Source organism: Schistocerca nitens, chromosome 5 (genome assembly GCF_023898315.1).
Source record: "Schistocerca nitens isolate TAMUIC-IGC-003100 chromosome 5, iqSchNite1.1, whole genome shotgun sequence".
Classification (NCBI taxonomy): Eukaryota; Metazoa; Arthropoda; class Insecta; order Orthoptera; family Acrididae; genus Schistocerca; species Schistocerca nitens.
Genome location: NC_064618.1, coordinates 291,175,347 through 291,319,525, shown reverse-complemented (window position 1 = coordinate 291,319,525; position 144,179 = coordinate 291,175,347). Strand labels below are relative to the sequence as shown.

Sequence of the window (144,179 nt, the reverse complement as noted above, 5' to 3'; positions counted from 1 at the left end):
GAAATCTGTATGGTGTAAAAAGTGGCAATTGACCCCAAATAAAGAAACGTGTGAAGTTATTCACATGAATACTAAAACAAATTCACTAAACTTTGATTACGTGATAAGTCACACAAATGTGAAGGCTGTAAATTCAACTAAATACTTAGGGATTCCAATTACAAATAAACTAAATTGGAACGATCACATAGATATTGTGGGTAGAGCAAACCAAAGATTGCGATTCAGTGGCGGAACTCGTAGAAGGTGCAACAGGTCTACTAAAGAGACTGCTTGTCCGCCCTATTCTGGAGTATTGATTTGCTATGCGGTGTGGGATCCGCTTCAGGTGGGACTGACGGATAACATCGAAAAAGTACAAAGAAGGGCAGCTCGCTTTGTATTATTGCGAAATGAAGGAGATAGTGCCACAGACATGATACGTGAATTGGAGTGGCAATCATTGAAACAAAGGCGTTTTTCGTTGTGACGGGATCTTCTCATGAAATTTAAGTCACCAGTCTTATCCTCCAACTGCAATAACATTCTGTTGGCACCCACCTACATATGGAGAAATGATCATCACGATAAAATAAGAGAAATCAGGGCTCGCACAGAAAAATTTAAGTGCTCGTTTTTCCCGCGCGCCGTTCGAGAGTGGAACGGTAGAGAGAGAGCTTGAAGGTGGTTCATTGAACCCTCTGCCAAGCACTTTATTGTGAATAGCAGAGTAATCACGTAGATGTAGATGTAGATGAACAACTGGCCAGTCTTATTTCACCGGATCTGGGTCACTTTGTGCATCACATCAAGAACACCAACGACCTCACGAACTGCATTAAACATCTGTGGCTTGGGAAAGGTGATGTAATAGTCACTTTTCAAGTGGTCTCCCCATTTTCACATGTTCCTGTCAAAAACTGTATAGATCTCCTGTCCCAGTTACCTGATAGTTCAATTGTGGGACTGTTTGAGCACAAAGTAACATGGTCTCATTTCCTATATGGTAGCCAATATTTCGATCAGTTGGATGGCATGGCGATGGGGAGTCCATTAACTGCATCCATAGCCAAACCTTTTTATGGAGAAATTTGAAGACATAACTTTCAACAAGGCAGCTAAGAGAGGTTGCTTTTATCATTATGTCACTTTTATCACCTGGCCCTGTGCATGTGATAAACTGGGAGAATTCTTAGAACACTTGAACAGCATCTGCAACCACATTAAGTTTACGACGGAAGTAGAGGTAGATGGTGGACTTCTCTTCCTTGACATCATTGGTCGCCGGAAAACCAATGGGCACCTAAGCCACAGTGTCTACAGAAAACCCACACACGTGGATCGATATTTGCATGTTCTCAGCCATCACCATCTGGCACAAAAACGTTCTGCCTAGCCTCATCCAGCAAGCTCAAGTTCTCTCAGACGCTGAAGATCTGCCATGTATCACAGGCTATTTCTGATGAGCTGCACAATAAAAACCGAAGAGAGCAAGAAACTTGTGTTTTTGTTCTTCTATGGCAGTGCCAAGAAAGATCAGCTCACTCTTAAAGAGACACACCATTTCATCTATGTTCAGGCCCCAGCAAAACAACAACAGCTCATGAGGCCTGTGAAGGACAATCTAGGCTTAGAATGCGTAGACGGTACAAAAAATAATGTCAGTGTGGCTGCTATTATGTTAACCAAACAGTATACACTGTGGAGCAACACTGGACGGAACACAAGATATGTTCATGCCAGGGTTATTCAGAAAAATTGGTTGTGTTAAAACAGTTTCAGAAATCAACATCAAATTTTATTTGATGGAAGTCTGTCATTAAGAGGACGAAGGCATTTTGGGATAGCTTAATGAAGGAAGGCACTGAAATAAATTTATCTGAAAATATCATCAGTAAGGACAGTGGTTTGCAGGTCAGTACAGCCTGGGACCCGGCCACTGCAGTGCTGAAGCGGGTGTGATTGACATAGGATGAAAACGTTACCATATTTAGCAAGAAAGAGAGTACCAGTGACATTACAGCCAGCAGTGCAGCTATATAATGGTGAGGCCACAGTGACACAGCAATGGCTGAGGAGAGGTCGGTCAAAGGCTTGTGGTGTGGCTGGAAGCCTATTGCCATGAGACTAAGCATACATATAATGTGTGAAAACATTTGTGTAACTTGTGTCACATTTTTAGGATCTGGAAGGAACAATGCTCGACTCACCAAGGCTACAAAGCATACTCGACGAAATCCATACTCTACATGCCATTGTGCATGGCATTCTGTGGCAAGAAGCAACACTATTCAAAGCAGAATTACATAATCATTCTGTGAGAAGATGTAATAAAATTGAATTCTGGTACTGTCAAAACCTGCTAACATGGAGTTCTCCATTAAATATGATAAAGTATGGAAAACAGATGCAAACAAAAGTAGAATAAAAGCAATATACTTACCATGCATTTAAATTGTGCAGGTCACACATAGATTCATTCACAGTAGCAAATATACCAAAAGGGCACAAAGCACCAGCAGCTTCTGTTTTATATGAAACTAAACAAACATAGAATCATTTACCCTATCCAATATTATGAATGTGAGCAGAACAGAATCAGAAAGTGACCAACATACGTACAACACAATTGAAAGAGTGCAGTACACATGAGAAGTCATAAACAGAATCATAATATGGTGAAACCAACTTGTGTTAACTACAAAATGAAAACAAACAAAGAAAACTAAAAATCAGGCAATAAGACAGAGATGGATTGATGAACTTGCTGTGCTCCTAGTGGCCTGGCAGTGAACCATGATCATGCTACCAGAAGTCCCTGTATAAATTTAACCTCAATGCAGCATATGAACTTTTGGGGACATCAGCTCTAGTTACACTGCTGACCAGAGAATTTCCACAGTGGTATGGAGTATTTGTGAGCAGTGCAGCCCAGGCAGTTCAGTTTAGAACCTTGTGTAATATGATTGTGCTGCAGTGCTGTCTGTATCGATAAAAGTGAATCACATTATATCATATCAGCTACATTAATGGCATATTTCCTTATACCAGTTATGGATATCTATCACATTGTTGACCAGTGACACTCACACCAACAGAACTTCTAGTTCTGTTCTGGGTTCCTATGCACTAACAATGCAGCAACCTTGCACTGTGCATGTTACACCAAACACTTCACACAACTGTGCCACTTGGATTTTGTTGGTTAATGTTTGTCTGCACTCTTTCCAGAGCCTTAACCAACAGACACTGCCAAAATCTGAACTGTGTATGATTACACATACTTCCTTGGATGCCATCAGGTTCCCCGACATGGCACAAGAATGGCTGCCATTAACTGACCTACTATAGAAGTTGTTTGTGGGGACTTCAATGTAGATTCTCTGAAAGAGGGTAATAGGAAAAATGACCTTGAAGTATTACTCGGTTCTTTCAATTTGACACCCGTTATTGATTTTCCTACTCGGGTGGTAAAGGATAGCAGCTCACTGATAGATAACTTCTTTATAGACCAAGATAAGTTTAACCAGATAAATGCTCAGCCGGTTGAGAATGGTCTTTCTGATCATGGTGCACAGCTAGTTACAATATATGACATAGCTCCATTCAGCAATACTAAACAGTCCTCCAAAGTAGTACGTTCAGTCAACGATTTAACAATTGCAAATTTCAGGGAAAGCCTACAGCAGTTAGACTGGGATGAGGTGTACCGTGAACCTGATGCCAATTTAAAATATAATTTATTTCATGACATTTTTGTAAATGCATTTGAAAACTGCTTCCCCAAGAAAATAGTTAAATATACTCGTAAGAAACCTTGTAACAAACCATGGCTTACTAAGGGTATAAAAATATCTTGTAACCGGAAAAGGGAAATGTATCTGACAGCAAGAAAGAGTAGTGACCCAGAAACTATCAAAAATTATAAAAACTACTGTGTTATATTAAGAAAAGTTATTAAAAAATCCAGGAGTATGTGTATCATGTCTGAAATCAGCAACTCTGATAATAAAATTAAAACAATTTGGAATATTATTAAAAGAGAAACAGGTCAACCAAGAGCAGAGGAAGACAGTATTACCATCAAATTGAATGAAAACTTTACGAACAAAAAGTCAGAAGTTGAAAATATTTTTAATAATCATTTTCTAAATGTTGTGGATATAGTAGGATCCAGGTGTTCATTAGAAGATGCTAGGCTGTTAATGGAAGAGGCCATACCTATGCAATTTGATACAATTGAAATCTCACCCACTTCTCCCTCTGAAATTAGGAAAATAATAAACTTGCTTAAAAGCAAAAACTCACATTGAATTGATGGCATTTCCAGCAAAATACTAAAAGCTTGTTCTCAACAGATAAGTAAGATTCTCAGCCACCTGTGTAATAGCTCTCTGGAACAGGGCATTTTCCCTGATAGACTGAAATATGCTATTGTTATACCTTTGCATAAAAAGGGGGTTAGATCTGATGTCAACAATTACCGTCCAATCTCCCTTCTAACAGCTTTATCCAAAATTTTTGAGAAAGTAATGTATTCAAGAGTAGCTTCACATATCTGTAAAAATGAAGTACTAACAAAATGTCAGTTTGGTTTCCAGAAAGGTTTTTCAACAGAAAATGCCATATATGCTTTCACCAGTCAAATTTTGAATGATCTGAATAACCGAACACCACCCATTGGGATTTTTTGTGATCTCTCAAAGGCTTTTGATTGTGTAAATCATGAAATTCTGCTAGACAAGCTCAAGTATTGTGGCATGAGTGGGACAGTGCACAAATGGTTTAATTCGTACCTAACTGGAAGAGTGCAGAAAGTAGAAATAAGTAGTTCTCGTAACATGCAAAGGTCAGCACATTCCTCAAACTGGGGAACTATCAAGAATGGGGTTCCACAGGGGTCAGTCTTGGGTCCTTTGTTGTTCTTATTATATATTAATGACTTGCCATTCTATATTCATGAAGAGGCAAAGTTAGTTCTCTTTGCTGATGATAAAAGTATAGTAATCACACCTGACAAACAAGAATTAACTGATGAAATTGTCAATACTGTCTTTCAGAAAATTACTAAGTGGTTCCTTGTAAACGGACTCTCACTGAATTTTGATAAGACACAGTACAAACAGTGCCGTACAGTGAATGGTATGACGCCATTAATAAATATAGACCTTAATCAGAAGCATATAGCTAAGGTAGAATATTGCAAATTTTTAGGTGTGTCCATTGATGAGAGATTAAATTGGAATAAACACATTGATGATCTGCTGAAACGTTTGAGTTCAGCTACTTATGCAATAAGGGTCATTGCAAATTTTGGTGATAAACATCTTAGTAAATTAGCTTACTACGCCTATTTTCACTCATTGCTTTCATATGGCATCATATTTTGGGGTAATTCATCACTGAGGAATAAAGTATTTATTGCACAAAAGCGTGTAATCAGAATAATAGCTGGAGTCCACCCAAGATCATCCTGCAGACATTTATTTAAGGATCTAGGGATATTCACAGTACCTTCTCAGTATATATACTCTCTTATGAAATTTGTTATTAACAACCAAACCCAATTCAAAAGTAATAGCAGTGTGCATAACTACAATACTAGGAGAAAGGATGGTCTTCACTATTCAAGATTAAATCTAACTTTGGCACAGAAAGGGGTGAATTATACTGGCACTTAAGTCTTTGGTCACTTACCAAATAGTATCAAAAGTCTGACAGATAACCAACAAGTATTTAAGAAGAAATTAAAAGAATTTCTGAATGACAACTCCTTCTACTCCATAGAGGAATTTTTAGATATAAATAAAAAAAAAAAATTAAAAAAATAAAAATAAAAATAAAAAATAAAGAAAAACAAAAAAACACAATAAAATAAAGTTGTTATATTAACTTAAGTATGTTGTTAAATTAACCTAATTATGTCATGTATTGGAAAATTCGACTCGTTCCACATCATTACGAAATATCGTATTCATGATCCATGGAACTAGTATTAATCTAATCTAATCTAATGTAATCTTGGTGCACGATTCAGACCCATGTACTTTGGTTTATCTCCCACTAATCAGCCTGCATTTATTGCAACTGATCACATGACATCTCTGCCAGCTGCATCAAGGCTGCTGTTCAACAATGCATCCAAAAGGCACCAGTCTCTGCTTTACCCAGATGCCATTATGAGATATACAACCAAACCATGAGTGTTTCATGACACCTCCTCCATAGAACCACCACTTTTGGCCTGTACATCACTTTGAGGGGCCACTCATCAAACCAAGCTACCATTGTTCCCACTGTCACATTCAGCCCTGTGGTTTGCAACAGTGGAGTGTGTGTATGCATTGCTAGGAATTTTGGACAACAACTCTGAGTTTGTGACATTGACCTAGCCATGTGGCTGAGCTTTCTGAAGCCATCAGTGACATCATACTCATGCCCTCCGAGCACAACCAATATGCAATGGCCAAATCCACCTTGGTTCAGTGCTTGTCTCACACCCCAAGGCAACAACTGCTACAAGCAATCTACAATGAACAACTCACTGATAAACCACCATCTCTGCTGTGGCACCAGTAACAAAAATTACGAACGTTAGTGGACATGAATCTGATGCCAGACACCACATCATGGATGCTTTAGATTGTTGTACATGTGCCTCAACTACAGCTTGCTATGACTGCACATGAAGCAGAACAGCTCAACTAGAATCTCAGCCTTGGAGATAAGATATTCACCATACTGCAACATAGGAAGCACATTAATGACAAGGACACAGACTGCCTGCAGAAGGTTAGATCTCTGCCACCCATCTCATGAGCTGCCCCAGCTCAAGCCAATGACAGCCAATGGTGACGATAACACCTCCAACCCAGACACCATCCTGTGGGTTCCACACAACACCACACCCTCAATTGACAACACTGCATCAGCCACCACTGTTGCCTCAAGGTCACAGTTTTGCTGGTATCATGCCCAGTTTGGTAGTTCTACTCGTAAGTGCCGGTTTCCCTAACTCTAAACATGCACCACCACATGTGCACCAGCTCACACTGTCATGTCAAGTCATCTTCACCCATGCTGTGTGGGACAAATGTTCTCCATGCTGCCCAACCTTGACAGATGGAAGACTTTATATTCTTGACCACAACTCATGCATGTTCTTCATTGTTGATGCAGGGTTGGGAGTTAGCCTAGTACTGTAGGATATGTTTGCACTTCTCACTTACCCAACCAGGTTACAGCTCTGTGGTGCCAGCAATTCTCAAATCTCGATGTACGGAATAGTAAATCATGTTTCACAACTCAGCACAGATTTGTAGTGCCTGTGGACCTACTTCACCATTCACATCAGTGAATCTGTGGTGGGGATTTACTGCCTCTGACGTTTTCATCTCTCATTGGATTTGGAGCATGCTGCATGTCTACACCAAGAAATTTGTCATCTCATCTGGGACTTTTTATTCTAACACCATCTCATCCTATGCATATAACTTTGGCTCCCCCATATTTCATAGCCATGATGATGATGATGATGATGCACACTCTGTTGTGTTAAAACAGAGCTCCACAGCCATGGGTGCTATCATGTCAACACACTAGCTTTGCCTGGTAACATATAAAGCATCAGAGACCCTCCTCTCTGAAAATGTAAGCCTGCTCCATGTATTCATGGCGTACCTGGATGACAGGCTCTCTTTCGTAACTGATGTTACCTCTATGCCTACCTGACCCAACCAAGGCAGCCATGCCCCATCACCTCCATCTCAGGTAACTACAGCACCAGCATTTTTGACCACATCTCATCACACACCAATGGCATGTTCACCATTACCACACTGACATAGACTCCTCTTAGGTCATTACCTCACACCATGCCATCAACCCTGCCTCCTCCACACTCCAAGGCACCAATCCCACCAATCAACAGTTACTGTGTGTGCCCAGTGCATCCCACTTTGGACGCCTCCATTGGCCCCCTTCTCACTTGGCACCATACCGAGTTTACACCGTATCTGCCAGATACCAAATGTTGAGAAATGGCCCAGCCATGTCCTACAGTGCAGCCAACCACAAAATGGCTGGTCATGCATTTGTGTGCATGGTTCCCATGATGGACAACACTTGCTAATCTTCACTCTTCCCAGTGCTCCACACTACAGTGGGCAAGGAGGAGGGGCTCTGTGGTGACACCAGGGATAGTGCCACCGCTCACTAGTGAGTTTCCATGGTGCTGTGCACTAACTGTAAACAGCACAAACAAGACAGTTTGGTTAGAACTTCATGTAATGTGGTTGTGCTGTAGTGCTTTCTGTATCAGTATCAGCAAAGATGTATGAGACTACATAGTGTCAGTTACATTAATGGTACCTTTCATTGTAACAATTATGGAAATCTAACACAAACTTTTTTTCCAGTTCGCGCCACACTTCTCTGTCAAATTGCTCCTGAAGTAGCCTGGGAGGTTTTATCTGGGTAAAATGTGGTATTTTTCCACTTCCCATACAAAGCTTAAGTCCACAACCAGCTCATTCTGTTTCATATTAAGCAGATACAGTGCAATGTTTGAAGACAAGACGCTACTCAAACTGCTTGTCAACATTGGCACCATTTTGCTGGCAACTGCTTGGTAATGCGCTGTAAGCAATTTACTGGTGAGTCACTCTGTAGTTGTACCATCTCCAGACTGCTGATTAACCACACAGGGAGTGTTTTGTAAGTGGCCTATGGCATAACGACCATATATGGGAATATTAGTGTGCACCTGAGTGATATATTGCAGCAGCACTGACATCAGGCAAGTGTAGGATGTGTTCACTGTAATAATTCAACACAGCCAGCCCTATGTTGCAAGCCAGGTTAGCTGAAAGAAACAGTGAATTCAGCAATAATTCTTACAATAATGAAACAAGGAGTAAGGTGTATTTCCACACTGACAGTGGCAGTAGTGTTTTATTATTTGTGAATGGTACTGGCATATCTGCACAATAATCGTGCTGCTGCTGACTCTAAGTACTGGTCATTTTTCTAATAGAATTATTCTGAGTCTCAGAGCCCAACTAGATCAATAGGGCTGTGATAGATGAGGATGGCACATCGACCTGCCACTGGAAGTCACTGGGTCGAGGCCATGACAGGGACACAGCTCTACACACAAAGTCCCTCCCTGGACTTAGTGCTATGGCACAGCAGATCACACTAGATCACTTCCAGCAGCACAACCATGCTCACCATGCACACCAGCTGCCATCTGCCACTGCATGAAGGGCATCTCTGTGTGGTGGGTACCTCCACCGAGATACAGCCAGGTGTTGTAGCAGATATCCCATTGTCGAGAAAATGCTATGCTGAGCTTATGTAACAAGGCAGCAGGCTCAGTGCAGTAGTCATGCCAGCATCATGGAGCATGCAGGCAGCCAACAGAATTCAGTGCTCAGCGGCCCACTCCGCTGCCTTTCTCTGGAACCTCCTGGGCTCCCACCTTACCTTCACCACCCACATGCACCATCCCGGATTATAGCCAACCCAGGCTGCACTAGAAGGTGCTATAGCTTGTTGACAGAATTCACAGTGGTGTCTTCATGCACCATAGTGTCTGAACCATAAACTTGGAGAATGTAAGAGACATGGAAGCAAGGCATGGTTGCCGTCATAAACTGAAGGTCACCTTGTTTAGACTGGAAGATTGCCTTATCTGAGTTTGGGGGTAATTGTAGAGAGCAGTATATAGTGCATGTAAGGTGTGTGCTATGTAACTTACTCGACTGAAGTTTCTCATACTGAGAAATTAGAAGGAGCAATTTATTTTACTTCATAAAAATTTTCTAAAGCCAAGATCACATAAATATTTCTTTATTTAGAAACAACCAGTTTCGATAGTCTTTGCTGTAATTTTCAAGTCTATAACATAGTGCATATACATGGGATGTACCTCATGTCTTGCATTATGATCTACTAGTTGAAATAAAAGTTTTAGTTAGTCAGTGCAAGAAACGGAAATGGAACAATGTAAATGTACAGTTCCATTTCCATTTCTTGTAACGCCTAACTAAAAGTTTTATTTTAAATGTCACATCACAACTTATGATATGAGACACATTTCTTGTGTATGCACTATGTTACAGACCTGAAAATGACACAAAGTCTGTCAAAACCAATTGTTTGTAAATAAATATTTATGCTCTCTTGGCTTTAGAAAGTTTTCACCAAGTAATCTACTTGGACATACTGTGATATGCACCATTCGGTACCTCTAACCTGTTATAAATGTCACCGATATAGTCATACTGCAAGGCAGTGTAGAGAGTCTCGGCTGCTCATGATACTACATAAAAACTAATTTGCAGTGAACTTCTGGAGTTGTAATTCATTTTTGTGTTTTTATGTATACTGGGGTGACACAACAGCAGAGTCAGAGATGAAAGGTTTGCCAGTTCTGGAAGCAGCATGGATATTGTCGGAATAGGTAGCACAGCTCATAGCAGAAATACATATTTATATGGGACAGCTAAGGATGAATAGTTAGCAATGCTTTGGGTACTGCAACATGAGGTAGATTTAGCTGCTGCATGATTAATTGTTACCTTTTATGGAAAATCACCTTTGGATGTGCAATTGTCATCAGATGACCTTAAAACGTTGGAGGAGATGGGTCCTTGGGCAGATAGTTGTTGTGTGCAGCAAAATTGCAATAATGGGAGAAGAAATAATATATGAGAGGTGTACAGAAGCCCTAAAGATTGCAGCAAAATTAGAACAGTTGGAGAAACGGCTTTAGCAAAGGTATAAAAAACAGCATAGTGTGAGATATTTTCGGTAGCACTCAAACACTATTATGAAGAGGCATGAGGAAATTGTGAAAGATTTAATTGATAGGGTAAGGATATCTAATGAACACACGTACAAGTTAGGGCAGAGTGTTGCAGGAAATGTGGATTTGTGGCAAGTATCTGAGCAGACACCTTTTGATGCTTTCATGAGGGGATTGCCACCAGACATGTCAAGAAGGATGCGCACAGCTGCACCAAAGGATCTGTATTCTGCTATTAGGTTATGATGGAAAGCAAAGAAATTGACATTCCAACAGGGATATGAGAAACCATGGGAATTTAGCATTTGCATTGAGTGTAACAGGTGTGGACAGAAGGGGCAGTTACAGATGAAATGTCACCAATCATGGGGAAATAAAGGAAATAAAAGGTATCAGTAGCAGAATTTTGGTTTTGGATTTAGGGGTGGATGAGAGGTTGGTAAGCAGCTATTAAACACAAGTGGCAACCCTAGATCCTCCTAAAGACATTCCTGTTAAAATTAGTTGCAACAAATGTATATGCAGAGATGGAGGTGCAGTAATAATTGGAAGAGGTAAAGAGTGCAAGTTTTTGTTGGACACGGGGTAGAATGTGTTGGTTGCCAGTAGACACTTAGTGTGTCAAAGGCAATGGAACTTGCCATGCTATAGGTTATGTGGGATTTGGAATAATGTTGTAAGACCATTGTGGCTGACTCACACAGATTTATGAATAGGTGCTGTTTGATTTCTGTAGTGTGTAGAGATAGTACTGCATGTAAGCAAGGGCTGCAGCATAATCTTGAGGTTAGACTTTTTGCATCAACATTGTACTAAAACTGATTTTTGGCAATGTGCAGAAGAACGTGGTGAAATGACATTCCAGGTAGGGGAAACTGTTGCCGGTGTGGAAGTGTCACATATTGGACAGACTAGTTGAACTGTATTGGATTGCACTAAGGCTTGATTAGCATAACTGTGTGCCAGATAGCATTCCATCAAAATATGAGCTAATGGCTGTAAGGCTCCACAACCACAATTTGTGAGTTGCTCATTACTTAAAAGAAAACTATGGGTTAATGTGGAGTGGCTGATGTGGAGACGACATAGGACTGCGTATTCCTTCTGGGAGAAATGGAAGGAGGAGTGCCAAGCTGCAGTAGTCTCCTTGATTGTGTGAAGTTCATTAGATGGGGGAACAGCCCACTAGAAGTTATTCCACTTTTGAATGGCACAGATCTCGTGTACACCCGCAAAAATGCACGTGGGGTTGGCACAGCGAATGTGGAGTGAGTAAGTGATCCTCTAATCAAATGTTTGGTCAGTTCATTCCCTGGGATACCCATGTGAGTTGGGATCCAGAGAAAGACAATTGAACAGGCAGCACGACAAAGGTAAATCAGAAGGTCATGAATAGTGAAGACCAAATGGTGACAAGAATAGCATCAGTTAATAACCTGGAGATTGACCACTGAGTTAGCACACATTAAAACACTGTAAAGGGAGGCCTCTGACAATGGCTGTCAGCTCTGCTGTAAACACACTACATGTTTCTGGCAGAGAGAGCCACCAGTGTACAAGATGGTAACACCTTGCAACTCTTGAACAGCTAGACACAACAGACGTCTAAAGGTCAGGGGGTGACTTGGAAGAGATCGATCCTAGTGAAGAGGGAGTGCACAGGAAAACATAAGGAGCACAGTTCAGGCATGGGAGATGAAGATCTTGGCAGAAGGAAGTGAGGTGCATTCCAGCTGGTAACCCCACTATAGGGTGGGAATGAGGAGGATGACACCCCTTATATGTAAAGAGAATGGGATATGTGGGGTGATGAGGGCATTGTTGAATGGCAATTTCATAGGAAATCAAGAGCTGGTACAATCAAATCTGAAGAGGGAAGATCCCAAATTTGGAAAGGAGACTAAAGACACTCAGGCAAGAAAGCAAAGAGCATTAAGCTTCTGCATGTAGCTTGTCTTCAGGTGATGAATATGGGGCAGGCAAGTTAGCTTTTTATCAAAAAGGGGGCTCAAGGAACAGGATTGTGCTGCAGTGTTCACATGCTGGGTACCTAAGTAGAGTTCTGGGTCAGAATGAACCATGGTATGATGGCAGAAATGCATGACCAACGTTTTTTTTATGAGAGAATTGGAAACCATGGGAAAAGCTCATGCAGGGGCCTTCCAGATGACACCTTGAAGCTGCTTTCAGCAGAAGTTACTGAGTGCAAAAATCTTTGACATACAAGGCAGGGATGGCCAGCAGCCCAACACAGGTTGTTAGTCATTGATGGTGATGATGAAGAGAGTTACACTCAACACAGAGCCCTGTGAGGCACCATTCTCTTGGACCTATGGAGAGCTAAGTGAAATGCCGGATAACACAGCACAAACAGTAGGATAAAAATTTACCAATAAAAATCATTAAGTGGCCTCAAAACCCCAAGTCATGACAGGTAAATAAAATGTGATGATGCCAATCAATGTCATACACCTTATGCATGTCAAAAAAGATGCTGGCATTTAGCAAAATTCTGTTGAGTGCTTTTTCCAACCTAAGCAGATGGTCAGTTGTGGATCAACCCTCCCAGAAACCACACTGATAGGGTACAAAAGATCCCAAGTTTCGAGAAACCAGAATAACCTGCAGGCATCCATCCTTTCAAGATGCTTACAGAATATGTTGGTCAGGTTAATCAGCCAGTAAGTGTCGAGATGTACTGGGTTCTTAACTGGCTTAAGGAGTGGGGCGACTATGCTATTTTGCCATTTCAAGGCAAGGCATCTTGGAGCCAAAGATGGTTGTTGTAGACCCTGACAAAATGGTTGCTTTTGGGGAACATTCAGATGATTGCGAAATAGCAAGAGCCTGAAGTAATTCCGAGTCAGTGAAAGGTTGATTACAGGATTCAGCTGTGGGGCAGGGGGGGGGGGATATAAGGAGATGTCTTCAATTTGTCACTTTAACAGTACAGTACAAAGGCAGCAGGATGGGAAGAGGATGCTGATGCTGTAGGACAAGACCTGTAGCAGCTGTTGATCATTGACAGCCCATAATACCACAGAGCTTGGTCTACACTTAATATGAAGAGGCATATGTCCTCAAGGAGGAGACATAGCTCTCCCAGCATTCCTTCTTGCTGCATTTGATTAGATAGAGAGCCTTAAGATGAAGTCGCTTAAAAAAGATAAGGTTGGTCTATGAAGGACATTGTTTGATAATCATTTCATGGCTTGTCCGTGATCCTGAATTGCTATTGCAATGTGTTTGTTGCATCATGGCACTGGTCGGTGGTGGGGGGAGTCTGTGGAAAGCAGAATAACAGTTCCAGTGGCATGGATGATTGCCTCTGAGATGACTTCCACCACCTCATAACCCAATCTGACAGATAGGTGGCTAATTTAACAACAAAGACATACAAAGGCCAGATGGTTCTGTGAAGTACCCAATGTCAGTGTGTCTGCCTATGGCAAGGAAATAATATGATAACCAGAAATTGGGTACTGTCATAAAGATCATTGTGTAGTGACCAAATTAGTGAAGCCACAGGATTAGGGGCAGAGATCATTAAGTTGATATCCGAAAGTGTGCCATGGGCAGCACTGAAGTGCATAGGAGAACCATAATTGAAGAGGCACAGATCATGGTTCATGACAAGTTGGTCAATTAGAAGGCCCCTTCCATGGGGAGTGGTACTCCCCCACATGGGGTGGTGTGTGTTGAAGTCCCCAATCAGGAGAAAAGGGAGGTAAAGTTGTTGGATTAATGTGATCTATTCAACATAAGCAAGTGGCCTATGTGGAAGTAGGTGAACTTTGCCAATAGTGATTGCACTTGCATCACTATTGCCTACAGTGAGGTATGAAGGTAAATGCATTCACTGATGACATCTGTACAAACCAAAGTAACAGACGCCTCCTGATGCACTCTCGGGACCAATATAATTGTGACAGAATCCACAATGACCATTGAGTGTTGGAAATGGTCATCAGTGAAGTGTGTTTCTTGGAGAGCTATGTAAACTGTGTAAGAAGAGGGAATAAGGTGGTGTAGCTCTGGCAGGTGGCAGCAGTAACCATTACAGTTCCATTCAGTGATCATGTGACTGGTGGTCAGGTTAGGAGCCTAGGGGCTAGGAGGACCATGCCACAGGGTCACTGCCTGTGATCAGTGTGGGAGGAACCACATCCACAAAAATTGGCTCAGAATCCTACTGCGTGGGGGGATCTGGAACTTCTGTGGGCAATGAGGAGCCTTGTCCCAATTCTTGCTCTTATTCGTGTTCTTCTTCTTTTTCTTCATAACCTTTTGAGGACAAGGTTTGTTTAAGAGGATATTTGCGTTTAGCATGGGGACAGATGAAGAGCAGACAGCCTTGCGACGTATAGGCTGTGGCTCCTTCATCCACTGTTGAGCTTCGAGCCACTGGTCTAGGGAGAGGATCCCGAGAGGGAACCCTGTTACCGGTAGATGCTAAATAAGGAGAATGGTTCTCCAGCCAGGTGAAGGAAGTGGTTCATGAAGAAAGTACTGTGGGAACCATGGGAAAGGAGGGTGGTGAGAGATCTGGTTTGAGGAAGGTTGACATAGGGTGGTGATGGTCATGATGTTAGTGTAACTCATCATCATATCCACAGAATGTAGGCATTCATATTTCTTCTGTGCCTCGGTATATGACAGATGGTCAATAGATTTGTATTCCTGGATCTTCTGTTCTTTCTTGAAAACTGGGCAAACTGGTGAAAATGGAGGATGATGTTCTGCACAGTTGAAACACAAACCTTAACGTTCACAGGGACTACCTTCATAGAATGATCATCCACAGTTAACACATTCTGGGTCTGCCTTGGTGTGGGATGACATATGTCCAATGCGTAAACATCTGAAGCAAATTATAGGCAGTGGAACATTTGGTTTCCATCACACCTGTATGCCATGACTTCAACCTTCTCCAGGAGGACATTCCCTTCAAAGGGTAACGTAAAGGTACCTATACCTGTAGATTATCCTTGTTCTGTTTTTGTACCCGTCTGATAGAATGTGTGCCTTGCAGCTGGAGATTGCTCCAGAGCTTCTCCTCTGCTGGGAGGGTAAGATCTCTTTGGAAAATGATTACTTGAAACACTTTCAAAGTTTTGTGTGGGGCAATGGCCACAGGTTTGTTCTCAGTGTAGATGAAACAACACCAAGATGCAAATGATCCAGTTTTGGGGTGCTGACGTCTGCTTGAGAGGTTCCCTAAAAGTTTTTGACATTGTCTTCCATTGTCTTCACATTGCTATTCGAGATTTCTCTTGGAATAAACTTCGGCTTACTTTGTTCCCCATGCAATTCAGATTTCTTCTTCTCTGGGTGGGGCCCTTATTCATTTTAGGATATCTTAAGGTGTTCCTTAAGGACCATCTGCCAGATGATGAAAGGGGAGCCATCTCAGGAATGATTTCACATTGTTCTTGTAAAGTCCATCGTTGACTTTCACTCTATCAGTTAGACTGGCTTCGTTCAGTTGCATTGCAGGCACACCTTGCATCTCAGATTAGTCAAGGCAGATCACGAGCATATACATCATATCATATGGGCAGTCATCACCCTCCATTATCCACACCATGAAGTCTTTCATGCCACTGATTGCTGTTTGTGTAGGGCAGGGTTTTCTTCATCAGTGGTGTCACTGGGAGCAAAAAATTCAGGAGTAATGACATCGGGCTGAAAGTGGTAAAGTCTTGTGCTCCGGAACCCATCAGTTACATTGTTTGGTGGCAGATCTATTGGCCACATCTTTCAGAAAAGATTCCTGAGGATACTTTTGTTATTTTCCTGTGAAGGTTGTTTGACTACAAACAACTTTTCATCCTTCCTGCACTTGTTTTTGCCATTTCTAAAAAGCCCATTTTAAAAAAGAACTCAGAGGTTTGACTATTCTCTACAGGTTTCCTTCACAAGCAGCTAAAAAAATAATTACCCCAGAGCTTAGGAAAAGCTTATCTTAGTAGCTTAGCAAAACCCACCAAAACCAAAGATTCTCATCTGCAACTGAACAACGTAAAACATGGCATCTCTTCTTCTCTTTTGTCACTAGAATGCTATTACCGGTCATATAGGTACTGCCACTTGACAGATTTGACTGGAAGTTTCTAAACTAAAGTGCAGTGGCCTTAATAGGGACTGTGTCCTTGCTTGGCATACCTACCTTATGTCATCAAAAGTGTTACGAAATAACTAAGTGGAAGGGCTAGGCTGAGGTGACATTACATTTTTATTTCCAAAACTCCCATTAAAAGAAAATAATATTCAAACCTTCATTCAGTTTAGAAATAACTTAAGTTTAAAACATTAAAATCCTTCATTAACTCCTCAGGAATTACAAAATGCAACTACAATAATTTGTGAAACACACAATAGTCAAACAAGTCCAGTAAACAAATTTATAAATCCCCGATCATCCATGAATGGAAAAATACTGTGTGACATGAATGACATTAAGCCTCAATTAGATTAAAAAAATTTGGCTTTAATGGGCTTTGGCAGCAGACGAATGATGCAAATGCATTTGATTACAGCACAACAATGCCTGCAGTGCCTCTCATGGGTTCATGGCTATATTGGCTGTACCCTAAACGATGGAAAACATTGACCTGGTCATATGAGTCCCCATTTCAGTCGGTAATATCACATGCCTGAGGAGCTGTAAACTGTGTAGCAGAGGAATTTTAAATTAATAATGAACCATTTCACATTTTTGCCAGAGGCTCAACTTCCCCAAATTTGTCTTCAATGTTTTTGACACAAAATAATGTTTTGCTGCAGTAAAGTATCCACACCAGTCTGAGATTGTACCAAGTACTGTATGAAGTGTTTAGCTCCCAGACATCTGGCTAGTCTCATTTTTCCATGTCATAGCCAGGGAAGGAAATCTCCCCACACTGTAATAACCTTTACCCCCTGAAGAGACTGCTGGGGTCTTGCAGCAACCAGCAGAAGAAAGTTTAATTCACTTCATGTGTGAATCATCTGTCATGGTACCACCCATTTTAAATGGTGGCATTCCCCAAGGGCGCTACCCAACCACAGCAACAGTTACCTGGCTAGTAAATCATTGCCTAGAGTCCCCATGCCCCAGCCTTGATGGGCACATACTCCTTGGCTTGTTGTCTTGCTTGGATAGTTTCTAGCTCAGGCACCAACACTGCGATCCCAGTATGGTCAGATATCTACTACCATGCAGGTACTTGAAGACTCCCCTCCTGCCCCCCCCCCCCCCCCACACACACACAGCAGAATGGCTACATGCTCACTTTTGGGCATAGTACCCGTGCAAGAGAGGAAGGAAGCAAACAGAGAGAAAGGAATAAAATGTGGAATATAAGCCAAACTGGGTGACTTTCTCTGCACAATCCATAGCACTCCGTCTTCAGGCCACGAGTGGCCTACCGGAACCATCCGACCGCCGTGTCATCCTCAGTGGAGGATGCGGATAGGAGGGGCATGGGGTCAGCACACCACTCCTGCACAATCCATAGATCTGTAAAATTTGGAAAAGGGATAGCAGGTCAAACCCAACAATGGGGATCATATAGCTAAGGATGAAAATTTGTAGAATGTTGGAAGCAGAGAAGACGAGTGTCCAAGATCATAAACCAAATCCAAGCACAACTGGCACCAAGAAGGACATCAGATAGAAAGGCACAGAGGTAAAAAGAATTGTAGAAGAACAGAGAAGTGGAAAGTGAAGTAGCATGTGAGGGCTGGTGTCTCATGGTGGGCAACCACATATTCACAAAAGAGATGTGAGCCCCCACGGTGGGGGGAGGATGTCACATTCCTAGGTATTTACAGCTGATTATGGAAGATTTCAATATCCCACAGTTAGCTGACAGGACAACAGAAGAGAGCAGTCGTCCCTGGAGTGCAGGAATCATGGTCGTACAAAAAAGTCTACGGGTTCTTCTAGACAATACAGGTTCTGCTGTAATTACTGTCATCTGAACAGCAAGACTGTAAAGTATGCATACTCCATTCCCAACATTACTGAGACCATTGATAACTTGGGACAATGTCAGTACTTTTTTAACATGGATTTGAGGAGCGATTACCATCAATTGGCAGTTGTTCCTAAAGACTGGCCAAAGACAGCAGTTTTGGTACCATGTTCCTACAAGCAACTATGAGAACAAATGATAAAAGTGGTGAAAGTGATGTCACATACACAGTGGAATAGAAAATGGATGTATATTGAGGATGAAATTTTGAATACTGTTTGGAATGGCAGGTATGGGTGATATTAAGAGAATTAAACAAAACTGCAGAAGTAGTAAAAAATTTGGCAGACGGAAATAAATTAGCAGAAGAATGGCACACTATACAGTCAGAGAACTTGGAGAATGAAGTCGTTAACAACACATAGTTATTATGGAAATTAACAAGTCAGAAAAGGATTACACTAAGGCATAATAGGAAGTGACGAATCAGAATCCAGGAGTGCTGCAAGCACGAGTAGAAATGTTGGCGGAGAGAATTATAGTCACAAGGTTTTACAGGCATTAGCGGATAGCACATGGGATGCACAACAGTCAGTATGCATACAGAAATGAAAGAGGATCAGTTACAACAGTGTTGAAGGGGGAAGGTCACAGTTTGTCCAACCCAAGTAATACAAACCAGCCAGAGTACTTGAGAAGTCCAGTTGTTCTTAGCCAGACAGAAGGGACTAGATTGTCTGAGAGATATTGTAGAACCCAGAGTGCATTTCCAGCAAGCAGGTCTTAATTGGATTTACTCCATTTATGATGACTTGCATCCACATTTGTATTGTCCAAATGTAGCTTTGGGGTTGTTACCAATACCAAAAATAACATTTCTGAATCAAACTCTAGAATCTAGCATAATCCATTCCCTGTATTAATTCATTGGCCCACAGTAAGAGCATATTTCATCCAAGCAGTTAATGCAACATTTAGAGCATTTTTAGAGAAGGATAATGATGAGTGATGGTGATTTTGAGCGCCATAGTAAAAAGTGCCACAGTGGCTTTAACTCTGCTGTGCATAGCTTTTATTCTTTTGAGGTGGAAAGCCAATCATCCAGATCCAGTAGACTGGATCCCTATAGCCCAAGAGAAAGTAAGGGTGTAACATAGTACTGTGAATGCAAAATAGATGTAAATTTAGTGTTACCAGAAAAGGAAGCTACACAACAAGGCATCGTGGTTTAAATTGCTAGAGGTGAAAACAATAATGATAAGTAGATTTGTAAGCAAGTAGTATAAGCAGCATAGTAAGAGTGGATGTAGTATCTAACCCAAGTGGGCAAGCTGCCAGTTTCACCGTATTTCATAGGAACACATATTGTGGTATCAAACTGCTCTTCAGATGGACCCAGGGGACCGTATCTTGTCCATAGAGGGAGTAATGTAGCATAACAACCATATATGGCAATATTGCAGCAGCACTGACAGCGGGTGAGAGCAGGATGTTGTTGCTCTAATAATTTAACAAAGCCAGAGCAATGTTGCAAGGCAGATTAACTTGTTGAAACAACAAACTCAGAGGTATTCCACAGACTTATGCATTGAGGGCAAGACAGATTTCCACACTGACAGTGGCAGTATTGTCTTTTGTCTTCATATACATGGCTAATAGTGGCACATGTCCGCAAGAAGTGAGCTACTGCTGACTGTGAGTACTGGTCATTTTTGTAATATATTTATTTTGAGTCTTGCAGCCCAGCCAGGATGATGGGGCTTTGCTGGATCTGGATGAGGATGCCATATGGACCTGCCAGCAGAAGCGGCCAGTTCAAGGCCAAGATAGGGCAACAGCTCTACACATATTATCTCCTCCAACCCTCCCCTACTCCCACCACCTCCCGGACGTAGTGCTACAGTGCAGCTGGCCACGCCAAGTCATCTCTATCAGCATGGCCAACTCCTGTCCAGGGCACAATGGGTCACTTCCTGTGCACACCAGCCATCAATCTGCCATCGCGAGATGGACACCTCTGTCTGGTAGGTATCCCCCACTGTGACACAGCCATATTTCACCAAGGGCCATAGCACATATGCCATCATTAAGAACATGACACTGGCATAGAAACAGTGTATGTGGATTATGTAATGCAGGCACTGGCTCAGTGCAGGAGCTGCATCAGCATTGGGGAATACGGGCCACCACACACCAGAATTCAGCAGCCAGCCAACCACTGACTTAGTGTGTCATGAAGAACAGATTCACCAATAAAAGAATTTGTTGCATTTGCAGCTTCCTTTCTCTGGAGCCCTCATGGCTCCCACCTTGCCTCCACCATCCTGGCCCACAACCGCCCCACCCTACACCAAGGGATGCTATAGACCCTTTACTAACTCCCATTGGCAATGGGTTTTATTTGAGTTGTTCAGTGTGCTGAGGGTCTTGGTATTTGCAGCATGGCTTATTGCATAATTTACAGATACAGTCCATCTTGGGACTGTGATATGATTCCTTCTGGTATACCTTCCCATGGAAACCCAGAGGGCCTCTGCGGCAAAGCATGTGTACAGGTGCTGGATTTGTAACTTTGGTCCTTTCCAGACATCCTAACTCATTGCTTCCCTTTCCATGATTTCTTTTGGTAGCTCCCTGCTTTTGTTCTCTCTCTCTCTCTCTCTTCAATGATGATTTTTTAAGCTTCTCTCTCAAAAATCAAAGCATTGTCAAATATCTTCTACAAAGAAACATTCTTGTGTTATAACGCAAGTGTAGCTACAAACTGTGAATTTTTATTTGGACAGAGCTCTTTTTAGGAACCTAGATTTAATGTTCTCTAGTTTTTTGAGGTTTTTTCACCATCAAATGGGTCCATATTAGTGGAATCCTATATGTAGCAGATGGCATAACTTTGAGCTTGAACAGCGTTATTGCAGTTCACAGAGATAAATTTTATAGCTTGGGATGTTGTAAATGGCTTCTGTTATGGGTGTTGCTTGCTCCTGTATATGCAAGTGGTTCAAGTCATTTGTATCATTACTCCCAAGTATTTAAAGCTGGATATGTATTATAATGCTGATCCACCACACTTGAGTCAGACTCTCTTTGATATTCTTCCTCCTCTACTAAATTTCATTGCTTTCATCTTTGAGCTGTTTATTTCCACTGAGTACCTTAGTGCCCACTTTCTGGTGGTTTTCCTTGGCTGCTTGTAGGTCTTCCTGGCTCCTGGAGAGGATGAACATGTCATCTGCAAACACAAGCAGTTTTAGGTTTGTTGTATCTATAGTTTGTCTGATGTCTGCTGTCATTACATTAAAGATTACTGGACTCACCAGACTCATTGGATTTCCGGGTAGCACACTCTTGTTTGGATGATGTCCTTCCATACTGATATGCTATTGTATATTGATACATGGTTTGCAACTGGAATCAACTACCTATTTCTAGTTCATGGCTTGATTTACCTAGCATATTCTCTAGCTTCTGTACGAGGACCTTCCTGTTCATACTGTCGAATTCTTTAGGTAGTCTACAAAGACGCGTACAGTGGGGTAGTGGGTTGTGCTAGGGTCGTTATTTCTTAAATGACTTCTTCAACAGTGTGCAGTGTTGATCTACCTGAAGGGTAACTATATTAATTCGTTGGGATATTAATGCATACTCTTTGTTGAATGTGCCCTAATTTGATTTTAGAGAAGAGTTTTTGTGGGTGTTAATAGTGACTCGCATTGCTGGCTGGAGAGCAGAGGAATATTTGTGGATGGGTCAAACACAGCAGTGCGTTCTGACTCTTGATATGATGTAGACATGTTGATGTGTCACACTTGGTGGGTGTGTGTATTGTGTATTGAACCGGGGATCTAGAAACGACAGAGAGGCTTCGTCCCCCCTACCTCCCCTCCCCCCCCCCCCCTCCCTCCGGAACATCTGATACCAGATGAGTGTTATCCCAAATGTTTGCATGGTAGACTAATTACGGTGTATGCGTATGTGGAGACGGCATTTGCATAGCAATTGCCGACATAGTGTAACTGAGGCGGAATAAGGGGAACCAGCCCACATTCACTGAGGGAGATGGAAAAGCGTCTTAAAAAGCATCCAAAGGCTTGCCGGCACAGCGGACCACGACACTAATCCACTGGCACACCTTCCCACTCGGGAAGCACTTTGTGGGTAGTATATTCATTATCAATGGTCTTGACTTCAGTACTGGGACATTCCCTGTCACCAAGTAAGGAAATATTTTCATAAATTTGAATGTAATGCACTCCAGAGAGATTCCTCAATAGGAGTTTGGATCATCTGTCCTACCTTAGCCTTTGAACAGTACAGTTATAATTGTCTTCTTCTGCTGTTGTGGTACTGAGCTGTTCTTGAGACATCTGCTGAAGAGGCACACTAGAGGTTCTGGCAGATCTTGGCTTATATCCCTCAGGTGTTCCATTTATATTCCATCCGGCCGGGCTGCGCTGTTATTCTTTCTGTTCCATATAAGGTGGGTGGCTTCCTTGGCTATAATTAGAGCCATGAACTGTGCATTTGCCACAGGTGGTGTGAATCAGTTTACATTTTTCTTCTTCTCTGAAGAGGTTGCAGAGGTATAGTTCCCATTACTATATGTTTGCACATCACTTTTAGTACAGTAAAATAGATAGGGGTGGTTGGGGTTAACTGGACCTAGAGTTTTTTCTTCCCTTGAAATTTTAATTAAAAATGTTTTTTTTCTTTTTTTTTAATTTTTTTTCATGAAACTGAAGAAAAACATGTACAAAAGTTATAGGTACTTTCATTTTTTCATTATCTCACAAGGATTTAACAGAACTGGAGAAGAACTTTCAGCCTACTTTTGGTCCATTTTACTCCCAGTAGCTGGCTTAGCTGGACCATATGTCAGGATTAAATGGACCTCTCAGTTAAATAAATGAATTTCAGGATACTAAATATAAATATGTATTGCAACAACATTAGTAACAATGCTAAACACGCAAACACAGCACCCCTTCCACACCAAAAATCCCCTCCCCCCCAAGAACAGCCTGGCTACCCAAGGACAACACATCTCCACCATACCTACCCCAGTATGCTGAGGGTCTCACCAAGGCCTACATTGACAGGATTTACCCCCTGGCCTAGTCCGCAAAAAGGAGATCCTCCATGCCATTTCGCCTCACATCCTCAATCCTCACAACACCCTCAAGAACCAGCTTCAAAGCTTCATCACTCAATACTACCCCGGACTGGAACAAATGAACTACATCCTTTGTCAGAGCTTTGATTACCTGTCATCATGCCCTGAAATGAGGGATGTCCTACCCAGGATTCTTCCCATCCCTCCTAAAGTGATGTTCCATTGCCCACCCAACCTCCACAACATCCTAGTCCACCCCTATGATACTACCAATCCTCACCCCCCAACCCCTTGCCACAAGGATCATATCGTGTGGAAGAGGACCCCATGAAAAACCTGTCCAATCCACCCACTCAGCAGTTCCTATTCCAGTCCTGCCAGAGGCTTATCCTACCTATCAGAGGTTGCACCACCTGTGAAAGCAGCCATATCATATACCGGCTCTATTGCAATCATTGCACAGCTTTTTATATTAGTACGAGTACCAATCATGTGTCTAACATGATGAATGGCCACTGCCAAACTGTGAACAAGACCAAAGTAGACCACCATGTGGCACAGCACGCAACTGAACATAACATGCTTGATTTCAATGGCTGCTTCACTACCCAAGCCATCTGAATCGTCCCCTACACCACCAGCTTTTCTGAACAGTGCACATGGGAGTTATCCTTACAACACATTCACCGCATCTAAAATTATCTGAGCCTTAACCTATGGTAACCTACTGTCCCCACACACTCCACCCAACTGTTTCTACTCCCACTTATCTTACTATCTCCTCCAGATTCTTCTCTCTTTGTGTGCAGCCCTTGCCAATGCACCCACCTGTCTTTTCCCTCTGCTGCTCCTCTCCTTTTTTCTTGCTCCCCCTCCCCTCCTTGCCCTCTGACATTGTACTTCTTGGCAATCTAGTCCCGGCACACTCTGCCAGACAGCACTCTTCCCTCCCCACACTCATACACTGCTATCCCTCCCCCTTCCCCGCCCCCTCCAGACTACTGGTTCCCCTCTATGTGACAGTTGCATCCCATTCCCAGATGCCAGAGATGGTGGTCATGTGTGCATGAGGTGTGCCTGCTTGTATGAAAGAATGTGTGTTTGTTTCCTTTTTGATGAAGGCTTTGGCAGAAAGTTATGTGCAAGTGTCTTTTGTTTGTGCCTGTCTGAAACTCAGTGGGTCATTTTTACGGTGAGTAGCAATATATCTTTTCCTTATATAGATGAACACACATTTATGAATACATTTATGAAACAAATCATGGACATAACAAAACTAGTGCACACTGAATTTATCAACATCAACCTGGAACAAAATCATATTTTTATAGGGGGTCCTAGTGAAACGTAGTGGATTCGGTAGTATGGCAGTTATTTCATTTGAAGCAACAAAGGTGTCACCTACTTCTGCAGCTGCAGATTTTGTAGTACAGACAATATTCCTATAAAATTTTACTTCACAACCCTCATTTTACATTTGAATGACTCAATCAATCAAATAGTGACTACTTGTGGCAGTTTTCCTTTGTTCCCTAACTACTATGAAGTCCTCTTTCTTCACTGTTTCAACAGTTTCATCACCACTTGTGTGCAAATCAGCATCAGCATTAGACAAATCAACATACTGGACATGATTACATATTCAGAGTTACTATTGCTCTCTTCCAATATTTGGCATTTGAATGACGGCTTTACTTCGTTCATTTTATGCTTCATTGGCAATTGCTTTGATCTTCTGTGTTTTGCTGCTGCCTCTAACTGTTGTTTGATTGGTGTATGATAAGGGCAGTTGATTTTTACTTTCTTTCTGCCTCTTGGTGTTTTCCGTACACCAGTCTTAGAATATGGCAAAATTTGCACAGGATGTGAAATTTCTGTTTGCTGATCTAGCTGGGGTTCAAGATACTCCACATTATCATCTGCTGGTGTGCTTGGAGCTACTCCCACTAAAAAATCTGCTGTTTGTTGGTGAATGGGGAGAGGTATGTCCATTACACAAGATGATGAAGTATCATAGTCAGTAAATATGTTTCAATTGGGAAGTTTGATACTACTGATACCATAGCCTTTCAAGATGTTTGAGGTAATAAATGCCAAAGGATATACTTACACCTACTAGGCCTGAAGTGTTCCATATGGCGATTCTTGGACCAGTGGCAGGTGTTTCTTTCAAATTAGTGTTACATTTAGCCTTTAGAGTTGCAAATACAGTCACACCTCTAATTCTTGTGTTGTACCTGCACAATTTACAAGCATTTTCTGACAGAAAGTAAGTTAAACTGTAAGTAAAATTGTTTTCATCTACAAAGGGTAGAGTTTACATATACAATATTTAATTTACTTCATGTTTGTATCAATTTTATTTAGATTCGTCAGCAACTTTCTGGGGTTTAATATAACCAGTCAACGTAAATCCAAGCGTTTTCTGGTCTAGTCAACCACCATCAAAACGGATGAAAAGTGGCTCCATGCTCAGCTTATATTTCATGAAGCACCCTACAGTAATGAAGACTGAATTTAATTTAAACAAATAAAACTATTTACTGTTAGTAATTAAAACTTAAGGAGAATTTGTCACACCCGTATTAATTCACACAGCTCAGCTGATTTAATGAAACACATTTATGGTATTAAAAAATAATTTTCCTTCTTAAATGGTTTATTAATGTGATGTCAAGTTAACTGCAATGTTCAGCTAACCACAACCTCCCTACGCCTTACAAAAGGCGGGGTAGAAGATTTTTATTTATTTTTTAACTTGTTCATTTGATTGGAAAGATTGGAAGACCAAGTTTTGTGAACAAAATTTGTGTGGGATATACTTTATGTAGTCTAAAAGCTTTGAAATTTCAGATTTTTTCAGTTTTTTCAAAAATTTTGTGCTCCTAGCATACAACTTTTTTTCTGCACTCCAAACCAAGGGTGCTCCATAGACAGATTTATTCATCTTGTAACATATAGTTTTAAACCATTGTTGATTTGATGTGTTGGAGACATATCAGGATTTTTATTTTATTTTATATACCTTTCTAAGATATTTCTATACACTTACATGCTACAGTTTCCAGTATGCAAAAGTAAATGTATAATTTCCTTGTTAAACTGTAAAACTGTTCTCACAGAATTCTTCGATGGAATAGTAACACTTTTCCACGAGATGGGTATAGAGTAATCTTTCCAGTGGACCTAACTTCTTGTTAAATGTATTACTGCCTTTCATTTTATGTTCATTAGTAATCCTTCCTGTGAAAGCCATATTCTCATGAAACAGGATTGTTTAAAATGAGAGTATTAAAACACAACTCAGTATCAGCAGTAATATTTTCTAAAGCTGTTCATGGTTACAAGCCCTTTATTACTGAGGTTCTCCCCTCTCCCTCCCTCTTCTGCCTCATCAGTTACATTATCGTATGTGGTTCACCCAACAAATGCACGATTTTGTTACCAGAGTAATGAGTTTCTGGAGGATTTACTGCTCTACTTATCAATACTATCTTCTGTTTTCTCTCTCTCTCTCTCTCTCTCTCTGTCTCTCTTTTCCCAGTAGTTTTTCCTTATTTGAAGGTGTTTTGCGAGTAGCAGACAGTGAAATTGTTTGAGTAGCATCTGGGACTGGCATTGTTAGTTTTGAAACAAGAAGTGAACATCCACTGGAACTAAAACTGGAGAAGAAGGAAGGAACTTTAACATCTATCAATGTCAGGATCATTAAGGATGGGACATCTGAAAAGTTGACCCTGATAGGCAAGGAAATCAGTTGCAGCCTACTGAACTATGACAACAGAATAACTGATTTAGGAAGCCAAAAGGAACTTAAACCTCTGAGCAATTAATGACAAAGAAAGAAATCTTATTTACAAAACCTCAATCCATACTGTTTCAAAAGGAGGGGGCGTTTACGTCTTTGAAGCGATGATTCTCTTTGTCGCTCTCTTCTTATGTCACTTCTTTCATCCCATTCCTCTTCCTGGCCTTGCTGTGTTAAGACGTGTCTATTGTTGTAAATACAGGGTTATTACAAATGATTGAAGCCATTTCACAGCTCTACAATAACTTTATTATTTGAGATATTTTCACAATGCTTTGCACACACATACAAAAACTCAAAAAGTTTTTTTAGGCATTCACAAATGTTCGATATGTGCCCCTTTAGTGATTCGGCAGACATCAAGCCGATAATCAAGTTCCTCCCACACTCAGCGCAGCATGTCCCCATCAATGAGTTCGAAAGCATCGTTGATGCGAGCTCGGAGTTCTGGCACGTTTCTTGTTAGAGGAGGTTTAAACACTGAATCTTTCACATAACCCCACAGAAGGAAATCGCATGGGGTTAAGTCGGAAGAGCGTGGAGGCCATGAGATGAATTGCTGATCATGATCTCCACCACGACCGATCCATCGGTTTTCCAATCTCCTGTTTAAGAAATGCCGAACATCATGATGGAAGTGCGGTGGAGCACCATCCTGTTGAAAGATGAAGTCGGCGCTGTCGGTCTCCAGTTGTGGTATGAGCCAATTTTCCAGAACGTCCAGATACACGTGTCCTGTAACGTTTTTTTCGCAGAAGAAAAAGGGACCGTAAACTTTAAACCGTGAGATTGCACAAAACACGTTAATTTTTGGTGAATTGAGAATTTGCTGCACGAATGTGTGAGGATTCTCTACTACCCAGATTCGCACATTGTGTCTGTTCACTTCACCATTAAGAAAAAATGTTGCTTCATCACTGAAAACAAGTTTCGCACTGAACGCATCCTCTTCCATGAGCTGTTGCAACCGCGCCGAAAATTCAAAGCGTTTGACTTTGTCATCGGGTGTCAGGGCTTGTAGCAATTGCAAACGGTAAGGCTTCTGCTTTAGCCTTTTCCGTAAGATTTTCCAAACCGTCGGCTGTGGTATGTTTAGCTCCCTGCTTGCTTTATTCGTCGACTTCCGCGGGCTACGCGTGAAACTTGCCCGCACGCGTTCAACAGTTTCTTCGCTCACTGCAGGCCGACCCGTTGATTTCCCCTTACAGAGGCATCCAGAAGCTTTAAACTGCGCATACCATCGCCGAATGGAGTTAGCAGTTGGTGGATCTTTGTTGAACTTCGTCCTGAAGTGTCGTTGCACTGACTGACTGATGTGAGTGCATTTCAAGCACGACATACGCTTTCTCGGCTCCTGTCGCCATTTTGTCTCACTGCGCTCTCGAGTGCTCTGGCGGCAGAAACCTGAAGTGCAGCTTCAGCCGAACAAAACTTTATGAGTTTTTCTACGTATCTGTAGTGTGTCGTGACCATATGTCAATGAATGGAGCTACAGTGAATTTATGAAATCGCTTCAATCATTTGTAATAGACCTGTATATTGGTGTGAATAATTATCCATATTGTACTTTTAATGACTCTTTTTTTATTATTTCATAACATTAATCTTCTTCTTGTGTTTTTAAAAGATTACCTAGTGGAAAAATGGGTGAGTGTTGTACAAACTGTGATAACTGTCTTGGGTGAAGCTTGCGTAGCCACCATTGTGACCATCTGACCGAAATAACTCCCAACTGTAGTAACTATTTAGAAACTGCTCTTTATTTAATTAAACATAATTCTGTTTGCCCAGCATGAGTTAAACATCACACTTGAAACATTCCAAACTCACAAAGCTGCGAGAAAAATTAGCCAAGTCAGTTATTCTGAGAGAGTAATATTTTGTGTCTTAGTATCCTTAAATTCGTAGACCTCTCACCAATTTAACTTACCCAGTTCTTTTTACGGCGAGTTACAACCTACGTGGTCTTAACCCTTCCTCCCCCCTTTTCAGAGTACTAGTGTACTCAGATAGTTGTATTAGTACCAGATACTAGTGCTGAATAGCAGAAGTTAGCTTACGAGATTTATTTCCCCAATCTAGAGTGGATGACATGATAAAACATGGTGGTTTTAGACCCGTAGGCTTCCTTTGCCTCAATACATGATACCAAGCTTCACCAAAGTCAGTTGGGTAATTTATTCTCTTTTCTTCACACAGATCTGTTCTTGCTCTCAACAGGATGCCTGTCAGACCAGTTACATCAAACATATGGCCAGAGGCTGCCTTCGTACTGGTGTAAAATACTGAAAACAATAGGAAACCAAAATGCCAAGTGAGTTGGTGAATGAGAGAATTTGATTGCCAAAGAAATCAGCATGGAAGTAAACTTATGCAATGTATGAATTTTAAAGTTGTGGAATATACAATTAAAAATTTTACTCAATTTTCATGGGGATTTAGGATAATTAATGACGATCTAGCCACAAATAAGAAAAAAATGGACATCCAGTTTGGTTAGTTGGTTGGTTTGGGGAAGGAGACCAGACAGCGTGGTCATCGGTCTCATCGGATTAGGGAAGGATGGGGAAGGAAGTCGGCCGTGCCCTTTCAGAGGAACCATCCCGGCATTTGCCTGGAGTGATTTAGGGAAATCACGGAAAACCTAAATCAGGATGGCCGGACGCGGGATTGAACCGTCGTCCTCCCGAATGCGAGTCCAGTGTCTAACCACTGCGCCACCTCGCTCGGTCGGACATCCAGTTTCTAGAAGCACTTATTGTTAGGGGGAGGTTGACAATTACTTTGAGATTCTTAGCCTCAGAAAACTCCTTTACATGCTTCAAATATCTTTTTGACACCTCCAAACAAAATATTGCAAATAATGCCTGAGGTCTGTTATGCCAACATCAAGGTCCTGAAAGAACATATGCAAGTAAGTGAAATAAAACACTGTAACCAAAAAACAGTGTAAATCTAATTTTTTTTACGTAGGAAGTCAGTAACTATATCTTTTTTCCCCAGTTCCAGAAATGGCAACTTCATTTTGCTACCTACGTCCTCCCATGCATTCTCATAAGTATTTTTGTTGTGTTAGTCTCTGTTCTTTGGATTCTACATCACTTACTTTTTCAACTATTCTGTCAGGGCAAAACATGTTTCACTGTTAATTTTTATTGTGCATGAACAGCTGAAATACCATCACAACTGAACAAGCAGAGTACACTAAAATTGCTTAGCTGCAGGATGGTAGACTGGTCTGCCTTGGGTTGGTGCATGGAAAGTTGATTGCAGCAGCCATGTGCTGCAATATGGTTCCAAATGCATGAGATACAGCTGCAATCACTGCAACAGGTGGCTGCCACGTTCAGCCAATATGCAACTCAAGGACCCATTCAAACAAAGGCCACAAGTTCCAGTGCTTGAAGTATATTTCAATCACACATATAGCTACATTATAATGTAACTCACCCAGATGGAGTACTGCCTGCCTGACTACGCTTATTACGGCGGAAGTATGGCAGATGTTACAGAGTGTGCCTGATGTCACACAAATTTTTGATACATAGTAGCCACTGGGCTTCCCTTCATGGAGGTTTCTATTATTCTTATGTAGCAATTCTCTGAATTTGTAACCTTCCATATAACACTTAATAGTGGTTGCTGAAGCATGCCCATAGTTTATGGTAACTACATGGTAACTGTGATTCTTCAGTTTCTCCCGGCATATTTCTTGCTCGAACAGTCCACGGGTGTACTGCCAGTGTATAGTGTCCAATGGGCACAATATTTTGGTGATCAGACATGTCACCATCATCAGGTGCGCTGACAAACTGAGCTCCTGAGGGCGGCTGTCCATCTTAAATCCCCTCCCCTCACAAGGGGTTGTCTCCGTGCCCGCGCGTCGGTGGTTGCTGAGACGCTGGCATCGGCGTCTGTGTAATTGCCTCGTCTGCCCGTTTGTTTCCTTTGCTGAGCATCTTTTTAATTAGACTCGGTGCCGGTTCACATGCCCTGCTGAGGTTGTACCCGCAATCTCGTTTGATGAGTCCGTCCCTGGTACGAATTTCAATAGCCTCTCTAATGACACTGTCCCAGTATTTAGATGTCTGTGCAAAGACCCTGGTATGTTGGTAGTCCATTTAGTGACAAACAGTCCTCTGCGACCGCCTACTTGTTGGGGTACCCAAGTCAACTGTGCCTCTGATGTTCTCGGCAACGATCTTCGATGGTGTGCACTGTCTGTCCAATACAAGTCTTCCCACATTCAAATGGAATCTGGTACATGCCGGCCTTCCGCAAACCAAGATTGTCTTTGACACTTCCCAATAATGCTCGTGTTTTATTTGTTGGGCAAAAGACCGTTCCTACTCAATGGTTCATCAATATTCATCCTATTTTCCCTGATAGTGCGCCAGTATACAGTATATAAGCAGTGGCTTTCTCTTTCTCTGTGACTTCTTCCGTCTCCACACACTGTACTGTAGAGGTGGGATGGAGAGCATGTCTGTTGTGCCATTCTGAGTACCCGTTTTTCCGGAATACAGTTTTGAGGTGTTCCAGTTCTTGAGGCAGACTCTCCGCGTCAGAGAGATGGTGTGCGCCCTGTACACCAGTGTTTTTAGAACCCCATAAGTTATGTGGATGACACGTTCATGATCTGGCCCCACGGAAGGGACAAGCTCCTAGACTTCCTTACACACCTGAGCTCCATACATCCGAACATCAAATTCACTATGGAGACCAAAGCAGAAGGAAGATTACCTTTCCTGGACATCATGGTCAAAAGAAGTGCGGATGGCACCCAGGGCCACGGGGTATACAGGAAGAAAATGCACACTGACCTGTATTTGCATGCGGATAGCTGCCACCACCCTGTGCAGAGGAATGGGGTGCGAAAAACACTGGTGCACAGGGTGCAAACCATCTCTGAGGCAGAGTGTCTGCCCCAAGAGCTGGAACACTTCAAAACTGTATTCCGGAAAAACGGGTACTCAGAATGGCACATCAGATGTGATCTCCGCCCCACCTCTACAGTACAGAGTGTGGAGATGGAAGAAGTCACGGAGAAAGAGAGAGCCACTGCCTATATACCGTATACTGGCGCACTATTGGGGAAAATAGGACAAATATTGAGGAAACACCGAGTAGGAATTGTCTTTTGCCCACCAAATAAAACATGAGCATTATTGGGAAGTGTCAAAGACCATCTCAGTATGCGGAAGGCCGGCATATACCAGATTCCATGTCAATGTGGGAAGACCTATATTGGACAGACAGTGTGCACCATCAAAGATCGTTGCCAAGAACATCTGAGGCATACTCAACTTGGGTACCCCAACAAGTTGGCGGTCGCAGAGGACTGTTTCTCCAAAAATCACTAAATGGACTACCAACATACCAGGGTCTTGGCACAGACATCTAAATACTGGGATACCGTCATTAGAGAGGCTATTGAAATTCGTACCAGGGACAGACTCATCAAACGAGATTGCGGGTACAACTTCAGCAGGGCACGTGAACCGGCACTGAGTGTAATTAAAAAGAGGCTCAGAAAAGGAAACAAATGGATGACTAGGTCAGATGAGGCAATTACACTGATGCCACCACAGACGCCGATGCCAGTGTCTCAGCAACCACCAATGCGCAGGCGCAGAGACAACGCCTTGTGAGGGGAGGGGATTTAAGACGGACACCCGCCGTCAGGAGCTCAGTTCGTCGGCGCACCTGATGATGGTGACACGTCTGATCGCCGAAATATTGTGCCCATTGCACACTACAGACTGACAGTCCACCCGTGGACTGTTCGAGTATGTGGTAACTGACCTGAATCCACCTATTGCAGGTGATATCTCTGAGGGGTATGTCACTATTATACATGATCTACATGAATTTAGAGGACAATGGAAACAGTACTATCATAACCTGTGTCTGTGTTCACTGACTTTACCAGTTATTAATTAATGCCACCAGATTTATTTCTGTTGTCAAGGTATACATGTTCTAACATAAATTACTAGGAAGTATGGGGGTCATTCAGTAATTAAAAAGACAAACTGGTCTGGAGAAAAAAGCGTTTATTTTTACAAAACAATACTTTCTCTACTTTTCAACACAATCCCCTTGAACATTTATGCACTTGTTCCAACAGGCTACAAGCTTTTTTATTCCAGCTGCAAAGAACACTCTATCTTGATGTTTGAACCAATTTCCCACTAACTTTTTTACGATCTCGTTGTCCTGGAACCTCTTCCCGTGTAATGCCTCCTTCAGTGGACCAAATAAATGGAAATCACTAAGTGCTAACTCAGGCCCGTAAGGGAGATGAGGCAGAACTTCCCAGCCCATTTTGTCGATGGTGTCGCATGTTAGTTGGGCAATATGAGGAAGTGCATTGTCTTGCTGGCGAATCACACACCTCCTCTGAGATCCACGACGTCTCTCTCTCATGGCTGGCTTTACCTACATCTACATCTACATTTATACTCCGCAAGCCACTCAACAGTGTGTGGCAGAGGGCACTTTACGTGCCACTGTCATTACCTCCCTTTCCTGTTCCAGTCATGTATGGTTCGCGGGAAGAACGACTGCCAAAAAGCCTCCGTGCGCACTCAAATCTCTCTAATTTTACATTCGTGATCTCCTCGGGAGGTATAAGTACGGGGAAGCAATATATTCAATACCTCATCCAGAAATGCACCCTATCGAAACCTGGACAGCAAGCTACACCGCGATGCAGAGCGCCTCTCTTGCAGAGTCTGCCACTTGAGTTTGCTAAACATCTCCATAACGCTATCACGCTTACCAAATAACCCTGTGACGAAACGCGCCGCTCTTTTTTGGATCTTCTCTATCTCCTCTGTCAACCCGACCTGGTACGGATCCCACACTGATGAGCAATACTCAAGTATAGGTCAAACGAGTGTTTTGTAAGCCACCTCCTTTGTTGATGGACTACATTTTCTAAGGACTCTCCCAATGAATCTCAACTTGGCACCCGCCTTACCAACAATTAATTTTATATGATCATTCCACTTCAAGTCGTTCCGCACGCATACTCCCAGATATTTTACCGATGTAACTGATACCAGTGTTTGTTCCGCTATCATATAATCATACAATAAAGGATCCTTCTTTCTATATATTTGCAATACATTACATTTGTCTATGTTAAGGGACAGTTGCCACTCCCTGCACCAAGTGCCTATCCGCTGCAGATCGTCCTGCATTTCGCTGCAATTTTCTAATGCTGCAACTTCTCTGTATACTACAGCATCATCCGCGAAAAGCCGCATGGAACTTCTGACCTTGTTTAAAAGTACATCCGAATAGTATTGGCTGTTCATTGTACGATGCTCTTCAAGAGAATCACAAAAAACTGGACCTTCAGCATCCCAAAACACCATCACCATGAGTTTTCCTGCTGATGCTTGGGTTTCGAATTTTTTCTTGACAGCTGAATTGGTGTGCTTTGATTCCAGGCTTTGTCTTTTTGATTCTGGCTCATAACAGTGAACCCAAGCTTCATCACAAGTTAAAATTTTGTTGAGGAAGTGCTAACTTTCTCTTTCATAACATTCCTTTAGCTCTGTGCACACTCTCATTCTTGTTTCCTTGTATAGCAGTGTCGACTCCTTTGGGACCCATCTTGCACATGTTTTGCAGTATTTCAGCTTGTTACAGATAATGTTATGAACTGTACCAGTAGTAACTTGAACCTCATCAACTGTCACTTCCACAGTTGTACGGCGGCTGGCACGAATAATGTCATCAATTTGACTTTCAAGTGAGGTAGTTGAAAATGCAACTGGTTGGCCAGAACGGTGTTCATCAGTCACTGCGTCGTGACCGTTTTTGAACTGCACTTGTAAAAATTTGCATCATTCATACAACATTCACCATAAACTTTAGACATTTTACAGTATATATTCACTGGTTCCTCACCTTCAGCAAGTAAAAAATGAATAACAGAACATTGTTCAACTAATGTCGCCATCTTGAAATGTATTTTTGAGGTTATAAACAAAACAATGTTGATACATCAACTGACCAGGGCTCATCTCAGCGATGCCAACTTAAAGTACCAAACTTGCCCTACTAACAGTTTTTTTCCCAGACCAATTTGTCTCTGTAATTACTGAATGACCATCATAATAGGATCTGTAAGCATTCATTTGTAGTGTCAAAATAACGTGCTCTCCAATTTATCTCATAATTTGGGAAAAACATTCCTCTGAAATATCACAGAGATTTTGTGCCATAAATTCATGTCATGTAGAAATGTATGAGTAGAAATATATTCTTTCCAGAAAGATATTAAATGCAATTTAAAAAAAGAAAAGCAAAGCAAGTAGACAGGTATTTCCAAGATCCATGATGTACTATATTTCAGAAAATAAAAACCAAGCAAAAATAAATTAATAAAACCGGTTTGATACCTTTCCACCCTGTTGCTCCCTACGAAACAATGAACACAAATTATCAAATTCTGTACGTCTTGCAGTTGGTAGGGTTGGTTATGAAGTACTGCAGGTTCTGGAGAAATCACCTAAAACTGTTATTGTTTCCTGGGACTCACATATTGTCTTTATTTGAAATGAGCCAAATACTTTACACAAAACTTGCATAAAAGCATCTCACAATGTCTTCAAACAGTAGAACACCTACAGTCACATTCAGTTTATACAGAAACAACTGGATGAACAAGTTCATATTTCCCGGAACTGCATAAACAAATGAATGAATACCCAGTCGTATACAAAATTCAACTCCTCCTCCCCCCCCCCCCCCACACACACACAAACAACAGAAATTTTACACTGTACAAATAAAGAAATGATAATTTCGCAATTACATTACAGTCCATAAAATAATATATCGATTACCCCACATTCAAAAGACATCCACTTCCTGAAATGTAAGCATATCTGTGTACAGTTAATAATGATCTGCATTTAATTTTGGATATATATTTCCTTTACAAAATGTGTGCCATTTAATTGACATGATTTCATGTGGTCTTTGTAAACTGAATTATTAAATAATAAATGGCATACATGGGTCTTGATTTGTCACACAACTTCCACTGCAAAAGCAATGATCTTTATCACTCACAACAGAAAACAAACAAAACAGACAAGACATAACACTTGAAAATATAATACAGTTCAGTCAGTTGCTTGTGCAAATCTCTGTAATCTTCTTCGCCTGATCTCTTCTTGTTCAGTGGGACTTGAGTTATTAGCATCACTGGATGAATTTGAAACAGGATATGTTTCTGCTCTGTGAACATAAAACAATCAAATGAAATGAATTGCAAAAGTAATCTAAACAATGTGTAAATGAAGTAAAATATTTTGTAATATTGTCTCATGCATCTAAAGAATCAATGTTCTTTCTCATTTGTACTCAAAAGTCAATGAAGATTTTCAAGTCTTCTACATGTTCCAATGAGTTATAACAAAAATATAGTTTACAAAGAAATGTCATTTGATCCCACCTTCTCGTATCATTGAATTACCAATGTGAAAACTAAAATACAAATAACTTACATAGCAAGGAAGCACAAGAGAACTGAGAAGGTCGCAATGCATGCATGCTTCACTGAGTTTGTGAAAGTGAGCAAACAAATAATGTGTGACAGCCATTTTAATTATTACTCTTTAAAAGTAGGTGAGAAAATAAAGACACACAGTTAAGGAAGGAAAGCAAAGCAGTAAGCTGAATACACAACACACAGAAAAAATTAGTGAAAGTAATATTCTCCATGCCACATTCTCAAAAAAGAAAAAGAAATTAAAAAAGGAAAAGCTGATAATAATTCCAATTGTAAAATAAAAATTTATTACCCTACAATATACACTTATGAGCCAAAACATTATGACCACCTGCTTAATAGCTTGTTTGTCCATCTTTGGAATGAAATACATCACTGATTCTGCATACCAAGGATCCAACAGCTTGTTGGTAGGTTTGTAGAGAGATGTGGCATTAGATGTCTACACACAGGACATGTAATTCGTGTAAACGATAGGCCACTGATTTGCGTACACCATGATGCTATCCAATAGCGACCGAATGGGTTCCGTATGATTTACATCAGGCGAATGTGGTTGCTGAGGCATCAATGTGAGTTCGTTTTAATGCTCCTCAAACCGCTGTAGCACAGTTCTGACTCCAAGACATTGACACTTATCCTGCTGAAAAATGACATCGCCGTCAGTGAAGTCATCAAGCATGAAGGAATGCAGGTGGTTTGCAGCTGTCGGTGTGCCCTCAATTACTATCACAGGTCCCATCCAACGCAGGACAATGTCTCCCATTCTCCCATAGCAAAATACTGCTCACACCGTTCTCCATTTGTGATGCGCTGCATGTTTTGAGCCGTCATTCACCTCAACGGTGGCGTTTGTGGAGACAACCATTGACTTAGTGCAGCAAAAGTGTGATTCACCCAAAGGGCCAGTACAGTTCCACTGATCGATGGTCGAATCCTGACAGTCCCATTCTCTATGCAATCGTAACCAACGATGTCGTTGGGTCAACATGTGAACTCATATGGGTGGTTTGCTGTGGAGCACCGTGTTTAACAATGTATGATGAAAGATGTGGTCTGAAACACTTGTACATCCACCAGCATTGTGCTCTTTTGGCAGAGATGCCACAGATCACAGTCTATTCTACTTTACAGAGCACAAAAGCCTCTGAACCCCACATTCTGTAAAGAGCTGTGGATGTCCAACTGTTTCACTGTCCTCCTACCTCTTTCTGCAGATGCTCACAACAGTAGTACATAAATATTCGACCAGCCTTGCCATTTTCAAAATATTTCCCGCATAATTATAAACTGCCCTTCGTCAGAGTCACTTATCTCAATGGATTTCCCCATTTACAACCCATATCTTTGCTAGAGTGATCCCTCATCCATGTCTGCTACAATTACATACTTTTGTTACGGCTTTACATGCCCCCAATGCCACCAGGTGGCATCAAACAGTGTGGTGAACCGTGATCATAATGTTTTTGCTTATATGTGTGTAATGTTCTTAATAACACATGTAACATCGTTAATTGACCATAATTACTGGCCAGATTAAGGTATGCAATTATTAGGTCTTTTTGTGGGAACAGTGATTCCTTATGTCAACAACAACTAACCACTCTTAATTACACAATTTTCCTCAAATTTTTGAGAAGGTAATGCACTCAAGAGTTGTCACCTTCCTGTGCAGTTATGTGATACTTAATCAATAACAGGCCAGATTTTAAAATGGCCTTTCCAATAAGTAAGCTATTTGTATGTTCACCAACCACATGACAAAGTTTTTAAAGGAGAAAATTATCTCTAGTTCGGACTGCTTTTTTCAAGGAATTCCACTGTCAATTATTACTATAAAAGCTGCCTTCTTTCTTTAGTATATCATGCAACGTGTGCTTGGTTTAGCAGTTATTTAAGAAACACAATTTAGCAAATTACAGAAGGCTGTTTAACTAATTTACAAGCGTATACCACATCAGCCGGAAAGAGAAATTACAGTGCACATTCAAAAGATCAATCAAATATCCACTACTAGGGGCATGAAATTTTGCAAAAAAGATAATGTAAAAATAATACAAAATTATTGGATTTTTGCAAACTAATGTGAAAGAGGCAATTTTTATGTGATATTGTAATTTTGTCAATTAAAAGTTTTATAAATCAAAAGATGGCAGTATACTAATATTCATAACTGATACTTATTGACTGTTAAAACTGCACTTTAACTTCTAATCGCCTCAAGGCTGAGGTTCGTGCATAATCTTAAACTGGCAGTTCATTTCCTGCATAACAAACTTTGATGTGATGGGAAAAATAGCCCAGAACTTAGCAAAAGTAATATGGAATTTGTCAAAAAATGTCAAATTAGTCAAAAAATATCAAATTTGACAAAAAAAATTAATTTAGCAAAATGAATAACACCAAATTCGGCAAAAAACGTAGCTGCATTGGGAGAAAATAACACCCACTTTGGCAGAAAATAATATCAAATGTGGCAAAAAAGACAAAAAATGGCAAAAAAAGACAACACATTTGGTAAAAATAACACTAAATTTGATAACAAAGTACCAGTACATTTCACAAAAAACAACCAATTTAAGCAAATAAACCAACATCAAATTTGGCAAAAAAGTAACATCAAATTTGGCAAAAAGGTAACACCAAATTTGGCAAAAAAAGTCACCAAATTTAGTGTAAGTAACAGAGTTTGGCAGAAAGTAATACCAAATGTGGCAAAAAAATACTAAATTTAGCAAAAAAAGTACATCAAATATAGAAAATTAATAATAATGATTTTGGTAAAAGTATTAATTAAGATGCAAAATAACAATGAATCTCACAGAAAATAACACTGGTTTTGGCAAAAATAACACTGAATGTGGCAATAATGCAAAACAATTTTTTCCTGCTCCTATCCATTACTAGTATATGTTGATGAATATTCATCTCCGTATTTGAATTAGAGAGGAAGAATCAATCCTATCTGCAAAAACTTACAAGTTTTCTAATTAAGCCAAACAAAGAACTATCACTGGAGAACACTGTATCTGATATTTTTTTGTGAAATTTATTAATTAGGTGTGCACAAATGGGATAGCTTTAAACTTTCAAAAATATGTCTCTATAGTCAAAAATTCACCATGCACATTAGCGTAATGGACAAGTAATGACAAATAGGATAGAAAGTGCTAAGTTCATGTATACTGATTAATATTTAAACTGTAAAAGTAATAGCTTCAGGTACTTCTAACTTGAGAATAATTGCCAACTTTGAAGATGTAGAAGTAAATAATCTATCTTTCCAAAAGCCTCACCTTTTGGCCCACTCCAAAATTCCAGTGGAAACCGTTTTTCACTATCAACTCTACAAATCAAGCTTGACCCAAACCCAGTATTGAACCATGTCTCTCACAATTTACTTTTCCACCTAATGTAGTGATCCATGCCAGCTGTGGAAGGGCATGTATCACGCACTACAGATATAGAGCTCACAGTAATGATGTGCGTGACTGCAATTAGTTTACAAACATTGAGCCACATATGGTCGGGGAGCATTTGTAATCTCCTTGGAGCAAGGAGGAACGAAGGAGCTCTGGTACCATGGAAGACCTCCGGCACAAAGGAAGACGAATATGCTGTATATAAGTGAGTGTTGTTTTGTACTGTTCAAAGACATGTTAATGAGAAATCTTTGAGACAGTAATATTATATCTAAAAACAAAGATGATGTGACTTACCAAATGAAAGTCCTGGCAGGTCGACAGACACACAAACAAACACAAACATACACACAAAATTCAAGCTTTCGCAACAAACTGTTGCCTCATCAGGAAAGAGGGCAGGATTTGAGGAAGTCGATCCATTCTTCATGAAATCCTCCCCACTCCACCAAGAGTGTCTTTCCGCCGTCCACCTAACCTTCGTAACCTCTTAGTTCATCCCTATGAAATCCCCAAACCACCTTCCCTACACTCTGGCTCCTACCCTTGTAACCGCCCCCGGTGTGAAACCTGTCCCATGCACCCTCCCACCACCACCTACTCCAGTCCTGTAACCCGGAAGGTGTACACGATCAAAGGCAGAGCCACGTGTGAAAGCACCCACGTGATCTACCAACTGACCTGCCTACACTGTGATGCATTCTATGTGGGAATGACCAGCAACAAACTGTCCATTCGCATGAATGGACACAGGCAGACAGTGTTTGTTGGTAATGAGGATCACCCTGTGGCTAAACATGCCTTGGTGCACGGCCAGCACATCTTGGCACAGTGTTACATCGTCCGGGTTATCTGGATACTTCCCACTAACACCAACCTATCCGAACTCCGGAGATGGGAACTTGCTCTTCAATATATCCTCTCTTCCCGTTATCCACCAGGCCTCAAATCTCCGCTAATTTCAAGTTGCCGCCACTCACACCTCACCCGTCATTCAACAACATCTTTGCCTCTGCACTTCTGCCTCGAGTGACATCTCTGCCCAAACTCTTTGTCTTTAAATGTGTCTGCTTGTGTCTGTATATGTGTGGATGGATATGTGTGTGTGTGCGAGTGTATACCCGTCCTTTTTTCCCCCTAAGGTAAGTCTTTCTGCTCCCGGGATTGGAATGACTCCTTACCCTCTCCCTTAAAACCCACATCCTTTCGTCTTTCCCTCTCCTTCCCTCTTTCCTGATGAGGCAACAGTTTGTTGCGAAAGCTTGAATTTTGTGTGTATGTTTGTGTTTGTTTGTGTGTCTGTCGACCTGCCAGGACTTTCATTTGGTAAGTCACATCATCTTTGTTTTTAGATATATTTTTCCTACGTGGAATGTTTCCCTCTACTATAACCAAGACAGTAATATTAGTTAGTTAAGGTGGCAGTGTTAGGTGTAGCTGTATGGATTAATAGGTCTAGAACAGATGTTGTTCAAGCAGTCAAAACATTGCCACACAAGCTAAATACAGCAGTTATCAGCCATAAATAAACACTCCATGTGGGATGGTATGGTTATAAGCAGACAAAAAACAGACTGAAAGGAAGAAATTCCGCAACAGATCAGCAAGAGATGTGTTGCCATGGATCATAAACAACAATGTTGATGGGTTGGGTTGTTTCGGGAAGGACACCAGACAGCGAGGTCATAGGTCTCATCGGATTAGGGAAGGATGGGGAAGGAAATCGGCCGTGCCCTTTCAGAGGAACCATCCCGGCATTTGCCTGGAGTGATTTAGGGAAATCACGGAAAACCCGAATCAGGATGGCCGGACACGGGATTGAACCGTCGTCCTCCCAAATGCGAGTCCAGTGTCTAACCCCTGCGGCACCTCGCTCGGTAACAATGTTGATGGGCCAGGGCTAAACACATCCATCTAAACCGACAAAACATGCAGCCGTATGTGACCCTCCAAGAGCCAGCATACAACCAGCAACATCCGGCCAGCATGCAACCCTCAATACATCGCCAGTGCACACACTACAGCACATAGTCTACTCCAATGCGACGCCAGCACACAGTCTAAACCATTGCATCATCATCACGATATTGTCGACTACCAGACCATCGTCAGCATGCAGTGCAACTATGGTGAGCTATGTCAGTATTTCACTTCAAAATTGTTCTTGTGGGTGTAGCGCAGTGATTCGGCAATATTTGTGAGTCTGTTCATGTTGGTGATAACAAGGAAAATGTTGACAGAAGTTAATATGGAAATGTTTCTACAAGAACTGGAAGACATGCAGAGACAGTCAAATGAAAAGTTTTCAAAAGTAATAAAACAATCCAATGACAAATTTTCGAAGATCAAAAAGAGATTCATACAGCCACGGTAAATTTCAGGACAGTATTAATGATTAATTTGTGCAACTATGTTAAGACTTAGAAAATCAGATTAAAGACACTCATTAGCAAGAAATGGAAAATGAAGATAGACACTGTGACAAGAATTAGAAACTCAGATTAAAGACACTCCTGAAGAATTACAGTCACGTTTAGGACATAAGCTAGATCGAAGACACAGTGTGTTAAGAGAAGGAATACACACCGGAGTCTTGGAGCAATGTGACTTGGTTCAGGAGGAGATACATGAACATATTAAAAATTTGCGTATGGATGTAAATCGTTTACGTAACTTTGCAGAAACAGAAAGAAATTTGGTAAAAGATCAGATGTCAGATGTACAAAGAAATTTTAGAACAAAGAAGCGACGAGACAGAGATTCCATACATCCACACAAGATACAATCAGTTTTGGAGGAAAAAATAAAAGCATTGTTAGATCAGAAATTTCAGGAGACTTACCACACTTTAGGAAATGGGCAGCTTTCTGGGGAGGAAGTTACTAACACCACCAATGAGTTTAAAAGACTATGGGATGAATTGGCAAAAACTAGAAGGTAATTAACAGTAAGTCAAGTTAAAGGTAAATCTTTCAATGCAACAATACTGTTAGAGGAACTACAGAACTGCAGTTGGGAAGTAGAATGAACTTTTATAAGCATTTTCCAAAGTTTAAACCAGATGGGGAAGTACATCCAACGCACTTGCTGTGAGCATTTTTCCAGGTCATTACCACAAAAGTGGAAAGACTCTAGAAAGATATATTTCGTTTTGAGTTATTTGCTATGGGATGCTGCTGAATGGGGAAACACTCACTAGGAAGAGTTTACCTTGTGATTCCCAGGAGAAACTCAAGAGTAAATATTGGTCTGAAACTATGCAAGGGAAACTGATGCTAGAATTATTGGACGTGAAACATTTTAACATTTCATGGCAAAAAGTATATAGAATGGCATCTAACAAGACCTAATTATTTAGATAACCCTATAGACAAAGTATATCAGCAAAGGTATTGGTAAGGCATTTACCATACTATGCAAGAAAGGAAATTTTATACAGAGTTTGGTCTACTGTAAATCAATTTCTGTCATTTGTTGAAAATCTAGATATGATTATTTAATGAGCACAATAATCCCCATCTTGAGGACATGTGCCAGGAAGAAGGTAAATTTAACTCTAAATATCAGGAAAAAATGAGAGGTTAATTATTGTCAGGTAAATAAAATTCAGAATAGTAACTCTATACAACAAAGATGTGGAGTATGACGCACTGGTACACAAACATTTACAGCTAGTGGCCTAAAGGAAGGTACTAGAAAAGTGTAGCATCTTGTGACACACCACACAACGATAGTAATGGAAAATGATCAACATCTTGGTCAAGGGGATTATGATTCAGGAATGTCCAACTAAATGAGGGCCCATAATAAAGTTGGTTGCCTTTATTGAGGTAAAACCACTGCGAAATAAGTTACTTGCTGATGAAAAAGACAAAGAAACAGGTATCAAGTTTACTAACCCAGTAGTTTCAGGAACGACTGACAATCAGGAATAGAGTGTGTACATAGATTTGATGAGTGAAATCTCTACACCAATCTAATAAGAGTGTGTTAAGGTGGCAGTGTTAGATGTAACTGTACGTAGTAACAGGTCTAGAACAAATGTTGCTCAAGCAGTCACATCACTGCACAAGCTAAATACAGCAGTCATCAGCCATTAAAAAACACTCCACACAGTCATTCAAATGCCACTTCTGCGGAAATTTTCGCTTTCTGAAACGCCTTCAAACTGTATGACATGACTCTCTATTGACTGTCTGACAAGGAAGGATGAACTCTGAGTTTTTTGTGGCCAAGATGAAAAGGAACCTTCCATTGTGACGTCTGTAACTTAATTTCAGTGTTACAGTCATAAACCGATTTTGGAGACCAGTAACAAACTCTGAAAGAAAGTTTGATTGCCTTGAAGCAGCTGTTTAAGTTCATGAAAATATTGGTGTGAAGTTTCCTCTAATCCTGATGGAGCTATCATGGCATAAACTTAGCAACAATTTTTTTTCATGTTCAGTCATTCTGACAGAATACATTCATAGGCATCATCCACAAGGAAGAGGGGAGATGAGGTACTGGTGGAAGGAAAGCTGTGAGGGAGGGTTGTGAGTCATGCTAGAATAGCTCACTCGATAGAGCACTTGCATACAGAAGACAAGGTTCGAGTCCCAGTCCAGCACACAGTTTTAATACGTCATGAAGTTTCACATGCATCATAACCTATCCCCATAATGTTGCAAAGCTTTTGATGCCTCTAAAAACTTCCTCTGACATATATTGCATTTCGTCAGCAGTTTTGCAAAGTTAAAAACAAAACTTTGAACACTCACTCTATTCTTCCAGGACAGCCATTGCAGAAAAGCAAATTCAAAGAAAAATGGCAATGGAAATAAGCTCACCAACAACTAACCAAACAACTCAGTTCACAGGCAATTGCCACACTGATGCAAGAAGGAAGTCATGGGGAGAGACACACAGCAGTATTTCAGCGTACTCTTAATGATTTGCGCTTAAAATCCAAATTTCTGGAATTTTTGGATACCAGCTCATTATCATTCCAAAAATAAAAGAATTTGGTGAAGCACAAGACAATTTATCTCTCATTAATCCCTCTGGGAGAGCTATGAATGACGTGCCAACGTCTTTGAACTGCCCGTCATGATGGTGTAGCAGAACACCAAGAAATCTCTACAACATGTCTATATTTCATCTAGTTGACTAATTTGTTTCTATTATGTGCAACATCAGAAATAATATGTTCACTCACAATAAACTGTTCTTCCATTAATATGATATTACAAATCTGATTATACACCAATTGGTAATGCAGTGCATACTAGACAGCTGAAAGTTTTATCCTTCTAGTCTTCTTACTTGTCTTCATCATCTTCACATACTGATTTTCATTAGTTGATGCTGTTATTTTAAACTTAGTATCATTTATATTTTGAAAATAATGTAGATAGCTCAAATTAGTTCATGCATGAAGTTTTCAATCATCTTCATTCTGGTGGTCTTTATCTAGCCAATGCCAGGTAACAAGTGATATGGGATTTTTCCAGTTTCAAGGAGAAAGAACCATTCCTGTATATAGTCTATTATTATGATGGAGTCACCATTCCCAAAGGCACTCCCCCCCCCCCCCCCCCTTCCCATGATGAGGAATCTGTGAGCCCATTCTGTATGGATGTTGTGTACTCCACATGGCCAAATGTAACAAAGTTTTTCAAAGTGTTTGTGCATTGTGTAACTGAGATGGGATGTGGGAACCAACCTAGTATTTACCTAGAAGGACATGTAAAACCACCTGAACCATGCACCCAGGCTGTCTGGCACACCGGGCCCATCCTAATTCGTGAGGCAGATTCGATCTGGAACTGGTGCACCTCCTCAAGTCTCAGAAGAGGGTGCTTCGAAGAATGGTCAACTACCCGGGCATGTTACCAAACTTTCATTATATGGTATAATTATGAGAGAAGCATGCTACTTAAAATCAAGCATAAAAAGCACAGCAGCTACAACAATAATGAAAAACTTAACATAAAAAAAACTTCCTTTGCTCATGCAAGGAGAAAAAACCATCATTGTCTGTGACAAACAGTGATATTACATGTTATGGAACTACAGTTTCCTTCCTGCTGAACTGTGGAGAAAAAAAGAGCACAGAAGAGTATGACCAGTGAGGATGTGTCTTTCAAATACAATAAATATTCAGTATTAGTTTCTCTATGAGTAGAATGCAACAGCAGGTCACTTGAACAGCACGAAGAAAAACAGAAAGTCTTACTAAATGGACATTTTACATACTAAAGCAAAGATAAACAGTGTGCTAACTATAATCAAATGTTAATTACAACACACTTTGCAATAGGATATTATATATGTAGCTTTCAGTATTCTGTCATCAAACCCCTATTTAAAATGTAGACACCCAAACAAGAAACTCAAAGAAAACTATGTTACTAGTGTTTTTTACAAACTGATAAAGGCACTTTCTGTGAGGAATAAAATGCAATCTATACCAAATCTCAACTACCGATGAAAAGTGAAGAGAGTGTACTGCAGGATACTGATTAACTACAACATGCTGTGCCATTTGTTATTCCAGGCTCACTGCCCACCTGCTGCTACTGCTGCTGGAGCTGCTAGCACTGCTTGCAAGAGCAGATGCGACATCAGTTGACTGTCTCGTTTCACCCACAGCTCCTGTCTCTGTAGCTGCTGGACCCGTATTTGACTCTACATCATTACTTCCTGTTCCATTAACCAGCACCTGATCATTACCTACTTTTGTTGTCACTTGTTCTATCCTATAGCAGACACATAAGCAACACTTAAATATATGCCATATTTGTAACTGCATAGGAACTTTAATATAGATGTGTCGATTTACATAACACATGCAAGAAGATCCTTATAAATAACAAATTAATTAGGCAAATAGTCAATAAGTCTCACAAATAACTGTCAGTTGGCTGGATGTTCAGCAGTTCTTTCAAACTCAGTTGCAAGAATATCAACTACCCATTCTCATCCTTCACTCAGCTACTCATGCTAATCCATAAATATACATCCATTTACTCATCAGATACGCATACAGATGAAATAAAAATGTTCTGTTACCAACAATGGCACTTACTGGAATACTATATTAATCTTTGTGGTTTTTTAGTGTGTACAAAACCTCAAAGGACCAAGAAGATGAATAAAGTATTACAGCTGTTGTCATGCCGTCTACGTCTACAAATACTCTTGCAGAAATCTAAAATTGCTAAAAAGCCATTGTGAGCTTATAGTTTATTAGTCAATGTGTCTGTGGAAAGATAGTTTAATCAAATTTCTAACAATGTAAATGATCTGCATTATTGAAGGAAGGAAATTTCTTATTGATCATTGCTGGTTCTGCTTTGTTTCTGAAATTTTGATAAAATAAAAACTGATTTGTTTCTTATTCCAAAAAAAGCAATTATTTTATATACCACTGATCGTTCAACATCTATACAATAAATACATGTGCACTTGTTCATCTTCACTACTTTTAAAACACAACTCTTCTAATGAATAAGTGTTCATAACTTTTAAGATATGCATATTAGAGCATATATTTACTGAACTTTTTTTCATGTTTTGGTCCACACTACTACTTCACAAAATATGGAAAGCAAAGAGCTTGCATCAAAAGAGATTTGTTTCACAGTATCGAAGATCAAGTATTGCTCATAGCTCTTAAGGTATGCATTTTAGAACCAATGTTTACTTGACTTTTTTTATTTCGAATGATCATTACTGTCATAGCCCTGAATATTGACCATCACTTCTGAAACACCCTGTAGACACGAATTACTGTGGTTCCACTAGATCACTAACATTACTTGCAACAGAAACTGTACGAGGGTCACTTTTTTCTCGGAATATATTTATTGTTAAGAGTCCGAATTTGGTGACAATATATATCAACATGTCTTGTCCATGTCCTATTTTCTATGTAGTTTCCATGATGTTCTAAGGCCTTATGCCAACATTGTGGAAAAACATGTATTCCCTGCTTGTAAAAGCTCTTGTTCTTTAGGCGTAGCCATGTTTTCACTCCATGACTGACACTTCCATCGTCTTCAAAGTGTGTTCCCTGTAGAGGCAGAGGGGGTTGCCTTGAATTTCTTCTTTTTTGGTGAACGAGGATGATGCCACTCCAATGTCTTTTTAATTTCCAGTGCGAAGTGGTGCGCCCAGCTTTCACCCCCCCCCCCCCCCCCCCCCCCTCCATCGGTCTCAAAATGCTCCAACAATTCAGATGCAACGGCCTTTCTTTGAATCTTGTGGTCTGCTATGAGCATTTGTGGAACCCATTGTGAGAACCTCTTTGAATATCTGAGTCAATGCTGACCGACAACTGTAGAGCCAACTGTTGAGCTGTGATGCGCTGGTCAGCGCAAATAATGGCATCTGCACGATTCAGCATGTCTGGAGTGGTGGCTGGGACAGGACGTCCCGAGCATGGCTGATCATGGAACTCTGTGCATTTCCTGAGGCTGTAAATTTCTTTACCCATCGCCCAACTGTACTCCTATCAATTGCAGCATCGCCATACACTGCACACAAACATTTATGGATGTTCACCACAGTTTCTTTTTCTGTAGACAAGAATTCAATAACAGCACGCTGCTTGTAACGTGAGTCATATTTAGAAGCCATTTTGATTCTGTACTACAGCTCTGCCATCTTCCACAACATTACGAAGGTTCACCAGCACACAGAACAAACATCAAATGTGAAGCACGAACAAGGACGTTTGTCTACATATATTAATGGCTTTCTAAAAAAATGTGGGGCATTACTTATTGAACGACCCTCATTCATCAGAGGGCACATATAACACAGACCCAATTGCATAAAGCATCTCTATCATAAAAGATTCCTGAAGCAATACTACGAACATGCAAGATTTTCCCCACCCTGGTTAGAGGGACGGCATGTTGTACTACAAATAAAATTATGGCTTCCTCTGAGTTTTGTAGAATTATAGTTTGTGCCACTCTCCCTCCTCTCTAAAAATAGTCTTCTACCAGCATTTACTCCACATTTGGCATGGGAAAATATCTTCCTGTAGCAGGATGTAGTCATCCAGTCCCAAGTATCTGAGAATGCCTCCATACTCAGTGGACTTCAAGCAAATCTTTGAGCAAAATTAGGCAAATAACTCAAGTCTTTGGTCAGAATTCCTTGGGCAAGTCCTTCCTAAATGACAGCTCAAGCCTTTGGCAATATTGTAAGTAGATCGCTTAATGCAGTAACATGAAATCATCAAGTGGTTTAGTCTATTCTTCCTCTGTACAACTGGCTTGGATTTTAGTGACAATGCCATGCTGAGAACTACTTCATCAAGCTATGAGATCCTAAAACTTTCCATAAACAGTATTTGGCAGTGAATATCATTCACTGCCATCATATTCCCATCAAGCCAAAATGGAAGCAATGAATTTCCATGTGATATCTTGCTTAGTGAGATACTATTGTGCCTTGCCTGCCTTGAGTGTCTGCCAGAAATCCTACTGATTTGTGTGTGGTACGGAAAGTAGCAGGGTTGCCATCCTCCAAATGTGAGTCCAGTTTCTAACTACTCTGCCACCTCACAAGTCTGATGAATAACACTTCAGCACAGTCAATGCCAGTGGTTGAAAATGGTTTCAATGGAAAGTCTCAAACAACAGATAATGGAGGGTCTATTTCTTAAGTAAAGTGAACTTTAACTGTCTCATACCGAAGACATTCAAGTAGCACATTCAATTGTCTGTTATGCTCTAAGGATTTATAATTTTGTTGTCAGGTCACATGGAACCAAGCACATTCCAAGGTGATGAAAGTAATACGAATTTGCTGGATGAGCAAGTGACAAATAATGTATCAAATAGGCTAGGATGGCACTGTTGTGTTTAAGTAAATCTACAAACAAGGGGAAGGGGAGGAGGAGGAGGAGGAGGAGGAGGAGGAGGAGGTTGATGATTATAGATGCATGGAAAGGGTGGGTGGAGATGTGTGGATCGAAGAGGGTGTGCAGAAATGATGGGAAGGAGGGATAAGGGGAGAGAAGGGGAGAGTCAGACGGCTCTCACCAGCAGTGTCAGGTCCACATGTGAATTAGAATAATATCAACAATTGTAAAATTTAAGGGGGGATGGAAATTCATTGTTGACATAGAAAATTGCAAGAAATGGAAGAATGTGACAGGTTAGTAGTGAGGGGCAAACAGAGTCAGAAGGAGATGGCAGAGAATGAAGACTAGAACTGGTGGGATTTCAACTGAAAATATGCTCGAGGATTGTTATTAAAGCCTGTTTCCTCAGGCATTGTTAAAAATAAATATTACAAGATTTCATGGGTAAAATGATGATCATAATACCAATGTCGAATATGTTTGTCTCCTTCAAACCTTATGGTGGGAATCTAAGTAACATTGCGAGCTATGGGGTAGTAGACAGTACAACATATGGAAGTTTGGATCAGCTCGTGAAGTGAGCTTAAATAGTCAAAGTGGTTAAGGCGACCACTCACGACAAGTGGGAAAGCTGGGTTCAAGTCATGGTCCAGCACAAATTTTCATTTGTCATCAACACATAATATCTTCATACCTAATGCAGCTAATGTCAGAAACATTTCTAACTGTGAATACATTTCCAAAAGTATTGAGCTTCAAATAAACCCCTTTGCATACAGCAGAATTACATTGGTGTAAACACTGAACTTGTTAACTGCTTCTACAAAATCCTTTTAACCTGTAGCTTTATATACCACACAAGAACCTGAGTTGATGGATCATAGGATCAGCAAAGAAAGAAATAATCTTGGTTTTCAGTACTTGTCTCAGCATTCATTTCAATTAACTTGATGACTCTTTTCCAGAATTGTGAGTGACAATGTTCTTAAAGAGGAAAAGCTGATTAACAGTAAAGGAAAAACTGTAGATTATTTACAACAGCTAGTGAGGAGTACACACACACACATAAAATGAAGTTACACTGTAGTGCAAATAAGAAATAACTTTTTCTTTTTACAACCATAAATTAAGTAACCTACACCTATGAGAGAAGTTATTTTTAGAATTTCAACATTTTGTCCCTAACAGCATGTCTCACTTAAACTACATTAAACATTAATTTCCCAAAAACTTGCAACACATCCACTTCTATCCATTCCCAAATGCTTTTCATATTACCTGACTGCCACTGAAGCATATTGCTGCATCATGGCAACTGAAGCATCAAGCAGTAATTGAATGTTACGAAGGCACTGCAAGCGAGCTTCCACAGCCTCCCTGGTGTTGCCCTCCATACGATGAAGCTCCTCTGTAGTGAATGCGGCAAGATTAGGTGGTGGAACAGGTGGTGGCGGAACTGTTAGAGAGCACAAACATTATATTAGTTTGATGCCTTCAGTATACAACATGTTGCAATTGCATAAAAAGACTTGTTTGAAAAATGTGATTTATAGCAGCCAAAGTCACAACTAACTACAACTTCCTATCTATACACCACTGCATACAAGCCTTCCATTGTTCAAAGCAATGCGTTAACTCAGCACTTACCACTCAGTTCAACAACTCCAAAATGTTTGCTTTTAACTGTTCCATAGACTGAAACGTCCCCCCTTAACCCTTTGACTGCCGTTGACAAGTTAACTTCATTACACTTGTCCGCTCCCCAGGGTGCTGTTGATGAGTTTAAGCATGGCCAATGGGCATTCCTTGAGTGCTATAGCCAAATTAATGGCCAATGGGCTTTCCTTGAGTGCTACAGCCAAATTAACACAGCCTGTTAGCTATGCCCACAGCAGTAATGGTGAGTACAGTCATACTGCTACTCAGGTATCTCTGTTTGGTTTAAGCACACAGCAGATTTTCCACCTCTCATCTCAGCAGCTTTTCATAGTTTTGGTTGCTAAGTTGCGCTGGGGCATTTTGTCTGTTGTGGAGCCATTTTATTAAATTCAATTTCGCTTTACATCTTACAGTGTATCAGGATTGGCATAAACATTTTTCTCATCAACCATGTTACTGAGGAATAGACTGTCAAGGTACTGTTGAAGATGACAGTGAGGATGAGTTATTTGATGTTGATGTAAACAATAATTTCCCACAGATTCTGAAGGGAACAGTTTTAAGTTGTCTACATCAGGAGGAGTAACACGATAGTCTCATGACATATAACTTTTCTGAGTATTGTACCATGTCGTAATGTAAAAAACTGCACTGGAGAAGCCAAAGTTTGAGCCATGGTTACAGTGGCCTTCTCCTGGGTCTAATGATGTGCTGTAGCTGTGAGGAGTCATTTACATTTTGTCATTGCCCATCACTGAGCATGACGTTATGTCATAATTTGAAAAGGTCGTAGTTATGATTGATCAGTTGAGGCGAAAGAAGCAGGAACTTTATTATAAAAGGTTGCTATGGTGAAGGGACTGGGGATCTGCTGTTATCTTTTGCTTCAAGCATTGGTTACTATGATTGGTGCTCACTGGTGCATGAGGCAGTGGAAGCAGTTACTCGCTGGCAGCACTCCAGTCATGTGTTGTTGGTGTCCCCGGTTTGTCTCCAAGGGCTGGCAGCCCGGATGGGGCAAACATGTATCCACTCTCTTTGTTCATATCATTAGGGTGTTTTATTATTTCTATGGCTTCTCTGATCTAGTGTTTCATCAAAGCTGGCTGTTTAGCTAGTATGCAGGTTTCATTAACCAGCTTATGGTTGTAGCCATTGGCCACGAATGTTTTACACAGCCTTTAGAGCTCATGTGTTATGTTTTGAGCATTGCTTACGTGCTGTGCACAGATGTTCAAAGAATGGATAACTGAGTTGTTCTGTGCTGGGTGGTGGCCGGATAGGGTGGGCAAATACTTGCCCACATGTATAGGCTTCTAGCATACTCTATGTCCAGCAGGAGGTAAACAGGAGCCTACACCTCATTCATCAATGAGTACCACACTAAACAATGCTTGAAGCAACAGATAACAGCAGAGCATCAATCCCTCCACTGGAGCAACCTATTATAATAAAGTTCCTGTTCCTTCCACCTCAAGTGACCAATCATAACTATGATCTTTTAAAATTATGATGTGAAGTCACATATAGTGAGTGGCAATGACAAAATATAAGTGATTCTTCACAGTTAAAGCACATCACTAACCCCAGAAGAAAGCTGCTGTAACTGTGACCAAAACATTCATTCCTCCGGTACAGTTTTTTACATTATGACGTGGTACAATATTCAGAAAACTTTTATGTCAACTGACTCTGGCTGCGGAAGCCTACACAATTATACTAGAGTCTCATGTTTCACAATAGATGTAACTGATGGTTCATCTGAATCCGAATAATCTGAAACTGAATGTGTAATGTATAGGAAGAAATCACTGTTTACTGACACATTTGATTGGAACAAAAATGATTTTTGTCCAATTACTCGTGTATTTGAGCCTTGGGGACACAAGGGTCAACTAGGGAAATATCCCATTATTCTGCCATTCTTCATGTTCTTTTTGATGGAAGATACTATGATGAGAATTATACAACTGGGGGTTTGTAGTGCTGTGATGTGTACTTTGTTAGTGAAGTACACAAAAGTAAAAATACAGTACACATTGTGACACACAGACAAAAATAATATATCACCACCTATTTATGACAGGGGATTATTTGAATATTTAAAAAAAGATATCCATACATCTCCATTACCATAGCCTAGACGATTTTATTATACAATTATACATGAAGCTTATCATTTTCATATACTTTCATAAACTGTTCAGGCCCACACCCATCTTGTCCTTTGTGGCCTTCTACATGAGAATTTTTGTGCCAAAAATAGACAAGAAAAGATGAACATTTCGGATAATATACCTTTATTTCAAAGGTTACATTAAAGTTACAAAAATATTACTAACTGCATGACAGAGAACTATGTCGTCCATTTCTGAAGGACAAGAAGTTATCGGAAATTTAAGAAATGCATTATCAAATTTCCAACAGGACGAGAGCTGTAATGCAGATTTACTGTTTACATAGTGTACTTATTTCAGGTGAGCAATCTCTCCTCCTCCACTTATAAAGTACTTATTAGCAAGTGAAAAATCATTCATAAAGTTGCCAAAGAAGTCTCATGATACAATGAAAATTAAAACATTGTTAATGTAGTTTATAATGAATGCCAATATCTGAGAACAGTGTCACAGACAATCAGGGTATTTTGTTCACCATATAAAGTAAAAGGAAGCTTTTGACTACAAAAGTACCCATAAATGAAAACTCTATTATTGAGGGCTTTCATAACTCATGCATAATGAAACAATATAGTCTGCACACAACAGAATGTAACCAACAATATGTGTTACAAACATAAAAATCAAAATTCCTAATTCATTATTTTGTAGAGTGATGTATACATACAGTACAATAGATATTACTGATGTGTAGCCACGGAAGCACACTGAACTACTGGTGTGTTGGAAGCAACATGTAACTATCAGAAAGGGATACCAAAAGCACATCAGAAACTACTGAAGGAAAAGCCATGTTCATATCTCTGTGGATTTGTAATAATCATTAGTCTGCATGCAACCCTCAATGCAAGAAACCAATTTTTACACATGTAACTATGTTCCACTTGGCAGTGACGAATCTTACAACAGTACCAGGAGACATCACGGGCAGCACTCCAGAAATATTCAGCACTGGGCGAAACAGGCCACTCAGGTAGCCCCAGCCCAGATAGAAGTCCACACATAGATTACTATGCATTATGCAATAATGATACAGAGTTCAACTCAGAATATAGCAAGCATGTCTGCAGCAGCCAAAAGGTTAAGGGGAGCCGGAGATGCCTATGCTGCCCATGTTAAAATCACTATGTTCTAGTAACATTTATGAATAAACTACCAAATAGAAAAATTTGAATTTTTTTTACATATGGAGTGGTTTAGTATTGCAGTTATGACAGAGGGGTTTTGGAGTATCTTTTCTAGTTTCCTTCCAATTATTTTTTTGTTAATGATCCAAATTTTTTTACAAATAATTGCTTTATAACTAAACTGAAATGAAACTACTGAACATATTGCCAAATGGCTGTGTTACAATGTAAGTTTGACCACTAGGAGTGCTGTATAAAAATTTCATCTCTCTAGCTTGACTGGATTTTAAGAAAATGTTCCTTATATTCGAAAAATTCTAATTTACGGGAAATGGCTATCAAAGTTTCTCAATACATTCCTGCACTATAGGATGGATTATCAGGGTCTTCTTCTTCATCCTCCAAAAGCTTCCTCTTCTGTCTTCTTTTCTGGCCTGTTGTTCCATCATACTTCATATGCCTTTCTCTTCTTTCTGCTCCTCTTATCCTTTCTCTGTCAATATTTCTTAGTGCTTGTACAGTGTTCACCCCAACTGTAAGTCCTAATGCCTTCAGAACTTCACACTTCACACTGTTCCCTTGGTTGTAGGTTGCTATTGCATCATAAATGCCAAAGTGCAGTGTTTTTATGCTTACAAACACCCTTTTAGGAATCACTTTCCAAATCAAATTCTTTACGCTCTCATTAGGATTCTGCGTCTTTCCGTGTAGACATTTGTGTAACAATTCTGGCTGTGCTAAGTCATGAAAAATTGGTTTTATTGCATTTATCACAGCTGCTGGCAAACCATGTTCGTGATCATAGTCCTTTTTTGCATTATATTTGCACCAGGAATCTTTTGGGCACAGGCTGTGTTGAGGGTATTCATTGGAAGAGGCAGTATGAAGGAACAATGCCCACACTGCTTTTCACATGTCACTAACATTACTAGTATTTTGTCTTATAGCATACCCACAGTATCTCTGTAGACGTTCAATCACCTCATCAGTAAGCCTGCCTGCCTCTCCCTCCTATTGTCTTTCCATCACTGAGCTTACTTGAACCCAAAGTTCGTTTGAGCCTTCGAAGCCGTGCACCCACACGCTTTTGCACATGCCCAATGCATTCCAACTTTTCAACTACAAATTCATTTCCATATGGTTTCAGTTCCTCTATAGTCTTGAAACCTTTGGAGTCACCATCCCCAAGGTAGTATTTGTACCTAACGTTGTATCTGGGAACTGAACGTTCAAAAATTTGTTTCACTCAATCCACTTCCATTGCTCCACTTGATCCACTAAAATTTGCCTCATGGGTTCCACTGTGCTCTCCTTTGACTTTATTTTTGCACCTACAATGTTTTGATGATATTGCAACATCTATCACTTTTGCACTATCACCACAAGTAGCAGTTACAACCCCATTCAGGGATTTATGATCCCTCTTTTGCCAGGAACCATCTAATGCCACTACCAAATCCCTAGAACCACCGTTCATTTCTACAGATTCCTCCACTGCTTCCTTCATGGTTTTCAAAGCCACATCTTCAACAGAGGATCCTACCAGTTCACAGTAGTACCCAAATTTGCTTGGAGGCAATGGCAAGTTCATAATACCACAAAACAGTTTACCAGCAGCAGACCCTTTTCCAATGGATCGAAGACATACACATGTCGAACATTCACATCAAACACTCTAGATCGTCCATTTTCACCAAAGAGACTGGCATGTGAATTGTAGAAAGTCACTTGATACTTGCAACATGCAAAGATTATCTTCATCTCACAAGCTAAACCAAAGTGCTTTGTTATCTCTAGTCCCACTCCTACACTTGAACACATTTTGCACAGAACACTTTCTTTCAGCATAGAAGATAATAATCCAATATTGAGTACTTTGTTAATATCATCACTGTCACTAACACATTCACGAAATCTGTCACTTCCACCAGTCAGCTTCTTGCTAGAAGATGTCACACGGCTATGGCCGGCCATATGTTGCTTAGCAGAAGAACGCACTGTTTCAGTAATTGTAGTATCGCAACTTGGTATTAGTGTTAATTTTCTTTTCCCTACGTTCTTCCTCTTCTTATATACACGGTTACTAAAATGTGGCATCGTAACCAGAACAACGCTTTACACAAGAAGTATAATACCACCAACAACAGGCGCAACACTGAACTAATTCGAAACGGTAAACAGCAAAGAGACGATGTTCCGCGCTCTCAGCGCTTCATTTGTCACAGAAAACAATGTAGCCAACCCTTGCACACTCGCTGTATGCGTAACATAAGGTGCTGTATGCGTAACAGGCCGAGAAAATCCCAAGCAGTTCGCCAGGAAGTCACAAGAGGGTGTTAGATGCATTCAGCGGCCACCCATTTCCTCTGCAGGCATGGGGGAAAATGGTAATAACTCCACTTCTAGAACGAGTAGAACAATAATTCAAAGTTTACATTAAAGAAGAATGTTCCAATTAATTTTCGATAGAAAAAAAAAGGAATTTTTTGGATTTGACTACCTCTGGCTCCCCTTAAACTGATGTTTCACTTTTGGGGGAAACTCAAAAGCACGTAGAGCAATATCTGCCAAATAAGGTGGACGATGGAGCACAAGAATGCACTTGTCTGCTAAAAACACAGACAGGGCTCTGGTGCATCTTCTTGGTGCAGAATCTGTAAGTTTTTCTTCCCCAAATATGGTCTTCTTTACTCTTACCTCCACTAAATTACGACTACTACTATAGTATTTCTGATTACTGGTTTGACCTTCATGCTCCCGTTCGGTCATCATAACAGCCTTGAAATCAACAAAAGACATCACCATTTCCTTTAGGTCTGACTTGCTCATTTGTGCTTTTTTCATTCTTGGTGATCAAAGGGTCTTCCATTGCATCAACTGATGAACTGTTTCCGAGCCGTATTGAAAAACCTATACTTCATCACCTGTAATGACATCTGTAAGCAAAGCTCATTGTTCTGAGAGTTATTCCATGATGTCAGCACAAATGTTTTTGCTGCTGTCTTTCTGTTCCAGAGTGAGGGTTTATGGGAGCAATGCTGCACAAGAAATTGTTCTTATTCTCTAAATGATTAATGGAAAATCTCATATAAAGATGTTAGTATTTGTTCTTATTCTCTCTTTGTTTTTACCATGATAGTGGTCAACCAAACACTCAGATGTCGATCTTCCTGCACAATTTCATTAATTTTCTAACCTTTTCCTTCAGTTCATGCAATCACAGGTCCATTAGGATATTCATCGTCTTCAAATTCTTCCTAAACTTCAGAAAACAGTTCGTGCATTGAAAAACTCATTCACATGACATATTACCAAACACTCCCTTTAATGTTTGAAATCATTCTGCCTGCACTTTTTTTAAATTACAGGAAACATTTTAGGTTAATGCACAACTCAACTTTTAAATGAACCATGACTATGGCACTAACATGAGTAACACACTGTACAATCACAGTTCAAAAGCTAACTGAAGCAGACAGAGAGACGAAATAATGGTTGGTAGCTCCAGAACTATCAAGTTCAGCTACATTCAAATGCCAAACTCATCTCATGTGGCTGCACTGAAGACATGCTGTCACATTAATCAGTTGTCACATCTCGTATATTTACAAAACATTGGTAGGGACAAAGTATCAACATGAAATCTCTGTTCTGTGACCTTTATGCCTGCTTCATCATTTAAGCAGTTTGGATTTTACACCACAAAAATACTGTAGAACTTCGCAAGTGGGCATCTGCCACATGGTATATGCTCAATTCGTTGCTCATCTCGTTGTGCCTCACACTACAGTGCCCTGATGGTTTCACTCCCTTTTCACTTCCCTGCTCATTATTCCTCCAAGTTTCTGACATTGCTGTTCTTTGTATCAAGATTCCTTTCACTTCTTTCATATCAATGCTTTCCTTCTTCTTCTTCTTCTTCTTCTTCTTCTTCTTCTTGCGTTGCGGCCTCTGTAGGACCACGGGTAGCTCCTTCACGGACTGCATTTTCCTCTTTTTCTTCCAGAACCTCTTCATCCTTTCTCTTCTTCTCTCCAGCTCTTCCTCTGAGATCTTCAGTGTCCTTTTCTCCTGTTGTCTCCACTGGAGACACTCTAATCTTTTCCTGTATTGTTCTCTGTCATTGATCTCTGGCATATTGTTCGGTGTATACTTGTTCCTCCAATTTTCCTTTCCTTCGACCTTGATCCCCAATTCCAACCGCTCCTTCTGAAGTTCGACAACCAACTTGGTTCCTGTCTTTCCCCTTGTCCTCCCTGTTGTTTCCCACACTGTCTTCGTCATTCTGTCCATACTCATCCTAATTACATGCCCAGCAAACCTTGCCCTTTTGAGTCTGATTTCCCCGGATATTGTTCTCATGCTCTGGTCCATTTCTTCCCTAGGTCTTCGCATCCATCTCTCTCCACCTCTTTTGGGACCTAGTATTTTTCTCGATATTTTTCTCTCTTCTTTCTTTAGTTTCTCTGCCCCATTTCTTCCTAGCATCATCGTCTCAGCAGCATATAATACTGCATTCCTCACCGTTGCCTTGTAGTGGCATATCTTTGCCTCTGTGGATATATTCTTTTTATTGTATATTTCTCTCGTCATACAGAAGGCTGACCTCATCTTCTTTATCATCTCTGTTATTCCCTCCTTGCTCCTGTTATAAATTATCCCAGGTATTTAAATTTGTCCACCATTTGCACAGTGCCTTCCGGTGTTTTCCTTTTTCTTTCTTTATTTCATTTTTTCAGTTTCTTGATTGAATTTTCACATTTTGCGATGACCAAAGATGCGATCTGTTTCACTTGCTAAAAATATTCTACAGCGAAGATTGTATAAATATTTGTTGTTGCTGTGGTCTTCAGTCCTGAGACTGGTTTGATGCAGCTCTCCAAGCTACTCTACCCTGTGCAAGCTTCTTCATCTCCCAGTACCTACTACAGCCTACGTCCTTCTGAATCTGCTTAGTGTATTCATCTCTTGGTCTCCCTCTACGATTTTTACCCTCTACGCTGCCCTCCACTGCTAAATTTGTGATCCCTTGATGACTCAGGACATGTCCTACCAACCGGTCCCTTCTTCTTGTCAAGTTGTGCCACAAACTCCTCTTCTCCCCAATTCTATTCAATACCTCCTCATTAGTTATGTGATCTACCCATCTAATCTTGAGCATTCTTCTGTAGCACCACATTTCGAAAACTTCTATTCTCTTCTTCTCTAAACTATTTATCGTCCATGTTTCACTTCCATACATGGCTACTCTCCACACAAATACTTTCAGAAACGACTTCCTGACACTTAAATCTATATTCGATGTCAACAAATTCCTCTTCTTCAGAAACACTTACCTTGACATTGCCGGTCTGCATTTTATATCCTCTCTACATCGACCATCATCAGTTATTCTGCTCCCCAAAGAGCAAAACTCCTTTACTACTTTAAGTGTCTCATTTCCTAGTCTAATTCCCTCAGCATTACCCGACTTAATTCAACTGCATTCCATTATCCTTGTTTTGCTTTTGTTGATGTTCATCTCATACCCTCCTTTCAAGACACTGTCCATTCCGTTCAACTGCTCTTCCAAGTTCTTTGCTGTCTCCGACAGAATTACAATGTCATCGGCGAACCTCATAGATTTTATTTCTTCTCCATGGATTTTAATACCTACTCCGAACTTTTCTTTTGTTTCCTTTTCTGCTTGCTCAATATACATATTGAATAGCATCGGGGAGAGGCTACAACCCTGTCTCACTCCCTTCCCAACCACTGCTTCCCTTTCATGTCCCTCGACTCTTATAACTGCCATCTGCTTTCTGTACAAATTGTAAATAGCCTTTCGCTCCCTGTATTTTACCCTTGCCACCTTCAGAATTTGAAAGAGAGTATTCCAGTCAACACTGTCAAAAGCTTTCTCTAAGTCTACAAATGCTAGAAACGTAGGTTTGCCTTTCCTTAATCTTTCTTCTAAGATAAGTCTTGGGTCAGTATTGCCTCACGTGTTCCAACATTTCTACGGAATCCAAATTGATCTTCCCCGAGGTCCGCTTCTACCAGTTTTTCCATTCGTCTGTAAAGAATTCACGTTAGTATTTTGCAGCTGTCACTTATTAAACTGATAGTTTGGTAATTTTCACATCTGTCAACACCTGCTTCCTTTGGGATTGGAATTATTATATTCTTCTTGAAGTCTATGGGAATTTCGCCTGTCTCGTACATCTTGCTCACCAGACGGTAGAGTTTTGTCAGGACTGGCTCTCCCAAGGCTGACAGTAGTTCTAATGGAACGTTGTCTACTCCCGGGGCCTTGTTTCGACTTAGGTCCTTCAGTGCTTTCTCAAACCCTTCACGCAGTATCATATCTCCCATTTCATCTTCATCTACCTCCTCTTCCATTTCCGTAATATTGTCCTCAAGAACATCACCCCTGTATAGAACTTCTATATACTCCTCCCACCTTTCTGCTTTCCCTTCTTTGCTTAGAACTGGGTTTCCATCTGAGCTCTTGATATTCATAAAAGTGGCTCTCTTTTCTCCCTATCTTACCCCTCGTGAGATAAGCCTCTACATCCTTACATTTGTCCTCAAGCCATCCCTGCTTAGCCATTTTGCACTTCCTGTCGATCTCATTTTTGAGACGCTTGTATTCTTTTTTGCCTGCTTCACTTACTGCATTTTTGTATTTTCTCCTTTCATCAATTAAATTCAATATTTCTTCTGTTACACAAGGATTTCTACTAGCCCTCGCCTTTTTACCTACTTGATCCTCTGCTTCCTTCACTATTTCATTCCTCAAAGCTACCCATTCTTCTTCTACTGTATTTCTCTCCCCCATTCCTGTCAATTGTTCCCTTATGCTCTCCCTGAAACTCTGTACAACCCCTGGTTCTTTCAGTTTATCCAGGTCCCATCTCCTTAAATTCCCACCTTTTTGCAGTTTCTTCAGTTTTAATCTACAGTTCATAACCAATAGATTGTGGTCAGAGTCCACATCTGCCCCTGGAAATGTCTTACAATTTAAAACCTGGTTCCTAGATCTCTGTCTTACCATTATATAATCTATCTGAAACCTTCTAGTATCTCCAGGGTTCTTCCATGTATACAACCTTCTTTCATGATTCTTGAACCAAGTGTTAGCTATGATTAAGTTGTGCTCTGAGCTAAATTCTACCAGGCGGCTTCCTCTTGCATTTCTTAGCCCCAATCCATATTCACCTACTATGTTTCCTTCTCTTACTTTTCCTACTGTTGAATTCCAGTCACCCATGACTATTAAATTTTCGTCTCCCTTCACTACCTGAATAATTTCTTTTATCTCATCATACATTTCATCAATTTCTTCATCATCTGCAGAGCTAGCTAGCATATAAACTTGTACTACTGTAGTAGGCGTGGGCTTCGTGTCTATCTTGGCCACAATAATGCGCGTTCACTATGCTGTTTGTTGTAGCTTACCCACACTCCTATTTTTTTTATTCATTATTAAACCTACTCCTGCATTACCCGTATTTGATTTTGTATTTATAACCCTGTATTCACCTGACCAAAAGTCTTGTTCCTCCTGCCACCGAACTTCACTAATTCCCACTATATCTAACTTTAACCTATCCATTTCCCTTTTTAAATTTTCTAATCTACCTGCCCGATTAAGGGATCTGACATTCCACGCTCCGATCCGTAGAATGCCAGTTTTCTTTCTCCTGATAACGACATCCTCGAGTAGTCCCCGCCCGGAGATCTGAATGGGGGGGGCTATTTTACCTCCAGAATATTTTACCCAAGAGGACGCCTTCATCATTTAATCATACAGTAAAGCTGCAGGCCCTCGGGAAAAATTACGGCTGTAGTTTCCCCTTGTTTTCAGCCATTCGCAGTACCAGCACAGCACAGCCGTTTTGGTTGGTGTTACAAGGCCAGGTCAGTCAATCATCCAGACTGTTGCCCCTACAACTACTGAAAAGGCTGCTGCCCCTCTTCAGGAAATTTATTTATTTATTTAAAATGGCTGGTTTTGACAGACACAAGGTGCTAAATATTTTTAGATATTTTAGTTATGACAGAGCTTTTATAATGTGCTGATTTTTATCCACATAACAACTTGGTGTGAAGTCCTATGTACAATGAACATGTTTCATAACCAAAAGATTTTTTAAGGTTTGTGAAGGTACAGTTCCACTTTCATTTTTTGTACTGCCAAACTGAAACTTGAATGTCAAATATTATGTTTTAAATCATGTTATGAGATGTATTCTATTTACACACTAAGATCAGATTAAAGGAAGACATCAAAACAATTCAGAGATTGGCTGCTAGATTTGTTACCAGTGGGCGAACAACATGTAAGTGTTATGGAGATGCTCAGGAACTGAAATGGGAATCCCTGGAGGGAAGGTGATGTTCCTTTGAGGAACACTACTGAGAAAATTTAGAGAACTGGCATTTGGAGATGACTGCAGAATGATTCTACTATTGCCAACATACATTTCACATAAGCATGACAAAGATATGTGAAATTAAGGCTCCTACAAAGGCAAATAGACAGTCTTTTCCCCTTACAGTATTTGTGAGTGGAACATGGAAGGAAATAGGTTACCTCACCAGATTTATTAAAGGAGGAACTGAGGAAAACTAAGGTCAGTAGTGACAGATAGAAACCTCCAACCAAGTATAAGGAAAAATTCTGTAGCTTACCTAAAGTTCATACACAGCAACACATTACGTAATACACACAAAATGCAAAATCACCACAAACCCTTTTTTTCACTGCAAACTTTTTCGAATTTCACATTGTATCTTACTTCCATGTAAACATCACATTAACTACAAGGAAATGATAACCATATCATCATGAACCTGACATATAAAGCTATAGGTAACACAAAAATAATTTTTTTTACCGGACAGTTCCTGTAAAATTGTTTGAGAAAGATTGATTCTGTCATTACCAACCTGCCAAAACGTGGCAAATGCCGTTGGGGTAACCTTCCGAACAAACAAATGAACTTCCCCTAGGCTTGGGGCAAAAATTGGTCACTGTACATTGGCCAATGTATCCTGCATGGACTGTAACTAGCACATGTACAGGTTACCCTCTACCATGCACTATATGATAGCTTGTGAAGTATGTATGTAGAGAGAAGTGGAGGGAGTAATAAATGAGATCCTAAGTTAAGAAGGACACATCTGTTTGTGTGATACTGATGTATGACCCCTTTAGTTTTGTGATAGTTACATGAAAGGCCATGATTACAACTTCTGTAGCTCCCTCCCCCCTTTCACCAAAGAAGAAACATTGTTCTGAACTCTATGAGTCCTATGTTCTGTTTTATATTTCTATAAGCAATACTGTGCATTTTGCCTCCTGAAGGTAAGGAATGGGCAATCTTTCAATTAGTCTTAATAGAAGTAACATTTTAGGTTTCAGAAACAAAATAAAAAAGGTATGGGCAATTAAAGTGAACATGAGAGGACTGTAGTTGGCAACACTTAACTCACATGTCTAATAGACAGTAATATGACAAAATGAATACTGAGATATTGAAATAACAATTAGAACGTATCAATAACAGTCATAATGTAACATTAAGATACCCAGAACACTGTATCCAAAGTGGAAAATTTGGCAGTCAATCAAGAATGGATGGAAAAAAATACTGAGTTTCACATCCTGTGAACACCATGGTGAGCACAAACTCAAACTTGACACAGATGGGGAAGGAAATTGGCTGCAACCCTTACAAAGGAACCATTTCAACAATCGACTTTAGTGGAATTTGGGAAAACACGGAAAACTTAAATCTGGGAAGATACAAACAATAACATCATGTACAAGTAAAACAGATAATTTGATGATGAGTCTATACTAATAAGCAGAGACACAGTGGGAAAGGACAGATGAATTCCTCAACAAACAATGGAAAATCTGGGGTGGAATGTAACAATATTACAAAAAGGATAGTTGCTACTCACCATATAACAGAGATGCTGAGTCACAGATACGCACAACACAAATGACTGTCAGAAAATGAGCTTTTGGCCAACAAGGCCTTCATCAGAAAAAAACACACACACACACACACACACACACACACACACACACACACACACATTACAACCGTCTCTGGCTGGGCCTCAGCAGCCAGAGACTGTGGTCGTGGTTGTGTGTGTGTGTGTGTGTGTGTGTGTGTTTTAGTGTTTTCCCGATGAAGACCTTGTTAGCCGAAAGCACACTTTCTGAAAGTCTTTCTGCTGTGCCTAACTGCAACACAGTAACTCTGTTATATGTTGAGTAACAACTATCCTTTTCACAATATTGTTGAATTCCTCAACATTTTTATGCACAGGAATAACAGTATGGAAAAAATTATTTTACAACTACAACAGATACTCACTCTTGAAATAATACTCCAGAACTATTATTATAGGAACTGTTGGTGATGGTCATAAAACTACAATGCAGATGAGGAGAATAAAGAACTTTAATCAATGCTACAAATCAGTTGCCATAAAATTGTGATAGAACACCTACAGCTTTAGAGAACTATTACTGTAGAGTTTTTGTGCCAGTTTCAAATGGTATGGGATGTACTGAAAGCAGACCCATAGAACATTTCTCACAGTAATTGTTGGAAATTGCAAATGTTGGTTGCATCTCCAGACTGATTTCTATAGATTCCATAAATAACTTTCACATTTTCTGTCACATGTTTTGTAATTAAATTTGATTCCTAAAGATGTTCTTTTACTTGATGAATGGCACATTATCTGCCAAGTAACAGTTTGTAGCAACTTGATTATATGACTGCAAAAGGAATGTGACTTCCTTAGCTTTCATCTAACAACAATATAAAACAGGACAGATTGCTACTCACCACATAGAGGACACGATGGGTGGCAGACAGGCAGAATGAAAGAAGAATGATGTATATGGTTGGCTAAAAGTCTTCTTTCAATGTGTCTGTCAGCTGCTACATGCTTTCTTTATGTGAGAAGTAGCAATCTATACAATTGAATATTATCATTATTCCATCTCATGTTTTGCACCGTATGATTTTAACTTTCACCTAAACATTAATAAAACTACAACACTGCCTCTTCATAAGCACTGAAGCATAAGAACAATGCCACAAGATAATCAAGAAGCCACAACAAAGGTGTCTCAGTGTCCTGCAGAATGACAAGCAATTAAGTGCAAATTTTGAATCTTTTCAACTCTCCCTCCCCCCTCTCCACTCCTTCCCATCCACTATTTTCAGTTGTGGCAACATTATTTATTTATACTCAATCTTCCACTCCTTCCCATTCACTCTTTTTAGATGTGGCAACATTATTTATTTATACTCAATCTTGGTGGAAACCTAACCCTCTGAAATTATACAATAATTTGTAATCATTATGGTTTTCTCAGCAATATGGTCAATTTATTAGTTTGCATCAGCAGAATTACTTACTAAAGGGCATGAAAGGGAATGGTGGGCAAATAAAAGGCATTCCTCCTGTCCCAGTTCCTCCCACAGATGTTGCTCCTGCAGCTACTCCTCCAGCTGCAGATCCTGAGGCTTGTTGCTGACTGGCAGTGCCATCCACCGATCCACCAGCGGCAGCTCCTTCCAAGGAAGCATGCATATGTATTAGCTTGACAGATTATGGCTAACCTACAAAAGGGAGTATCGCAAAGGGACTTGACTGTTCTTAAAATAAAATAACTGCCCACAGAACATCTTTGTTGTAATTCTATTTTAAAGTCTCTGCTGCAGCATGAAGATTCATTCTGGTGATTTTATTTGCACAATTCATTTCTCCATGAGGTGGAGGTTCAATATTATATGGGGCAAACCTAAGTATTCTGAAGTATATCAGAAAGTAACCAAAGAAACTCTTTTCATACAAAAAGTAATGTTTTCAGAATTTGTTTTACTAGCATTATACATCTTAAAACATTTTTCTATGTGGTTCTTCAAGAACAATGAATACCAAGAAACTAGTTTTCTTGTACTACCCCTGAAGAGGGGGGAAAAACCACTACTCCTGTGTACCTCAAAATGCTGACAATAAAAGGATTTTCTCCAGTTGAAGCAAGAAAGTATCTGAGGACTAGGTTAACTCTCAATGGAATTTGAGATTATTTTTCCAATCAAAAGTTCTTGATCAAATTTCTTGTTTCTGAAGTTGCAACTGGCCGACAATAACTTGTCCATCTAACAAACTTTGGCCATTTCACCAATTATTAGTTGATCATCATAACCCTCTCACACTGCTGACAGTGAATGTATACTGGTTTCATTTTTGTTGTAATCAGAAAATGATAACAAATCAGATTTTACAGCTAGTGTGCTGATCAATTTTTGTAACCTTTTGGAAGTACACATCAACTCCATATTGATAGTCTGAAGTTTTCTTTGTCTGATAGTGACTTCCAGAATGAATCTTTCACTCTACAGTGGAGTGTGCACTGTTTTGAAACGTAACGGTGTATTAGAACTGTGTGATGGACTGGGACTTGGAACCACTTCTTACGCAGGCACTACTCGTAGCATCTGAGCTACTGAGTTATATCTCACAACCTGCTTTCACAGCCTTGCATCTGACAGTACCTGTCCCCTACTTCCCAAACTTCACAGCAGTTCTCCTGCATTCATAGCAGAACTAGTACTACTGGAATGAAACAATATCAGGGAGAAATGACTTAGCCATAACCTAGGGGATTGTTTCCACAGTGAACCTTTCAGTCTGCAGAAATGTATGCACAGTCATTAAACTTCCTGGCAGAATAAAATGTGTGCCATGGAGGAACTTAAATGATTCTGTCTGGTAACAATTCCCTTAGGTGTGGCTATGCCATTCCCCCATGGTATTTAGTCCCACTAAATTTGCAGGAGAACTTGTGTAGAGTTTCGAAAGGAGAAGTAAAGCTGTGAGGGCAGTTAATGAGCTGCCAAATAGCTCAGTCAGAAAGAGCATACACTACAAAAGATAAGGCCCCATGTTCAAGTCCTGCCCAGCACAAGTTTTTTAAGTTGGGAGTAGGTACTAGTGACCTTTAACAACTGGATGAAGCTATTGGCAACTAACAAGGTCAGAACCAAAGTACTATACTGACACTGATGGTAAATTTCCTGAATGCACCGAATTTTTCCAAGAAAAACACAGAATATATTTTTGTGGACATTTTGATGTATACCAAATGACAAAAATAAATAATAATAAACTGCATATGTAGACCTATGAGTCTTACCTGATGGTGCAGAAGTGCCTGCTGCTGCTGCTGCTGCTTGCTGTGTTGCTGCTGTGGATGGCTGGTCTGGCCTCTGTTGAGGTGGTTGTGGCTGTGGCTGCGGTTGAGCTTGTACATGTGGTTGAAACATTTGCCAGAATGGAAGTGGACCAACAAATGGAGGTATGTTTAGGCCACCTGCATATGTGCAAGAAACAGGCATTTTGAGGCTGTGTGGCAGATAATTCAGTGGTTATACAACAATATATTTACAATATGAGAGTATTTTGTGATACAACAATTAGAAAAGCCTTTCTGCTTATCAATTTATTTTTATTTGACAGGAGGCAAATTGAGATCAACAACAGCTGTAGCAGAACAGACACTGACACTTCACACTCATCAGGAGCTAGCAGAGGCACACTAACATATATAGCTCACTTTGTTTATAATGAATGTCAAAAACACGGAAAGTGTGATAATCCATTCTGAAAGTCATCAAGCCTTGAAACCAAATAAGCTATTTTATTAGCATAATAACAGACACTATCTTGTCAGGTGGTACAACTAACTACTATGAATTCTCTGGGAGTGATTTAAGGGAACAGCCAGCTTACAGGATTTATGACAGCAGTAACCATCATTATCATCATGATCAACTGGTCTGTCTATGCCTTCCTTGATAAAGGTAAACAGCCTCCATCTTCCCCTTTTCTGTGATTTTCGTACTGATACAGATGTTCTTTTTGACAGAGTAATTTAGTATATGAGGGGTAGTCACAAAGTTTTAATTATCACCTCAAAAAATTCAAGTTGTCACCATATAACTGTATGATGGTGTGAATCCTCTACAAATTCACTCTTCAATGCAGTAGGCTTTTTCAAACAAACGATAACTTTGTGGAGTCTGTGTTTGTTGACGTCTGCATTTTGGCTGTTCAGTAATATTCCCAGGATGCACCGTCTTGACAACCTCCCTTAATCTCATCAGAAGGTTACAGCAGTATGCTCCTGTGATGGTTTCTTCCTTACAAGCGTACACTGAGGTGACAAAAGTCATGGTATACCTCCTAATTCGTGTCGGACTTCCTTTTGCCTGGCATAGTGCAGCAACTTGACATAGGATGGACTCAACAAGCTGGTGGAAGTCTCCTGCAGAGATAGAGGCGTGCTGCTTCTATAGCCATCCATAACTGTGAAAAGTGTTCTGGTACAGAATGTTGTGCACGAACTGACCATCGATTACATCTCATAAATATTCAATGGGATCAGCCACTGTGTTGTCTGTAGTGAGAAGATACTGTGTTGTCTGTGGTGAGAGGTAATGCCTGAAATTTGGTATTCTCAGCACACCTCTACACTATGGATCTTGGAATATTGACTTCCTTAATGATTTCTGAAATGGAATGTCCCATGTGTCCAGCTCCAACTACTATTCTCTGTACAAAGTCTGTTAATACTTGTCATGCAACCATAATCATATTGGAAACCTTCTTGCATGAATCACCTGAGTATAAATGACAGCTCCGTCAATGCACTGCCCTTTTGTGCCTTGTGTATGTGATACTACCACCATCTGTATCTGTGCATATCACTATCCCATGACTTTTGTCACTTCGGTGTAATCTGTTAGCACCACACCATGGCAGTCCCAAAACACACTTAGCACCACCTTGTTCGATGATGGTTGGATCTTCATCTTTTTCAGAAGAGTTTTGACTGCTCACTTTGCTCCTTTGTCTCAGCATCATAGAGTGATACATGCAGCCTTCATCAATGGTGATCAGGTAACTACAACAGTCACCTGGATTGGCCCAATACAGATACTACATTCTGCTTATATCTCAATTCAATGGGCTGTTGAAATGGGTGTGAGCAGTAGCAGAACTCTATCACATTCAAAATGATGTGCAAGATGTTAAAAACTGATCCATTACGGACTTTTTAGCTTTCTCCACTATCGCTGAAGGAGAAGTTTCACACTGCAGAAACCTTGGAAAGCTTCTACAAATATTTCCCACATGAACAGTTTCCATTATTATTTAAAATAGCTGCTCACGTGTGTAGTTTTTTTGGAGCAACATACCTGTGCGAAAGTGTTTTCTCCATAATGAAAGTGACAAAATTGAAGCTTAGGAGTAATCTTACTGATGTTCATCTGACTGGTGCAGTGCACCAAATGACCAGTAATTTCACACCAACTATCAAGATGCTAGTTCAAAATCACTGTAAAAACATCCAGGGTGATGTAAATTAATGCCTATGTCCTATTTGTATGTAGTACCCCTCCTCTGAACTACACATTTCTGTGTAAATATAATAAACATTTACAATACAAATGTGTTCGTTTCTTAATCATTTATGTCTGTATACTACTTGTGGCCTTGAAAGTAGAACGTGTTACAATGGTTCGAAACTGCGTTTCACCCATACATGGGCAACCGTTGCATGGCACAGGATAAACAAACTTTGGGTAAGCACATTTTACACTTACGTCCCACACACGCATGTTGTCCCACATATGATTGGCCTCCTGATAACTGTGTATCGGTGCCGTGTTCACGGACGCTGCATATGCGTGAAACGACCTCGGACATGCGTGTGTTCCACCTGCACTATGTACGTTAGCTTGTCCATACTCAGCTGTGTGCATAAAGCGCTCTCACAGCAGCACAGTTGCCCCCCCCCCCCCTCCCACCCCAACTCCTCCCGTCCAGTGTGCATACCCAAGTGGCCAGCCACATCGCACAGCTCTACTACACCCACTACATGCCCTCACAGCTGCTCAGCATTGCCCTCATGGCTCACAGTACTCGCAAGCAACCATGCAGGCAGTTCTTGCGCACACCTCTGATTTGGAAGTTTATTTTACTGACCTATAATGGGTTTGGTTACTGGGTCTACTCGGCCGAAATATAATATGGATCTTCTAATATATCTTCCCCTCTCTCTTTCATCTTTTCATGTTGTTATTTCTTTTTACCCACTTTATTTAATCTTCTAGAACATGACATCATGGACAAGGAATTCTACAATACCTTCATTAAAACACTAATTATTGAAATAAGCAATATTTTAGATGCAATAGGGTACACAGCTAAAATAAATTATTTTAATGACAATAATCTTCACACTGGTGGTCATAAGTTGGATTAGAATATACTTTTCTTTTGTCTTTTTCCAACAGTGCACAGTTTTGTATGTGCAGCCATTTTCAAGTTTAAGCTGTAACCTATCAAGTAGAGATATTTGGGTTACTGTTGGAATGTTGTTGCTCATACATTTTAAAACTGTAGTTGTATGGTCAGACTTTGCTTTGAAATAAAAAGTGACATCTGGTGTATTAGGGCCTTATTAGAACAGTTTGCCAGTATGTTTTTGTCTTAAGAAGTGCACACAGTCAAGTGAAGTCATCTATAATTTTTCTCAATTCACCTTGGAGGTGAAGAAAATGTGACCTGCAGCGATTTACTTACTCAAAGCGAGCATCCCTGAGCAGAAAAAGATAGCAACACAGCAATATGAATGGAAAAATTATTCTGCAATCAAAGATGTGCACATACAGTTTCCTGTGAAATGGGTTTTCATCAAAGAAAGTAGGTCCTATAGTAACGGAGATGGAGTGCCTGGTGCTAACAGGGCACTTACAATAAGAACACAAACATGATGGCAAAGCAGCTTTCTAAGGAGAGACAAAGTTTTAGGAAGTTGTGTTGGAGGACGTGGAGCATGTAAGGCAACAGTGAGTGGTGGTATAGCAATATTGTGTACCACTGCCCACAATTACGTACTCACTTTATGTGATTCCTTCAACAGACACATCTTTTATTTGATTTTATGCTAAACTTAACTTCTCATTCTCTCTTTTCTCTCTGTTGCTGTATATCTTTGTCTACTCTAAACATTCACCTCACACTTCTCACCACTTTATCACAGTATTATTTACTCCTCTATTTAACCTCTTAACTTATCAGGTTTTTAAAACACATTTATTGGTGGCATTTCATTGTTTGATTATCTCTCACTTGTTTCTGATTTACCTGATTTGTTAGGTTGGTATTTTTATAACATTCAGTTAATATTTTATAGTTATTTCTACACTTTTCGGTACTTCCAAAATTCCCACTGTCCACCCCCCCCCCCCCCACCTCTATACTGTGTCTCATAAGAGCTTAAATTTTTGTTGTCTGTAGCCTCACTTTACAATGTGATTAATACTTTCAAGAATAGAAGGTATAACAAGGACAATGTGGATGAAATGAATGGAAGAATGGATGAATGGGGAGGGAAGAGTAGAGGTTGGGGAAGGAAGTTTGAAGGTTTTGGAGTGAAGGAGTGGGGGAAGTAAGAGTAGAGGAATGGGGAAGGAATAAGGGAGAGAAAGGGCGGAGAAAGAAGAAGGGAGAGGAAAGGTGGAGATGGAAGAGGGGAGGGAAGGGGTGAGGTAGGAAGAAGGGAGGGATGGGAGAGGAATGGAGTGGGAAGGGAGGGATGGGAGAGGAAGGGAGTGGGAAGGAAGAGTGTGGGATGAGGGCGGGAGAGGGGAGGAGTGGGTAGGAAGATGGGAGCATTTGAGAGGAAGATGGGAGGAGTGGGTAGGTAGATGGGGGCATTTGGGAGGAAGATGGGAGGAGTGGCTAGGAAGAGGGGAGGATTTGGAAGGAAGAGGGGAGGATTTGGAAGGAAGAGGGGAGGATTTGGAAGGAAGAGGGGAGGGGAAGTTTGAAGGTTTTGGAGTGAAGGAGTGGGGGAAGTAAGAGTAGAGGAATGGGGAAGGAATAAGGGAGAGAAAGGGCGGAGAAAGAAGAAGGGAGAGGAAAGGTGGAGATGGAAGAGGGGAGGGAAGGGGTGAGGTAGGAAGAAGGGAGGGATGGGAGAGGAATGGAGTGGGAAGGGAGGGATGGGAGAGGAAGGGAGTGGGAAGGAAGAGTGTGGGATGAGGGCGGGAGAGGGGAGGGTACCCTGCTGCAGGCAGGAGTTTCTAATAGTTGTGGTTTCACACCATATATTCCAAGATATATCTCTGTTATTCTCTGTCTCATCCTCAGGATGTGATAAACTCCTTCTTTCTTGTAATAAGCTTAAACAATGGGGTAACAGTTTCCCCCATACTTATATTTACATGTGAAACTATGTGTCAGTATGCTGAACGATGAGATGAAATCAGTCCTCCATCTGTGTCTGACTGTTTTACTCACACATTGTTATCAAAGTTAATGTTTACATGGTACACGCACATGAAAATTTACTCTATACCTGGTGGTGGCATCTGGGGAATTAAAGGAGGTGGTCCCACCAGAGGAACTTGTTGTGGCTGCTGCTGTTGTTGTTGCTGAGGGTACCCTGCTGCAGGCAGGAGTTTCTAATAGTTGTGGTTTCACACCATATATTCCAAGATATATCTCTGTTATTCTCTGTCTCATCCTCAGGATGTGATAAACTCCTTCTTTCTTGTAATAAGCTTAAACAATATGCACAATTCACATTTTGCGTGTGGGAACACCAGCCGATTCAATTGAAGAAAACAAACTGACTTCAATTCCACTGACCATTGTCCAAAGTCTGTAGGTTCAGGCATTGAAATCAGCTGCACTGAGGCCATGCACCTACTGGCATAATGCTTTGAAAAGATCAGTTGTCTTCGGCTGATGTTGGTTGTCGATGGAATGCATCGATGTTGGGCCACTATGACTCCAGCCTATGGGATCAAGGGAGCTAGTGAAGGTACACCTCCCATCTACACAAAAAAACTAGTGCTAGGGCAAAGACTCTTTAACAGATTGGATCAGCAGTGAATACAGTACCACTTCGAGAGAGAGTGGGGCGATTAAGTGAAAAATATTCCACACCTCAGTACTCAGTGCCTTGACAAGGGAAAAAAAAACTGTACTCCTACCTTATGGGGTAACAGTTTCCCCCATACTTATATTTACATGTGAAACTATGTGTCAGTATGCTGAACGATGAGATGAAATCAGTCCTCCATCTGTGTCTGACTGTTTTACTCACACATTGTTATTAAAGTTAATGTTTACATGGTACACGCACATGAAAATTTACTCTATACCTGGTGGTGGCATCTGGGGAATTAAAGGAGGTGGTCCCACCAGAGGAACTTGTTGTGGCTGCTGCTGTTGTTGTTGCTGCTGCTGCTGCTGCTGCTGTTGCTGCTGCTGTTGTGCAGGTTGTGACGGTGCTGGAGTGCGAAGTATGTTGAGTCGGCATGTGGGGCATGTCTGTTGCCTTTGGAACCATGATCGTAAGCATGCCGTGTGGAAGATATGATTGCACGGCAGCTTTTTAGATGCTGTAACAGAATATAATGGAATAATCAATGCACTGCATAAAAACAAATATTTTTAGCCTGACATGAATGCCAACACCTAGTTTTTTCTCAGGAAGAAAACAAGGAGGAAGAGGTAACAGTATCAGTGGTATCAAACAGTTTGGTTATAATTTTCACGAATCAGGGTACTGAATATTTCATTTATAATTTTCGAGATGTGGATTATTAAACAATTTATTGCTAGTTTTTGAGTTGCATAGTTCTGAATCTTTCTTACATGGATGTGGTTCTGCCAGTTTAATTCAGTTTTGTCGCAGTTCTACACTTTGTAATAAATATATAAATTAGACACATCAGTGTGAAAATCACTTTTATTTTTCATGTTTCTGAGGTTTATGTATTATTTTACAATGAACTATGTAACAAATCATTCCACTTATAATTTTCCATAAGAAATTCAGGAACTGTAAAGACACACGTGATCACCATGTTAATAATGATCAAATTAAATAGAAGTGTTATAGAAACATAGTGCTCACGATTAGAAGCAATTAAAAAGCATTAATTTGTAACAATGACAAAAGTTTCTACAAATCAAAACATTAATTGCTCTGCTGCATTACTTTACTTTGCTTTGACACCATTGTAGCAGTGTTTAGTGAGACCTTATGGTGAGCAACTGTTTGAAAAGAGTAGTGTGGTAGACAGACTGGGACGTCAGATGTAAATTATGCGAGACGTGGAGAATGAGCACCAACTTACTGTATCAAGGATGTGAATATCAAGGATAAATAAAAGAAATTAACGTGAAATATATTCAAATATGGGTACTATAAGCAACATCAGCAACTACAAAATGATTTTTGCCATTTAGCACTTGCACCCTGGAGAAGACTATATAGGAATTCATACAAAAGCCAACAATCTGGATGAATACAGGCCTTAATTGGAAAGTGAAACACACACACACACACACACACACACACACACACACACACACACTCGCGCGAAACCACAGTGTGTAACTGCTCATTGTGTGTGTGTGTGTGTGTGTGTGTGTTATTTTCTGGCAGTCTTTTTGTTGTGTGTATCTGCGACTCAGCACCTGTTATATGCTGAGTAGCAACTATCTGTTTCTTAATACTGACACAATTCCATCTTGGATTTTCCATTGTTTGATTTGAGTTTGGTTGTACTCATTCTTTAAACATCAAATCCTAATGTATATGAAGTTCATATCAAGAAGTCATTTCGATGAATTCTGGAATTGAGCATTGTTTCCTGTTAATGAAAATGGTTTGACAGCTTTGTACATGATGTCTTCAAAGTCAAGTCATTTGTCAAGATAGTCTAGACCACACTGCAAGTAATCAGATGCTTCTCTTTTGAATATTTTGACATGAGGGGGCATCATTTATTGATTTCAAGAAGACAGAGTGCCACAGAGCCATAAAACTGATCTTTTGTGATTCATAAGATCAAACAAGTCTGTTATAAGTACATCATCAGACTGAAGTTTTGCATTTAATGATGCCAAATAACCACCCATGTTCACTATAAAGCCCAGATATGCCAAAGATAATTCACCTCCGGAAAAGTCTCTGAGTATCTTTAGTGTGTACTCCTGTGAGAGGAATTATGATTTGATTGTTTCAAGTTTTCCACTACTCATTCTATGCCTGGAGATAGCCAGCATTTTTGCACGTGTTTGAAAATCTCCTACCATTCAACATCCAGCCAAGCAAAAAATTCCTTTAGTTCACTGACGCTTTTAGTAGACCGATGGAATTCATTATATATCTTGAGAACAATGGCTTCTACATCAGTCTGAAGTGCATTTGCTACCTGCTTTTTGGTGTTATTCAAGAGAGGACAGTTAAATTCTGCTGCTAGCAAGTTTGGATTTGCTTTGCATAGCTCAATGTACACAATTTTATTCTTTCCAAAATTAACACAGGAATTGTCAGCAGAAAAACTGCTGATGTTCCTCAGTGACAAAGATGTTTTGGTAAGCTCACTTTTTATTCTGTCCACAATTGAGTAAGACATTTCACTTTCATTGCAATAAAATTGCAGAAGTCTTGTACATACACCTTCTTCACAAGAAAACTTGTGTACTGCCAGTGGAAAGGTTTTAATGTGTCCTTTGTTGGATGCCCCGAGGAAAAGAGTAATAAATAAAGTTGTCCAACTGCTTAACTGCTTGCTCTTCTGAATACAGTCCCAGTACCAATGAAATCATTTTCATTGCTTTAGTGAGTCCCCATGAACATTTCTCAGATATTTTTGAATTTGGAAACAGCTGTGAGGACAAATTGCTGCAGCAGTCCACAGAAATATAACTATTCCTATGTGTACTGAGTGAAACATGAAGGATGCTCCTGCAGCTGTTATTTTTTTCTTGCTCAACACTTCCATGAGAGGTAAAAAAAGAACTTACTTTCATCTGTTTTCATGGACAACTGTTGAATGGAAGGTTCTGTGTGTTCAAGTGTTTGTGTGTTTCTTAACATCATTTTAGCCTCCACGGAAACACTGAAATAAGAGGGGGCAAATAGTACAGTGGGCATTATGACCATTTTTACCTTTTCGAAGCTATGAGTAAACTTTACACCATTCACTTCACTTAGTTCTCACCTTTTGTTTCTTTTTTGACACTGACAAATCTTTAGTTTTGCTGTCTGATGACAAACCATTATTTCTACAAATGCTTCACACAGTAAACTGCACAACACTACTTACTTGCTTTTGTAGAGAATGACTAAGCATTGTTATGTTCGACTTCTGACAAGCTATTTGAAAACAATGGTTGTTAAGACAGGTTTGCCAGCTTAGCTCCCCAATTAAAACCAAAAGCAGAATTTTAAATTTCAGTAAGTGCTACAAGATTGCCCCTCAATTTTAAACCCATAAGAACAGTTTAAAGTGGAGACCATAGTATTATACTGCCCATTTTTGTGTGGTTGGAATTTTTATCTATGCTGACAAAGTTTAATTAAGAGAGGGGATTTCAACTGGAAATCTGGGAAAATCCTACCTAAATTGGGATACCTGGCAATCCTGATTCTACGAATGAACTGCATGTGGGTAGAACCACCGTTGCTATGCCTCTCTATGAGCCTGAACTAGTCTAATTTATCATCAATGTCATAACAAGATAGATGTGGGAGGAAGGCAAATGTTTTATTTTATATCCTTGAATATTATACAGCTTTCCTGTATCATCTTCTACTGGAGTTTGACAAGCACTTCTGTAATGTCCTCATGCTGACGTAAAACAAGATGTACATTTGCTGGCATTTTGATCTGGTAAAAATCACGTAACATTTAATAAATTTGCTTATTTGTATTTCAATGATTAGGCTGATTACCACTGTCTTTGTAATCATTTCTATTTTCATTGCACAAGATTCCATTATTGTAATAGATCCCTGTATTTCAAGTAAATTACTAATATAGCATTTAAGTATCAAAAAAGTTCAGGTCGCCTAGCCAGTCTGTGGTATCACACATTTTTAGTGTTATTTCTAAATATTATCCACTTAAATTTTTATCTGCAGTCTTAGAGTACAATTCACTGTTGCCTAAGTGCCAAGCAGGATTGTCTCCTCAACACAGGTTGTTTGTTACCATAAAAAGCACTGACCAACAATGCCTATGGATCATTTTCTGAGCAGACAGTGGGAAACACAGGAGAGAAATCTCATGTCGGTTACAGGTCATATATGGAGTAATGGTTGAAGATGGGGCTCTCTCTTGTTTCAACCTCCAGTTAGAGATGATGTGTACTGTCTCCTCTCTCTCCTGATCTGTATGGACTTTGTTCCTACTTAAAACTGCAACCTTCCATTCCCACCTTGATAGGCTAATAGTTGGGCATCCTGGTATTCCATCACAGAGAATATATATGCATTATTTCAAATTCTTTCTTTTATTTTAAAGCATTCCCTTTAGATGCCCATATCCTTGTTAATTCTTATCAAGATCAACTGCACCTGCACAAAACCATCGATAACTTACTTTTAAAGATATCCGTCATACTGGAATTGCACATCACTGATGGATGGATAAACGTTCAAGAAACAACAGCAACAACAACAATAAAGAGAGAAAGGAGAGACATGGAAGAGAAATTATCATGAACACAAGAGATGAAGTTTGTGGTTTCCACAGCAACATTGATTCCAGTGAGAACATGAAATTTCTATACTATTTAAGTACACAGCTATTTTGAACCTATTAACTTTTTTCTAGTCTTTAATTAAAAAAGGGGGATAGGAAAATTAAAACTCCAACACATTCTCATAGTTGTATTACATGTACATTCACACTGGGGACATTAAATACCAATGAAAAGAATCTGTAGAATATGTGAACAAATAAAATACAATGGTAATAAATAATCACCTGACACCATCTCCTCTCTGCAGATGATGCAAACATTATCAGCAGCTGCTAGTTCCTCTGGTGTAGCATCAGGATACAACGTGTTCATGTTTCTTATAGCACGACGAGACAGAATAACATCATTGAAGGCTTTTTTAAATGACCTGGGTGTAACAATTTCCATAGTTCATCATTAAAATTCAATTTACACAAATCGGCGATAGACAGGTAGTATAAAGTAAGGATTAAGAGAGGAGTTTACATACTTACTGACTTTTATGGAGATCACATGCACAAATAGAACTGAGATAATATACAAATTGCGTTCAAATTTGTTAAAATCACTACACATGATATGGAATTTGAAAATGAAGGACACTGAAGCTCCATGTATATAAAGGGTACATGCATTACATTTTTTAAATAAAATAACATTATTTTCTGTGCACATCTGTAATATATGCTAACATTACACAAAAGTCACACAAGTACTGTTAAAATGTGTGTTTCAAATGTATTGGTTTGCAGTGGGGCAACAAAATCAGTAAGTTAACTAACACTTACAGCATCAAAACCTTGGCAAATTACTATTTCTATATAATTAGTTACAGTCTCTTAACTGTCACTTCCCACTGATAATTATACCATAATAAATTGGTCACTAGTTAAAAGGACAAGAATGATGAAGGAACTAACTGGATATTGTTGACTGGATCATGGATTGCCTGATATCATTTAATGGCATTACTGCTTGATCACAATGTGAACCCACCTTCCACAAGATAGAAAACCATGTAACCTCATTTGGATGTGTTAATGATCCAATTGTTAACTGTTTTGTCGCAATAAGATATGTGAATAAATATTAACATTTCTGTGTGTCCAACTACAGAATCTTAAATGACTTCATCATCTTACATTTACATGCCAGAATATTTATGCTTTGAAGCTAATGTTGGAATACAAATAAAAATTAACTTGAACTGAGATACACCACAACAAAAGATATAAAATTATTTCCACAAGGATTCTGTTACTGTTACATCTACTGTATAAAATGTTCCTACCATGGTGCACAAATTACTTTCAAATGTATAACAGGAAATTTTGAATCACCAAAACTTCCAAAGTAAAACGTTTTCCTTACAGTCCGTTACATGTTATCAGAATATTGTTTTTTTGTGTGCAAATCCTTTGGCAATGTGAAAAAAAAACAGTTCATTAAAATAAATGACAATTAGTAAAGCTATTATTCTTCAATTAATCAGCTTTTCCACATTACTGTCAAGTATCTCATATAAGATATTCTTCAGTTGCAAAACATGATTGGAAAGAAAGCAGCTCCATTTTTATTCCCAAAGTAGCAGCTTGATGATCATCATGTAAGATGCTACTACATATCTTTTTGAGTGTGAAAAAGAGTGTAGCACAAGCCCTTATTTGTTAATGTACCCTATACGCACTTCATCTCTATGTTAATGTATTTTCTGACTGATTCCACCTAATTGGCAGGTGCCCATGTGAAATATCATGTTTGGTAATCAATGATAATAGAAAGCAATCCTAGATCATCACATAACATGATACACTATGTGATCAAAAGTATCTGGACTCCTCCAAAAACATACGTTTTTCATATTAGGTGCATTGTGCTGCCACCTACTGCCAGGTACGCCATACCAGCGACCTCAGTAGTCATTAGACTTGGCGAGAGAGCAGAATGGGGCGGTCCACGGAACTTACAGACTTTGAATGTGGTCAGGTGATTGGGTGTCACTTGTGTCATATGCCTGTATGCAAGATTTCCACACTCCTAAACATTCCTAGGTCAACTGTTTCCAATGTTACAGCGCAGTGGAAATGTGTAGGAATACATACAGCACAGAAGCATACAGACCGTCCTCATCTCTTAAGTGACAGAGACCGCCGACGGTTGAAGAGGGTCGTAATGTGTAATAGGCAGACATCTATCCAGGCCATCACACAGGAATTCCAAACTGCATAAGGATACATTGCAAGTACTATGGCAGTCAGGCGGGAGGTGAGAAAACTTGCATTTCATGGTTGAGCGCCTGCTCATAAGCCAAACATAACGCTGGTAAATGCCAAATGACGTCTTGCTTGGTGTAAGGAGCATAAACATTGGATGATTGAACAGTGGAAAAACATTGTGTGGAGTGACAAATCACAGTACACAATGTGGCAATCCGATGGCAGTGTGTGGGTATGGCGAATGCCCTGTGGACGTCATTTGCCAGTGTGTGTAGGGCCAACAGAAAAAATCAGAGGCAGCGGTGTTATGGTGTGGTCGTGTTGTCGTGTTTTTTATGGAGGGTGCTTGTACCCCTTGTTGTTTTGCATGGCACTACCACAGCATAGGACTACATTGATGTTTTAAGCACCTTCTTGCTTTCCACTGTTGAAGAGCAATTTGGGGATGGCGATTGCATTTTTCTACATGATCGAGCACCTGTTCATAATGCATGGCCTGTGGCAGAGTGGTTCCACGATAATAACATCCCTGTAATGGACTGGACTGCACAGAGTCCTGACCTGAATCCTATAGAACACCTTTGGGATGTTTTGGAACACTGACTTCGTGCCAGGCCTCACCTACGAACATCAATACCTCTCCTCAGTGAGCACTCCATGAAGAATGGGCTGACATTCCCCAAGAAACCTTCCAGCACCTGGCTGAACGTATGCCTGCGAGAGTGGAAGCTGTCACCAAGGCTAAGGGTGGGCCAACACCATACTGAATTCCAGCATTACCAATGGAGGGCATCACAAACTTGTAAGTCAGTCCGGATACTTTTGATCACATAGTGTATGTCAACAAATGACTTCCTAATATGGCAAGCGACATCAAAGAGTAGTTAATAGTATTACAAGACAGTCAGCGTAACAAATTAAGTAGCTGTATACAGCCCAAACCCTAAAATATATTAACAGCATGCTGTATTATTTATCAGAAACCTTTTCACGAAGTGTCACAACCTCAGCAGAAAATAGGCTATTAGGATACTGGAGAAACATCTTACTGGTCATTGCTGAAGCTAGATTTCCTGCAAAGGTCAGTGGTGATTTTATGAGAAAATTCCGCATATGAATTGTTGCGTACTTCAGGAATGCCACTTTCTTAAGTAAAACGGGCATGATTTTTTTCATGGCACATTTTGTAGACAAATTCTATGGCAGTCATCACATTATGATAAAAACCCTACTCCACATAGACCGCAAAAGTTACTTTAGGATTTTAACTTCAGTTGTATCAATTGAACAAGGGAAAATGCAGTGTTTGTTATGTTCAATCTTTAAGTCAGACTATCTTTATCTTCATTTTTGATGAAAGTGACTACAGTTTATAACTTCAAACAAAAACCACTGTGATCTGTTTTGCTGATACTAAATATGCAATTTGAATGAAGAAATTTGGAAATATCAGACAAAGTAAAATGGCAGGTAGCAAAAGAAACAAAATACAAAAAGATACTTAGAGTAAGTGCCAAAGAAACTGTATAATGGTTTAACAGGCAAATGCAGTAATTGTTTATTCAGGTCTTTATGATCTAGAGCTTCAGAAGTCAGAGTGCTCCTTGTTACTGTTTCAATGGAAAATGGCTGTTATGGAGGAATTGTACAGCACTACTAGAGGAAATCTTATTCAAAGATTAAGAACTCTAAATAATTCTTGTGATGGGCTTTACCTGACAGAAAGCTTTATGGAACTATCAAAGTAGTCTTTAATAGAGAACTCAGAGAATTCTGCTAGAGTGCTTAGCCATCTCCTAAAATATGCTCATTTGAAATCAACTTTTAGCCACTGGAATCTTCTCATAATCTAACATTAGCTCTGGCTACAACACCTGCAATGTTCTGGAAATATGTTCCGCTTAAAATGATCATTAACAACTAAATGCCAATGACGTTAATGATAAACTAAATCATGTATCACTCTAGCCAAAAAAAGGTAGCACAATGCTTAAGGCACACGACTTTTATCTGGAAGGAGGGAGTCTCAAATCTACTTCAGACCATAGAGATCCAAGTTTTCCATGCTCTTCTAAACTACTTCAGGTGATTGACAGAAAAGTTTCTTTAAATCCAGAGGTAATTGTCAGCCTCATTTTTGTAGGATCTGCACTCCTGCATGGCCTTTAAAAACCTCGTAACTGATGGGGTATTAAACCTTAACCTCCGTCTTTCTTTATAATGCAAATTTTGGTGAATATTTAATTTGTGAAGCTAAGTATTGGCACACTCTCATTTTATGAGAAATTAATGTATTTCCATCTGAGTAACAATCTTACATCATTATCCAGTTTTAGTGACTGGGGTAGCAAGGATTGAAAATAAAATGGATAGCCTCAGTACATTTAATGAAAGAAAAAAATCATTTAGATACCTGGTAATAAAGAGTGACTGATAAAAGTTTTGTGCTGATTTCATGAAGAATAAATTTCTGTCTGTCAAAAGTTTGTAGTCTTTGCATATTTAGTTTCTAAACAATATACTGGGTTGGTGCATAAGCTTGTAGTATTTTTCCATTAAGTTTAACAAACACAACAGAGACTTTAGTTACCAATAATATACTCTCCTTCACTATTTCCAAAACTCTGCCAATGCTGGATAAGTTTTAGATTCAGCAATTGTAGAAAACACATGGTTTTGAGGCGAAGACCTTGTCGAGCCATGTTCGGGGTGCATTTTCATCCGGAAAAAAAACATTCCTTGAAGCATGTTTGATAGAGTGTGGAAAAGGGGAAAATCTGAGGGTGCAAGATCATGTTAATAATGTGGGTGTGGAATGACCTCCCAACCCAACTCCTGTACAGCATTTTTCCTCAGTCTAACTAAATGCAGGCAGATGTTATCATGGAATAGCATCACTTCACACAGTCTTCCTGGTTGCTGTTCTTTGATTGCATCTCAAGATATCTCTCAGTTGTTGCAATAAATGTCAGAAGTGATGGTTACATCTCAGGGAAGCAATTCACAGTACACCATGCCATCGCTGTTCCACCACATGCACAATATTATCTTTTGTGGCGAGAGCAGGTCTTTGTAATTGGAATTGCTGTGTTGTTTCAGCTCAACTATTCTTTTCTTTTCCTAATGTTACCATAGAGACACCATTTCTCATCACCAGTAACAATACGGGATTGGTGTTGTACATGAACCAATCGATGACAAGCAAGTGGAGATGCACATACGGCCACCCACTGATTTTTGTGATTTTAGCAAAGAACATGCTGTATCCATACCACCGATTTTTGAACCTTCCCCCCTCCCTCCCCCTTCTTCCCTCCTGCATGCAAATGTTGCATGGTGGTGGAATGATCACAGTTCATCACATTTGCCAGTTCTTGACAACAATGATGTGGATCATTGTGGATTAATGATCTTCATCAAACCCTGATGTTCTTCCTGAACGTGGAGAGTTACTAATGTCAAAACGATACTGCTTAAAATGAGAAATCCATTTGCTTGCCATGCTCTGACCAATGGCAATATCCCCATACATGGGAAAAATGTTTCTGCCTGCCTCCACTGCTGTCACCAATCTACTGAACTCAAACAAAAGAATATGTTGGAAATGTTCCGATTTCTCCAGTTGGCACTCCATGAATATGTTGGAAATGTTCTGATTTTTCCACTTGGCACTCCATTTTCTAGTGTCCACAGCTCCACTCACTATCTCCAAATGACAGTATGTAGAATCAAATAGCAACGGTGAACTACAAATAAAAACTGATACTTGATAAATAAACCGACAGCAACATGCACAACGAAAACGCTACAAACTTATGGACCAAAGTAATATACACAAGACCATAAAGCATGCACAACTGAGAAACAGGAAAAAAATCCGATGCTTAATAATTTTTTCAAACACTTTGTATTTTTGCTTTAAGTTTTTAATCTTCTATTTTATGTCATATTCTATATGTAGATAATGAGACACAAAAGGCAGATAGATTGCATTTTAAATCATGGAAAAACAGTGTATTTTAAAGTATGTAAGAAGCTTGATGTGCTGCAGCCTGCCAACTTACCTCATAGTGTAATACATTGGACGGAAGGCAAACAATGGTAATGTATAAATTCGGACCATTATGGCAACAAATGTAATATACAGAATAACCTTGATGAAACCTGTTTGGGGCGAACAAAATGAAATGAACATTTTTGCACCCATAAATATGAAAAAAAGGCTTAAATTTCTGGTTAAAAAGGTTTATATTACCACGTTATAACAATAATTGAAACTAACTGAACACAGATATTAAGAATACTCATAAATGCAAAATATTACATTAAATAAACAAGATTATGACATTAGTGAGGCGCAGTGAAGAAGGCCACAGATGCAATGTAAAATAAAATATTTACTACACTTACACCACCTAATGTTACATGTCCATTTAAAACATTCCTTTACTGTGTACACATAACTGAAACAACATTCATTCACAAAACTCATGCTCATGGAGCACTTGATCACTCAGTGCCTGCAGTTGCCACCTAGCAGTTTATTTTATTTCTGCAGAATTTGTCCCATCAATTTCATTATTACTTGTGAAAACAAGTACAAAATAGTACATGTGCAAGGTTGGGTAAGTTGGATGGATATTCAGACCATTAACACTAAACTCAGAAAACTAGTTTTTAACCAATAGTGACTAGAGAGCAGAGTCTGTGTCAAACAGCAAAACTCAGTGGTTTATGAACTGTTTCATGTTTTCTTCCGAGAACAGTGCAGTGGAGGATAAACAAAATAAAAATTTCATCATCACAATGCAGCCACCTGGGGAAACATTTCCATTACTTTTTCCTTTGCTTTTGTTTATGTGAAATGTTAGTCTCTTTTACAATGCTCTCATCTTCCACTGAGGTGATTATTTTTCTGATGGTCATAGAAGAAACATGTTTGTTGGTGTGATGATTTTCAGAAAACTGTTATTTGTACCTGTCATTGTAACGAGATCACTCACCACTGAAATAATAATACTATCTTCTTCTCATGGAACAGTGTATTTGAAAACAGTGATTAACGCCGCAATGCAGGTTCAAAATTTCATGCAGAATACTTTCAACATTCCCTTGTGAAATTGTCTTGAGGTGCAATTTTGCAACTTGGTAGCCATTTTTGTGCCGAATTAGTATGATGAACTTTATCTTGTGACAGTAGTGAATGTGGACAGATGATCACATAGCATTGGGTCATCTTCAACGCTGGTTCAATGTTCAACAAACCGCCTACATCACTTGAATATTTACAGTTTTGACACTGTCACATTTCCATATAACTAATGCATAACCACAACTGATTACTTCCGCAGTAACACACAGATTATGATGTTTTCATGTTGCTTGGTAGATGTCTCCTCATTTGAAGATCTGACAACACAAAAACATGAAGTTGATCACAGTACCAATTACATGACTAATGGCAACTGTACAATACTTTTTACCAGTTGGAGGCCTTCCCTGTTAGTAGTGCATACACAATAAACATAAAATACTGTCAGTGATTGTCCTGCTATCAACTTCATTTTGGTTCCAACAATCTTGTGACCCTATATGGCATTAGCAGTACACGGATGTCTTAAAAGTGCTTTTTAAGTAGTGTTATAATAATGATGACTGCTGGTCTCATAGAAGCATACAGCAATTAATATTATGTACTAAATAGAATGAATGCTTTTTTATTTCCCACACAGCTATTTTTATCTAAAATTGAGACAAATGCATCCATCTACTTTTGCAGATTTCAGTTAAAGCCACTTCAAGCATCAGCTCAGGAATCCATTCCAATTACTAGTCTTGTTCACTGTTTGTGAGTTGATTTGTGCATATGGTTGTCTGCAAACACTGAAATTATATGTCTCACATATGATTCTTCATAAATACTTCCTATTAGGCACTACAGCCAGATTTTGATGACTATGGGCAGTATATTCCCATGATACAAATTTGAACATTGTAGTCTACTACTTCTCTTTCAATAAAAACAACACATTCATCTATGAGATCAGTCAAAGCAATGATTATAAAACTAACCAACATTTACTTCGTTACATTTAAGCGTGAAAATGCTGTGAACTCAAATGAAGATAATTAGTTAAGAAGCACAATTTTTTCAACTAACCCATAACAAGTTCAGTATAGAGAAGGAAAACGGCCTTGTTTTCCCACGGACTATCACTGTTGAGATCAATCGTATGAAGAGTGTATTTTATGGTTATATTGAAGACGATAGTGAGCAGAATAGCATATTCAAAGCCAAATACCAGTTGCACTGATGCTCCTTTTGTTACTGTGGAATGGTATGCATGCTCAACAAAATGCATATCAAGTCCTGCTAACATCATCAGCAGAGCTGTAACAAATAAAAGAAATTCAAAATTTATAAACTACTGATATTCTTTAAAAAAATGAGGGAGAACTTTATTTCTTTGTATCAAACATCAAATTACACATGCCAGAACATATTTTCTATTCAAAATGGAAAAAAAGTTTCTCTATTAGCTTGCATGTCCTTATCAATGAGTTATAACATGAAGTTTTTATATAAATATGAAGAAAATTACATAATTTTTCATAATATCTTTTTTAAAAGGCAAAAAAGACAGAGAGTTCCCATTCTTATACTGCAAATATTAAGTAGCCACACATGTTCTATGGAATCACAAAATCTCCATACTAATATAGGGTGTCCCAGGTGGAATGGTCAATATTGTGAGATGACAGGAATGATCATTCAAAGCATAAAAGTGTGATAAACATGATCTCTAAAATGCTTACCTTAAGGGCTATGAGCATGTCTTCATCTTCAATACTGTGAAGCAAATCTCTTCTACTGCAAATTTTTTTGCTTTCCATATTTTGAGAGGTGGTACTATGGACTAAAACAAGAAAAAAGTCCAGTAAACATGGGCTTTAAAGTGCATACTTTAAGATCTATGATCACTTATCATCTTCGCTACTGTGAAACACATCTGTTCTACTGAAGGACAACTCATAGCTCTTTAGGTATGCATTTAAGAGCTCGTATTTACTAGACTTTTTTGCTCTGAATGATCATTTCTGTTTTATCCCTGAACACTGACCATTCCTCTTAGAACCATTCCTCTGTATAAAGCTGTTTGCCCGCATCTTCATTCAGAATGCAATTAATGTGCACAATGATAATGTTTACAACCATAATATATGAATATAAATCAGATTTCTCACTGCAGTCTCATATGACTGTAAACTTACTTTTAATTCATGACCTACAAAAAGAGTTTCTCAGTCATTATAAGAGGTTCTATCTACATTTCATATACAATGCCAAAGATAAAAATGATTCAAATTCTTCCCAAATCAAAGTCACATAAGCCCTTAAACTACAATATCATAATATTAGAAGCCACTTATGTACAGTTATCCTGATCAGCCAAAGGAACCAGAGGTTTGCCACACTTTACAAGATACTTCAATAATGTCACATGCTCCAAAGCTTACATTAACCTTGTAATTGGATACTCCTGGGTAAAATTGATTACTTTCTTAGTTACGGGCATCATTTCGTATTCATCTGCATTTAAATTTAAATAGAACTCCCATTCAATACACAAAGTGAAAATATTGTCAGAGCCATTTCCTTATGATAATCCAGTGAAGATACTTTCCTGTAAACATCATCATCATCATCAGCAGCAGCAGCAGCAGCAAGCAATCTGACCATGTTGCTGACTCTCTCTCTAATAAATCATTTACATATATTGTGAACATTATTAGTCCTTAACATTTCTCTGCAGCACGCCAAACATTACTTCCACTTCTGATGAACGCCTCACGTTCAGTATTACATACAGATGATGTATGGTGCCAGTGTATTGTACATTAACATGTTTTGTTACAAATTTGTTATTACCTCAGAAACAACAATATGTTTAAGAATTTCTTGACTAAGTCCACATTGATGAGAACCATATCATTTAGGATTTTGTGGAAGGGGCATTAGCATATATCCCTCTCTGTCTTTTTTATGGTGTATTCTTATATTATGACTTGTTGCCAGTCTCTTTGCTATGGATATATGAAACAAAAAGTATATCTCATCCAGTCTAAGCTAATCACAATGAAACACGTGACACGCAGTCTGGTGATCCACAAACTCACAATACACTTCACAGGCATGGAAGTCCATTATCCTATATTCTTCTTGGATTTTCCTGCTAACAATGGTAGGCTGTTCAGTGGCTTCCATACCAGATTGCTTTCACTGCAGTGGTGGCTCATGCGAAATTATACCCATGTCAATACAATGTGGTGGCCTATAGCCTTTTGACTTTCAGGAACAACAAAAAGATTTTCAAACTAAAAGTTTTCGGCCAATGGCCTTTGTCAACAGTAGACACACACACACACACACACACACACACACACACACACACACACACACACACACACACACACACACACACACACACACACACCTCACACAACGACTGCAGTCTCAGGCAACTGAAACCACACTGCGAGCGGCAGCACCAGTGCATGATGGGAGTGGCGACTGGGTGGGTGAAAGGAAGAGGCTGGGGTGGAGAGGAGGAGGGATAGTATGGTGGGGATGGTGGACAGTGAAGTGCTGCAGGTTGGGCGGCGGCCAGGAAAGAGATGGGGTGGGGTGGGGGATGGGAAGGGTGGGGGGGGGGGGGGAGAAGTGGAAAAGGAGAGAAATAAATAACAAAATAATAAAATAAATAAATAAAAGACTGTGTGTGGTGGTGGTGGTGGACTGATAGCTGTGTAGTGCTGGAATGGGAGCAGGGAAGGGGCTGGATGGGTGAGGACAGCAATTAACGAAGTTCCCATAACCCTCCTGGCCGCAACCTTCATTAGTTGCTGTCCTCACCCATCTGGCCCCTTCCCCACTCCCATTCTAGCACTACACAGCCTTCATTGCACCACCACACCCCATTTTTTTTATTTAATTATTTTTTATTTATTTCTCTCTACTTCTCTCCTTTTCTGCTACTCCCCCCCCCCCCCCCCCCCTCCCCATCTCTTCCCTGCCCACCGCTCAACCTACAGCACTTCATTGTCCGTCATCCTCACCATAAACCCTTCCCCTCCCCACCCGAGCCTCCAACTCCTCCTCCCCCCCCCCCCCCCCAGTTGCCACTCCCATCATGCCCTGGTGCAGTGTGGTTTCAATTGCCTGAGACTGCAGTAGTGTGTGAGAGTTGCATTTGTGTGTGTGTGTGTGTGTGTGTGTGTTGTTGTTGTTGACAAAGGCCATTGGCCAAAAGCTTTAAGTGTGAAAATCTTTTTGTTGTGCCTATCTGCGACTCAGCATCTCCGCTATATGGTGGGTAGCAACTTTCCTTCTCATAATATTGTTACATTCCATCTTGGATTTTCCACTGTTGGATTAAATGGAATATATTAATTTTACGTATATGAATTGAATTGTTTCACTATATTTAAATAATTAATATATATATATATATATATATATATATTTAAATAATTAAAAGTTTAACACTGCACAGAATAAAATTAAAACATTGAAAAAAATGTTAGTATTGGTGGGAATCAATCTCAGGTTGACAAATTATCAATCTATGCTTTAGACCAACTTGCTCATGATGGAGCTACTACAATGGTGCTTTAAAAAAAAATCCTTCATACTCTATGCTTGCACAACACTCTGGATACAATTTCAAAGAAAATTACTGAGCTTTTGAATTCAGTAATCTGTGGCAAATGATTCACTTCACATCAAATATTTGCCCAGAACATTAAATGCCCTTTCGAAAACCATGTTGATATTCACCTAAATTAGTCTCCACTGTTAAACTATCTGTTTAGTACAATCTTGGAAAATATGTTATATGCAACTAGTTGCAAGAAATTCCTCTGTTATTTTTAACATCTTGTTTATTGCCTTTTTTTATGTAGCAGATGTATCAAAGGCCACCTCCCATTCTCCTGGGAGTTTTTCAGTTTTCCAAGTTTTATCAAAGATTAAATTTACATAACTATTTTTCTTTTAATTTTTGGTAGAGACCATTTCAAAAGTTCTGCTGTAACTGTCTTCTCCAATAGTTTCCTAAGGTTTTAATAACTTCTTCAATTCCTTTGATAGTTGGGAGTAAATCATCATCTAGATTTTCACAGGTATTGGAGTATTTGAGCTTATGAATTTGTTCTGCACAATTAAGAAGCTGATCAAAATATTTTTCAATTACTTCAAAATTATTTCAAAATTTTTATGTAAACCAAATTGGTGAGTCTCATCCAATACCCTCTGTTGTTAGATTTATATCTGAAGTACATCTACCTAACTCTAAGTCTCACTTTCTCCTGTAAAATTCTACTGGAAAATGGTCTTTTTAGCAGACTGTCTACAGAAAATGCTTTCATACTAAATTTCCCTCTATACTCACTTGTTTTACCATCATCCAACCTACCAGATAGTAACTATAAATAAATTGAATATATTATGCTTACATCTGTAAACTAAACTGTTATTTTTAAATTTTAAATTAATGGTTCGACACTGTGAAGGAAAAAAATTGTTAGTATTAGTGGGAATCGGGCCTGGGTTCGCAAATTACCAGTCTAAGCTTTAGACCACTCGCCTACAGTGGAGTCAGGACAGCAGAGCTTTAAAAATCACTCCATTCTCTATGACTGCACAATAAGCCACATGCAGTTTCAAATAAAAACATTGACCTGGTGCTGTGAGTAATATAGCACTTTTAGTGCCAGAATATATGATTTACATCAAAGCATGCACAGTAGAAAACAGACAACTGTATCACTTCTCTGACTTTATCATAGTGAAGCTAACTGTAATTTCAGCACTCGAGACTGGTTTCTAGTTCTCACACACAGAGCGCTAAGAAACACATTTTTGTCCATTTTATTTGAATACCCGCATGCATTCAAAGAGAAATGGCAATTTTAGTGTCATTTCCAGCTCACTTTTGAAGAGAAATGGTGTAATTTTAGAGTGATTTCTGGTTCACATTCGAAGAAAAATGTGCTGTAGCACATTAGCACATGATAACTGCCTGCCAATGTTTCACTGTGTATTGGGCTGTAACTGTTCAGATGTCTTTGACCATTCACTGAGGTAAGGTGACTTCCTTTTTGTCTATTCCATCTTTGCCTCCTCAGATTGGTCAGTGAGCTGCTTAGATGATTGCAAGGAAATGCTTCAGGGCACAGCTGTTGATGAGGAGAGAGAAATTCATGCACTTACTAGGCACTGATCAGCTCCACTTTTAAGCCTCTCCTTTTTGACAGACCCCTCTCTCCATGCTAGGGGTTGTGCTGCTTTAGGTAACTTCTGCTAGAGTTGGCACTAAGCAACCTGTGATCAACTACTAAGTTTCATTGAGAGCAGTATCTGGCACTAAATGACCTGCACCAGACTGAGGAAGCATATTTAGAGACAGAAAAATACAGACCCAACACTTAACTGATTTTGGTCTACAATTCTGTAAATCCACTCTTTTACCATTTTCCATAAATTAGAATGTTCTGTCAACATAAAAGTTCATGTATACAGCTGCATCATTTGTAAGATAACTGTTGCTGGATGAACAGAACTGATATTTCAGCCAAGGTAGTTGTGGCTTGCATTTGTGTCTACTGGTGTACTATCCTGTCAAGGATCCACTTATATTTCATCATGACATCTTCCACTCGGCATGATACTAAGCCACTAAAAAAAAATTCATCTGATTTAGTTCCCATGGTGGCAGGATTGGGCACCTTTATCAGGCTGGTTTGCTGTGGTGGAAGACGTGGGGATCTGCTGCTGACTGTTGCCAAATTTGGTACAGGCCATAACTGATGGTTGACAAATGGCATGTAGATTACAGTGACTGCTGTTTTCATATTGTGGAGTATTGGGTGTGTAATGACTTTTTAAACTAGTAATACTCTGATTTCAAATTGTTAGTGTGGCCTGCTGGGCACTGATAGCTGACACACATGATGGTGCAAGTTTACAACCACCTACTTTATTCAGAATGTTTGGGTGTTTTAACATTTCAGTGGCCTCCCTGATCCCAATGCACTAATTTTTCTGGCTGCTCAGTACATAGGCACCTTTCCATATCTCTGGGGCAAACTTTTCAATAAATTTCACAACAAATCTTCCCAGAATGGCAACACAGATTTCATGTGGCAGAGAGGAGACATATGGAGCCCACAGATAATTTTTATAGCTATTACTAATTAGAATGTGTAGAATATAACTGATATGTATATCAATGACCACAGTTATTAATTAGAATAATGAGGAATAAGAATAACAATTAATGAAACAGTGGTCATGAAAATTTCTGTTACCATGTTGACACCCCAATGGTAGTTCAACAATTCATATGAAATTAGTACATCTCAATAAAAAAAGTTGTGAATCACGTACTAGTTCTAGACAGAAACAAATTATTTACTTACATACAATTCGGACGTGGAAAAGATGAGAGAGAACTGGACTACGTTCCATCTGAAACACACATGATAAATGCAAACAGGAATTTATAACTGTGAAAGAAATGTCTCACAAGTTTCTTCCAAATAAAGAAAAAGTGATGACTCTGGAACTTACAAAGTCAACACGATCCTCAGCTAGCCAATGGAAGCATTTCAGGAACAGAAGCAGTATGAAGAGTGCCACAAACTTTGGACTGAAGTCATCTCTGAACATAGTGAAAGCAAGGCAGGTTTCTGTCACTGCATACCATGATCGTTCTACCAGATGCTGCAAAAATTAAGAAGATATATACTGAGATGCATGAATTTTAAACATAGTTTCCATTCAAAAAGCTGTACTGTAACTTATCCAATTATTGATTATATATGCATTTGATTACACAGAGATAATTTTTAAGATCTAAAATGCTTGTATCCCCTTCCCTCTCACAAACAAATTTCAGAACAAAGAAGGAAACAGACTGATCATCAGTCGCAAAAGCATGAGACATTAATTCAAAGGAGTACTGACTGCTGTAATGTTTACATGTAGCATGTGTCAATGTCTTTGACAAGAGATACAGACAGCTGGGCAATTGAATCTCACTTGAAAATAGTGAATTATTTAAACAAACAATGGAAACTCCAGGTAGGAATATCAACAATATAAAAGACAGATTCCTACACAACGTAAAGATGACACACTGAGTTGCAGGCAGGCACAACGAGAAGACAGTTACAAATACAGCTTTAGGCCAAAGCCTTCTTCAGAAAAGGGAACACACACACATACACATTCACACAAGCACGTACACCTCATGCACACATGACCGCCATCTACAGAATCTCAGACTGGAATGCAACTGTCACGCAGTATGAATCTGGAAGGGATAGGGAAGGGGAACATATAGCAGTGTACGGGGGGGGGGGGGGGGGGAACAACAACAACAACAACAACAACAACACTGTCTGGAGGAGTGCGCAGGAACTAGGAGGCTGTGCAGCAGGGAGGTGGGGAGGAGTGCGGGGTGGGGGCAGGGAGCCTGTAAGGAGAGGAACAGAGGAGGGGAAAAATGGCCAAGTGTGTTGGCTGTGCAGCAGGGAGGTGGAGAGGAGTGCGGGGTGGGGGCAGGGAGCCTGTAAGGAGAGGAACAGAGGAGGGGAAAAATGGCCAAGTGTGTTGGCAGAGGGTGGCATACGAAGAAGGTGAGGGGACAAGAATAAGGAGGAAGTGATAGGACAGATGGGGTGGTAACTGTTTGATGGATAGTGTGGGGATAGTAGGTTACTGTAGGTTGAGGATGGGATAATTTCAGGAGCAGAGAATGTGTTGCACGGATAACTCCCATTTGCACAGTTCAGAAAAGCTGGTGGTGGAGGGGAGGGTCCATATGCCCTGGATTGTGAAGAAGCCATTGAAATCAAACTTGTTATGTTCAGCTGCACATTGAGCCACAGGATGGTCTACTTTGCTCTTGACCACAGTTTGGCAATGGCTGTTCATCCTAGTGGACAACTGGTCAAAAGTCACACCAGTATAAAAAGCCGTGCAGTGATTGTACCAGAGCTGGTATATGACACGTCTACTTTCACAGGTGGTCTGGCGTCTGATGGAGTAGGAAAACCCTGTGACAGGACTGGAATAGCAAGTGCTGAGTGGGTGGATTGAGCAGGTCTTCCACAGGAATATGATCCCCGTGGCACAGGGTTGGGATTGGGAATGGCATAGGGATGGACTAGGATTTCATGGAGATTGGGTGGAGAACTGAACACCACTTCAGGAGGGGTGGAAGGATCTTGCGTAGGATGTCCCTTATATCAGTGTGTGATGAGCATCATTATAGGTAATCTAGGCCCTGATTACGGATGTGGTTCAGTTGTTCCAGTCTGGGATGGTACTGGATGATGAAGGAGACACTCCTTTGTCACTGGTTCTTGGGGTAGTGGGAGGATTTGGGGGGCGGGGAGAGGAAATGGCACAGGAGACCAGTTTCTGCACTACGTCTGGGGGATAGTGTCAGTCCGTGAAGGCCTCGTTGAGACGGTCAGTGTACTGGCCAAGGGATTTCTTGTCACAGTAGATACACTGCCCCGGGTGGCCATGTAGTATGAGAGTGATTTTTTGGTGTGGAAGGGATGACAGCTGTTGAAACGCAGGTACTGTTGGTGAATTTCGTGTGGATGGAGCCATCAGAGAGGAGGAGGTCAACCCAGGAAGGTGGTACACTGGGTAGAGGAGGACCAGGTAAAGCAGACAGGAAAGAAAGTGTTGAGGTTATGAAGGACTGAGGATAGGATGTCTTGGTCCTGAGTCCAGAACATGAAGATATCATAAATGAATCTGTACAAGACAAGGGGTTTGCCATTTTTGGAGGCGAGTAAGGTCTCCTCTAGATGGCCCATAAACATGTTGGCATAGAACGGTGCCATGTAGGTGCCCATGGTTATGCTGCGGATTTGTCTGTATACCTTCCCTTCAAAGGAGAGGTAGTTGTGGGTTAGGTTAAAGCTAGTAAGGAGAATTACCGCAGTAGGTTTGGAGGCTGAAGAACATTAAGAAAGGTAGCATTCAGTAACGGTAAGACAATGGGTATCAGAGGTGGTGGTGTATACGGAGGTGGCATCAACAGTTATGAGTAGGGATCCAGGAGGTAAAGGGGCAGGAATGTGGAGAACCAATGGAGGAAGTGGCTGGTTTGTCTGACATGAGAGGCTAGATTAGGGACAACTGGTTGGAGCTGTTGGTATTCTCTCAGAAGGGGTACAATAACCCCCGAATCAATTTCCCTCCTCACTCCCATATTAACCGGCACACCCACATTCTACACGCTCCCAAAAATCCACAAACCCAAAAATCTTTGACACACCACTGTAGCTGGTTATTGTACCCCCACTGAAAGAATTAGGGGCTCAATGACCAACACCTTCAACCAATTGTCCATAATCTAGCCTACCACGTGTAAGATACACCCCTTTACTTTCCGGATTCATACTTGACATTGTTGACGCCACCTCCTTCAGGCTCCAAACCCACTATCTTATTCCTCATACACCAGACTAACTCTATAATAACTCAAAATTACTTTTCCTTTCAAGATAGGATATACAAACAATTCTTCAGCACAGCCCTGGGCACCTGCATGTCCACCTCCTGTGACAATCTGGATGTGTGTGTTGTCCTTAGGTTAGTTAGGTTTAAGTAGTTCTAAGTTCTAGGGGACTTATGACCGCAGCAGTTGAGTCCCATAGTGCTCAGAGCCATTTGAACCATTTGATTTGAAAAACGGCTATCTGTATGTCACCATATGAGCCCTAATTTCTCGTATCTTATCTTTGTGGTCTTATATGCAATATATGTTGGTAGCAACAAAATTGTTCTGCAGTCAGCTACAAAAATTGGTTTTCTAAATTTTCTCAATAGTGTTCCTTGAAAAGAACATTGTCTTCCCTCGAGGATTCCCATTTGGATTCCCAAACATCTCCGTAAGACTTGCGTGTTGTTCAAATCTGCCAGTAACAAATCTGGCAGCCCGTCTCTGAACTGCTTTGATGTCTTCCTTTAATCTCAACAGGTATGGATCCCAAACTCTTGAGCAGTATTCAAGACAGGACAGAGACAGAACAGAGAAGACACAATTGGCAGCAAGACTATCTCCTCTGTCGTGGGACTGGGTGGATGGTGTGACATGGGCTAAAGCAAACTGGAGCCATGATAAAGCTGTGACAAGGCAAACTGCCAAGATTGACAGACTTTCTAAACAGATGCAGCAGGAAGTTCCAACTCGACTATATGGACTGCCTAAGATCCACAAGGAAAATGTGCCATTATGTCCAATTGTGAGTAACATTGGAGCAGCCACCTACGACCTAGCAAAATTCTTGGCATCTTTGCTCAAACCAATGATAGGCAAGTGTGCACATCACATAAAGAATTCTGGTGATTTTATCAGTAGACTTCAGTCACTACAACTGCAAAGTAGTGATTTATTGGTCAGTTTTGATGTGGTTTCACTGTTCACAAAGGTGCCTCTGGTGGACTGACTACACCTCATTGGCAATATGTTTGGTGCAGACATTACAGCGTTGTTTGAGCACACTCTCTCCTCTACATATTTTATATTTAACAACGAATTTTACAAACAATCTGATGGTGTCGCCATGGGGAGTCCTTTGACTCCCTTGGTGGCCAATCTTTTTATGGAGGATTTTGAGGAGAGAGCACTCGACTCTGCCACTTTTAAACAGACAGTATTTTGGCGGTACGTTGACGACACTTTTATAGTGTGGCCTCATGATCTGGACCGTCTCCAAGAATTTTTACGTCACATGAACTCCATACATGAAAACATAAAGTTTACCATGGAGATAGAGAGAGATGGTTGTCTGCCATTTTTAGACGTCTTGGTGCGACGGAAGAGTGACGGCACACTTGGTCACTCGGTGTACAGAAAGCCCACTCATACAGACCTGTATCTACAAGCTACTAGTTGCCACCATCAAGCACAAACAATGGGCATTCTCAAAACCTTGGTCCGCCGTGCCCATACTATCTCTGACGCCGACAGTCTTCAAGCGGAACTGGAACACCTGCAAAAAGTATTTTTGAAGAATGGCTTTTCACTTAGGCAAGTGAACAGAGTGATGAAGACCTACAAACGACGGAACAAGGAAGAGGAAGAGGCCTTCAGGTCGACTGTTTATCTACCATTTATTGGGAATATTTCTTCACAGATAGGCAGAATATTGAGAAAGTATCAAGTGAGAGTCATCTTTCACCCTGCTTCCAAAATTTCATCACTGGTGGGATCCGTTAAAGACGACCTGGGTCTGCGTAAACCAGGTGTTTACAAAATTCCGTGTGAATGTGGCAAATCATATATAGGGCAAACAACACGAACTGTGCAGGAATGCATTGTGGAACACCAACGGCATACTCGCCTTCTCCAACCCACCAAGTCCGCAATCGCCGAACATTGTATTTCCACAGACCATTCCATGAATTACAACGCCCCAAAATTTTGGCCCATACATCAAACTTCTGGAGCTCGATTATCAATGAATCTGTGGAAATAAGATTGTCTGACAACGAGACTCTCATCAATCGAGATAGCGGTTATCAGCTGAACTCTGCTTGGAATCCTGTTATAGAGAAACTTCGTAGTCGACGTAGTTATCTGCATAAAGATGAAAATCGACCTGACACCGATACGCCAGGCTTTCACAGTGGAGGGCGCGAGGAGCAGCGCACGGAGTCGTTATGAACGCGTACGCTGAGCAGCGCATGCGCAATGTCACCTCAGAAGGCTTTAAATAGCGGAGCTTAGTGCGTACTCACCAGTACTACTACAGTGGCATTCACCTGACGATGGCCAGAAGACTCTGCGCCGAAATATCGTGGCAGGAAGTTACTGATATCCGGCAGTTCTCCTGTGTTTTTATGGAACAATACTTTGATAGTTTACTGATAAAATTATTACAGTTGAAGTGTTTTACTCTGAACACAGTCTGATTTCCTTTGTTGCATACTGACTGGCGAGTGTTCATCACAGTGCCTCAAACTACTCCCTAGCCTAAAAAAACCCTTGTGTGCATTTTACAAGCACTCCGCTACCCAAGTAGCTGCCTCCTTTGTGTACTGCACTGCTGACCTATCAAGGGAAGTCCTACAAATCCCCAACTGATAATGCAAATCTGCAGTCAAGACTGCCACAGAATCAACGAATCCTTTGGTTGGGACTCTCCACCCAGTTCCAAACCAAAGGACCCTAACCAACTCTGCGAAGAAATTGTGAGCTCTGCCTGCACACTACATATAAGGCCTCCATCCAACCAGCACTTCCTATTCCAGTCCTGTCACAGGCTAATCCTACTCCATTAGAGATTGAGTCACCTGTGAAAGCAACCATGTCACATACCAGCTCTTCTGGAATCATTGCACAGCTTTTTATATTGGAATGAGAGCCAACAAGCTGTCCACCAAGATGAACAGCCACTGCCGAACTGTGGTCAAGAGCAAAGTAGACCATCCTGCACCACAAAATGCAGCTGAACATAATACACTAGATTTCAATGGCTGCTACACAATCCGGGTCATCTGGTGCTCCCCTCCACCACCAGCTTTTCTGAACTGTGTAGATGGGAGTTATCCTGAGGGGAATGCTCCTTTAGGGCAGGATTGTAGGTATTTGGGAGATGATACGTGACTGGAGAGGCAAGGCAACGGAGATCTGTTTTATACAAGGTTAAGAGGGTAATTTCAGTCTGTGAAAGTCTCAGTGAGATCCTTGGTATATTTGGACAGGGACTACTCATCACTAAGATGCAACAAGCAAGAGCAGGAGGGACTTATTGGTATGGAATGGATGGCAGCTGTCAAAATGCAGGTATTGCCGTGGTATGTTTGATATGGATAGAGGTGCTGATGGAATCAGCCTTGTGGTGGAGGTCAACATTGAGAAAGGTTTCTTGTTGGGTTGAGGAGGACCATGAGAAGTGAAAGGGTGAGAAGGTATTGAAGTTCTGGATGAATGTGGGTACGGTGTTCTCATCCTTGGTCCAGATCACAAAGGTGTCATTAACAAATATGAACCAGGTGATTGTTTTGGGATTCTGGGTAGTTTGGAAGAATTCCTCTATACACAAAATGCAGGAGGGACTTACTGGTATGGAATGGATGGAAGCTGTAAAAATGCAAGTATTGCCGTGGTATGCTCCCTGCCGCCGTTGGATAAGCAGCTGCAGCAGCATGTCGTATACTCCTAGCTCACTCATTTGTTACATAGTTTAATTCTTAATTTCTTTGCGTGTTTTTGGTACTTGCATTGTTTAATTCATAAATTTCGGGCGCATTCTAGTATTTGAGAGTTGTAGCATCGCGTTGTAGTACCTGAATAGTGTAAAATTGCATAGTCTCCTTCCGCCGCCGAGCAGTGTGTCAGCAGTGCGCAAGTAGCAGCATTACTGCATTTACTAGGCAATCTTGTATTTTAATAACCATTTAAATTTTGTCGATTTGTTTGCGCTCTCTGTAGATTAGTTCAGACGTTCTTTGCACAACAGTTTTTAGCATGGATAGGGACTGCAACTGCTGTGTTCGGATGCAGGCTGAGTTGGCATCCCTTCGCTCCCAGCTTCAGGCAGTGTTGGCTTCGGGCACACAGCTTGAGGCTGTTGCCAATGGGCATCACTGTGGGATGTCCGGATGGGGGTTTGTCGGGGACGGCCAGCTCGTCCCACGCATCCCCCGATCGGACTAAGACTGTGGTTGCCCGGGATATTGCCCGCATTGAGGCTGATCCCTCACCTGTGGTAGAGTGGGAGGTCGTCTCAAGGTGTGGCAGGGGGCGAAAGACATTCCGGAGGGCTGAACGGAGGGCTGAACGGAAGGCCTCTCCAGTTTGTCTGACGAACCGGTTTCAGGCTCTGTCTCAGGCTGATACTGATCTTCGGCCTGACATGGCTGCTTGTCCTGTTCCAGAGGTTGCCCCTCAGTCTGCAAGATCCGGGCGGTCGCAGAGGGTGGGCTTACTGGTAGTTGGGAGCTCCAATGTCAGGCGCGTAATGGGGCCCCTTAGGGAAATGGCAGCAAGAGAGGGGAAGAAAACCAATGTGCGCTCCGTGTGCATACCGGAGGGAGTCATTCCAGATGTGGAAAGGGTCCTCCCGCATGCCATGAAGGGTACAGGGTGCACCCATCTGCAGGTGGTCGCTCATGTCGGCACCAATGATGTGTGTCGCTATGGATCGGAGGAAATCCTCTCTGGCTTCCGGCGGCTATCTGATTTGGTGAAGACTGCCAGTCTCGCTAGCGGGATGAAAGCAGAGCTCACCATCTGCGGCATCGTCGACAGGACTGACTGCGGACCTTTGGTACAGAGCCGAATGGAGGGTCTGAATCAGAGGCTGAGACGGTTCTGCGACCATGTGGGCTGCAGATTCCTCGACTTGCACCATAGGGTGGTGGGGTTTCGGGTTCCGCTGGATAGGTCAGGAGTCCACTACACGCAACAAGCGGCTACACGGGTAGCAGGGGTTGTGTGGCGTGGGCTGGGCGGTTTTTTAGGTTAGATGGCCTTGGGCAAGTACAGAAAGGGCAACAGCCTCAACGGGTGCGGGGCAAAGTCAGGACATGCGGGGACCAAGCAGCAATCGGTATTGTAATTGTCAACTGTCGAAGCTGCGTTGGTAAAGTACCGGAACTTCAAGCGCTGATAGAAAGCACCGAAGCTGAAATCGTTATAGGTACAGAAAGCTGGCTGAAGCCAGAGATAAATTCTGCCGAAATTTTTACAAAGGTACAGACTGTGTTTAGAAAGGATGGATTGCATGCAACTGGTGGTGGAGTGTTCGTCGCTGTTATTTGTAGTTTATCCTGTAGTGAAGTAGAAGTGGATAGTTCCTGTGAATTATTATGGGTGGAGGTTACACTCAACAACCGAGCTAGGTTAATAATTGGCTCCTTTTACCGACCTCCCGACTCGGCAGCATTAGTGGCAGAACAACTGAGAGAAAATTTGGAATACATTTCACATAAATTTTCTCAGCATGTTATAGTCTTAGGTGGAGATTTCAATTTACCAGATATAGACTGGGACACTCAGATGTTTAGGACGGGTGGTAGGGACAGAGCATCGAGTGACATTATACTGAGTGCACTATCCGAAAATTACCTCGAGCAATTAAACAGAGAAACGACTCGTGGAGATAACATCTTGGACCTACTGATAACAAACAGACCCGAACTTTTCGACTCTGTATGTCCAGAACAGGGAATCAGTGATCATAAGGCCGTTGCAGCATCCCTGAATATGGATGTTAATAGGAATATAAAAAAAGGGAGGAAGGTTTATCTGTTTAGCAAGGGTAATAGAAGGCAGATTTCAGACTACCTAACAGATCAAAATGAAAATTTCTGTTCCGACACTGACAATGTTGAGTGTTTATGGAAAAAGTTCAAGGCAATCGTAAAATGCGTTTTAGACAGGTATGTGCCGAGTAAAACTGTGAGGGACGGGAAAAACCCACCGTGGTACAACAACAAAGTTAGGAAACTATTGCGAAAGCAAAGAGAGCTTCACTCTAAGTTTAAACGCAGCCAAAACCTCTCAGACAAACAGAAGCTAAACGATGTCAAAGTTAGCGTAAGGAGGGCTATGCGTGAAGCGTTCAGTGAATTCGAAAGTAAAATTCTATGTACCGACTTGACAGAAAATCCTAGGAAGTTCTGGTCTTACGTTAAATCAATAAGTGGCTCAAAACAGCATATCCAGACATGCCAGGATGATGATGGCACTGAAACAGAGGATGACACGCGTAAAGCTAAAATACTAAACACCTTTTTCCAAACATGTTTCACAGAGGAAGACCGCACTCCAGTTCCTTCTCTAAATCCTCGCACAAACGAAAAAAATGGCTGACATCGAAATAAGTGTCCAAGGAATAGAAAAGCAACTGGAATCACTCAACAGAGGAAAGTCCACTGGACCTGATGGGATACCAATTCGATTCTACACAGAGTACGCGAAAGAACTTTCCCCCTTCTAACAGCCGTGTACCGCAAGTCTCTAGAGGAACGGAGGGTTCCAAATGATTGGAAAAGAGCACAGGTAGTCCCAGTCTTCAAGAAGGGTCGTCGAGCAGATGCACAAAACTATAGACCTATATCTCTGACGTCGATCTGTTGTAGAATTTTAGAACATGTTTTTTGCTCGAGTATCATGTCATTTTTGGAAACCCAGAATCTACTCTGTAGGAATCAACATGGATTCCGGATACAGCGACTGTGTGAGACCCAACTCGCTTTATTTGTTCATGAGACCCAGAAAATATTAGATACAGGCTCCCAGGTAGATGCTATTTTCCTTGACTTCCGGAAGGCGTTCGATACAGTTCCGCACTGTCGCCTGATAAAGTAAGAGCCTATGGAATATCAGACCAGCTGTGTGGCTGGATTGAAGAGTTTTTAGCAAACAGAACACAGCATGTTGTTCACAATGGAGAGACGTCTACAGATGTTAAAGTAACCTCTGGCGAGCCACAGGGGAGTGTTATGGGACCATTGCTTTTCACAATATATATATAAATGACCTAGTAGATAGTGTCGGAAGTTCCATGCGGCTTTTCGCGGATGATGCTGTAGTATACAGAGAAGTTGCAGCACTAGAAAATTGTAGCGAAATGCAGGAAGATCTGCAGCGGATAGGCACTTGGTGCAGGGAGTGGCAACTGTCCATTAACATAGACAAATGTAATGTATTGCGAATACATAGAAAGAAGGATCCTTTATTGTATGATTATATGATAGTGGAACAAACACTGGTAGCAGTTACTTCTGTAAAATATCTGGGAGTATGCGTGCGGAACGATTTGAAGTGGAATGATCATATAAAATTAATTGTTGGTAAGGCGGGTACCAGGTTGAGATTCATTGGGAGAGTGCTTAGAAAATGTAGTCCATCAACAAAGGAGGTGGCTTACAAAACACTCATTCGACCAATACTTGAGTATTGCTCATCAGTGTGGGATCCGTACCAGATCGGGTTGACCGAGGAGATAGAGAAGATCCAAAGAAGAGCGGCGTGTTTCATCACAGGGTTATTTGGTAACCGTGATAGCGTTACGGAGATGTTTAAAAAACTCAAGTGGCAGACTCTGCAAGAGAGGCGCTCTGCATCGCGGTGTAGCTTGCTCGCCAGGTTTTGAGAGGGTGCGTTTCTGGATGAGGTATCGAATATATTGCTTCCCCCTACTTATACCTCCCGAGGAGATCACGAATGTAAAATTAGAGAGATTTGAGAGTGCACGGAGGCTTTCAGACAGTCGTTCTTCCCGCGAACCATACGCGACTGGAACAGGAAAGGGAGGTAATGACAGTGGCACGTAAAGTGCCCTCCGCCACACACTGCTGGGTGGCTTGCGGAGTATAAATGTAGATGTAGATGTAGACAGCTTCTCTCCTTTTCTGCTCCCCTTCCCATCCCTCAAACCCCACAACTGCACCTAGAATAGGACTTCTACGTGCCCCATCACATTCCTGCATCATCCCTCAGGCAGCTCTACAGCTTCCCCCACAGGAAATGAGGCATTAGAGCACTTGCCCGAAAAAAGGCAAAGGTCCCGAGTTTGAGTCTCCGTGTGGCACACAGTTTTGATCTGCCAGGTAGTTTCATATCAGTGTATACTCCACTGCAGAGTGAAAATTTCATTTTGGCATATAACTCTACTTGGAGATGGAGGTTTAACCCTTCAAAATGTGTTGTGTATACAAATAAACAGCGCCTGGGAACAGTAAACTTGTTGTTACATTCCATAGCATGGAAAGCATTTCTGAAGAAGAGAAATTTGTTAACAGTGAATATAGACTTAAGTATTAGGAAGTATTTTCTGAAGGTATTTGTCTAAAGTGCAGCCTTGCATGGAAGTGAAACCATTTCACACAAAAGAAGAATAGAAGCATTTGAAATGTGGTGCTACAGAAGACTGCTGAAGAATAGGCCTTGATGCGTAGATCATGTAACCAATGGCAAAGTACTGAATAGACCCGAAGAGAACAAATACACCAGTCTTCAGACTGAAAACAACAAGTTTAAACACTTGGTTAAAACAATTAATTCTATTAAACTGAAGAATCCCTAGAAACTAAATAATCTAGTTATTTTCTCTGTATGTGATTACTGAGAAAAACATGACTGCACTGTAAACTTTGATGAAGACATCTGAATGAAAAATACAGACTTCGATTGAGCATCTGCCTGAGCTGATGATTTTGTACAGCATATTTATCCAACTTTTTAGGAAACAACTGCTCTTACATGTACAGTCCACACGACACGTTATTTGTGGTGCTGAATGTCACACGAGATGTCAATCTTTCAGCACATACGGTACGTGATGGTACAAGTGTTAAACTGGCATTGTGGGACATGGCTCAAGTATTATTTCCATAAAGGCTGTAAACACATGAAAAAAAATTTCTTTACAAATTGTAAAACATGTTTACTCTTCAGTTCAAAAGGTGGGACAAGAGCCAAGAAAAGTTTAAATTACTGCAAAACAGATATCCAGTTTCCGTGACTGGCAGTGTTAATAACATCCCTCGCCATCAAAAGTAAGGAGAATGGTTTTTATTGGTTTCAATGTTAACAGCAGATACACTTACCTCGAATTCAGCAGCTCGTAACTGGCCAAAGAACACTTTCCGCATCAATTTTCCAGCAAGTATAACAAGAATAAATGCCTGAACATAAATCACCTGCAAATAAGAAAATGATTGAAAACTATGTAAGCAAGTATCCCCTCTAAGTAAATAGTATCCTGTCTCATTATACAGCAGTTGATACACATTAGAAATAAAATGTAGAAATATATTTATATTTGAGAAAGGGGGGGGGGGATTTTATGGATACCATGAACTGAGGTAGATCTTTTAAAAAATCTCACACCTCACAAAATTATTGAGTGATGACAAATGTTCTGCAAAAAATGTTATCAAAAAATAAATGAAATTTTCATCATCATGGGCTCATTTCATACCATCACTTTTTAAAAGTGGACTGATCTTATCTAAATTTGTTAGTTATCAGCAGTAACTTTGTACAAAATGCTATTCAACAGTTCATGTGTAAGAAACTGCACAGAAAGGAGAACAAACTAATACAGAGAGAATTAATCTAATATAAGGAATTTGGAACCTTGGGATTTGATGCAGCTTTTGAACACAACAAGCAGTACAGTTTCAATGTCATTTGACATCCTCAGTTAGAAAATGATCACCTCCAGGCTTCTCCATGCATTACAGTCTTCAGTGACAAGCACTCATGTTTCTTCTGCAGTATGAATTATAATATTATTCATAGCTTCTGATGAATGCTTTGGAATATAAAAATTACTTTTTTTGATAGCTTGCAGAAGAAATTAACTAAATTTCAAGGCCACAAATGAGATGCAATATAACTTTCTCAGAAGATGGTCATGAATCTCAATTCCCCATTCTTAAAGCCTCCAAAATTAGTTGCTCTCTCTCTCTCTCTCTCTCTCTCTCTCTCTCTCTCTCTCTCTCTCTCTCTCTCTCTCTCTAGAGAAAACTCTGGGTAGTGTGGTGGATGATACAGTACTTCTCAGTCCCATCATCCGAACAGAGCAGCCACACCTTGTGCTGTATACGCCCACGCATTGTCGTGCAAAATGATGGGTGGGTTGTGCAGAAAGTGTCACCGCTTCTTTTGCAAAGCTGGTCACAGGTGATGCTCAAAAAACAAACAGCAATACTGTGCATTGACGGTATGCCGTGGATGAACGTAATGCATTAGGATAACACCATCACAGTCATACACGAGAATCACCATAACTTTCACCATACTGGGGCTCTGACACTCTTTCGACTTTCACGGCACCCATACTGATGCCATTCGTTGGGTAGGCATTTCAGTTTTGGCTCATACAATGTGGCCCATGTCTCATCCGTGTTATAAAACGGCATACGAATGCTTCTCCTTCACACTCATTGTACTCCAAGTGCGTCTGGGCAGTGTCGTAATGCATCCATTTCTGTATTTCCGTCAAGTCATGCAGAACCCACCGTGAAGCAAATTTTTAGCATGCCCAGGCGTTCCTTCAGGGACGAAGCACAGTTGTATGCGCTAATCCGGTTTTGTGGGCGAGCTCACGAATTGTATGGCGTCGATCACTGTCCACTAATGCGACAACAGCATGCACTACTTCTTCTGAGACGTTAGGACGACCTGCCCGATGCATGTCTGCCAAAGTCTGCCGGCCTTTGTTGAAGGCTTTTACCCAACATGCCACTGTTCTGTAACGGCAATGCCGATTCCCCGCACGCCTCTTGAAGACCCTGATGACACTGACGTGCTGTATGACCTCTGGCACATACAATCTTGATCCAACATTGGCCTTCCTCTACAGTCTGTGCTCCCCATATTCTCCCCTACTGCCTAATTAATAACTCCTTGATGACTCAAGATGTGTCCTATTAACCTGTACCTTGCTTTAATCAAGCACTTTTCTCCCCAAATAATGATTCAGTACCTCTTTATTATGAGATCAAAGAAATAAAATATCTCCTCATTTGTTATCTGATATGCCTATCTAATCTTCATTATTTTTTGTAACATTACATTTAAAATGCTTCAGTTGCCAGCTCATCTTGCAGAACAAAAATTTCATAGTGTCTTTCTCTGAATGCATCATACGATAAATTAAACTGAGCCTCACAAACTGTTCAGTGACCATTTTTCACTAAGATATAGATGCGAAATAGGGATGTTTTCTGATGGACAGATGGCAAATAATGACCTACTTAAAAAGATTGAATGCAATATTTCGTTCTGTGAAGCAGACTTTGATGGCAGGGCAGCATTCTCAATAGCCTGCATCAGATGAAGATAAGCCATTGCACTGAAATATGGAATGAAAGAAAGAAGAGGGCAGTTGCATTGAAAGGTCAATACAATTCCATCGTTCATTAGTTTTTCTTATGAGCAAATGAGAGCTGACTTCTTTTGACTTATGCATTTATTACAACTGCAGCTGCTTGTAAACATAAGGGTATGCTCTTTCCTCAACCTAATTTACGCTTAACAATAATTTTTTTAACATGCTGATGGGGTCACCATGGGAAGTGCTCTTCTCCCTTGGTGGCTAACATGCTATGGAGGTTTTTGAGAAGACAGCCCTGAAATCAATAAACCTTAAAGCGACCATTTCTTGGAGGTATGTTGATGTCACATTCACAGTAAGTCCAAAGATAGTAAAAAATAATGGGTTTTTTGGACAGTATCGCAACTTCATCCACACGAACACCCAGTTTACCATGGAAACAGGAAAGATGGTTGTTTGCCTTTCTTGGACGTTTTGGTTAGATGGAAAAATAGTTGCTTCCTGTGTCATTCAGTTCATCACAAGCTCACTTGCATTTGAGTTGTCATCCTCTGTAGCAAATCATGGGTGTACTTAAGACACTTGTACAAAGAGCACACACAGTTTCCGAATCTGAAAGTTTGCCTAAGAAACTTGCCCACCTAAGAGCAATGTACAGGGAAAATGGATACTTCACATACAAGATTAACATGGCACTATCACTTAAAGCAAAAAACTAACAATCTAATAAGGAGAGTACAATATGCAGCTTTTCTTTCGTATGCTGATAACACCTTTTTTAAGATAAGCAAGATAACATAGAAATTTCAAATTAAAATGGTTACCCATCCACCATCTAGGACAGAATCCTTCACCACTTGGATTGATATAAGATTATTTATTATTGCAGAAGGCTAGAGTTTATTAAATACCCTGCCAGTGTGGTATTGCTAATATGTGTTGAATTACACACACAGTGACAGAACGACTTACAGGACACCAATGCTACACCCGCTTCTGTGACCCACAAAGTCTGCTACTACTGAGCACTGGACATTCATCAGAATATGATAACACAACAAGTGTGATTGTCACTACTTTCATTTTGGTATTCTATTATTAAAGAGCCCATGGAGGTGCACATAGCAGAAAACAATAATGGATAACGCACAGAATCCTATTATTTCCATGATCTGCTGTCAGCACAGATGATAGAATACTTAAAGGGCCACTGAGAGTGGCAACACACCAAACAGAAGAGGTTCAAACTACTGCTAAGTGTACTGATTGCAGTCGCGTTTCACAGTAATCACTGGTTGACATGTAGACTCTTTGGCTTCTGTCTTAGATTCTTTGGTCAACATCTGTTTGATGATTTTTCTGATGTTTCACCGGAATGAGTGGGTGGCATTGCCAAAGCTTCACCCTCCACTGCTAGTGATGGACTGGGGGTGAGTCAGCAGCTGGAGATTATATATACCTGGGCTATTCCCTGGTGATTACTACTGCGACTCTTCTCTTCCTAACCGCAACAGTCATTCAATGCACCATGAGAATCCATGATCCATTGAGCTTGAGGCTTTCCTCTCTGTTGTTGAATTTACTCCCATGTTGCTGGATTTGTATGGCTTCCCTGAACAAATGGGCACAGAAGCTCTTCTCCACAGAGGAAACTCTTTATTGATGAATTTTATCATGTGGCCAGTAAAACAAAGCATGAGCTCTGCCACAGCTAATTTCTCTACTTCTCTCGACCTGCAAGACACTTTATGTATGGTATCCTGCCACTGATGAATTGTTGAGTAATTGCCACGGACTTCTCCACATATATACGATATATTCCAGACATTGAAAGCGAGTCCCAGTTTCATTGTCAGGAATATATTGCATAATCTGTATGTGGGAATGACTTCCCAACCAGTATCACCCAAGTCGGTGTGGCCATGGCCAAATTGTTGGCACCATTTCACTAAGCCTAGATATGACCTTGCATTTTGTTTATATTCTTCCAGATTTTCACAAAGTATCTGTCTGCAATTTAGACATTTTACCTATAAGAATTTTACTGTCCCATATACTTCAGCTTCGGAGTTCATTTCCAGATGGTGTGCCATTTCAACTGCACACTGTGATGCACTTGTTATCTGTACCACAGCAATACTGTCTCTGCAGAAAACCAAGAACATGTACTCTATTCTGACAATGCACCATTCCTGTTGTGCAATAGTCTTAGCATGGGTCAACATGTGTAACTTACTTTCTGAAACCCCTACATATTTACAGAGAACTTTTACGTCTACAGTGTGGTGTACCATTGATGTGATCCTCCTGGATAAAGTATTACATGGGTAAAATAGTTCCTTATTCAGATTTGCAAGTTGGGAGGATATTACCATCAGAAAAAAATAAAAATAAACAAACAAATCTGGCATTACATGCATTGGAGTGTGAAATTTTAGATCTTTCACTTGTGTAACTTGTCTCACGAGGTCAAAGAAATTGTTCAGCACATCAAGAGAGATTAAAATTTAATTTTGATAGGGAGGTGATTTTGATTGCAGCGAAAATAGTAGAACAACAAAGACTGCGAGAAAGAAACAAAAGAGGAAGCCAGCTGGTAGAATTTTGCACAGAGCATGATTTAATCATTGAAAACACTTGGTTCAATAATCATAAATGAACATTTATGCAGAAAAGACCTGCAGCCAGCACAAGCTTTCAAATAGTTTACACAAAGATAGGAAACAGATTTATAAACCATGTTTAAACGGCTAGGATGAGGCCTAAATGAAACAGGCAAAATGAAACAGACACACTTAAAAGAAAGGGCAGGATAAGTGCAGTGGCAATGCAGGAATCGATAAAACAGAAATGCAAATCTGTTAAAACATGTACAGCTATCAAAAAAGATAACTGCTGCTTGCAGAAAAACGGAAAAAACCTATTAACAGGATGCTGAAACACCCAAGTCAAAGCAAGATATGTGAGTTAGACGTAGTTTCAAGATCCTTGCCATAACAAACCATAACAAAACTGTAAACTGGTATGCAGGATGGTTGAGAAATATTAATACGCTTCTTCACAGAAGAATGCAACAATCCCAATACCAAAGATAGCTGGTGATGGCAATAAACCAGGGTGTCTTTAGGCTTTGACCACTGATCTTGTACCAAGCCCCAAGAAGCAACACAAACATCATTTCAAGATGGCAAGCAATAACCTTACACATTTTTATGGCATGACATAATATAACTTTCTAGTACAAAATAATACAAATTATTTATAATAAATACTGAAGCTAACAATACTGTGGTGGGAAAACAAAGGTAGTGGGTGGGGACGAACTAAAGTATAGCACAACAACTACAGAATCATATAAATAGTGAGGTAACGCAAATCACAACATAGCAAAAAAATCAATACAGTAATCATAAAGAAGATTGTACTACACACCTAGCGAAAAATCATGAAAGCCAATAATACAGAGCTCAACTTGAAAGACCAACTGCAGTTGTCTGCAGACCGGCCAGAGCAGCCAGAGACAGTGGTCATGTGTGTGTGCGCGATTTGTGTGAATGTTTCCTACTTCAGAAAAAGGTCTTTTGGATGAAAACTTAAATGTATAGCAGTCTTTTCATTGTGTCTGTCTGTTACTAATTTTCAGCTCTTTTAATGCTGATGTTAGTCTGTATCCATTTCCTTTTACTGAAACTGCAACTCACTCTCACTGACAGGTAAAAGAATTGTAGACAAAGTGATAGGACTGGTAATAATTAGAGATTTATGGAGGAGCCTGCCAGATTACCACAGTGAGCCCTGCAAAGTATGTTTGTATCTGAGAATAAATTGGTACTAACACTAATTTGGACCTGTATTGGAAAGAAACTTCAGGAAAAGACTTCATGATTACTGCATGAATGACATAACAGGGGCAAATCACTGTATAAACCCCTAAGCTTGTTGCGACAGCTATCTGCTGTATTGTACTGAGACCTTGGCCTTCGTTCCCTTTGACTTCAGGGAACAAAGAACTCACATGCTGAAACTGAGTTATGACCAGAGAATCTGACAGAGGCTTGTAGAGTCATATCAGTTCCATCATACTTGTTTTCCAACAGTTTAGCATTGAAGTTTGGCATCTGTGTGCAGCACTACTGGAATTTTGCACACAATCTGTTATTATGTCATAATGTTCAAAATTATCATCACGATTTAGCAAAGCAGCAATTTTAACATTTCATCACCCTTATTTTTATTTATTATGATGACAGCAGTTACAGCAGAGGGTGAATTCTAATGCTAAAGCACAGTTTGCTCCTCAATAAAAGCTAGTGACCTACTTATCTTACAGTATCCTACTGGTAACAAGTTGATACATGTTGTGTAACTTTAATATTCTTCACTTTTTTTTTTTTTTTTTTTTTTTTTTTTCCATAATCTGACCTGGATTTCAGGCTTTCTGACCATCCTCAAGGGACTGGTCTGTCCAGGCGAAAGAGTGCACATATGGGCAAATTTAATGCAACTAACTCAATACCTCATAGCAAACTGACAATGAAACAAAATTTTGTAAAGTTTTGTAGTCCTCTAGTCACTAAACTAAAAAAGCTCTCCGTAGATGCAACATACTGCTATGGCACCTACCAATATTCACTGAAATATACTGACAGTTTAGCTGCTGGAAGATTCGCAACATGAGCCTGTTCATAGCTTGTGAATCTGGCTTGAATTAAATGAGGTCTTTGATACTCAAGCTACACTACATGGCAAAACAACTATTTGATAATCACATTTTCTGGTTTCACAAATACACAACCAAACTGTCAACATAACCTAAACTCAAAAAAACAATATGGTCTTAAAAACATTGTCCATATTCATTTCTCGGGTCAACAGAAGCGTCCGATCCCACGCGTCGGCTTTGACCCGTGACGTAAGGGTGTTGTCGTGTGTGACGTCATGACGGCGCGGAGTTTGGTTTGAGTGTGGCTGTCTCCAGTTCTGTTTTATCTTATTTTATTTACTTTTCTGATCTGTTCGTTCTATCTCGTGAATTTTTTTTTTTTTAATTTAAAAACACTTATTACTTATTTTAATTATCTGTTTCCTCCAATTTCTGTTTTAGTTTATTATATTTATCTTTCTGATCTGTTCGTTGTATCCCGTGAGTTTTTTTTAAAAAAAAGACAAAAAACACTAATCAGCTACTGAAGCATCTTTATCTTCTATGGGTTGCAGGGGTTACGACCCCTGGGGAGGTGGGTGCGTATTCACGCATGGCTGTCTTCACTTACACGTTGTAGCTACGCAAGGCGTCTAAATTTGTTTATATTTAGTTTGCCCCCCACCCAAAACACCCCATTTCCCGCGCTTGTCCCGTTAGTGTCATTAGGCTTCTTGTGGAAAGTGTGTGTGTTTGTTTTTGTTTCTGCCATATTTGTGACGTCATGGGTCAAAGCAGACGGGCGGGATCGGACGCTTCCGTATTTCCCATTTCTCTTTCAGTTGTGCATTTCTTATGACGCATGCCACAATACCGACAGGTTCTGTTGACCCCCAGTAACTACCAAACTAAGGGTAAAATGCAGGAGATGCTCATCATACACTATTTGATGAGCATATCTGGCTAAAGATGACATAGCAAGCACTGTCCTCTTTCAGTATTAGACGCTTTGTCATTTCATTTTATATCCCACTATATACTAATCAATGATTGTAGCTTACAATACTCAAATATTGCTGAGTTATTACTACACTCCTGGAAATGGAAAAAAGAACACATTGACACCGGTGTGTCAGACCCACCATACTTGCTCCGGACACTGCGAGAGGGCTGTACAAGCAATGATCACACGCACGGCACAGCGGGCACACCAGGAACCGCGGTGTTGGCCGTCGAATGGCGCTAGCTGCGCAGCATTTGTGCACCACCGCCGTCAGTGGCAGCCAGCTTGCCATGGCATACGGAGCTCCATCGCAGTCTTTAACACTGGTAGCATGCCGCGACAGCGTGGACGTGAACCGTATGTGCAGTTGACGGACTTTGAGCGAGGGCGTATAGTGGGCATGCGGGAGGCCGGGTGGACGTACCGCCGAATTGCTCAACAAGTGGGGCATGAGGTCTCCACAGTACATCGATGTTGTCGCCAGTGGTCGGCGGAAGGTGCACGTGCCCGTCGACCTGGGACCGGACCGCAGCGACGCACGGATGCACGCCAAGACCGTAGGATCCTACGCAGTGCCGTAGGGGACCGCACTGCCACTTCCCAGCAAATTAGGGACACTGTTGCTCCTGGGGTATCGGCGAGGACCATTCGCAACCGTCTCCATGAAGCTGGGCTACGGTCCCGCACACCGTTAGGCCGTCTTCCGCTCACGCCCCAACATCGTGCAGCCCGCCTCCAGTGGTGTCGCGACAGGCGTGAATGGAGGGACGAATGGAGACGTGTCGTCTTCAGCGATGACAGTCGCTTCTGCCTTGGTGCCAATGATGGTCGTATGCGTGTTTGGCGCCGTGCAGGTGAGCGCCACAATCAGGACTGCATACGACCGAGGCACACAGGGCCAACACCCGGCATCATGGTGTGGGGAGCGATCTCCTACACTGGCCGTACACCACTGGTGATCGTCGAGGGGACACTCAATAGTGCACGGTACATCCAAACCGTCATCGAACCCATCGTTCTACCATTCCTAGACCGGCAAGGGAACTTGCTGTTCCAACAGGACAATGCACGTCCGCATGTATCCCGTGCCACCCAACGTGCTCTAGAAGGTGTAAGTCAACTACCCTGGCCAGCAAGATCTCCGGATCTGTCCCCCATTGAGCATGTTTGGGACTGGATGAAACGTCGTCTCACGCGGTCTGCACGTCCAGCACGAACGCTGGTCCAACTGAGGCGCCAGGTGGAAATGGCATGGCAAGCCGTTCCACAGGACTACATCCAGCATCTCTACGATCGTCTCCATGGGAGAATAGCAGCCTGCATTGCTGCGAAAGGTGGATGTACACTGTACTAGTGCCGACATTGTGCATGTTCTGTTGCCTGTGTCTATGTGCCTGTGGTTCTGTCAGTGTGATCATGTGATGTATCTGACCCCAGGAATGTGTCAATAAAGTTTCCCCTTCCTGGGACAATGAATTCACAGTGTTCTTATTTCAATTTCCAGGAGTGTATATTTTAGATACTGAACCTTGCTGGAAAACACTGAAACAGACAACTTATAAAATATATGGAGAGAAGGCAGCTGAGTCATCAAATAATGCTCATAGGACTCAGAGAAGCTGTTTTCATTGCATGACTGACATACATTCACAGAACACGCAAATGATAATCACACATAGGATTCCTTGGACATTACTTTTATAAATGCAATGTTAATGCCTTCATTGTTGCCTCATATTAATGTAATTCATAGTATTATCTTTTTTTTTTAATCACACAGTGTTTTGTAAACAGAGCACTACTAACTTGTTTTGTTTTCAAATCAACGACATTGGAAGACTTGCTCAACATAAAATTAACTCACCTATAGAACCTGTAATGTATAATTTCATTTTTTTGTGTATGACAAGTGAGTGACCTGTCTTTCAAATGGTTGGGACATGGTCGATTTGTGTCTCCCTAAGCATCACAATAAATACTACTGTGGATAGGGGATCTACAGTTTGATGTGGAATCTGAACCACTTGTCATTCCTGGAGACTATCCATATCACTGACAGGTGTACACTACTATAAAGGCAGGCAAATATTCAGTGGTATGACTGGGTTTCGTTCCTCTCCAGGTACACACTTTTCCACAGGACCACCTGGGCAGACTGCTGGTTCTACAGTAATGTAATGTTAGTTTGTAAATAAATTAGGGTAGGCCTATATGTTCAGTTGTCATTATTTCAAAGCAATGTTCTATTAATCATAATACATTTTCTGACATTCCATTTTCTTGTATTTATTACAAATTCATTCTCATCAGTTATGAGGCTTATTGTCTGATCGAAAATACTAGGTGAGCTTTCTTATACATCCATGATATGCAAGCTGTAAATGGAGTACGCAATTAAATTCCTGAAAGTTTGACATGATTTGTGTGAACTGGAACTTCTATGAGGAGCATTTACTGGCGAGAATGTGTCAAATTAAATTTTTGCTGATGCTGTTTTATACTGTCAATGGTGATAATTAAACAGCTGATCTGCATATTCTTATCCTTGGCCCTAGCATTTCAAATCGCCTCCGTCCATAAATACAGCTATTTTCTCCTTGTAAGCATGTGTGTGTTCAACCTGTGAACAGTTATATTATTTCTTTAAAATTATTAAGCAGCTAATACTTTATGTGATACACGTTACTGGTATTTGAGGTACTCCGTACTATGACAGACAAATGTTGGTGTAAGATAACGTTAACTGTTGTTGGACATACTTGTTGCTGAACGACAACAATCCTCAAAACGTAACTCTAAGCTTTGCGCAATGCTCACGTAATCGGGGCGCTCAGGTTGAAAAACCACATTACCTTTCACAACACGTATAAATTACGTCTGCGAAATTGTAAACAAACATCGCGTCACACAAACACCGCACATAAAAAAATTTCAGAGGCATCATCGTTAACCATGATGGTGTACGCCTAACTGCAAACATGAAAGATCGTTTTCAGTGCTTTCTAAGTTGTTAACTATTAGAGAAACAATAATTTTGACGATATAAATATTATTACAATGACTTGGCACCTACCGCCATACTCGGATTTGATTTTGTGATGTACACAATAGACGGATAAAACTGTTTCTTTTGGTAATATGCATTTCCAATTACTATACTAGTTAATCCGAGGCTAATAAGTGTTATTCCAAGCGACCGCATCTCAAAAAATTTAGTGTCGTCTACTATTTTCAACTACAGCTGATCTCACATCATCCGCAACTCAAAATCGACTACAGAGCACTCTGCGGGTTTGAATGACACTACGTGTCATGATCGTCCTATGTTTCAACACTACGTGTTTGTAAATATGTTGCTAGAATTTGGCGGCTGGTTGAAACTCTTGTGAGTTGATTTCGTCCGTAATTTTATAGTAAGATATCACATTCCAGATTTGCTTATTTGGTAACTAGATAACTGTTAAAGCAGCAAAATTTAATAGATATCGAGTTACGAAACGAAGAATGACGTACGAAATATCAAACTCGCTGTTTCTGGAACTCTACGAAAAGTGTATCGTTGACGAAACATGACTCTCACTTCTTATACAAAGTTGGCATTGTAAGAAGTGCGCATAACCTGACTCTCAGTTACGTCCATGTACATCATTATAACATTTTTATCAAACGTCCTCCATGTGTAACCCTCAACTATGTGACAGCCCACCCAATGCAGGCTATTTTCAAGGATCCACCGCCCCGCAGCTTAAATGGATTCTATAGACGGCTGATGTGACTAAATCATCTCTTTTCAACCTCATCTAATACACAGACTAGACCACTGTCCTAGCATTCTACCCTACCCTCCCTACTAACTACAGAGCCGTTCAGTCATACGTTCCGCGATGGATACGTGTAATAATGGCAAACCCCACTAGCTGGTACAAAGCGAAGTACCGTCTGCCATGTAGTACACAGCGATTTGCAGAGTATAGATGTAGATATGAGAAGGAAAAAAATATTGCATGATTATTTACTATTATTATGTGGTGGTTGTTCATGTCCTGGAAGTTGGAATTAATTCTCAACTTACAATCGTTTATTTATTTATTTTTTTGCTGATTACATCTTTTCGAATACAGAAAAAGACAAAAGAAGTGTGTTTAGTTGAGCAAATAATTATTCGAGGAGAGTTAATTTGGCCCATTTTCTAATTATTATCACAGCCCATTTTGATAAGTGATTTAAGATTTGTTTTACTGTGTCCCAATTGGTGAAGTACAAAGAAATATGCAGCTCTGGCACATTCTATCCGTACACATTGGAGAAGAAAGAAAAAACAAAGCACTCTTGAGTTCAGCTTATTTGTGAAATGTAGGATATATGCCTTCCAGTCTGTTTTCATCCAGATGTAAACCCCATAATTTAGCTACAAGTTTTGGTGGTTATTCTACACGTACATACATTCATACACTGCAAACCATTGTGAAATGGATTGCACAAAGTACTTAGTACTGTACCACATGTTGGGGTCTGTTCACGTTCCAGTCACTTAACGGTGCTCAAATGCCTCGTTATGAACTGTAATTAGTCAAATTTTGTCTTTGTGGTCACTACAGGAGTTAAATGTAAGTGGCTGAAGTATCTTTCATGATTCTTCACGCAATACAGTATCTTGAAACTTCGTAAGTAGGATAATTGGCATCTATCTTAAGGTGTCCACCAATTCAAGTTTCTCAGCATTTTCATGATGCTCTTCTGTGAGTCAAACATACCTGTGATTATTGTTGCAGCTATTATTTGTACATATTCAATTAGCCCCATTAGTCACATATGGTACAAGTTGTCCCAATATTCTAAGATGAGGTACACATGTGTTTTGTTAAGTCTCCTTTGTAGAGTGACTGCACTCTTGCAGTACCCTTCCAATAAACCAAAGTCTGCTGCATTCTTTAGTATAGCTATTTTTATTTCTGTTTTCCATTTTGACTTCCATAGTAGATGATTTGAAATGCTGTTCAACATTGACATAATAAAGTTCTTTTCCAATTGTATAATATGGACAGATTTTTGTGTCAATACAAAATGCTCCAACTTATTAGTTTCTTTTGCAGTGGGAACACAGTTGTGACACATACCTCCTTAATGTAATTGTTGAAAAACCGAGACCATGTAACTGACTTCTCAGGATTTTGATCAGTTGGTATATGGTACTTGATTCGGCACATTTGCTCTTACTGCAGGAATGGCAAATTTTCAATTCTCTGCAATGAAATATGTAAATTATGTATAAATGCAAAAGAATGAAGTATCTCATAACTGGAACAATGGAAGCTTCATGAGACTGATCATTGATGATGCTGTTGTATATTGGGAGGTTGCAATGCCAGAAAATGATCTGTATCCATGTTTGGGCTACTGAGACTCATGACGTTCAATAGGTCCAATTTGTGTCTCAAATCTATCAACACATGGTTGATCTGGTATGGGCACGGGTGAGGGCAAGGATATCTAACACAGCGAAAGGAGTCCCACCCTGGGCACAGAAATATGATATAACAACTTTAGAATCAGTGGAAGTTAGAGAACAGTATCAGGAGAAGATAACTCAGATTCTGGAAAACGCTGGAGAATATAACAATATCAAAGATCAGTGGGAAGCAATTAAAAAAAAAAACCGGTGGAAACATCGACAAGAGAGATACTTCAAGAGAAGTAAGACCATCATGGTTTGATACTGAATGCGAAATAGTAACTGAACAAAAGGACAAAACATATAGAAGGACACTGCAATCACACTGTACGAGGAGGATAGTAGAAGAATACAAAGAAAAACAGAGGATAGAAAGAGGACTCGCCGAAGAAAAAAGAGGGAATGGGTGAAAGCAAGTGTCAAAGAAATGGAGCTCACAAGAAGCAAAAATGAAATAAGAAAATTCTATAGAGAGGTGAATGCGGCACGGAAGCCTTTGGTAGTAAAACAAGCTTAATAAAAGATGAGACAGGGAATATAATAATTGAAGAGAAGGGAATATTCGAAAGATGGCACAGGTGTTTTGACAGTCTCCTCAACCCTAGAATAACTACACAAGGGAATCCAACAGAAATGAATGAGGAAGAGAACCCAGACAACAACACTACTCCACCAAATATAGAAGAAGTGAAAACTGCCATGAAGAAATTGAAAAACAACAAGGCGGCAGGGACAGATGGTATTCCAACAGAGCTGTTTAAGGGACTCCGGAACGCCCTATACTTGCAATGTTAAAATAACGCTTTTAAATTACATCTTTCCTCACAAAGTATTTGAGGTAGGAAGTTGAACTTTTTAAAGATTATTTATTGGAATATGGGCTACAACTTAACACAGGGATTTTACAAAATTTTAGTTCAGTTATTAAAGATGATTTTTTTTTTCAATTGTAATGAAAATTCACAACATTTTTTTGCAATTTTTTATTTATATATTCAAAAATATACAGTTTTTTGGAAAAAGGCTGTGTTAAATTATGCAGAAGGTACTGTGTAACATTTACTGAAAGTTTGAAACAAATATGTTGGGAAGATCCTTAGAAAACATGTAATTAGTATGAGAAAATAAAAGTTTTGGGAATCGAGCGACAAAGATTGGATTAACTTTTTAGTGCATTCCAGGTCCATAGGATGGATTATCTTCATCCTCTGCAAACTCCTCCTCCAGTTTCCTCTTGTTCCTCCTCCTGTTTACTCTTGCTTGTATTTCTAGACTCTTTACAGCCCTGTCTGCAGCCCGAAGGTGTTCCTTGTCTAAAGCAAGCATTGCTCGTACCATGTTAGAACCTATCTTCATTCCCATATTTCTAAATACCTTGCACCTTACAATGTTGCCATCATTGAAAGTCGCAACAGCATCATACACACCAAAGTGAAGTGTTTCTATTCCAACAAATACAGTCTTGGGGATTCTTGACCATATAACACTATTTACACTTTCATTGGGGTTTTGAGTTTTTCCGTGAATACACTTTTTCAACAGTTCAGGTGCTGCTAAGTCTCTGAAAATAGGTTTTATCACCTCCATTATTGCATGAGGGAGACTATGCTTATGAGTGTACACTTCACCAGTTAGCAATCCTTTGTTATATTTACACCAACTGTCTTCTTCTTTGGGACACAAGCTATGTTGGGGATTTTCATCGGTTGAAGAAGTATGAAAAAAAAGAACCCAAACAGCCTTCTTCATTTCGTCGACACTTTGTGTATTTTGCCTAATAGCCATTCCATAATAGTTCTGTATTTTGTCAATTACACTGTCAGTTAACCTTCCCTTCCCATCCAACCCTTTACCATCACTGAGTTTTTGTTTTTTGTACGAAGCTTTCAGTCGCCGAAGTCTTGTTCCCATTCGCTTCTGTACGTGTCCAATACACTCAAATTTCTGCACTACAACATCATCACCATAGGGCTTCAGTCCTTGAACATGTTTGAAACTTTTAGAATCACCGTCACCAAGGTAATTAACATATCGCACTTTATCACATGCCTCAGAACACTGGAATATACTGGCAACACGAGCCACTTCCATTCCTCCACTACTGCCACTATAGTTAGCTTTGCAATTATTTTCATGTGTACCTTTATATTTTTGTGGACATCTACAATACTTTGATATTACTGCTACATCTAAAACTTTCCCTGTATACATACTGGTGGCAGATACTACACCATGAAGAGATGTGTGTCCCCGTTTATGCCAGGTACCATCGAACGCTGCAGTCAAATCTCTGTTACCATTATTTTCCATTACTGCCTCTTCCACAGCGTTCTTCATAGATTCTATACTGACATCTTCTACTTTAGACCCTATTAATTTATTATAGGTCGTAAACTTGGTTGGGGGATTTGGAAGATTCATGATGCCACAGAAAATTGCACCTGCAGTAGCACCCTTACCAACTGAACGCAAGGAATAAACAAATCTAATGTTGTGTTTGTAGATTTTGCTACCATTTTCTTCAGTTGCAGTTACTGCAACACTGTTCCAAAAGGTGGTCATGTATGAACACTTATCACATTTCAGTTGTATTTCACTAGCAAGTCCTACGTGCTTTATTATGGAGAGTTCCAGACCAACTTCACTACAATGAATACATCTTACACAGTTTGAAAAAATTCCTTTGAGAACCGACATATCAAATATTTCATTCACATCCGATTCGCCCATAAAACATTCATAGTTTTCACTCATTGAACCAAGCTTCTTCTGTGAAGTATTTTCTTTCCCACTTTGACTGCTATGGGCAGGTGTACTTGAGAGGTTAGGTTCACTCACTTGGTTATCATCTTTATTGTTTACAGTAATAACACATACCTTTGGCTTTCCAACATTTCTCCTTTTCTTAAAAGCCTTCAGAGGATTTCTAATAACTTTACTTTTACTCATTATTATACTTCAACAAAACGGAGACTCAAGAAACAGAATTAATTACGAATATTTTCGAGATAACGACAGAGTAAATAAACATGAAACAATCGACAATCACACCAGCGATATACATTGAACCATCACAGGTTAGCCACAACACATACTTTATCTCACATCACTAAAATGTACCTGATGAACACGGACGTTAATAATAACACCATTTGATAGCAGTTTAACAGCGCCACAGTGGGTCATGCCCATGTAGAACACATTTCAAAAAAAATTTAAAAATAGTTGTAGTCTTCGGAATTGAATAAATTATATATCTATTAAAAGGTAATAGTCTGCAGGTTCAGAAAACGCAAAAAAGTAAAAATTGAACTTTTCATGATTTTGAGCCTTTCCGGAGCCCCTTAAGCAAGGAGGCAGAGAGCTGGAACGAAGCCTTCTGGAAACGGGTACCAGAATATGGGAAGAGGAGAAAATGCCCCAACAATAGAAAGAGGGTATCATATGTCCCATATATAAGAAAGGAGATAAGATGGAGTGTGACAATTACAGAGGGATCACACTACTTAATTTGGGATACAAAATATTTTCTAAAATACTATTTGACAGAATACTCCCAATCATACAGAGGGAGACAGGGCAGTACCAATGTGGATTCCTTCCCGGGAAGTCAAGTATAGATCAAATATTCACCTTAAGACAAATCTTGGAAAAACAAACGAATTTGGGGTTGGCATGCATCACCTCTTTATAGATTTCAAAGCAGCTTATGATAGCATAAATAGAGAGCAGTTATATCAAGCTCTAGATGAACTGGGAATCTCGAGAAAGTTGGTAAGGTTGGTGTGAATGACAATGAGTGAAACGCAAGGTAGTGTAAGAATATGAGGAATGATGTCCAATACATTGAGTATTAAAAACGGAGTGTGACAAGGGGATGCATTGGCCTGTCTTCTCTGTAGTGCTACCCTGGAGAAGGTGATGAGAAACGCAGACCATCTGAATAGGGGAACGATCTTCTATAAATCAGTGCAGATATTGGCCTATGCGGATGACGTAGATTTAATAGCAAGAACCCAAAAAGCAATGGAAGAGCCATTTACAGCTCTCGAACAGGCTAGTAGGAAGATGGTGTTAATTATTAATGAACAAAAAACAAAATATATGGCAGCTGGAAAAGCACATAGAAAAAATATGCCAAATGTAATAACAATGGGCAATTATACGTTTGAGAGAGTTGAACATTTCAAGTACCTGGGCTCGACAGTTACGCATCTAAAAGATACCTCCTACGAAATTAAGCAGAGATTAATACTGGCCTATAGAGCCTATTTTGCCCTAACAAAACTTCTATCTTCAAGGCTCCTGACTCGTACCACTAAATTAACTGTCTATAAATCACTTATATGACCAGTGCTTACATATGCCTCTGAAGCCAGGACATTAACAACTAAAGATATTGAAACACTGGATGCACTTGAAAGAAAGGTACTTAGATGAATTATCGGCCTAATCTGTAAAAGAGGAAGATGGAGGAGGAGATACAACCATGAGCTGTATATCATATACAAAGACCAACCCATCAGAAGGATAGTGAAATCATCCAGACTGAGGTGGGTGGGACATGTGGTTCGCATGAATGATACAGAAGTACCAAAAAGAATATTACAAGGAAAGCCAGGAAGGTAGAGACGATGTGGTCAACCAAGAGCCAGATGTGAAGATGGAGTAATCGAAGATCTTAGGAAGAAGGGATATAGAAATTGGTGAGTATTGGCAAAGGACTGAGAGAAATGGAAGGAAATTGTAGAAGAGGCCAAGGCTCATCATGAGCTGCAGAGCCAAGGAAGAAGAAAGAAGAAGCAATGCCAGAATACTGTAGTGAAATGCAGGAAGAGCTGGAGAGGATTGACAATTGGTGCAGTAAGTGGCAATTGTCAATCATTCTTAAAAACAAATCTCCACTTTGAAATGAGCAACCATTTCTTTTCAGGTGGAAAGATCGTCTTTCAAAATATGGCCCATTTACATTATCAAGTGAAGCCTTGACTCTAGAAGTACTTTCCAACACTTGAAAAGTATAACAAGCTATAATAATATGCTGTGGCTGTAAAATCTTTATTTGTGTTTATTAAGAAACAAAATTGAGATAACAGCATACATCAGTAACGTCCAATAAATACAATTCTTTTATTGACGGAAATGTAAGATACATAATGTGATGTTCGAAATTTTCCCGGCATACTGATTGTTCCATAAAAACACGGGAGAACTGCCATAAGTCAGTAACATCTTGCCACGATATTTCGGCACAAAGTCTTTTGGCCATCTTCAGGTGAGTACAGCTGTAGAAGTACTGGCGAATATGCGCTGAGCTCTGCTATTTAAAGCCAAATGGGGCTACATTGCGCATGCACTCTTTAGCGTGCGCGTTCACAACTCCATGCGCTGCGCCTGGCGCCCTCCGCGGTGAAAACTTGGCATTTCGATATCAGATCGATCTTCATCTTTATACCGATAACTACGTTGACTATGAAGTTTCTCTACAATGGGATTCCAAGCGAAATTTAACTGGTAACCGCTAACTCGATTGATAAGAGTCTTGCTATCTGACAATTTTATTTCTATGGATTCATTTATAGTTGAACTCCAGAAATTTGATGTTTGAGCCACTATTTTTGAATCATTGCATTTCTACTGGCCACTCTATGAATTACAATGTTCAGCGATTGCGGACTTGATGGGTTGGAGAAGGCGAGTATGCCGCTGGTGTTCCACAATACGTTCCTGCACCATTGTTGTTGTCTGCCCTATATATGACTTGCCGCAATCACACGGAATCTTGTAGACACCTGATTTATGTAGGCCCAGGTCATCCTTAATGGATCCCACCAGTGATGATATTTTAGGAGGAGGGCGAAAGATGACTCTAACTTGATGCTTCCTCAATATTCTACCTATCTGTGATGAGATGTTCCCAATAAAAGGTAGATAAGCCGTTGACCTGAAGACCTCTTCTTCTTCGTTGTTACGTCGTTTGTAGGACTGCATAGCTCTGTTCACTTGCTTAGTTGAAAAGCCATTCATCAGGAATACTTTTTGCAGGTGTTTCAGTTCCGCTTGAAGACCGTCGTCGTCAGAAATAGTATGGGCACGGTGGATTAAAGTTTTAAGGACACCCATTGTTTGTGCCGGATGGCAATTGGTAGCTTGCAGATACAAATCTGTATGGGCCGGTTTCCTATACAATGAATGACCAAGTCTGCCAGCATTCTTGCGCCGTACCAGAACATCTAAAAATGGCAAACAACCATCTTTTTCAGTTTCCCTAGTGAACTTAATATTTTCATGTATGGAATTCATATGATGTAAAAATTCCTGGAGACGATCCACGCCATGAGGCCATACTATAAAGGTGTCATCCACGTAACGCCAAAACACTGTCGGTTTAAAAGTGGCAGAGTTGAGAGCTCTCTCTTCAAAATCTTCCATAAAAAGATTTGCCACCAGTGGAGACAAAGGACTCCCCAAGGCGACACCGTCAGATTGTTCATAAAATTCATTGTTGAATGTAAAATATGTAGAAGAGAGAGAGTATGCTCAAACAACAACATGTTTATGTAACCGATCAGGTGTAATGAATCTACAAGAGGCACCTTGGTAAAGAGAGAAACCACATCCAGGCTGACCAGCAAGTTGTTACTTTGCAGCTGTAAAGACTGAATACGGCTGATAAAATCACTAGAGTTTTTTATGTGATGAGGGCATTTGCCTATAACTGGTTTAAGCAGTGATGCCAGAAATTTTGCTAGGTCGTAGGTGGCTGCCCCAATGTTGCTCACGATCGGACGTAATGGTACATTTTCCTTATAGATCTTAGGCAGTCCATATAGACTGGGAGGAACCGCACTATTTGGTTTCAATCTCTTGATGACCTCCTTCGATAGAGAACTATTTGACAAGAGTTCTGCTGTTTTTCGCATAACTTGGCTCGTGAGGTCCTTATCAATTTTGTGATAGGTGGAATCACATAAAACAACATTGATCTTATTGACGTAATCATCCTTTGTCATAAGAACCGTAGAATTTCCTTTGTCCCATTTTAAGACAACTGTATCCACATCTGCTCTTAAATTACGGAGAGCTCTCCTTTCCATAGGTGAGATATTACTCTACATAGGTGCACCTCTAGTCAGCACACGACAAGACTCACGTCGGACTTCCTCGGCTTTATCTGTATCAAGATGGCATGCAGCTTCTTCAATGGCACTGACGAAGTCTACAAATTGTGGTGAAACAGGTGTGGGGGCAAAATTCAGACCTTTTTCTAACACAGAAATAGTCGCATCATCAAAATCTTTCTCTGTCAAATTAACAACAGATCGTCGAGCGGCTTCCTGTTGCATCTGCATAGAAAGTCTGTTAATCTTGGCTGTTTGCCTTGTCACAGCCTTGTCATGACTCCAATTTGCTTTAGCCCATGTCACACCGTCGACCCAATCCCATGACAAAGAAGGTAATCTTGCTGCCAATTCCAGATGTATATAGAACATATCCTTTGACACGGCATCTAATTCACAGCCGACTGAAACGAATCCGTTCTCTGACCTGCCATGCTTGCTTTACGTTTGATGTTGTTAGCAGCAGCAGTATTTAAAAAATGCACAATTCTGGCAAATGTAGGAATAATGACGTTATCTCTACAACTTACTAAAAATGTCAACAAGCTCAGCAGCCTCGCTCTTCTTTCACGCAATTTGTCGAATCTTCGATTATATTCCATCACTTCCTCCCCATAGAGTTGCTTGATGTGATGTTTGAAATTTTCCCGCCATACTGATTGTTCCATAAAAAGTATATGTGCAGCACTTGTGCAGTGCAGCCCCCTTTGGCTTTAAATAGCAGAGCTCAGCGCGTATTCGCCAGTACTTCTACAGCTGTACTCACCTGAAGATGGCCAAAAGACTTTGTGCCGAAATATTGTGGCAAGATGTTACTGACTTACGGCAGTTCTCCCGTGTTTTTATGGAACAAGATACATAATAATACAAATATAATCTGTTCCTAGTGATATTGAAACACAATCTTCGGATTTTATGATATTTGCCATGAGATGTTAGAGAAGCTCTCAATGTGAATACACTTGATTATGTGTATTGGTTATAATCTTTTAAAAAGTAAATTATGGTTCTGTATGTTGTGTTTTGTAATGTGAGGATTGTGGTGACACTTGTGGGGAATTGTGTTTCAACTTGCTTAGTCTCTTGTACAACATTACTTGATAACTGAGATACCACTCACAAAAAAAAAAAAAGAAAATTTGATTTAAATCACCTCCTAATGTAGGATGGCACTAATAAGTTGCAGCGCCTCTGATGTCTATTTTATGGAATGTTTTTTGAAACTTTCTATGATGGAAGCACATCTCTATGTAAATGTTACTAAATTCACTGAATTTTCTGTAGCAGTGGCTGAAAACTGAAAACACGGGGACAGAGAATCAACCTTGAAAAGCAGATCTATTAGACTTACTTAGAAAGGTACAATGCAGATCTATTAGACTTACTTAGAAAGGTACTGCACATAACATCCCCAGACATGCCTTTTGCCAAATTATCTGCATGAGAGATCACAAAAATCATTAACTCTCTAAAAAGAAGTAACTCATCTGTCTATTACAGTATTTCAGCTAATTTTCATGCTGACTTGATAGAGTCACACTTTAGTTAAGTCTGTAACTAGTTGATGAGTCAAGGTGTATTTCCCGAAAGACTGAAGGATGCTGTAGTAATACCCACATTTTAAATGTAGAGATAAGCAAAGTGACCACTTATTATAGATCCATCTGTATTCTTCTCATGTTCTCATACATTTTCGTGAATATAGCCTGCAACAGAGTTGTGAACCGCTTTTCTGAGAGTAACTTTTAACAACAGCTCAGTTCGGTTTCTCAAAGATACTGTGCTGAGGAAACTAATATATAACCGCATAAACTCAGCTCTGATAAAACTGAACAAGTAAAATTACTGTACTGACATTTTATGCGATCTTGCCAGTGCCTTCAACAATGTGGATCTTAAAAGTCTACTAGTGTAATGAAAATAGTGTGGCATCAAAAGTATCCTTTGAATAGTTGAAGTCTTATCTTGACAACAGAAGGGAAAAGGTTGCATTAACAAATGATACAAAAGTAATAAGACTAAATTTATAAAGGGGAAATGTAAAAATATGGTGATCCACTCATGGTTTTGACATAAATACATGATATACCTGAAATAGTGAAGAACTGTTCAGAAACTGTGGTGCTTGCTAAAAAAGATTCCAAACACATTCACACCAGACACTACCAGTAAAGTAATGGACAGATTTAAAACTAGTTCACAGCAAACAGTGTACAAAGACTTGTATTCTAGAATTTGAAACAAATAAAAGTGACTTACAGACATCAGAAGTGCACAGCAATCACTGAGGCTGTTGGTACAAAGTCCCCTGTCATTCAGATAGATTATATGGTACTGCATGTGAATAACACAACCAAAAACTGAGTTCTACCTAATTTGCAATTAAAAATTTTACTTGTAGTGCTGACCTGCAGATGAGATTCTTAAATACTTTTCTCAATATTGCTCTATGGTATAATCTTCCGGAGTAATGCAGCTAAGCTCATAAAAATATTTATTCTACAAAAGTACACAGTAAAGACATTGTGTAAAGCTGATAACTGAACCTCTTGAAGAAGCCTCTTCAGGGACCTTGGGATTCTCACCCTCACATGCAGACACATATACTCATTAATGGAATTTATGATAAAGAATGAGAATGAATTGTGCAATTGACAACCACAGTACCAGCATACTATAATACAGCATCTGAGGTTTGTAAGAGGAACTGCAGTGACTTATGAAAGTAACTGTTTTGGACCTCCCCTCCACCACCAGCTTTTCTGAACTGTGCAGATACTCAGAACACATTCTCCACTCCTGAAATTATCCCAGCCTCAACCTACTGTCTCTGCACCCTCACCCAACTGTTTTTGCCCCCTGCCCTATCACCTCCTCCCAGTTATGTCCCCTCACACTCACTGTGCACTGCTCTCTGTCAACACATCCACTGGTCTTTCCCCCTCCTCTGCTGCTCTCCATACCTACTCTCCCCACACCCTCCCTCCCCCACAGTCATCCCTTCCATGTTCCTCTCCTTTTCTGCTTACTCCACCCCATCCTGCCCCCAGAGCCACCCAATGCTGTGCCTGGCAGCCTTGTCCCTGCATGCTCTGTCAGGTAGTGCTCACTTCTCTCCTCCTGTCTGTACCCTGTTATCTCTCTCCCCTTCCTCGCCTCATTCCGAATTCCTGATTCCATTCAATGCTGTTGCTTTCTGAATGGTCATGTGTGAATGTGTCTGTTTCCTTTCTGAAGAAGGCTTTGACCAAAAGCTCAATGTGTAACTGTCTTTACATTGTGCCTGCCTGCAACTCAACATGTCATCTTTACAGCGAGTAGTGATCTCGCCTTTCCATAATACTGTTAAATGTTTTCCATGTAAGAAATATAAAGTAATTTAGAATTAATTACAGTAATCATCCATGAGAGTAGATTAGCACTAGTCTTAATTTGTTGTTGGTATACCTTACAGAAGTAGCCTTGTGTGGTTACTTCAGCCTGTTAATTTATAATGGTTCCATACCCCTATAGGTTTTCCTTTGTGATGGAATTTATGGAAAAATATGTGAATGAATGTAAAAGAGAAGTATTCTATCACAGAATCATAAGCAATGACTCAATCATACTGTTACAGAGAAACTATTTATTCCTGAAACACCTTTGACAACTTTTCACCCTAAAACAAATGAGGGAAGATTAATTAAAAGCAGGAGAGATTGATAACTTTTGGGATTAAAGCATCTTATGCTAGAAAAAGAAGACTACATAATTCAGAGGACAAACTGTAATCAGAAGTTGAAACTCCAATACCATCAGTATTGTAAAAAACTCCAGTCTGTAATTGTAAAAAAATGTAACACATGCACTGGGTACAAAGAAAGCAAAGACTAAATGCATAAACAATTACAAGAACAAAGAAGTATAACAAATAAATGGAGTTAGGAGGAAAGACATTACACTGAAATCAGTGGCCACTCAATCTAGTGCTCACGTCTAAGAATTCACTACATCCCTAAAAAGCAGTAATTGTTGTGGCTATGGAAGTTTTTGTAACTGAATATTAAAAATTTTTACTGACATGATAGCAATACCATTAATGTGTCAATGATGCAGAGCACGCTTCCTGATAGGCTTAAATGTCTACCTTCAAAACAGGAGGTAGGCAAACCATCTCTAATTAAACCCACTTCATTCCTCTGTCTTTTCAGTAGCTTTCCTGAAAAGACCTATGATAGAATACTATATCATTTTTCTGAAGAGAGAGCTCTTTAACTGCCATTAAATGCCATACAAAGTCATATGATTGCATGGCATAGCTAAAAAAGAAAATACATCTTGAAGATTTATTCTGTGGCTTGTTAAAGCCTTGGTCTGAACCACAAAATCCTGCTTGGCAAACTAAAATGTTATAGCACTAATGGCATCCTTCTTACCCTCAACAGAAAGCAGAGAATCACATTGACAATCATAGGTACAGAACTTAACTCAAAATGGAGGAACTGAACAAGTTAGTTCCAACAGAGATCAGTATTGTGTCCACTTCTGTCATTGTTGTTGTTGTGGTCTTCAGTCCTGAGACTGGTTTGATGCAGCTCTCCATGCTACTCTATCCTGTGCAAGCTTCTTCATCTCCCAGTACCTACTGCAACCTACATCCTTCTGAATCTGCTTAGTGTATTGATCTCTTGGTCTCCCTCTACGATTTTTACCCTCCACGCTGCCCTCCAATGCTAAATTGGTGATCCCTTGATGCCTCAAAACATGTCCTACCAACCGATCCCTTCTTCTAGTCAAGTTGTGCCACAAACTTCTCTTCTCTCCAATCCTATTCAATACCTCCTCATTAGTTACGTGATCTACCCACCTTATCTTCAGCATTCTTCTGTAGCACCACATTTCGAAAGCTTCTATTCTCTTCTTGTCCAAACTAGTTATCGTCCATGTCTCACTTCCATACATGGCTACACTCCATACAAATACTTTCAGAAACGACTTCCTGACACCTAAATCTATACTCGATGTTAACAAATTTCTCTTCTTGAGAAACGCTTTCCTTGCCATTGCCAGTCTACATTTTATATCCTCTCTACTTCGACCATCATCGGTTATTTTACTCCCTAAATAGCAAAACTCCTTTGCTACTTTAAGTGTCTCATTTCCTAATCTAATTCCCTCAGCATCACCCGACTTAATTTGACCACATTCCATTATCCTCGTTTTGCTTGTGTTGATGTTCATCTTATATCCTCCTTTCAAGACACTGTCCATTCCGTTCAACTGCTCTTCCAAGTCCTTTGCTGTCTCTGACAGAATTACAATGTCATCGGCGAACCTCAAAGTTTTTACTTCTTCTCCATGAATTTTAATACCTACTCCGAATTTTTCTTTTGTTTCCTTTACTGCTTGCTCAATATACAGATTGAATAACATCGGGGAGAGGCTACAACCCTGTCTCACTCCTTTCCCAACCACTGCTTCCCTTTCATGCCCCTCGACTCTTATAACTGCCATCTGGTTTCTGTACAAATTGTAAATAGCCTTTCGCTCCCTGTATTTTACCCCTGCCACCTTCAGAATTTGAAAGAGAGTATTCCAGTCAACATTGTCAAAAGCTTTCTCTAAGTCTACAAATGCTAGAAACGTAGGTTTGCCTTTTCTTAATCTTTCTTCCAAGATAAGTCGTAAGGTCAGTATTGCCTCACGTGTTCCAACATTCCTACGGAATCCAAACTGATCTTCCCCGAGGTCAGCTTCTACCAGTTTTTCCATTCGTCTGTAAAGAATTCGCGTTAGTATTTTGCAGCTGTGACTTATTAAACTGATAGTTCGGTAATTTTCACATCTGTCAACACCTGCTTTCTTTGGGATTGGAATTATTATATTCTTCTTGAAATCTGAGGGTATTTCGCCTGTCTCATACATCGTGCTCACCAGATGGTAGAGTTTTGTCATGACTGGCTCTCCCGAGGCCATCAGTAGTTCTAGTGGAATGTTGTCTACTCCCGGGGCCTTGTTTCGACTCAGGTCTTTCAATGCTCTGTCAAACTCTTCACGCAGTATCTTATCTCCCATTTCGTCTTCATCTACATCCTCTTCCATTTCCATAATATAGTCCTCAAGTACATCTCCCTTGTATAAACCCTCTATATACTCCTTCCACCTTTCTACCTTCCCTTCTTTGCTTAGAACTGGGTTTCCATCTGAGCTCTTGATATTCATACAAGTGGTTCTCTTCTCTCCAAAGGTCTCTTTAATTTTCCTGTAGGCAGTATCTATCTTACCCCTAGTGAGACAAGCCTCTAAATCCTTACATTTGTCCTCTAGCCATCCCTGCTTAGCCATTTTGCACTTCCTGTCGATCTCATTTTTGAGACGTTTGTATTCCTTTTTGCCTGCTTCATTTACTGCATTTTTATATTTTCTCCTTTCATCAATTAAATTCAATATTTCTTCTGTTACCCAAGGATTTCTATTAGCCCTCGTCTTTTTACCTACTTGATCGTCTGCTGCCTTCACCACTTCATCCCTCAGAGCTACCCATTCTTCTTCTACTGTATTTCTTTCCCCCATTCCTGTCAATTGTTCCCTTATGCTCTCCCTGAAACTCTCTACAACCTCTGGTTCTTTCAGTTTATCCAGGTCCCATCTCCTTAAATTCCCACCTTTTTGCAGTTTCTTCAGTTTCAATCTGCAGTTCATAACCAATAGATTGTGGTCAGAATCCACATCTGCCCCAGGAAATGTCTTACAATTTAAAACCTGGTTCCTAAATCTCTGTCTTACCATTATATAATCTATCTGAAACCTGTCAGTATCTCCTGGCTTCTTCCATGTATACAGCCTCCTTTCATGATTCTTGAACCAAGTGTTAGCTATGATTAAGTTATGCTCTGTGCAAAATTCTACAAGGCGGCTTCCTCTTTCATTCCTTCCCCCCAATCCATATTCACCTACTATGTTTCCTTCTCTCCCTTTTCCTACTGACGAATTCCAGTCACCCATGACTATTAAATTTTCGTCTCCCTTCACTACCTGAATAATTTCTTTTATCTCGTCATACATTTCATCTATTTCTTCATCATCTGCAGAGCTAGTTGGCATATAAACTTGTACTACTGTAGTAGGCATGGGCTTTGTGTCTATCTTGGCCACAATAATGCGTTCACTATGCTGTTTGTAGTAGCTAACCCGCACTCCTATTTTTTTATTCATTATTAAACCTACTCCTGCATTACCCCTATTTGATTTTGTATTTATAACCCTGTAATCACCTGACCAAAAGTCTTGTTCCTCCTGCCACCGAACTTCACTAATTCCCACTATATCTAACTTTAACCTATCCATTTCCCTTTTTAAATTTTCTAACCTACCTGCCCGATTAAGTGATCTGACATTCCACGCTCCGATCCGTAGAACGCCAGCTTTCTTTCTCCTGATAACGACGTCCTCTTGAGTAGTCCCCGCCCGGAGATCCGAATGGGGGACTATTTTACCTCCGGAATATTTTACCCAAGAGGACGCCATCATCATTTAATCATACAGTAGAGCTGCATGTCCTCGGGAAAAATTACGGCTGTAGTTTCCCCTTGCTTTCAGCCGTTCGCAGTACCAGCACAGCAAGGCCGTTTTGGTTAATGTTACAAGGCCAGATCAGTCAATCATCCAGACTGTTGCCCCTGCAACTACTGAAAAGGCTGCTGCCCCTCTTCAGGAACCACATGTTTGTCTGGCCTCTCAACAGATACCCCTCCGTTGTGGTTGCACCTACGGTGCGGCCATCTGTATCGCTGAGGCACGCAAGCCTCCCCACCAACGGCAAGGTCCATGGTTCATGGGGGGGCTTCTGTCATTAACTAACATAAATGTTCTACCAATGAATTTAACCCCTTCACTGATCCTCAACAGTTATTCAAGGCAGGCCAATTTGTTCACGAAGTACTATCTTCAGATAACTCGTGTGTCTTTCTGTACATTTCTTGCTATCTATTGGGCACGATTTTGTCTTCAGTTCATCTTAGTTTTGTTTATGGTGTGTGGTGGTTACAATAATTTCTGTATAATTTAGTGAGCTATTGTTTCATATCAGATCAACAACATGGTTGACTGCATTACTACTTCCTTTGTCAAAGTGGTGGGAAATGTGTTAGCAGTGCAAGCGGGTGACTGTCATGGAAAGATTTCTGGGCTGCCAGGTGCTGGATAGCCAAGTAAATTCTGATGAAAAACACACACTATGTCAAAAATGCACCAAATCCACAGTTTTGGAGATAAGGCAATTTATACCATGCTTTACACGAAAGTAACACATTTACATATAAAATCCTTTGATTATATACATTCACTTTTTAATGAAATTTGAAGTTTTATTTTCAAAAAATAATATATGTTCCTTTTTCTCAGAAAGTATTCAAGATATTTCTACAAAAATTTCTCTGTTTCATCTCTTTATATGTTGTAAGCTTCTGTCATGAGGTTTTTGGAATAGGTCTAATAGGAGAATTTTCATAATTTTTTAATTATAATTCCACAAGTACAATTTTAAATTCATGCAAAATTCCAAGCACTTTGCCCTATATCTCAGCTTGCAATCAGAATTTCAAAATTTGCTCTTGAGACAATGTTTATTAGGTTTATAGAAATATATGTGCAAAATTTCATAATACTAGCATTCATAGAATCTGAGGAAAAGGTACATAAACTTTTAAAAAAAAAAAAATTTCAGGAAACACAATTTAAAGTTCAACCTAACTTTTTTCCTTATGTCGCTTCTTCAGAAGGCACCACATTTGTACTCTAGGTCATCTTTCCCTTCAAGGATTCTCTTCTGGTTTCTTGTTGTCTGTCTTCTTCCTTTTACCAGGTCTTCAACTGACTTTTCAGCTGCAGAGACGTGCTGTAAATATTTTTTTCTCAGGATGTCTTGAGTAAAATTTCCTATCTTGAAGCCCATTCTTTCTACCGTAATACCTTCATCCTCCTGACATTCCCATCATTAAATACAATAACTGCATCATAAGTTGCAATTCTGACAATTGTAGCAGATGCAAATGTGTTTTTAGGGCATTGTTTCCATATGAGTGACTTTAGGGACTCTTTTGGGTTTTGCCATGAACACACTTTTTGAGAAGTGCAGGATCAACCAGAAACCTGTAATGGACTTGACAAGATCCAGGATACAATTTGGAAGCCTCTCCTTGTGAATGTAGGGGTTGTTATCCTTCTGAGCTTGTAGATATTTAGACCAGCTAATGTGGCACATGAATAGGGTGTTCATCTGTTGACAACATGTGGAAATATGTAGCCCATACTGCACTTTTCATGTAATTTGCACTGGATGGGTTCTGTCTGATAGCCTTGCCATAATACACTTGAAGAGAGTCTATCATCTTCTTTGTGAGTCTGTTGTGTCCACCAATGCCCTTTCCATCTTCCAACTTTTTGCCTTTCATGTCACTGACAAGTTTCCTCAATCTTGAGCCATTCTCTTCTGGATGTGACCTATGCATTCAAGTTTCTCAGTTGAAAGTTCTCCATAAGGTTTGCTGTCATTCACAGTCTTGAACACACTTGAGTCACCATCCCTAAGATATTTCACATATCTGATACCACATTCTTTGACAGATATCTTAAAAATAATTTGCATACCAGCTCCTTCCATTCCACCACTAGAACCAGAAAATGTTTTGCTACAGTTACGTCCTTTTACATCTTCTTCACATTCTCCACTAAGGCACAAAAAAAATGGTTCAAATGGCTCTGAGTACTATGGGACTCAACTGCTGAGGTCATTAGTCCCCTAGAACTTAGAACTAGTTAAACCTAACTAACCTAAGGACATCACAAACATCCATGCCCGAGGCAGGATTCGAACCTGCGACCGTAGCGGTCTTGCGGTTCCAGACTGCAGCGCCTTTAACCGCACGGCCACTTCGGCCGGCACTCTAAGGCACAGTTATGGCAGAATTTTCTCATAACTTGAACATCTAGTACCTTCCCTGTGTCAATACTTATGACACTTGGCGCACCAGATAAAGATGTATGCTCTCTTTTCATGAATGTACCATCACATGACACAACAAGATCCGTTCTAACATGACCAGAATCATTCTCATCTAACGGGTCATTGTCTGCAATAGCTTCTTCTGTAGGTGATATCATACTGTCCTCACACTCGTCAGAAATTGTTTTCCAGTAAACAGTCTATTTGTGTAAATCTCAGACATGGCGCTGGCATATTCATTATTCTACATAATAAATTTCTCCCTTCTCTCCCAACTCCAATGCACCTCAATCCATAGGTAAACCTCATATTAGCTTCATAGTACCAGTTTTTACATTTAGAAGCTTTGAATGAGCTATCAGCAATGAATTTTTTATACACAATATGCAGATTGGCTGCCAAGCCTACTCCCTTACCATCATCTATAATCTGAATGTTATCACTACCACAAATCTTACAAACACAAGAAAATTTCACTGCTGCAGTCAATAATTCAAGGTCAATTAATCTAAATCCAGTGTACTGAGATTCATCACTGTAGTATGCACCAGTCACCACACCAATTTTTCGCTTGGAACTGCTAGGAGACAAGTTCACATTTTGAGCAGATGTTCTTACTTCAGACACAGCCTCATTGCTGGTTTGTCATTGTTTCTCACATCTTCCATTCACTAAATTATTCATACACAAATTATCCAGTTTCTATACACTCTTTGTGATTGTGGCATAACTGAATGAAAAAAGAATCGAACACTTGTATAAATCTCCGTCAGTATCACAAGGCAGAAGAAGAATTGCTTCATCATAAATGATGCAGCTAGTTTGTTATTGTTTATAATATACGGAACAGAGTCAAAGATGATCTTTAAAACCAAAGAGTATGTATCACGGTCTTCTAGATGTATGCCGTACAAGTGTGGTTGAAAGTAATACACAGATTCATTGTTCACTGAGCTGGTATTGAAGTGCTGCTTCAAGACGTGGGCATGGCAGGGAGGCCGCGTCACGCTTTTAATTAATTTTCAGGCACTTCGGATGCGATTCCAACATTGAAACTGTGGGAACTTATTGTCCATGAGTTGTACTTACAAATAAAAAATAAATTGAAAATTGACATTTTTGGTCAGTTTCATCAACGTCCCCCTCTTAAGCTGATGTTTCCATTTTCAAGTCTGTTAGTGATTAGTCATTGTGCAGTGAAACAGAGATTGATTCTTCACTGCCGGGGAAAAAAAAAATAGTAGCACAGCTGGAAAAATGACGTTGATTTTGATCTGATGTTGGCATATGCCACCTGGACAATAGTAGATGTACTGATAATGGTTTTAATATCATCTTCCAACAGTGGCATAGCTACCAGAGTGCCATCTGTGTCTACACTTTAAACGGCAATACTCACATCCAGAAATCTCAGTGTGGTGCGAATGTGTAAAACAACAGGGAGCCAAGCCACAGAAATGGACCCACGCTTCCTACAGTCAACTGAGTGAGTTTGAAAGGGGTCAAATTGTGGCCTTCCAAGTGGAAGGATGGTCCTTTCAGACAATTGCCAATCAAGTTGGACATATTACATCAGTTGTGCAATGATGCTGGCATCAGTGGTCACATGAACAGTCTATTACCCATAGAAGAGGTTCTGGATGTCCACACACCACAGATGCTCTTCAGGACTGGGTACTGTAAGGGGAGCAGTGGTAGATCATACAGCTACCACAGCACAGATAAGAGGGCTTGTGAGCTCAGACATGTCAATGAGACCTGTTGTGAAGTGGTTATTAACAGAGGAACTATGGGCATGCACACCTCTAGCCCATCTTCCACTCATGCGACAGCATTGATTTGCATGGCTCTACTGGAATGGCATACCATGGTCTCTGGTGATGAAAGCAGATCTTGCCTGCATGCAAGTGATGATCATTTTTGCATACAACATAGGCCAGGTAAGCACTGTCTCGTAGAGTGCATTCGTCCAAGACACACTGGCGCCACCAAAAGCCGTGTGATCTTGGTTATTATGAGCTACAACTCTCATTCATCTTTGGTGTTTCTGGAGGGGACACTAACTAACACTCAGTACCTGCAAAATGTTAGACCAATTCTTTCCCACCAGGAAGGTGTGTTGTTCCAACAGGATAATACTCGCCCACAGACTGCCTGTGAAACCGGGTGTGCTCTGTAAGATGTGCAGCAACTTCCCTGGCCAGCATGATCTTCAGATTTTTCTCCAGTCAAGCACATGTGGGATATGAAGGGACGAGAAGTGACATGTGTGATTCAACAACCAACAACTCTTACAGAACTATATGAACAGGTTGAGCAGGTGTGGCAAAACGTATTCCAGGACAGTTTTCACCATGTATATGATTGACTGGATGGCAGAGTCAGCACCTTCATTGCTGCCCGTGGAAACTGCACTGTGTACTAATATGGATGTTTCAGCAGTTATCAACACCTGGTGCCTCAGGACTGCTTGTGCTATTAATCTGTAAATGTAATCATTACATGTTCTCTATGTGCGCGCTGTTGCAACAATATATCTTGAGTGAATTGGAAATCTCTAAAAGTGTGTACTATTTTTTTCCCAGCAGTGTGTAACAGGTGAATACAGAATCGGCCTAGTTGGGTGCCAAAATGTAGCAGGACAGGGATAGCTGTGGGCAAACTGGAGTTAACATGAGCAGTTCTTACTTGTTGGAAGGGGCTCAAGTCTTCCAGTGGGCATGGTAAGATCTGTAGATGTTTTGGGAGATGGGAGACCTGTGGTGAAACAGTAGACGAACCAGCAGTGGACATATACACAGTCCTTCATTCCATCATTCAACTTGATTCTTCCATGAGTATGAACAAGTCTTTAATTATTCCACCTGGCTAATACAGTCTTTCAAGTCATTACCTTCTTCACGTAATATGCCACACTGAGCGGCAGGCATAGTCACGGACAGTGGTGCCGAGAGGCGAGTTGTTTACTCAGTCGAGCGCCATCCTGGTACACTGCCTCAGTGATTGTGGTGCAGACACTTCACAAGTATTCATGTAGCTGCAGTGTGGAGCAAGGACAGCCAGCAGTGTCTTCTGTCTTTGTAGCAGGCTGTAGCATTCCTGGTAGCATGGCGATGGTGTTGGCCAGGGTTGACCAGTGGACTGATGACTGGTGAGCTGGGGCAGGCAGCTTATGCAGCATTGGCGGCTGGGGCTGGACAGACAGGCAGGCAGGCAGGCAGGCAGGCAGAGATCCCTTGTTCGCAACACGACCTGGTGTCAACAGAGTTACGGCAACAATTCTGATTGACACAGGCTGGGCATCACTTACTGCCCAGCTATTTGAACGAAGATGAGCTGGTTTGCCCATGGTTAAATATTGCTTTCCCCCTACTGTTTCCCTGGTAACAGCGGTGTTTCTGGGCTGTGTCAAGCATCTGGAGCATGTCAATGGCCAAAATGTGGAGCATAATCAGCAGTAGGTCAGCTTAGCGGTGTTGATTACATAACGCCAGACTGTGGCATGGTTCTGGCACTGTGGTCTGACGACATAGGAGCTTATCACGCAGTTCAGTGACCAGTACCTGCTGTCTGGGGCTATGGCTTTGTTACAGTTCTGGACTCTGACTTATGCTGCAGATTTTCCAATAACTTTCCCCTTTACATTCCTCCCCACAATGAAGAAAATTTGTCCTGAATTTTACAGAAAAACTATGAGGGTCACTCCAAAAGAAATGCACACTATTTTTTTTTAACCCATCTTTTATTCTACATGTTTGAAAGTTTTACAGTGTGTAGCTACATCATTTAGGAACAATATTTTCATTTCTCCACATAATTTCCATCCCTCTCAATTGCCTTATGCCATCTTGGAACCAGCGCCTGTATACCCACACGGTAAAATTCTGGACCAACCAGTTGGAGCCACTGTTTGGGAGCGTGCACAAGGGAGTCATCATCTTCAAACCTTGTTCCAAGAAGAGAGTCTTTCAGTTTCTCAAAGAGATTCATCTCCACCATTCTCGTACTGTTCCAAAAGTTCGCTGCATACCGTTTTTCTTGTTTCTTTGTGAGCCACTGTCAACATCCTAGGAACCCACCTGGCATAAACCTTTTTTAATGCCAACACTTTCAGTATTCTGCAAACACTTCCTTCCCCTATCCCAGCATAGCGTGACAATTTGTTCACTGTGATGCGTCTGTCAGCAGTCACCAATTCATTAACTCTCTGCACATTGCCTGGAGTGTGTGCAGTATGAGGCCTGCTGCTGCGAGGACAATCCTCAATATTGCCATGCCCGCTTTCATCACGTAACCTGCTTGCCCACTGACTAACTGTACTGCAATCGACAGCAGCATCTTCATACACCTTTTTCAACCTCTTGTGGATGTCTTCCACTGTCTCATTTTCACAGCACAGGAACTCTATGACAGCACATTGCTTCTGATGAACAACAAGTGTAGCAGTCATCTTGAAGACATGCTGTGATGGCACCACTCACGTGATCAGGTTGAACCAAGTTTGAAAACAAGCGGGAAGGATGTATCTACACACTGTAAAACTTTCATACATGCAGAATGAAAACTGTATTTTTAGAAAAATAGTGTGCATTTCTTTTGGAGTGACCCTCGTAGTTTATTTACACTTTGTATTTGTTCCCCCACTCACGGCATCACATTGTACATTATTTGTTGAACTTCACTAGCAGTTGTCTACCTTTCTCACAATTACTGAATCCATACGTTCTCACTTGTAAATTTTTTTACATCAGTTCACTTTTAGTCTTGTTAACAGGTGTATTATTTCACACCATGAGCATGGTATGGGGTCCAGGTAGGCATCCTATTTGCTAGTTATTCTGCTTCATATTTACCCAGTAAATTTTGCATCTCTCAAATTCTCAATTGCATACATCATATTCCTCTAACCCCTTGAATAGAAGTCATACTTCACATGTAGCCAAATGATATGACATGCCATCCAGCATTAACATTAAAAAACCAGGAACTTCTTAACCCGTACACTTCTCTTTTTGTTACTATTATGTATACTATAACGTAGCAGGTAACGAAATCTATCAACAAGTTTACACTAATATCTTGCAACTTAAAACTATCAGCCAATAAGGAAAATATGTGTACTGGGACCTAAGTTCTACAAGCATCTTAGCTAGGTGTAAAAGAACTGGCCTATGCAAAGAGTATGATTCATGCAGTGTGCTATCGCTTAACAATACTGGCCTGTGTGAACTCTGTGGTTTGTGCACTGTCCTTTTACACTGTACTCTTATACCATAGCAATTTGCAAAAGTTTATTGACAACAGTAGGAGATCCATGATAACCTTGCTCTGGTCGCTGTTTCAAGACATCGTGATTTGGGGATTTATCCAAACTTTCTTCCTTGTATTAATTCCCTAATTAATTCCTCTCACTCAGAGATTTATCCAGTGACCATGCTTCATGAACTCTCTACAGGCGCTTTAACTGCTTCACCTGTGCTGTACAAAAACACTAACTTTTCCCAGCCACAGGCACTATATTAGCCCCAAGTGTTTTACAACAAAAAAAATCCCTTTAACATCTGATAGATTTTTTCACTTGGTTGGCTATTACGAGTGGATTTACCACTATGTGAACATTACTTCTTGAGGGACCTGGATTGGTTTAATTAATGACATCACAGCCAATGGCATCTCGCATCCATGTGGTATCTCATTGCGTTGGCTACTTTGAGGCAGTGGCACATGATGGAAAGACAGTAAAGCCTAACTACTGTTGTGACTCTTTATTCCAGTTCTAACTTGTCTGCATCAAACCACAGCTTAAAACTATCTTAACACACTAGTACCTGTTAAATATTTTCTCTGGGTGTCACATTTTTCCAGATTACATCTCCTAATATTCTTGGCTTACCCAGTACCTTAAATTATGCTTCTCTCTGATTACTGATATACTAATTACTTTTATCGTCCTTTTTCATCCGGTAAGCATACTTCACACAATTCCTTATTTACAGCAAAAATCCTTTATGCCTCTTCTGGCTTACCTTTATGAAATTACCAAAGTTTTTGGGGTACCCGAGGTTTTCCACACCCGAGCCAGGCACACACACTGCACTGGCTGGCATAATGCCCTTTTCTTTTTTATGGCAAACCCAGCATTCTACAGGATTTGACTTGGTGCATATGGCAGAGTGCCCAGGTAAACTGCACTGGGTGCATAGTACTGGACTTACCAGTTTGGCCTTTGGTCCCATACCAAATGCTATGGTGGTATCTAACCCTGACATTATGGAAAAGTGTAAAGAAAGTCCAAACCAAATGATTTAGGGCATCCCATGAGTGAAAGTACAAAAGTTTGTTTTTCTGCTTCCATATGTTACTGTGCTTGTTGAATCAGTGTGTTTCCTTGGTTATCATTGATCGATCAGTCTCCATACCATCTCATTTCTGACACCAACTATAACAGGTGTAGCCTAATCGCCCCACGTTAAGTGCCTAAATGTAGCAGGACAGGGATAGCTGCAGGCAAAGTGGAGTTAACATGAGCAGTTCTTGCTTGTCAGGATGGGTTCAAGATTTCCTGTGGGTGTGGTTTGAGAGATAGGGGAGATGTGGGGAAGTGGTAGACATATCAGCGGTGGACATACACACAGTCCTTTATTCAATCATTCAACTTGATTACTCCATGAACGTGAATAAGTCTTTAATTATTTCATCCAGCTACTACAGCAACTCAAGTGCATTTCCTTGTTCGCATAATATTCTGCACTGAGCACCAGGCGTCACATCCGGTGGCACAGAGAGGCAAGCTGCTTACTCAGTGGAGCTTCGTCCCAGTGCGATGGTGATACAGATGCTGCACCAATCTTCATAAAACAGCAGTGCAGAATGAGGGTAGCCAGCAGTGTCTTCCATCTTTACAGCAGGCCGTGGCGTTACTGGTGGCATGGCGATGGTGTTGGTCAGGCTCAACCTGTACACTGACGACTGGGGATCAAGGGCAGAAACTGGCACAGCATTGGCTACTTGGACTGGCCAGACAGACAGATGTCCCTCATTCGCAAGGTAACATGGTGGTAACAGAGATAGGATCACAGCTCCAACTGACAAAAACTGGGCTTCACTTATTACCCAGTTGGCCAAATGATGATGAGATGGTTCAGCCATGGTTAAATACTGCTTCCTCCAGCTGATTCCATGGGAACACAATGTTTGTGTGTCGTGGTGAAGTGTCTGGAGCTTGTCGATGACTGGAAGGTGTGGTGTAATGAGCAGTAAGTCGGCCAAGCTGCGTTGATGACATGGCACTGCGCTGTGACCTGGTTCCAGTGCTTATGGTTGGATGACGCAGGAGCTGATCATGAATTTCAGTGATCAGCACCTGCTGTCTGGCTGTGGCCTCATTACAGTTCTGGTCTTTGACTTCAGCACAAAGGGCACGATTATTTGGTATAAAACTATAATGTTCACAGTTTGGGGTGTCCATTCATCCCCACCCCCACCCTAAAAATGTCCATGTTCCTCAAGTTTTTGCGTAGCACCAAATGTCACACTTCTTGGTGATTCCACTTGGCTAAAGAATTTTATGTTAGCAATTAACTGGTCATGTATATACACTAGTTAGCACCACTTTTACAACTTGCTTTACTATCATTTATTTACAGTTAATCTTTTGCACTGTTGTATTTTTGATTGGTTTAGACCTGGAGCAACCAGAAACTTGACAAGTGGGCAGTGTCTTGGCATGTGTGCTGCCCTTTCTCATCTCATGGTAGCAAAGTTGCATGGTACATTTC

The 144,179-nt window shown here is 40.3% G+C and overlaps 1 protein-coding gene across 4 annotated transcripts; it reads right to left on the bottom strand.

Moving 5' to 3' along the window:
* Positions 1 to 36,204: 36,204 nt before the first annotated feature.
* LOC126259587 (E3 ubiquitin-protein ligase synoviolin-like) lies at positions 36,205 to 117,134 on the bottom strand. Of its 4 annotated transcripts, none has more exons than XM_049956496.1 (14): positions 116,920 to 117,134; positions 105,965 to 106,057; positions 93,944 to 94,096; positions 93,793 to 93,841; positions 87,473 to 87,703; positions 85,377 to 85,476; positions 79,342 to 79,484; positions 74,792 to 74,955; positions 73,905 to 73,983; positions 68,670 to 68,846; positions 66,886 to 67,041; positions 51,766 to 51,943; positions 47,177 to 47,365; positions 36,205 to 36,929 (listed from the first exon to the last, which is right to left on the bottom strand). In XM_049956496.1, exons 1-14 carry the CDS (start codon positions 117,046 to 117,048, stop codon positions 36,815 to 36,817), a joined length of 1,956 nt encoding a protein of 651 aa, XP_049812453.1. In that variant the 5' UTR covers positions 117,049 to 117,134; the 3' UTR covers positions 36,205 to 36,814. The 4 variants fall into 4 exon arrangements, with proteins under 4 accessions (XP_049812453.1, XP_049812455.1, XP_049812454.1 ...); XM_049956498.1 differs by having other exon boundaries at positions 74,798 to 74,955; XM_049956497.1 differs by lacking the exon at positions 73,905 to 73,983 and having other exon boundaries at positions 74,716 to 74,955; positions 116,920 to 117,133.
* Positions 117,135 to 144,179: the final 27,045 nt, after the last annotated feature.

Excerpts from the sequence above, each read along its gene's own strand:
- LOC126259587 (XM_049956496.1), bottom strand. The coding sequence starts at position 117,048 with ATGCGGTCGCTTGGAATAACACTTATTAGCCTCGGATTAACTAGTATA. Across the intron at positions 79,485-85,376 it reads CCAATGTATTACACTATGAG|GTCATTTAAAAAAGCCTTCA; the intron begins GTAAGTTGGCAG and ends TGTTACACCCAG. Across the intron at positions 47,366-51,765 it reads TATGCTTCAGTGGCAGTCAG|GATAGAACAAGTGACAACAA; the intron begins GTAATATGAAAA and ends TGTCTGCTATAG.